This window comes from Dermacentor andersoni, chromosome 4 (assembly GCF_023375885.2).
Source record: "Dermacentor andersoni chromosome 4, qqDerAnde1_hic_scaffold, whole genome shotgun sequence".
Lineage (NCBI taxonomy): Eukaryota > Metazoa > Arthropoda > Arachnida > Ixodida > Ixodidae > Dermacentor > Dermacentor andersoni.
The window spans coordinates 36168737-36307325 of record NC_092817.1 but is presented as its reverse complement, the minus strand read 5'-3'; the positions used below and the strand labels follow the sequence as shown (position 1 = coordinate 36307325).

Here is a 138589-nt window from a genome sequence, read left to right as displayed (position 1 = left end):
GAATAAATAAATTGAATAATGAAACGATAAATTAATGGAAATTAAAGTGGATGAAAAAACAACTTGCCGCAGGTGGGAACCGAACCCACAACCTTCGCATTTCGCGTGGGTTCGGTTCCCACCTGCGGCAAGTTGTTTTTTCATCCACTTTAATTTCCTTTAATTTATCGTTTCATTATTCAATTTATTTATTCAGCACAAGTAATTTCCCCTATGTTGTCCTTGGTGTCAGTGTTTGTTGGCTTCTTATGATATGACTATTAAAAATCGGGCCCCTCGGTTAACCCCCTTTCTTCTCGTTTATATATATATATATATATATATATATATATATATATATATATGTGTGTGTGTGTGTGTGTGTGTGTGTGTGTGTGTGTGTGTGTGTGTGTGTGTGTGTGTGTGTGTGTGTGTGTGTGTGTGTGTGTGTGTGTGTGTGTGTGTGTGTGTGTGTGTTAACGGCTTCCGGGCAAAAGCAATGCATGCCGCCCTTGCAGTACTGTCAGTGAGAGACGGATGTGGCTGCTTCAGCAATGTTAGCACAATGTAGACTTACTGATACCGAGCGCGCCTCGTCCGCCATGTATACCTTTCTGCTCCAACTTGCATCTTGCGCGACGTATGACGCGTCCTTTCGTTCCCTTCTCCGATAAATAGCTACTACGAAACACTTGCACGTGACGTCACGGAGGCCATGGATTTAGGAGCCTGTTCACACCTTTTACATAGCTGCTAGAGATATGCTGCGCGTAAGCGTGGAATCGATGAATTCGATGTTTTTCCTGTGCCGCAGTTTCGTATAGCATGTCGTCTGCAACGACGGCACTTCCAGACTTTATACACTGCGACGACAGCTTCAGCATAGTCAAAAATGAGCGTTGGTAAGAAATTGTCCCAAAACGGAAGAGTTGCAGAAGAAGAAAACGACGATCCTAAGCATCGTCATTGCAGTGGACTATCCGGGCGGCGCGGGATATTACTAATGCTGAAGTAACATGGAAGAAGGATCAATATATATTTTTTTAAGTGTTGCTATATGCAAAAAAATTCTGCTTTTATTGCCAATTTCGCTCTTAAACCACAGAAGCATAACACAGCAGTGACTGTTTTGTTAAGATCAAGTACCTCCGAGAATTTTTCAGCATATCTACCCCTCCTGTAAAACCTTTGAGGCATTGGGAAAGAAAGGGAGCAGAAAAGCATAATTACGCTCCATCTGCCCTGGCACCTGATGCGACTCCAGGCCGTGCCACATCAGTACAACGTGTGGGCGTACGTGGAACGCGTTATTTCTTATTAAGAGAGAGAGAGAGAGAGAGATTAGTGTACTTATTGCGAAACGGCCCCCTGCTTAACCCGCGTTCCCCAACTCGCACCGCGTAACAAACTCACGCGAGACAGTTGACATCGCTGCGCAACGAAAGGCAATCAGCAGCGGACACGTGACCTCTTTCTTCTTCGGCGTCATGTATGATTGGCGTCCCGAGTCGCCACCGCTGCCGTTGCTCGGCCACGCGCGCGCCACGCCTGACGTCAGCTGCGGCGCGCATAAAATATGGCCACCAGGGGGGCGGGGCTCGCACGCAGCCGCGCGGCCCCCTAATCGGGCCGCTCGTAAATCCTCGCGCTCCGCAAACACCTACCCCCCCCCCACCCCCTTTGCGCTGCCCCCCCCCCCCCCACCGTTCTCTTTCAGCGCGCGCTCTCGTTCTTTTGACGGAGCCGCGTCCCTTTGACTCGCTGCTGCGCCGCGCTGGTCGCGGCCGTCCAAATAGGCGGCAATGTAAACGGAAGCAAAACGTCGTCCGAGTGCGGCGACAAAATGCGCCGCCTTGTCGCGCGAAAGTTGCCCCCTATCGGCTTGTTCGGGTCAACGTTCCTGTGGCTTCAACCCGCCGTTTTCGGCCACCTTGTCGTCTCTGTCGCCCTGTAAACTCCTCTCTTGCGTCCGCGTTCTTCGCGACGAACCCGAAAGAACACTACGCAACGGTTTACTTACCTTCATTAGGTCCTGTCTTATATGCCGGTGCGACACGTGCACTTCGAAGGCCCTCGAACCAGTGATACTGCATTTTTTTTTTTTTTTTCTTGAGTGATGGAGCCTTTGCCGATAGTCGTTCGACCCAATGGCGAACTAGGTGCTGCTACGCGGGTAAATTCCGCGGCCATCGAGTGAGAAGTCAATCGAGTTGACAGAGTTTCGTGGAACTCCCTCGAAATCTCGACGCACCTTCTCGTAGTTTTCGAGCCAACACGAAAAAGAAATGTCTTCCACCAAAACATCCTCTATTACATATCAGCACCTACAGTTAAAGATAATGTATGTATGCGCCGATAATGTAACGAATTATCAATTCGGTTCTTTTTTTTTTTTTCGTCCTTTTCTCCCGTTTCTTCGTATAGCTTTGGTATAATGGCGACTATCGCGCGACTCGTTCGTAGTCTGAAATAAGTGAAACTCACAACGGGCGTTCTCTTCACGTTGTTTTCCCTGCAGTTCTCTCCTGAAAGCAAATTTCTTCGCACGGACGAGTTCAAAAGAAGTTGTTCGTCACGTGGCAGGCCTCGCTCGCCATATGCATGCTATAGCTGTATAGCTCTCGCTTTCGACCGCGCGCTCAGTGCATATACTTCCGGTGCCCGGAAACCGCGCGTTAGACCCGAGTCGGGCGAACGGGTTGGCCCGCTGTTTGCGCGCCGCCGCCGCGGCGGCGACGGCCCTCTTCCGGCCGATAGCGTTGCGCCCGCTTATCGGGCCACCCTCGCCTCTTCCTCCTCCTGCTGCGCCGTGGGCTAATCCGCGGGATCATCCCCTTTGCCGCCGCAACGACCGCGCCCACGCGTATGCGGCCGCACGGGCCGCGCGTATACCGGTCGGTCCAGGCGTCCTCTTCGAGCGCGCAGCTGCCGACCGGCCGAAGCCTGTTGAAACAAGACAACGTATAACAGGAGATGAAATGGCGGCGGTCGTCTGTTTAACCGAACGTGTTATGCGGGAATACGCAAGGTGGAGAAAGGCGCAAATGGTATTCATTCGTCCAAGAATAAATAAAGGAGGAAACAGTAACAGCGATGACGAGGCAAGCAAGGTTTAGTGTCGCGCTTGAACACCTCGAACCGTGGTCGAACTGTTCGCGGGTGCAACATCTTGGCGCCATGTATAGCGGGAAAGGCAACTACTGCTGCGCCGAAGGAACAGTGCCCAGGAAAACAGTGCCCAGGAAAATGCCAGGAAACACACGAGGCTGGGCGTGATGAGAAGCGCGGCCAGTGGCGTTGCAGGCGTCGCATTTCGATGGTGCACGAGATGAGACGGATCGGGAAACTGCCGACCAATCATACTCCATCTCGCATGTGACTTGCAGCACTGCCGAAGGTGCGGAGGTGTACACGGGCAATGTCCTTGCGCAGTGGAATAAAGTTCCGGTCGTAACTGTGTGATTAGGTGAGAATAGACAGGCTTATTTTTTCTTGTTATCGCCGCTGCAACGTGACATACGTTACAGCGATACGTGACGCGTCAGGCCCTTTGCGCATGCACGTCGAATACCACGAATTGCTGTGGCGGTTCACCGGTAACCGTAACAGCAGCCTTAACCATGATTACATACATAGCAGCATGGCAGCGCCGAGACTCCCTGCTTCGATCCGAATTCGCGCTTGTTGCTCTTCACCCTCAGCAAAAAAGAATGACAAAATCCGTCATCGTTTAGTTAAATCTGGCGATGGACGAAGCGTCAGGTATGCTTCGCAGTTATTTTTTAGAAAAGCAGTATGTTTTAGCGCTGCTAAGTATACGGACTCGGCGCCGAGCCGTAAAGTTGGTTTGATTTCTACTTAGCAAATGGCGCAACAACATTGGTACTGGTGATGCGTTGGCGATATGCGGAACATTGTAAAGGCCTTATTGTTCATTGCATCATTAATTTACTACTTCGCTCTAGTATGGTACGTAATGACAGTGGCGAGTAAACAATAAGCCGCCGCGCAAGCATCGCGGCTTGGTCGAACATATAAAGGGGGCATTCGCCTTTACTGCTGGCTAAAGGCGACTGCGAGGAACTGCTGCGAAAGTGTACATATAAAACGGAGCCTCGCTTTCCCGTGAGAGCAGCTTATGGTTGAAACGCCAAACATTTGTTGCATCAGTGCACAACACACTCTACTGATATATATATATATATATATATATATATATATATATATATATATATATATATACACACACACATATATACGAGAAGAAAGGGGGTTAACCGAGGGGCGCGATGTTTATTAGTCATATCATAAGAAGCCAACAAACACTGACACCAAGGACAACATAGGGGAAATTACTTGTGCTTAATAAATGAAATGAAGAAAGGATAAATTAATGGAAATTAAAGTGGATGAAAAAACAACTTGCCGCAGGTGGGAACCGAACCCACATCAAATCCCTTTCATCCACTTTAATTTCCATTAATTAATCGTTTCTTCATTTCATTTATTAAGCACAAGTAATTTCCCCTATGTTGTCCTTGGTGTCAGTGTTTGTTGGCTTCTTATGATATGACTATATAAATATATATATATATATATATTGCTGATGATATTGCCTTGCTTAGTAACTCAGGGGACCAACTGCAATGCATGCTCACTGACCTGGCGAGGCAGAGCAGAAGGGTAGGACTAAAAATTAATCTGCAGAAAACTAAAGTAACGTTCAACAGTCTCGGAAGGGAACAGCAGTTTATGATAGGTAGCGAGACACTGGAAGTGGTAAGGGAATAACTGCAGATCCGGATCATGAGAGTGAAATAATCAGAAGAATAAGAATGGGCTGGGGTGCGTTTGGCAGGCATTCGCAGATCATGAACAGCAGGTTGCCATTATCCCTCAAGAGAAAAGTGTATAACAGCTGTGTCTTACCAGTACTCACGTACGGGGCAGAAACCTGAAGGCTTACGAAAAGGGTTCTACTTAAATTGAGGACGACGCAACGAGCTATGGAAAGAAGAATGATAGGTGTAACGTTAAGGGATAAGAAAGGAGCAGATTGGGTGAGGAAACAAACGCGCGTTAATGACATCTTAGTTGAAATCAAGAAAAAGAAATGGGCATGGGCAGGACACGTAATGAGGAGGGAAGATAACCGATGGTCATTAAGGGTTACGGACTGGATTCCGAGGGAAGGGAAGCGTAGCAGGGGGCGACAGAAAGTTAGGTGAAGAGATGAGATTAGGAAGTTTGGAGGGTCAACATGGCCACTATTAGTACATGACCGGGGCAGTTGGAGAAGTATGGGAGAGGCCTTTGCCCTGCAGTGGGCGTAACCAGGCTGCTGATGATATATATATATATATATATATATATAAGTTTAATATGCGTTTCTCGATTTGAATAGTCCAGCTGCAGGGCTAGCATTATCCTATCTGCTAGAGGCCATTTCTAAAAAAATTCTGTAAAAGTTAAACCTGATTACCAGTTATAAAATGAGGTGTGCACCAATAGGCTATACTTAACGGTCTTCTAGCTGTCTTTACGGACTTTTACGTTGCAAAGCTGTACTTTGGCTTTCGCAAACGCTTTAGAGGAAGCCCTCAAGTAATTTGATCACCTGAAGTGCTTCGATCACTTACACAGTTCATCTTTAAGCAGCTTGTAGAAATGAATACAGACATCTTATCGTGATTTTTATAAATTGTCTTACATATTTCAGAGACTTCAATTTATTTCTCTACTAGAATCACTTTTTCCCCTCTGATAGCCTCTCTTCAAGAACCCGCACGAGAGTCTATATTGACCGCAATAGACCAAAGGAAATAGTCAAAGGAAACTTGCTTTTATATATACTGAAACGCACAGGTATATAAGGCGAAGTGGTCTGCAGTGAGTTTAGAGAACATCTGTTGATTGTACAAATTAGCTTCATAAGGGAAGTTTCTCTAAACGTTATATGTAAACGAGTGATTCTGCATTCCAACCCTCCAGAACGTCATCGGGGATCGGACTCGCGACCTAGTTTTTGAAAGTATACGTGACTTCCGACTCAGTAGAAAAGGGAGCGGCCTAGCCGCCATTTATCTTTGACAGTACGCAAGATATCAACACCGGTATAACGGCTAGCAGAAATAAACACCGAACGTTAGAGTAAAGCGCTCTCTTACTTGAAAGGATAAATAAATAAAGGAAGAAACGTACAAGCTGTGTTTCCAGAAAACACAGACGGCTGGCGCCGAGAAATCCTCGTCCCTTGGCAAATCGATGAGTTTGTGCGCAGTCCGCTCGCAATCTACCCACCCTATCTCCCCATCGCGTCTCCTTAATTAGCTGGAAACACGGATGATAAAACAGAAGAGGCGCCACGGATGCCTATCTGCAGACACGGGCCCAGCATGTCCAGCTGAGCCAGAGCCGATAAGAAGCGCGGCATCTCTGCAAAAATAAGGCTATGTCATTTCCTCTTTTCAACAAACAGCAAATAAGAAAGAAAGAAAGAAAGAAAGAAAGAAAGAAAGAGAAAAAGAAAGCCGCGACGTAGCGCAGAGTCGTTTAGACAGCACTTGGGTTTCAGCACATGTTGTATATATATATATATATATATATATATATATATATATATATATATATATATATATATATATATATATATATATATATATATATGCCATCTCTGGCAATGGAGATTTCCAATGACATCATCAGCCCGACGAAGGCTTTGATGGTGTGACCTGCTTCCATTATGTATACACACCTCATTAATTTCTCACAGACACATTATTCAATCCTCTATATGTATCTGTTAAATTGAATCACAAAATCCGACTTTCCCAACGCCGTCTGTGTCGTCGACACAATCAACATGGCCGATCGGGATCGCGTTTCAACGCGTGAATTCACTGAGCGCAAGTCGTGCTCACTGGGACCACTTCTTGTTCTTTTGACCAGATGGCTTTGGCGTTCAGCTGTTGAGCACGGGGTCAAGGGTTCGATTTATTCTGATTCGGGAGAAATAAAAAAAAAACAAAGAAGAACGCTCGTGTACTGAACTTTGGGTGCGCGCTAAAGAACCTCGTGGGTGGTTAAAATTAATCCGCTCCATGGCACTCCTCGGAGTCAATTGAGCAGCTGCAGGGCGTTAAACCTCACAACTTAAAATTATTAATGGCTTTGGGCTTGCATAAGCACATAGAAGCCGATTCGCGTGCATGTGCATTGAGCAGTCAAGTCCATTCCATTTTTTGTCTTCAGCCTGCTCGGCGCTGACAGTTTTTAGCGTATATTTTCTGCTATTTTTCTCCAACAATTTCGTATTGGGTTTGCCGGGCAGTGCGGGTTCGTATCCCTGCTGCTCTTCGCTTAGCTTCACGCAGCAGCTCGCAGGCGAGCAGCCATGCATGTAGTATACCGCTTTCTGCCGCGAGCCGCCCCTCTGCATGTGCGGTGTCACGTGACGCTTACGTGGCGTCACCTTTTCTCCTTCCATATGCGCTGTGCCACGGCCGCTGAATCCACGGAAATGACCGAGCGGATGCAGCCGCCCGATGTGCCCTCAACGGCGTCTGTGTTGCCATCCCGTTTTCGGGAGTGGACGAAGCGGGTAAGCTTCGCGCGCTTTGGCGCGAACCTGAAGTTTCTGGCATTCGGCTGATTGCACAAACTTGCGTCTTCATCTCTTGCCATATACTTATCTACAGCTGCGCTTTCTCACTGACCTATAGCATGCGGGGTGAACTAAACTGCTCCGCGTCGTCTTTATAGCTTGTTGGGGTCACATCTGAGGACGCATTACACTTCTTTCTTGTCGGAATTGCCGATCGTCTCTTGTGTGCCGTTTGCTGTTTAAGCGAAATGGCCACGCAGCTGTTGTGGGAGCTCTGTAGTCCTGGTGCATGTCAAGTACGCTGCTCTCCGCAACACTATGTGATGCAGGCTGGCTGGACAACTGTCCGTTCTGAGAAGAGAACGACGACACTGATCTCGAACAGTGTATGTACGATCTCGACCGAGTGTAAAGGCTTGCTCGAATGAATGTGACCGTCTTCGTGACCTCTACCATGTATATACACTTGGACAAAGCTTGAGGCTGGTTTTGATACGTCCGTCTACCCGTCCATTCCGTTACGCCGTCTTCGCACGTAAGGTCGCCTCCTGGTCTTCGGGTTCATCGTCGTCATACTGCGTAAAAGGAACAAGCCTTGTCTACCAGCGCCGCTGGGGAGCGAACTCAGTCCCCTCCGGCAATGAGTATATTGGGCCGGTCGCGCTATAGTAACTGCGTTATCGCACAGTTTCGGCGCTGGACGATTTGAGCGAGGTTTCGTGTTCCATGTAGACTCTGAGACTGGCGGCGTCCATGCGTGTGCTTCGATTGCCGAAGCCGCAGGTAATATACTGGTAGAGGGCAAAGACGTTGTGCGCATTGCAAAGAAGTTGTTCTTGAGAAGGTGGCGGTTGTTCTCTGTGTACGCGTGTATTTCACTCAGTGGACATGGTTTGCTACGCATCTGCGCAGTAGCCGCTAAGTGTAGGTGAAAAATAAAATGCATATGACCCGACGGCGTGAACTATCAGTATACGCACTGGACAACCCTTCTAGTCCCACGAGAGTATCTGTAGCTGCTGCGCTTCAGTGTTCCGTGCTGCACGGTATACAGTCTTCACGAGCTCTCTATTATGAAGCACTGATGGGAAACGAAATCATAGGAAGAATGATACATAGCGCTCCGTCTCCTACATCCATTCGCTATATATGTCTGTCCGTTGTATAACGTTCAGATACGCCTGCGCGCTGTCTTTATTATATACTTTGTTTAGTGTGAACAACAGTTATGAGGAATAAGATGAACGCGTCTGTTTGCTGGCAAGAATTGCTTATGTGGTTCTCACACCACTTAAAATAAAATTATTGCGCTGCAGTATTGGACACTGAACCGGGGCCCACGAGTCTTCAATCCGAGTGCCCTAACAACTACTCCACGTTTTCCTTCTGCTGCGAAAAACCGTTGTAGACGAAGAAAAGGGTTGAGCCTGTCCCCAAGGTCGATTGAAATAGGTCGCGAAACTTCGGGCGAAAAGCGGTTCAGTACAGATTATCACCGACATCAGCATGGGGGGTTATGGGAGCCGCGATTGAAGCGCGACTATGTTTGGAGGGAACAAACATTGGGAAAGAAAAACGCGTTTTTTAATTCAAGCGAGACACAGTTAGATTCATTCAACGAAAATAAAATTTCTACTCAATTTTATATATTCGTGAAGAGTTAAGAAAATACAAGTTTATTTAATTTTATTATTATTAATAAATGCATTTCTTTTCAGCGCCCATCGCTACAAGGGGCGTTGACGCCACTATCACTCGCAATGCAATGCACGTCTTGAAATGGGGAGAAAGGCGCACTCGTAAAGTTCACCTGTTGAAATACGCCCCCCTCACAGTTTGTGCTTTCTTGCGTGTCGAAGTTTGTCTGAATTTGGTGACGCGGGTAGCTTCATCGCTTCTTAATCTGTTCAGTCAAAAGTAGTGAGTTACGACCGCCAGATAATTGTGTAGTTGTTATCGCGCGACTGCGCTGGCCGACGGGCTTGGCATCCTACAATAGGATCAGCACTCTACACCTAAAGCTTTCGTCGGCCTCCAAAGAAAGTATGTTCTGGGCAGGGATGCGTTTTCGACAACCGTACGGCTGGCCTTTTCCTGCATTGCTTTCCACGCTGAAAGCTCGAGACGCCAATCAAGTCGAATGGTGGGACATTTGAATATATAGCTCCAAAGGCAGGACAACAAAACAAATTTCGCGCCTTCGAAAACAACATGACGTCACTTCTGCTTTTAACGGATATGGCGTCACATTATTTTTTTTTCCGCCGGAAGTGTTCCCACCACATACAGATGGCGCTAAGCCCCATGAACCGCCGATGGACCGCCATGTTTTGAACGTATGGGCTCCTATGGAAGCTTCGCTACCATGGTATAATTACCTTGCTGTCCCTCTCCGGCCGAGCAGGTTCCCCGGGCTGCGCAGAACAATGCGCAGTGAGAAGAAAATGGCTTTGTCACAACGAGTATGAGGTCAAAGCTGAGTATTACAAGAAGTTTCGCGTCGACTGTCGCTATCGGTCCAGCATTGCCGTTATAGGAAAAAAATACAAAGAAAGAAAGAAAAAAGACGCTGGCTATTGAGGATGTGGAGCTGAATCCGGGGCATTTGCATCGGCTTACCGAGGCCGGAAAGGCTCAAGCTGGAAAAGCAGCAACCCGTGAGCGGATGCGTGCTCTTCGAAAACGACAGACAGAAGACGGTGTGGTAGATGGAAAGAAAGAAGAAAGAAACAGAGAAGAAATAAAGAGATAAAGAAAGAAATAACTAAGTGAACTGGAGAAGAATAAGAGCCGCGAGGAAACGCATCCTCGGTTCTTTAACGTCCTTTCTCCTCTTTTTCTTTTTCTTCTTTTTAATTTTTGTGTACAGCTTACCATAATAAAACATTCGCAGGCATAACGTGAGTCGACTGCCACAAGACAGTGGCACTTGGAGATCGCTGAGATATCTTCGTCCTTCAGTAGACATAACAATCGATTATTATTATTATTATTATTTGATTATTATTTTTATTATTGCTTGGCTTTGAGATATTGTACTCGCTCGAACAACCAATGACGGGCAGCGCTATTTTTTTTTTTTTACAAGCTTCTTCCACACTGTAAATACAGCCTTTAAGCAATGTCGTCATCGAAAGAAAGACAGACTAGGATGAGGCACTGTCTTTGTGTGTCCACCCACGTCGCGTAGGGGCTGTTATATTTCTCCATTGTCAGACCAACTAGCCCAAAAGTATGTTCTCGTGAACTCCTTTAATACCCCTGTCACACGGGCACCCGCGAACTCCGTTGAGCATGAAACTCCCTAACGGAGATTGACGGCAATGGAGTTGCGGCTGTGCTACACGGCACAGTGCGAGCTTTCGACGGGCGCCGCACGGGGTACAAACGGCGCTGCTGCGCTTACTTCCGCGTGCAACTGTTCACATATACGGTCGTCGTTAAAGTAATCTATGTGCATTTTTTTAACACAGTATGTAATGCTATAAAATCACAGCGAGAAACTTTGCGGTACGTTACCGCAAGACTTTTGTTTTCCAAGCATAGCGAAGTTGCAAGCGATGCTGGCCACACTGCGCTCTTGCTTTCGTGCGTGGGCAGAACGGGTCACGTTGTTGGGCCGGTGCGCTTCGAGTTGTGATTCCGCTGTGTAATCGCGCGTGTCTGTGTGTTCGCGGTGCGCCGGGATCGCTCGTGGTGCGTGTCATCCGGAGAATTTTACCCGTACGGCTTGAACGATACATGCGGCTCCCGTGCATATAAAAACAAACAAAATGGCAGAACGACGTTTCCCGATGCAGCGTGGCGAAGTATTGGTGTAGAGAGTACAGGTGCTGATGCCCTTAAAAACAAATTAAAACTTCCATTATGTGGCATATACCCCGAGGCAAAAAAAAGATAATAATGCTAAAATTTGTAAACGAACCAGTTACGACGATTTTACTAGCGTGGTTTTTTGCAGAACTGTAGCTACCTGGGAACGTGAGTACTCCATCCAACCGTAATGGTCATTGCCGGACTCCCTTCGCCAAAAATCTCCATTTAACTTCCTTGGCGCAAGGGAGACCGTGTGACACGGAGCGCAACTCCATTGGCGTAAAGACGAAGGAGTTAAAGGGAGTTCGCGGGTGCCCGTGTGACAGGGGTATAACACTGCCCTCCCTCACCCATCGCTCACTCTTGTGGTACTGAGCAGCTTCAGTATTGTGTTGCCACCCTTCCTTGGACCGACCAACCTCGTTTCCTCTTGTCACCAGGGTCACCAACCGTTGTTGCCCATCTTGCCGTTATGTACATCTACCTCGTCCCTCATCCACGCCCACAAACCATATAAGCCTTCCAGTCTCAGCCTTTACCCAGCTTTTGTTGCTTTTGTCGTCCTTATAGGATGCTGCAACGGCGGCGTCGGGTACAAAGTTCGATTCCCACTGTGTCCGCTCGGTGATTAGGATTGGTGCTCGACTGGACAGTTCCAGCGCAAGGTGTTTTCATGCAGCTTCACAGCCAGTAAACCTACACGCCGCGCTTCTCTCTCGTATTTGCGCTCAGCCACCTAAACAACTAGCTTTTCTTTAGCATCTGATATCCGAACCTGCGCGCCTTTTTCTCAACCGTTTCTCAAAAAACTGTTGACCGAAAGGTGTCTTCTCCACAATAAAAACCTTTGTGTGGAGAAGCCTACTTTCACGCCACTCTCTCCGTCTTTATTCACACTCGGGGTATATACATGCGTATACACTTTAGGACATGGAGGGGCAATGTATGAAATAAATCTCACGAACAAAACACGTGCACACACACACGCTCAGCCAAACAAAATACTTGATTTCTTAATTAATCTTGAGAAGGCACTTGAATGAGCAAAATCTTAAAGACAGCGCGATATGAACATAAAACACCATACAAGTGGTACTTATGCAAAACATTACTGCAATATAAGTTATTACGTGTTTGAAAAAAGGCAGAGTCTGCAATACCGGTACGTGAAAATGCAGGTAGTTTGGTCATTGTTGATTTTATGAAAAATGAATCCACATGGGTTTTTGTGTTTCTATGTGAAATGTTGACCTCATAAGGTGGTGATATATACAAGACGTATATATGGCGCTAGTCGAATAAAGAGGGACGAGACAGAACTATTATAAAATATTTTATTACAGAAGCAAAAACAACAAATTTTTATGTGTGCTGTTATGAATATGATATTTAGAGCCGCTTTCGTTTATCTAATGGTGGCCGTTCTTTAGTACTTAACAAAACAGAATCACACATGACACTTCTGCGCAGTCTCAAATTTATTCACTACGGCAGTCTAATGTAAGTACGACACCGATGATTTGTATTCTAATTGCGAAACTTTTTAAGTGACATGAAGCCGGCGAACTTAGTGACGGCAATGAAACTTTTTAATTTAATCGAATATATCTCGAGTTACTGTTCGCTTTGGACTGTGTGAAGTGAGGGGAAGAAATGGAGTTGTGCAGGCTATGTGATGCGTATACGGCAGATAAGCGGTGGTCTGTTGGAGAGTACAGCAGGATAGGTTTAAGAAAAGCGTAATACAGTCGAGGGCGATAGAGGGCTAGATGAAGTGATGATATTAGGAAATTTGCTGGCGTAGTTGGGTCAGGGATAACTGTAGGTTGCCTGGGAGAAGTCCTTCGAGCCCTGCAGCAAACTTTCTGATGAGGACAATAATGATGAATTGGTGATAGCACATCGACGTTCAATTTCTTCAGCAATAATGGTTGTATAGCATCGTGCTTTCTCTCTTTCCTCTACCCAGGCAAAACCCGGACCAAGGACAAGTACCGCGTCGTGTACAGCGACCACCAGCGGCTGGAGCTGGAGAAGGAGTTCCACTACAGTCGGTACATCACCATTCGGCGCAAGGCGGAGCTAGCGGCAATGCTGGGCCTAAGCGAGCGGCAGGTCAAGATCTGGTTCCAGAACCGGCGCGCCAAGGATCGCAAGCAGGCCAAGAAACAGGAGGAGATGCTGCACCGAGAGCTGGTCAAGGCAGAGCCCGTTCCTACCGCCACGTTGCCGCCTTTCTCGGCGGCGGCGGCGCCCACCGACGGCTACTCATAGTACATGCACGCCGTGGACACACCCTCCCTCTCTGCCGCGGGCGGCCCTTGCCAACGTATAGTTTCGTACGAAGACCGCTAGGAGAGAAATCTGGCGCTGGTGTACGTGCGGGGCACCGACGTTACAATGAACTATTCTAGTTCAGTGTACCGACGTCGCGTTTCAAATCCGCCTGCAAGGGGTTTAAAGGTGGGAATAAGCAGACGGTACGTGGATTTTCCTCGTCATTCACCATAGGGCGCGGAAAAGGAGTTGCTGAGGGAAGATAACGATCTCGAAATAAGAATGAGCACAGACTCGGCGTAGTCGAAAGCAAATTTTCCGCTATGCAGACGACAAGAGCCCGTGTATCGGCTGGTGAGTTCATTACGGCTTTTCGCTCTAGATGGGAAGTTCAACTCGGTAGGATGAAGAGTCAAAATTAGCAGGTGTGTTGTTTCATTATGCATGCAAGCATTCCGAGGCTGATTTAGCGTGCACTCTCGGTGAAGCCAAGCCGAAAGAAAGAAAATTGTTGCGCCTGCCTACGGTTACCGTAACGAGTGAACGACTGCACGGCCAGGCTGTTTTCAAGTAATCTTTGTACGAAACTATAAGTTTCTCCACGGACGCGCAGGCCAACGGGGCTCATCGTGCAATGGACAATGTGCGCACCTTTCGAGATGGCGCCGTGGTGGAGAACAGGACTCTTATTCTGTGCACGGACACGTGGTGCCACGGACTACAAATTACGGCGTGTTTATACGGACCACTTTATGGGCACGCGATGACTTGTGTGGCGACCTCTGAGCACTGTTCTTTGCATGTGGCAGCGGACAACCGACAGTGCGCGAACGTGCGCCTCACCACGAGGCAGTGCTGTGCGCAGTTCCATCGGGTAATAACGTTTTTGTTTTCAGTGTTTGTGAAACTAAATGCAGTTTGCGCTCATTACTTGTTTCTCTGTGTTTGATGAAAAAAAAAAAAGAGGAGGAATGCTCTGACTCGCTGCGCACAGAGCACGCCAGACCTCAACCAAGGCTCGCGTTGAGTGAAGGTAAGCAAAAACGGCACCGAGGAAAGTGACGGAACATGGAAACTAGCTGGATGGGCTGTAGCTAAGATGGTATGTTATCGTGCATGTGCTGGCGTCTGTGACTTTGAAAGCCAGCTGCTATACACTGTGCGGCTCGTGCAGTCAGAGAATAATACGCACAGAGCCCACGGTCCAACATTTCCCGCTGCTTCGAAGATATCCGGGAACAGCGGATGGAAGCGACTCGGCATGCACAAGTAGTATCAGCAACAATGCACATGCGTCTAATGCAGGAAATTTACGCGGATTCTTTTGCATGCAGGGCCGATTGCGCGTAGCCGAACTTTGTTTCGCTACTTGATAATCCTCACAATAACTATATCGCACACAACATGCGATCCGTTAACTGACACCTGCAGGAATCCACACATCGTGCCGCGAATGGATTGTGTCTAACCCTCGCAGACAAACAGCTGCACCGCCGGAAGGGTCCTTCCGCGAAACCCCTTACCCAAAGTCTGTATAAAATGAGACCACACGGGCTCGATACGACCACGCGCGGCTTACTTAATTCCCGACCGCTGTCGGTGTGCGCTCGGTTGGAAGGGGAAAAAATGTGGGGAGGACCAGATTTTACGACTGTTTGCCGGCAAGCAGGGTCGCGCCACTCGCGAGCCCGCTGTTTGCTCCTGCTGGCTGGCGCGGTCGGTCGGTCGGTCGGTCGGTGCAGCTAGCAACCGTAGCGGACCGGGGTGGGGGTTGCGGGGGGGGTATGAAAAGTGGCTAAAGTGTGCACGCCGCCACCGCCGCCAGTATTGCGCGTCGCCGCAACGGCGTTGGCGCTGGCGTTGGCGGCCGGCAAACTTTCCCCAATCTGCTCGGTCGTAAACGGGAGCGCGTGGCGCCAAAACGCGCTTTTTCATTAGCCGCCTCGACGTATAGAGAGATGATCCGGCGTGGGGATGTGGAGGAGAAGCCGCGCCGCGGAGCCATCGCAATTGATGCTTCCACCATGATGCCGCACGTATGCGCGCTACTCCGCCGCCGCGCCGTTTCCCCCCTGTTCTCCTCGCAGGGAGGACGGGGGAGGCGGAGGAGCGATCGTGCGCGCAGAAGGACCGATGGCTCCCGCGAGCCCCGTCCGTCACGGCCGCCAAACGACGGCGGCGCCGGCCCATTGTGCTGCGCCGCCGCAAATCACGCCCCCCTCCCCGGGGGCCGATCGCGGCAGCGCGCGCGGGACGTCCCAGTCTTCACCTGGCCCGACGCGCCTGATGCGCTTCACTGCAGGGCTGCGGAAGATGGCGTGGAAGACACACCGTCGTCGTTCGCCTGTCTATCCGACTCGCGGTTATCGCGAGGGAGCCCCGCAGTCGTTGTTTGAAAGCGAAGCTTTCTAGGTAAATTCTCCAGGACCTCTCTGATCGTGGCTGTTGCTTCTGCTGCTGTCTTGCACGGTGGCTAACACACAGGACGTCACTCATAAAATAAATAGGCTTGCGCTGTATGTAGCCCCCGTCTGTACCACCTCAACACACGTACAGGACATCATTCACAAAACAAATAGGCTTACATCGTATGTAGCTCCGTCTGTACAACCGCCACAGATGTGACCATTGCCTGCTCTGTTATCTACGCAACTCCGCGGGGAAACAACAAACGGTAACCTAAATATCTTGATTGCAACAAATACCGAGTGTTTTATTTTAATCTTAACAGATGACTTTTTTTAATCGCCTGCAATATTTAGCATGAATATACTCCCTAAGTTGGAATACTCGAGGAGGTACACGTTATACTTACACTGAAAATCAATATACTATAGGCATAATTGAATTACTTATAAAATCTCACTAATTAACTTTTAACTAATTACTTTAGCGCGCACATATTGAAGTACACGAATTCAAGCAAGTCATTTCACAAGGCACGTCCACGTGGAACAAATTTTGAACCTCGCACCAGTTTTGAGATGAGCGCAGTGAAACATGCCGTAAAAATGCACTGTTGTTCCACTTGATTTTTTAACAAACTTCCTTTTATGCGTTGAACCTCAAAAGTTACGAGAACACCACTGAATTTCGTGGCAGAGTTTGGGAACGCCTAGCTCGAAATTAATTAAAATTAAATTATGGGGTTTTACGTGCCAAAACCATTTTCTGATTATGAGGCACGCCGTAGTGGAGGACTCCGGAAATTTCGATCACCTCGTGTTCTTTAACGTGCACCTAAATCTGAGTACACGGGTGTTTTCCCATTTCGGTTCCATCGAAGTGCGGCCGCCGTGGCCAGGATTCGATCCCGCGACCTCGTGCTCAGCAGCCCAACACCATATGTCGAAATTGTTGTCATCCTCAGAATTCGTTCGGAGTGGATATGACTAGCTCAAGAAGTATAAGTGCGCTACCTGTCACGAATAATTTTAAAATATATGCTTTCAATAAAATAAAGCGTCCCGCATACGCCGTTAATCGCACACTTCCTTTATTAAGAGGAGCTTTTTGTGTTTTCTTTCACGGGGTCTAGCTCATCTGCTCAGTCGACTTATTGCCGAGTGAACTGGACCGGTCCTGGAGATAGCGGAACAGTGAACAAGGCTTATCGCGGAGATGGTGTAATAAAAAAGAAAAGAAAAACCTACCTCCATTCCACCCTGTGAAAGCGGAGGTACAACAAATGTGGTGCGCACGTTAAGACAAGTACCACCAAAACAACTGACGTCATAGTCGACGCTACGTGAACAACCACCACCACAAGCGACGTATACGTCACACACGCACGCACGTGTGCGGAAGTGCAGCATGCATGCTCATTCTTCTAGGCGGTCCGCCAAGCTCAGCTGCCTTATTGAACTAAATTAATGTTTAAATGCAAATTAAGTCAGAAAATGCGCAAAGTACGACTAACACACAACCTACACAGACGTGATAGCATCTGAGTGTAATTCTAATATACGAGAAAACACAGTTCTGTTACGCTGAAACTCAAGCACTTTTTCCAGACGCCGGTTTTTTTTTTTTTTTTTTTTTTTTTAGTGAGCACGCCACGAAAAATCCCGATCAACAAGAGGGTAGCAGCACGGCCGCTCGATGAAAACGCATTCATCGAGCGGCCGTGGTAGCAGCTTCGCTGTATAACTGCGCCGATCCCAGAGGCAATTCAGTCCGCAGTCACGTGGCTCGCGGGGCGAGTGTCTCCGCGCTTTGTCGTCTTGCCGGGCAGGTACGGATAATCTCTGTATGCTGCATGCATGCAAAACGCGTTGCAGAAGATAAATAGTTTCATCACTTTTAAAAATGGTTTAAGGCGCAAAAAAAAAAAATACGACACGGACAACAGAATAAAAGACACGGAGAGGCGCACACTCGCAACTGATCTTTATTATTCCCTATGCTTCACTTATATACCCTCAGGCATGCGAACAGGAGCATACGCAGGTGAGGTCACATGAGATAGATGGAGATATAAGTGAAGCATCGGGAAAAATAAAAAATCAGTTGCGAGTGTGAGCCTGTCCGTGTCTTTTATTCTGTTGTCCGTGTCCTATATTTTGAGCCTTAAACGATTTCTAAAAGCCATGTACCAGAAGATGACCTACACAGTCGGGTGGTTACGAGGTTAGAATAAGGATCAAAATGAATTGAACAAAAACCACAGTCAGCCCTTTCCTCCCCACTGCACTATACTGATTAAGACATAAATATAATCGCATTTGGGGGGGGGGGGGATGAAGGGCGCATTAGTGGAATACTGCCTCAAATGTCTGTTAGTATACACGACACGGCCCTGTTGATGCTACGCCCCCATATTACACATGTGAATGCCGGGATGTTGTGGCTTTGAATCGGCATCGTTCTCGGGAAGTCAGGATACCTTGAAGGCGCGCTAGCGCTGTTCCGTCTGTTACAATGGTTCATCAAAACAGCACGTAAATTGGAGTTTTTTTTTTCTCATATAACATGAAACACCTTTTTATTCAATCACGAAGGCTAGTACTGGGATGTACAATGATATATTAAACGTAAGAAGTACCAGCGGGCCGCTAAAGTTGAAAGACAGACGACAAGGTACGCGATCACTATAAGACAGTTTCATCGTCTGTTTTTTGTTTTTATTTTCTTCTTCCACGGCTGCTTATGCACTATATATGTAACTTACTTTATTCAAGGATGTAGTATGGGTGAGTCAAAAGTTGTTATCCCAAGCGACCATGTTTTTAGGCCAAGCCACGTTTGAGGCAAACTCTTGCACGCCCATATTTCCCGGCATTCCCATGGCTGGCTGCAGCAACGTTCTGAGACAAATGTTTAGGAATTCTGGGTTACAGTTCACTGTAACCATGGAGGCTTGGCGAACGTTCAGCAACTCGCATAGACGGTGGCGCCCCATTTCCCCCTTGGTAATACTGAAAAAAAAAAAACTGTATGTGCGCAGCTATCGGAGTCGCCAACCATCTGAGGCAGCTAAGCGGCATCTCTCAGACCTCATATCCCATGCGTTCCTCGTATTATTCCCGCGTATAATATGCCTAGGCATACTACTCGTAACATGTCCGTGCCTCCGTGTTGCGACTGATGATGGTGAGGAGACGGGGTAACAAGGGAGAGCGGGGATCGCAGCCAATCCACAAGATTTCTGCCTCTTTTCCTGCAAGAACTAAGCATTAAAAGAATAGAAAAAAAGAAAAGAAAAACAAAACATATTGCATTCTTCCCCGCAATCGTGGTCATCCCGTGCTCATATCCACCGTTCTTCAGAAAGAAAGAGAGAAATACAGAAAGGAAGAAAGGAACCATAAGAATCACATTGGTTCGATGCTTTGGTAATCGCAACTTATCTGTAAGTTTCAACGACAGATGTGAGCACAATTTTGCGGTCTACTCGCCCAAATATGGCAGTGATACGCAACACCTTGCAGGCTTCCGCGCTAGCCGCAACTTAAATGCGAGAGCAGACGACAAGGGAACATGTAGGTGTAGTCCTATAGGTATATAATCAACGGAAGTCAGGTGTCAATTACGTCAATTAGAGGTTGAATCGCTTTCCAACTCCTTATTATTACAATTAACAAAAGTTCGATCGTCTCGACTACCGCCCAATTTCTCTCACTAGCATTCGTTGTAAAGTACTCGACCATATCTTGTTTTCACATTTAGTAAAGGATTTAGACGATAATTTATTCGCACGAGCACAGCACGGTTTCCGGGCAGCTTTGTCCTGTGAAACCCAACCCCTTTCTTTCACCCACGGCCTTCATCTATATATGCTTGACAAAGGGTCCTGCGCTGGCTGTGTGCTCTTCGACTTTTCCAAAGCATTCGATAAAATCTGTCATAAATTGCTTCATTTTAAGCTTAGTACGCTGAATCTGGACCCTAATCTGTCTGCATGGCTTGAGCATTTTCCTCTTAATCGGTCGCAGTTCGTTGCGTCAAATAACCACTTCTCTTTATTTAGCCCTGTTGAATCTGGTGTTTCACAATTGCACCCATTTTAGAGGCCCTCTGCTTCTTTTTTTTATTTTCATTAATGGTTTACCTAGCGGAATTAGTTCGAACATTTACCTTTTCCTTCGCAAAAATTTCTGACAGTGCTGATACTAACATCCTGCAAGGTCATGTTAACGCTATCTCTAACTGGTGTGACATATGGTTATTGCAACTTAATCCATCTACGTGCGAATGTATATGCGTGTAACTTACAGTGCACTTCCTCATCCGACCTATTGCCTAAAAGATACTACCTTGGAAGCCATAACCTATTTACAGATACTTAGGCGTTCATAGAACCTCGACACTTTCCTGGTCATTACGCATCGGTAACGCATTCAACGATGCTAACCGCATGCCTAATTATATTCTCCGAAACTTCTCTTCTTCTCAGTGCTTCATCATTAAACATAATTTTATAAAAGACCTTCATTATGTGTAAAATGGGATACGCTTCATCCATCTGGGATCCGCATTCTGAAACCCTGATTCAATCAGTTGAACGAGTTCGAAATATTGTCGCGCGTTTTATTTTTAGCAATTATAGTTGTACAGAGAGAGAAGTGGTTCTAGTGGGGACGGAGAAAAGGCTAGCACTATTTTCTGCAACCCATGCGAGAGCACGGCTCAGCGCCAGCAGGGTGGAGGAGATGGGGTTAAAAGAGAGAGAGGGTAGGAGGGAGAAAGGTAGAGGGTCGTAGAGATGGAAGCGAAGTAGTGGCGGATCAGGAAGCCCGAGGGGGTTGGATGGCCTTTAGGCCATCCGTCTTTGTAGAAATGTCCTATAGTCTCGCCGAGAGCCCCGACGAGTCGAGGTACTCGACGACACTTAGGAAGGCTGGTAGCTGATTACGACAGGGGAAGAGGATATCTTCCTGTCGTGAACATGGGAGCCCCAGGCGGTGGAACTCTTGCAGAAGTCGGCCGCGGTGCTGCAGGTGAGCAGGGCAGGCCAGCAGGAGGTGCTCCAGAGTCTCTGGTTCACCACAGGAGCCACAGGCTGGCGAGGTGGCTTTCCCAAGGCGGTGCCGGCGGGCTGCCGTCCAGTAGCAGCCAACTCGCAGTCGGAGCAGCAACGAGGCATCCCTTCGTAGGAGGCCGTGCTGTGGAAGAGGCCGTGGAGGCCGGCCCAGGGATACCCGTTTGTCCGGGTGGCAGGCGATGATGTGCCGGCGCAGCCTGTGTCTCGAGCACGCGTAACTTCCATGAAAAACTCCTTGCAACTTTCTCCGAGTTCGAGTACTTTCGCCTTGATATGTTTCACAAGTTACACTTCCAGAATTACTATTTGCGCTTAAACCTTATTTCACCTCCGACATACGCTTTATCTCGCTTTGATCATCGCCATAAGGTTGGAATTTCGCAGTGCCTCATGAGTATTATTCCCAGGACTTCTCAAGAATGGAACAATCTTCCCTGCGCGGTCATTGCGATTGAAGAGAATGCAAAATTTCATATGGCCATAGCCGACATCACCGCTTCAGGTTTCACTTGATCTTAATCAGTATCTCTTCAGAAGAGTACGCGTTTGGGCGTTTGCGATTGAAGAGAATGCAAAATTTAGCATGGCCATAGCCGACATCACCGCTTCAGGTTTCACTTGATCTTAATCAGTATCTCTTCAGAAGAGTACGCATTTGCTGCCTGCTCAGTATCTCTTGCTGCCTTATTTTGTTTCTGTGCGTGCGTGCGCGTGTGTGTTTACCCATTCCCCCCTGTAACACTTTGGTCTTGAAGGCCCAATAAAATAAATAATATTATTATCATAATCACTCTCACCACCATAATCATCATCATCATCGTTGTTGTTTATTAAAATTGTTTTTACTGAATTTTTTTTTTTTACTTATATTCTCCTGCAACTTTTTTTTTTGAAGTGTTTGTGCTTGTCAGTACTCAAACCTTGTGGCTGATCCTGGGCACGGTTAATAAATGGTTGATTGATTAATCTATACATATTATCCGAGGGGTTGTCTCTAATCGTTACTTCGGCCTACTGCCCTGCCTTGTGCAACAGGCAGTGAAGAGGTTCTACACTGAATCTGCCGGGCACGGTAGATTCGGTGTAGCACTTCTTTCCTCCATCCCTTCCCGAAATGTTTTTCGGGAAGGGATGGGAAGGGAAGGGAAGAGAAGAGAAATGGGAAGGGAAGAGAAATTTCTGGGGCGGGGTCACGGTGCGTAATGCGCCATCACCTGGCTGCACCCCTGCACACTACCTTTTTTCAGTTTCCGAGGATCGACTAGAAGTCCAGGTGAAAACGAAGCGACCTGAAAGAACCGAAAAGAGCGCTAGCCGGGAACACCTACGATGAATATGTTTAAATTTAGCGGAAAATAGTTAACGCTTGACATGTGCTGCCACCCTGTGTATTATATGTACACCTCTTGTCACGAATCATGCGCCATCTATCGTTTACGAGTTCACTAAAAAGCACTAAAGACCAAAGCAAGAGAGGTACTACTAGACTACTTCAACAGCATCCTCGATTCGGGCCAAATTCCACCAGCTTGGAAAGAGGCAAAAGTGATCCTCATACACAAGGGCAAAGGAAAACCAATTGAACAACTAAATTCATATCGCCCGATATCTATACTGAGCAACGTACAAAAGCTGTTCAGCGCAATCCTCAACAGAAGACTACAAAAGTTCTGTGAATCAAATAGCATATTCACAGAGTCTCAAAACGGCTTCAGACTAAACCGCAGGACAAGTGACCATATATTCACTCTCACCCAGGCTATGGAGATGAAACATAAGGAAAAATCAACGCTTTATCTGGCTTTCCTTGATATGGAAAGAGCTTATGACGGTGTGCCCCACTCGAGGCTTTGGCAAAAACTACTGAGCAATGGAATAGATTGTAAAAGCATCGACCTGCTCAAGAACCTATACACGGATTGCACAGCAGTGTACACACTACATGAACTAAGGTCGAAGAAAATCGAGCAAAAGATAGGACTAAAACAAGGATGCCCGTTGTCCCCAACATTATTCAACATATACATCACACAACTACTCCAAACATTAGACAATGAAGGACCAGGCCTCCGCCTATCCACGATAACAACTGACAAACAAGAAGAATACACCAAAATTTCATGTCTGGCATTCGCGGACGATATTGTGCTGCTAGCAGAATCAGCAGCTGACCTCCAACACCAGCTCGACATCTGCTCCCAAGTCACAGGAACCGACCAGCTAAGGTTTAACACTGAGAAAACACAGTGGATGGGGATAAATACAAGCAACACTAACAATGAATTCACCCTCCAAGGAAACCTCGTCAAAAAAACATCGGAATACAAATACCTCGGCATAACTCTCAGTGACCAGCCAAACTTTCTGGATCCGCATCAAAAAGCACTAGTAAATAAATCTAATCGCCTCAAAGGCCGCATCTGGCACTTGGCCAGACATTCATATAACCCATACACTGTCGGACGCACACTGTGGAAGGGAGTAGCAGTACCAGCGACAACATACGCAGACGATGTGCTGGCCCACTCCAGTGAAACCATAAAATGCCTGGATCGTCACCAAACAGAACTAGGCCGTTGGCTGCTAGGGGGCAGCATAGCCACTGCAAATGCAGCAGTAAGCGGTGAAATGAGCTGGTCCTCGTACGAGGCAAGGGAGGCGCGGTCCAAATTACAATATGCCGGCAGACTCAAATTTATGGCAAACACAAATTACAGTCGCAGAATGTACCTACACCTAAGATACAAAAACATCAAGACGGCTTGGATTCGGAAATACACATCCCTAGACACGAAATACAGCGAAAACTCAAAACAACACGACACTAAGACGGAGGCAGATTGGCGCAAGGCAGTCATCAAGGAAATCAATGAGGCTGAAAAAACGATCTGGCGCACGACAGTGGCAAAAAAGCAAAGCCTGGCACTATATTACCACCACAAGCCGGAACCGTGCCCATCACCAGACTACCGAGGAGATAGAGGCAGCGCCCTGCTGTTTCAAGCCCGCACTGGCGCTCTCCTCACCAACCAACGCCGCCACGAACTATTCGGCGTGGATCCGACGTGCCGCTTGTGCGGTGCACCAAAAGAAACCCTTCTCCACGTGCTACAACAGTGTCCGAGACTTCCCGCAGTTTCCCGATCGTGCCCCCTGGCTGAGAGCCTGGCGCTGACTGGTCTCACCGAGGAGGACCGAACAGCACGCGCCGAGACTACGAAGATCCGGCTAGAACAGTGGGAACGGCTGAGCAGGCGAGCCGAATAGGTGAAGGAAACCCGCACACAGATATCGCCCGGCTAGAGCCGCCCAGTCACAGCGAGTGACCGCTGAAGCCGACCTCCTCAGCTACACGAACTCCTAAAATAAAGACGGCCGACCAAGCAGCGACGCAAATGGGACGCCATAGGACGCGCTGACTTGAACCGGCAGCGCTGGCGGATTGGATTGTCGTGGCTTTAGTGAAATCCGAGGCGACTGGAGCCTAGAATACAACAAACCGGACCAACCAGACGGACTCGTAGACTGTGACAAAACTGTGTTTTAAGTTCTTTTAAGTTCTTTTATGTGTTTTCTCTCCTTACTTTCTTTCCTTCTTGTACTCTGAACATCTCCTGTGGCGTTGACAAACGCCTGCCCTGAGTCAAAAGGGATCAGGACCACTTACTTACTTACTTACTTCCCGCCACGCGCATGTGGTCCGTCCGCTTCGCTCGCTGCCGCCGGTCTCATGCGGTCAGCAGTGTGGAAGCCGTGTCAATGCGAAGGTCTTTGCGTAATGCGGCAAACACGTTTCCGTGACTAGCATAGTTATTAAAGCAGGCACAGAGAGCGCTGCCTTCTACATCGGCTAGACAAAACGTAAGTGCTTGACTCGTTGCTTCTCTACAGACGGGCTGCACGTCCTTCTGGGCGTGCGGACAACCCGTACGGATCGCCGCCACCCGACACTGCTCATCTTCGGTTTCATTTCAGCGGGCAGCATGTCTAACCCGCTTCCGACCGAGCTGCATGGCCTCCAGGAGCTTCGCGATCACCCGGAGATAGGAGGAACGGTGTACAAGCATTACTTAGCAGCAGCAGTCGACTTGGTCGCTGGAACCGCCGGTAAGCGCCGAGGTTGTGCAATCCTACCGACGTATAAAGTTGTACTGCAGGGCATGATTGCCGCTCCTATTTAGTTTATCTGCCACTCCCATCATTCTGTTGTCATGTGCAGCAGTGTGTCGAAGCCAGGGAACCACACGATGATGTTAATTGAGCGCAAATAGCCCGATTTGCATACTGAAAGTCGGCGCTTCGCGGAATGTATTCGTTCTATACTTTATACTTTAAATATAAGAACTGAAAAAAAAACAATGAGCCAAGCTGCAGATGCCGAATTACGTGGCCTGAAGTGTCTTGTCAACTGCATGCGTAGTCGCTGATTGTTTCATATTACTTTGGCGGGAATGTGCTTGCGTAAGATATGGTGTCACTTCCCCAACAACCAACACCGAAGTTGATGTTTTTCTATATCTTTTTTTTTTTTCAAGATGTCACGAGAAAATTAGCCATTCCCGGTTGCCGGCCGGCGTCCAATGAACGATCCCCAGCTAGCAAACTTTCGTGCAGTTTTGCTTTCGCATACAGAACGGTTTAGAGTACGGTTGCCCATACGTGCTGACCTGCCCAATTTAGACGTGCATGTGCTTATCTCATGCTCGTGTCTTTTTCACCTGACAGGTGGCGCTGCCACCGTGGCAGTCGGTCAACCGCTTGACACAGTCAAAGTGAAGATGCAGACCTTCCCTGAGTTGTACCCCAGCAGCGTGAAGTGCTTCCAGAAGACTCTTTCTCAGGACGGTGTGCGGGGCTTGTATGCTGGAACCGTACCCGCCCTAGTGGCCAATGTAGCAGAGAATTCGGTTCTCTTCTGTGCATACGGAGTGTGCCAAAGGGTTGTGCAGAAATTGGTTCGGAAGCCCACCGTGCAGGAACTGAGCCCCCTGGACAACGCCTCGGCAGGTTTCCTTGCCGCTTTCTTTTCCTCGCTTACCCTCTGCCCCACAGAGCTAGTCAAGTGCAAGTTGCAGTCGATGCGAGAAAGTGCTCAAGTGAAAGGGGCCACCAATCAGGCTGGCATGTGAGTTGCGCCTGCATTACTTTCATATTTTGTTTGGTTGGTTGGGTCGTCTTTTTTAACACCATCATATTCAATCCAGGCATCCTTTCAACTCTTAAATGGACGAGCCTGGATCGTCTGTTCTCAGCTGTCCTCTAAACTGTTTGACGAGCCTGGCACAGCTTAATTTGTTCCGTGAAGCAAGTGCATCCTGTGTCGCAGAACAAAACTGTAAAGTAAGTTTAGGTAGGGCATTTATCAGAAGTACAAAATGCATGAAACACATGAAATGTTCAAAAATTGCCACAGACCTTACTTAAGGCTTTATACTTAAAATGACATGTTGTGGTTGTTACATGATTGCAGAAGATGTCCTTATTCTGTGACACAGGATGCACCCATTTCATGCAACAGAATAAAATATTTAAGCTGTGCTGGGAATGTTGAAAACAGTTTAGAGGACAGCTTGGTACAGCTGTCTGTCCTGACTGACTGACCTTTTTATATAAAGTCAACATATTTTAACATCACTGATTAACCCATTCCGTGTCATTCTATAATTCCTAATTCTGACCAAAATCAGCCAAATAATTTTAATGACCCTAGTTGCTAATACGTTTTACCTCCTCGGAAAGGATAAATTTGCTCCTTTGTGCGATATCCCTAATGGTTGTGTGCTGCCATCTACCAAAAGCACTACCTTAGAAATGAGACAAAACTAAGGTTGTCCATGGCATTACTGTAAAATGCAAAGTACCACTGAAGCTGTGCTCGTTGTTGTACCAGAAATGTGTGGATGAACCCAGATGGTCCAAGGCACGGAAGGGGTTATCTCTTGTTACTGAAGATTAATCATTTGGAGATGCAGTGAACTAGAAATGCAAGACAAAATTGTGGTTTAAGAAATATAGTGGCATGTTTGCAGAGCAGTCTTAATGTTTAAAGAAAAAGAAATATTGCGATCTGTATACACATACCATGTCAATGAAGACCTTGTATGAGATGCTTATCAAACCAGTACTGTACGACCATACACCACACATTTTGTACAAACAATTTTCAGTGAGTTTGGTGCTTTATACAACTACCAGCTTGTTGAGCTAAAATATATTTTCACCCATTTTAGTGGCTCAGTGGCTATCAAGAGGATGACTGTTGTTCTACATGTTCGTGAATTAGTTTATAATACGAATACATTTAAATGTTATGTATTCCTGGTGGTTTTTTTAACATTAACAGAATTTTTTTTAAATCACCTGTGGCATATGTAGCACAAATCTACCCATTAAGCTGGATTACTTGAAGAGACAGACAGACAGACGGGCGGACGGACGGACAGACAGAGAGAGAGATAGAGGGAAAGGTTCACAAAGGCCGATAGATCGCAATAAGCGCAGTAGCGCTTGCACGGCCTTCTTCTGTAACATTAGGTTCTCAAGAAATCAAAAATTCATCATTGACTAATTAACAAAATTTTACTTGTCCTTTTTTTAACTAGTTACTTTAGTGCGCACATTGCAATTTATGAATTGAAGGCAGTAATTTCACACGAAACATTCACTTGGAACAAATTTTATAACTAGCACCAGTTTTGAGAGAACTAATTTCTGTCAAACTTGTGACAAAAACACTGTTGGACCATTTTCCCTTTCTAACAAAACTTCTTTTTTGCATTGTAGCTCAAAAATGACAAGCCCCAATGCATTTCATCACACACTTTTGGAAGACGTGTCTTAAAGGTGATGTCATCCTCAGAATTTGTTCCATGTAAATATGAATTTAAGCTCACTGGCTACAATTAATAAATTGCAATATGTATGTTAAAGCACATAGCATAAAACTTAATTAGTGAGATAGTAGTAATCAGTTGACTATGCGTTTTGATTTCTTGTGCAAACAATGTTCAACGTCTTGAGTAATCCAGCTCAAGAAGCAGAATTGTGCTACATGCCACGGGCGATTGTTAAGCATTTTGTTTAAAGTAAAAAAAGAAACCTATATAGTGCAGATGGCATTTGTGAAAAATGTATCTAGAGCTCCCAATACATTAACAAGACTTTGTGGAGAGAAAAGAATTGTTAGGAAATGCTGTGATGAGATGCACACCTGTCCGCATATGTAGCATGCAGCAAGGAAGGTTCTCAAGGTTCTTTTGTCTCGTGGCTGCTGCTACTTGGGTCAGACAGGCTGTTTGGTATGTTTCGCTTATGATGAATATAGTACCCTTTGATGCAATCTAACACTGAAGGGCTTCATTGAATTCTTCTTAGTAAGCTTGCCATACTTTATTGTCATTCTTTCATGTTAACTGAAAATGCTGAGCAGTATTTGTTTCACCATCCATTTGTTGAAGTCACTGTGGTTTTTTTGTAACTATTTGTTAGTTGTACTCATGCGAACTGAAAGCTCTATGGTACTTCGGCATATGTAATCATTTTGGTTTTCTTGATCCCATATTTGACACAAGAGTGGTTGTTACATTGCTTTGCAGTGGAACGTGGCAGCTTACCAGGCAAATCTATAGACAAGATGGCTTCTTCGGATTTTTCAAAGGTTTTTCAGCTACACTTGTCAGGGAGATGCCTGGATATTTCTGCTTCTTTGGAGGCTATGAGGGAGCTCGTTACTTACTCACACCACCAGGAAAGACGAAAGATGAAATAGGTGAGCCTGGTTCGCAGTCACAAGCTCTGAACTTGCACTGTCTTGTGGCATACTCATGAAAAGCCAACAGTAATTGGCTCTGTTCTTTTGCAATGTGTGTGTGAATTTGTGCAATGTTTCTTCTTGCTTTGGGCTCCTGTCCCATGGGACCTTTCGAGCATTCTTCAGTCAATGCAAATTGAATACAGTGCTGATGAAGGATTGCTACATGGTCATTTTCAAGCACACTTGGCTTCAGTCTCATTGTACACAAACAATTCATGCTTTGATTGCAATCAAGTCACCCTCAAGTCACCAGTGAGGGTCGAAACTCTCCACGATGTAGCATTACTAGTTTAGCTATGGTTCCTATGTTGATTTAGCTTTACCTTTAGTCCAGCATATCTTGTAAGTAGCAGTCTAACTTTGCCTCTGTTCTTTCTTTTTTTTTTATCAACAGGTGTTGCCAGAACTATCATTAGTGGTGGTATAGGTGGCACGTGCCTTTGGCTCTCTATCTTCCCTGCTGATGTTATCAAATCTCGCATTCAGATCTCTGGATCCAATGAGCCGGCTCTGTCTGTAGCGAGATCTATATTACGTACTGAAGGTGAGTTAACAGTCCACCAAAGCTGCTTTAGAGGCTATAGTTGGTATGTAACAATGGCAGATATCAGCACTGCAGGCATTGTTAAAACCTAAAGACGAGATTATATTGAAGACAATGTATGTGCAAAAAGCACTCATTTTATTTTTCTCATTTGTCTCGTCTGTGTGTTTTAGTAATGTCTGCAGCTTAAAAATGACTAGTTGTAAATCTGTCAGCATTTTATAATCTGTCTAAGTTTTAGCTTACAAAAATTATCCAAAACCTGAAAAAACATGGCAGTGCAGCAGTGAGTGTGGATGACCACTCCAAGCCATATAAAAATGGCTCCAAAGCCGTGCACCCTGGTATTTAAAAACACGCTGTTTGTGTTTTCATGTTGTATTAGTTGTTTCAATCTGTATATTTCCAGGTTTTATTGAATAATGTGACTTCATATGCAAAATGCATTTATACAGTTGTACAGTTTATCATTACCAAATATTATCATTACATTTATCAAATACATTTATACAGTTTATCACATGTTTGTTAGCTGTCTCTGCAAATTTTGATAGTGAGTGGCTTCTGTAATGTATTGTGTCCATGTGACTGGATTGTTGATGTTTGCCAAATTTTACCTGTGCTTTCTCGCCAGATTACAGTCAAACTTTTACAGCTTCCAGGGAATTGTATTGTCTACAATTTTAACCTAAAATATTAAAGCATTCTTAATGTCATACTGGCAAAAAAAATTAATCTCAATGTTCTTAACTTTTAAGTAATGGTAAGTGTGAAGAATATTTTTTTTCTCAAATAGTGCCTGTACAAACCAAAATTTGTTATGTTCAGTTTGAAAACAATAATACGTGCAATTTACCTGCCAACTTAAATTGTCACCCTGTCCATAGTTTCTAAGAAAAGGTACGTTGAAATCTTAAACTCCATCTGGAGTGTTGACAGGTTATGCCTCCACTCAGCATGCAAAATTTCAGATTATCATATGCAGCAGTTTTTACAAGACAATGCCAGAAACAGTGTGACCCATTTATCCTACCATCCCCCCCTTAATGGATGGCCAATAGTGAGTGGTGGCATGGACATATGGGGCATGATTTTGTAAGGCTGGTCACTGTTCTGAATCGTGAGCAGCTGTGTTTTTCTCACTGCCACTTCCGACACTACTGCATTGCTAGCAAGAGTAAGTTAATAGGCATAGCTATGACCAACAGAGTAGCATTTTAAAAAAAAGGTAATTAATATGGGTGGTCTTGCGTGGCAAAATTGCTATATGATTATGAGGCTCTAAATTAATTTCGACCACCTGAGGTTCTTTAACCTGTTCATGACGCTCGGTCATGGGCATTTTTGTATTTCGCCCCCATCGAAATGCAGCCGCCATGGTCGGGATTTGATCCCACACCTTCGGGCTTAGCAGCGCAATACCTAAGCCACTAATGTTACTACATACCTCGGGTACATAGTAGCATTTTAATACTGTATGTGCTCGCCTAATGAACATACTCACATAATAATTGCACCCCCAACTTTGGTCCTGTACAGTTCCACGATCGAACGGCCATGTTGTAGTCTTTCTGGGAGACTGGAACCTTTTACTCTCATACACGTGCTTAATGCAAGCGCACTTAATCTAGGTGCCCATCGCTGTGTTGGAAATAATAATGCCACGCGAGAATAGCTGAAATCCCATAAACGAAATTCTACAGCTAACACATGTAGGCTGCATATCCACATATGGGGTGGCACACCGTCAGGGGCGGTAGGTTTGATGACGGAGAAGCTGACGGCAAAGCTGCCATTACGTGAAAACACTTGCGACAAGCAAGCAGAAGCGGAAAGAGCGAGCACGATGACTCTCAGCCCAACTCTGCCTGTTCTTACCGCCAGTGCTTTGCTCAAGAGCACCTCGCAGACTTAAGAGCAAAAACTTGCAACTACTCTCTGCAACGTACAGCAACTTTACCACTTCGAAATAGGAAAGAGCGCGATGCAATGTGCGCGGTCTACAGAATTTGCGAGTCTGTTGCTCGCTCGGGCTGAAGTTCAGTAAAAACGCAGTTGCAGTTTGCAAATGGTGTGCATGTATTTTTCACTGCAAAGGTGCATTTTTCAAATCATTACAGTCATAGTTTTAAAATTTTGCTGTTTTGAAAAAGTTCCCATAAAGTTTACCCTGCATAATAAACTAACCCCAAACCTTTGCGTCAGTTTTCCTTTGAAAAAGGTATGTTCATTATGCGAGTCTTTACGGTATTATTGTAGTGAAAACAGAAGCGCATTTAGTTTTTGTCTAGTTGCACGTGGTGTAACGATTACAAGACATGAATGCACACAAGCGTATAAGCTGTGCCTCTTGATTCCACTCGGCAAGCCAGAACAGGAAATTAGTATTTTTTACAACACCTATATCTGTTAAGTTTTGTTCCTGTCTGTACTTGAATTGCTAGCAGCTGTGCATGAAGGTGCTGAGGTCTTTCTTGGTAAAACTAATTTAATGCTATATAGTTACAAGAAAAGAATGAAAAAAAAGAGGGCACTGCTTCTTGTTGCCTCGTGACACAGTTCTTTCTTAATTTCAGGTGTTCTAGCCCTTTACAATGGATTGGGACCAACATTGTTGAGAACATTTCCAGCAACTGGAGCCCTTTTTCTTGCATATGAGTACACCAGGAAAACACTAAACTCTGCTTTCGGCATTGAATAAGAGATTGTTCTGTTGTTATCGTTGTGTATGTGAATGGCACAAATATAAAGACATGTGTACTATCGTTGATGTTGCAGCTAGTTGTGTTTGTACTTCTTTGGCCTCAGGGTGATGCCTGTGCTCTTCTGCATAGGCTGTGGCATTTACAATGCATGCAACCTGCCACAGTGTATGCAAAGCATTTCACATTCAAGCTGGCCATAGCCGACTTGTTCACTGTGATGTGATCATCACTATGGGACAGGGACACTGTACGAAAGAGACACAACATGGCATTGAACCAACTGAACCTGTCCTGTCCTGTCTGTACCTGTCTAAACTGTACTCTGAGTTGCTGGGGGGCCAAGTAAAATGCACTGTGGGAGTAAGTAAATGTGTCTATTTCGTATTGCGAAAGTGCGTCATTGCAAAAAGTTGGCGCAGAAAAAAAAAAAAAAAAAAGCTTGCTAAACCTAGTTACCTATGAGCATGAAGAACGCCCAATGTCTGAAGTGCTGCGTCCCAGTGGTAAAGCTGTGGTGGATCACAGCTCACCTGAAACATACGACGTGTAGCCCACTGGTGAATCGTGTCACGTAAGATCTGGACTTCATGGTAGTAGACATGTTAATTGGACAGTGGATTCCATGAAAGGAGCTAACAGAGGGACAGCTAATTAGCTCAGTTTGGTGGGCACAGACCAGTGCGAATTATGACCTTTTGTATGCGACTGAGAGCCTGAGCCTACATGTGGACAAAGCATATCTTGCAGTCACATTTGTAAACAACATAATGTGTTCCGCACTTCACATGTGCGCTAAAGCAATTGAGTGCTAAAAGGTAAGGTTACCAAGGGCTTTCAGCTCTATTACTGCAGCAAGCAAATGTGTGTATTGTGCATCATGACATTGATGGAGGCTGTAGTTCGAACATGGCACCTTGTAAATCAACTGATAGCCAATGCTTCATGAGGTGACATGGAGAAAGCTTTTTGTAGTTCACTTCTACCGAAACATACATGAATGAAAAAATAACTGCCCAGAAACTGTTCACTCGATGCAGATTGCATTTTGACCTAGAGACTGGTAGAAAATGGAGTTTGCATTTAGAGACCTAATTTCTTGCATATGAGAACCGGGAAAAACCTCACTTTCAATGCTTTGATGGAAAATTATTGTGTTGGTTGCATCAATTTTGCATAGGTACTATTTAGTATAGAGTTTCGTGCAGAAAATGAGAGAGAGAGAGAGAGAGAAACGGGGTGGGAAAGGCAGGGAGGTTAACCGGAGAAGATTCTGGTTTGCTACCCTGCACTGAAGGAAGGGTAAGGGGAAATGAAAGACTGAAAGAATAGCAGAGAAAAAGTAAAGGTATGAAAAATAAATAGAGAAGGTTAGGGAGGTCCTTGAGAACTAGTCTCTCTAATAGGCCACTTGAATGCAACATACAAAAAGTAATGACCTTTGTGCTATTTAGGAACCAACGTCATGCAGAATAATTGTCTTCCTGATGCGGATGATTAATTTTGCTATTTCTGGTAATTGTAGAAAACTGGGCCTAAAATACAAACTCTGCTTTCCTCATTCACTAGACTTTAAATGTGCTGAAAAACCCTATTGGATTTGGCCCTGTGCTTGTCACGTTGTGAGTATTTTTGTGTTTCACATGTATTCAAAATAAAAATATTTGAGTTATGAATGATCTACAACTTCCTTTAAAGTGCAGCTCTAATCATATGTTATGTCGTACTGCAGACACTGCAGTGCAATAGTTTTGAGGAGTAAGTACTGCTGCTGTGTGTTGGCAACAGGAAATTGTACAGTGATTGGCAGTCAGCTTCTAGAACCTGCGCAAGGATATGTATTATCTCGGACAATTACTTATTGGGGATCCTGATCATGAGAAGATAATTGACAGAAAAATAAAAATGGGTTCGAGCGCATACGGCAAGCATTACCAGGTCATGACAGGTACTGTATGACAGCTTACTGCTATTCTTGAAAAGAAAAGTATACGATCACTGCATTCTACCAGTGCTAACATACGAGGCAGAAACTTGGAAGTTAACAAAGAAGCTTTAAAAGTGAAGGACCGCAAAACGAGCAATGGAAGCAGTTTTGATTCAAAAGCATACAGGGGTAGCCAATACTGTAGTTGACAATAGGACAAAGAAGTTGATTCGGGCTAGCCATGTCCTAATGCATAGGGAAGAAAATGAGTGGTCTATGAAAGATAAACAAAATATGGGTACCAAGATAAGTGAAGGGCAGTTGAGGACGGCAGAGAATTAGGTGGTCTGATAAAATTAGGAAATTTTCAGGCATAAGATGGAGTCAGCTGGTGCAAGGCCTTTGTCATAGAACAGGTAATAAAGTGGTCTATCTTTAGTACACTCCATCTATAACTGCTATAACCAACTTAAATGAGCTGGTGATGATGATGATCTTACATATTCTTGCTTGCTTTAGCGCAACTCAGTTCGAGTGTGAAGGAAAAGGACAGGTGACAGGATGAGTGCTATCATGTCAGCTGTCCTCTTCCTTCATACTCAAACTGGGAGCCCCTTGTAGAGTGATTTTAGATTGTTAGCATAGAGTTTCTGTAATTCTTAGCTCGTTGAGGAACTAATGTCACTTAAAGGTTTGTTGCTGCAAAGCCAGCTTTAGGCTTGCCAGAAACAGATATTTGCCTGTGTCCCTCATTTGCACGTTCCCTTTAATAGCTAGACTGCACTGTACATGTACATCTCTGGGAAATTTGTCGGATGTCTGTCGCATGAATGTGACAGGGTGTTGAAGCATGCATGCTAAACGTGCATGCAGGCTTTGCCTGTCTGCAAGAACGTTTAAGCGCCTGCCCTACCCATCCGTTTGTTGTGTGTTGGTTCCATGTCCTTGCTGCAACAACCCAGGTTTGTCAGCTCGGTGTGAAAGCACAACACAATCACTCAGAGGATAAATAGCTGGATCCTGAATGAATAGACATGCAGGGCATCTGCTAACTCCACTCAGTTACCAAAAAGCCTAACCATAGTAGGCGATCTAATGCATTAATGATTATCTACTCATTCTAATCTGCATGCAGTAAAGCTAACCAAAAAAGTCACTGTCAATTACAATACTTTAATGCAAAATTTGACTGCAGCTATATATGTGTTTTCATTCTGCTATATAATGAGGCAAAGAACTTGAAAGACACATGTATGTATGTACAGTTAGAGATCAATATTTCTTTTGCACACATACGTGCTGCACCAATGCCTGGTTCTCAAAGATGAGGTCTATGCAAGTGCTTTGCGAGATCGTCACAGCAGTGGGAGGAGTTACAATGGAGAAGAACAGGGTGTTCACACGAATAAGTGGTAGGAAGTTCTCGTTTGCTTTTATCTACAATTAAGGTCTTCCACTACTAGCATCGGTGTGAATCGATGTGCGATTAATGCAAGGCACACGAAGTACATGTTTGGTGAGTGCAATAGGCAAAAAGTAGAGAGCCACTACCAACTAGCCGTTGTCCAACTCTGCGGCATACAGTTCACCAACTTCATCAGACATACCGAAGTATTTGATGGGCATTTCAGATAGACCCGTGCACAAATAGATAGCCACTCCTGCCGCTCAGTTGTGGTCTCTGCGAGCGCCACAGCAGTATTCATAATCCATGATTTCGAGCAGCTGTTTGGGATCCATGCATGTTTCCGCAAGGCAAACGACAGAGGCATGCCGTAGAATGTGATATGTACATCCTTGGCACGTGCCACAAGGGTGCGAACGTTAAGTGTGGAGATCAGCAAGTAGTGCAGCTGCTCAATCATGGTGTAGCGCCTGATGGTGATGGTTTCGAGTTTGTGGGACTGCAACCAACGAAATTCATTGGCTAGCATTCTGTCTGGATTGGGTTTCCCATGGTAGAATGTGAACGCCCACGCGACAACCACGCGCTATCTGGCTATCGCGATATCCACTGCCACGTGAGTAGCGCCCAAGGAGGTTTTTTATTTTTTTATTTTTTAAGTTGCTTAAACCTTCTTGGGCGCTACTCACGCGGCAATTGAGGCAGCGCGTGGTTGTCGCGTGGGCGTGGGTTCTTTTGAGAGAGGTCGCCACTTGTACGAGACATCATATTTATGGCCAATGCCTTTTTTATGGCATCAAGCAATATATCAAGTAGACAACTGGTGCAAATTGTGATGCAAGTTAACCCCTCTCGAAGAGAAAGGTTCTGGGGCAAGCTAAGACGTGGAACTCCAGCAGATGTTATTTTGCTGTACACGGTAACATTTTCGCTTATTTAGTCGTGTCTAACGGACGGACACTTTTTTTTTCAGCTAGCATCGGTGCCAGCTGAGGATGAAGATGACTACGAACGCGCGAGCAGTGGCACGAACGCGTTCGCGCGCTTTCGCTTAGGGCAACGCCTAGGGGCGCCAATCATACGCCAATGCTCAGCGGGGCTTTAAGAAAGGGCGCCATCCACATTGATCCACATCGTCCATAGAGTTTCATACAAGAATTATCTGTAGGAAACTCTATGACATCGTCCACATAACATGATGATGATGATGATGCTGCAATGGGTGGACTATTTGCACGTCTTTTATCCAGCGCCATACCGTCTAAATAGTTGCCGACTGCTCAGGCGCCTTTCGCGCGCATTTTTCGTTTCCTGCGTAGAACTTTACCGAACAGACGCTTGAACTGTAACGAAAATGAGCTTGTGGGTGGATAAACATCGACCTTCCAACCTTTCGAAACTCGACTACCACCAGGAACAGGCGGCCTACTTGAAGAAACTGGTAAATGCGTGCGACGGTGTGCGTCGCTGTTTTCCATGTTCAAAATCGAAGTGCGGGATACATGGTGTGATTATTTTCTTCATTGCTTCCGATCACATTGAATAGCGGGAACAGATTGCATAAAATGTTTAGCACCTCAAATCGCGTTAATAGTAACGCAGACGCAGCGCGGACAGGCACGACCTTGACTGCAAAGTGGTGTCTGAAAAGAGAAACTCGGGTTTGGACTGTGTGCTCGCGTTGTTGCTACATCTCTGGGAGCTGTCATTTGATTAAGGTTGCGATCACTTTTGCCATGGACAGTTTAGCCAGTAAGCAGCGCAACAGGAGCTTACAGAACGCTTGCTACTCATCACGCAAAGCGCGAGAGTCCGTATGCGATCATTTCAATAAAAACCAACCTTAGCACCGCGATGGTTAAACGAATAAACTTCCCGGATTGCGAAACAGCGTTTTCAAGCCATTGAAATGCAGTGCTTAGTTTGAGAGACCGCTGGCAATTTATTGCTTGAATTAGTGCAGCGTCTAGTAGCAGACTTACCTGTATGACAGTTTTACTTCTGTTCGTCGAGTCCACGACGGTGACTTTCTTGACTTGCTCTTGTATGGCGCTCTCTCTCGTTATGACTACTTTCATCAGTCATTATTACTACGTTCACCTGTCATTATATATGACTATTTGCTTTCACTTGTCAGGTCCACGGTGGCGACTTTCCCCACCTGCTTGTATATGGACCGTCCGGAGCCGGAAAGAAGACACGAATTATGTGTGTCCTGCGAGAGCTGTATGGTGCTGGAGTGGAGAGGCTGAGGATAGAACATCAGAACTTTGTTACGCCATCCAAGAAAAAGATAGAGATTGTCACTGTTGCAAGCAACTACCACATTGAGGTGAATCCGAGGTGAGTACCACTGGCTACAGCTTTGGCACTATTTTAGGTGATGGCAACCACACGAAGCAAAAGGCAGTATTTGACTTGGCGCCTATTATGAAAGCTCAGGTCAAATACTTGACGCACGTGCAAATGTAAATATTTTGTGCCTTATTCCCGAGCACAATTACTCAATTACTTCTTACAATTCAAAACAGCTGATTTCATGCAGTGCATACATGAGAGGAAAAAAAAAAACAACGAATGTTTGTCTTTGTTTCTTTCTGTACCTGTTTGTTGTCTGTACTGTCGAAATCATTTGTGAGTTAGTGGAAAGCCCATTCCTATATCTAAAGAAAATGGCTTGCGATCTACTTGAAGTAATAAGAGCTTGGCTTGGAAGCTGTGACTGCTTTGAACTCTTGTGAATACAATTTCTTTTTCGTGGTCTTTGCTTTTTCATTCTGTGTGACAGCTTTATTGGGTGCACTGTGATTGAAATTACTTGTCATTAATGAACTACATTTCCACTACCACAAGTCTTCCATCATGTACATTGCTGAGACGCACTCTACTGTTGACGAGAAGCATCAGAATGCCTTTGTTAAGACAAGGAAATTAGGCCCTTCTCTGCTTCTCAAGGGTATAACTGCATAGCGTTGTAAAGCTGCCATGCATGCCATCTGTCAACATTATGTTTAATTTCATTCACAGACAGTATTTAAGTGCCAGGCCAAAACATCTTACATTCGAACATCAAGTTGGCAGCACGAGCAGCACTTGTACATAAACATCTTGTGGATTAGCACCTTGACCTATATCTCAGGTTATATGGTAGGTAACAGTGCACTATTAAAAGAAAATTAGGGCACGTGACACCTCTTACCTTCTGCCTTAGTTCATACTAAGAGTATAAAATAATGGAAAAAAAAGGAGCATAGTGGTGCCGTTGTGCTCCTTTTCCTCCTCGTTCAACTGGGCAGCTCTAAACATGAACTTGTGAATTATGTGATCATTCAGCGCAATTGATGGCTTTCATGATGCTAATTAGCAAATACGCACCATTCAACAGTATTTAACAACTTTCACAGCTGCATTTCTGGTGTGTGCCTGTTTTTCAAGCTTCTTTATGGATGATACTTTTTAGCGAGGCTGGTATCCACGACAGAGTTGTGGTTCAAGAGTTGTTGAAGACAGTTGCCCAGACCCAGCAACTTGAGAGCAGTGCCCAGAGGGATTTTAAAGGCATGTATACGCAGCTCAGCTCCACATGCTTGATCCTTTAGTCTGTGCTGTTCTCATGTTCTCTCTTTTGTTCAGTGGTGATACTAACAGAAGTCGACAAGCTGACTAAGGATGCCCAGCATGCCCTTAGACGCACCATGGAGAAGTACATGGCAACGTGCCGGCTGATCCTGTGTTGCAACTCGTGTAGCAAAGTGATTCCTGCTATAAGAAGCAGGTGCCTGGCGATCAGGGTGGCCGCACCATCTGTTGACGAGGTAACTGGCTCTGCTGCAACTTACTAAGGTTTACTTTGACCATTTGTCTTTACTTTCAGTGTTGTAAGCAAATCATTGCCATAAAACTGTTGCAGGTAACATGTCACCATACTTGGCTGTACCAGCAAAGTACAGAGCACACTATAAAACTCCCTGCACGACTGGCTCTGTCACAACTGGAAGGCTAGCTTTTGCTCTTGACTTACTAGTCTCTTTATTATGTTTATTTCTAATCTTTTAACTTTACAAAAGAAAAGCAGGCATTTGTTGACCAGGTGGGCATACTAAGTATGCTCAATTACTCTCAATATACGTGCCTTGAAACATGAGAACTAAATCATCCTTTGATATTGTGACATGCATACAACAGGTGAACACACTGGAGCCATTTAAACATGAAAACCTGTTCATTGGTGTCCAGCAGTTTTAAACATTGAGCTGCTGCATTGGCTGTGCAATTCAAGTATTGCATGCCTTTAGTAGCATATGTTTCAGTAGTGCTTGTGGAAGCAGTTGACATTGCCAGGTTTGAAATTTGCACATCAAATCTACAAGTACAGTGGAACATGCAGCTCTTAGAAAATTACAAAGATTTAAAAGAAGGCGAAATGGACAGAAAGAAAATGGACATGTACACACTGCTATCGGAATAAATTCAAATGTGAACGATTCCAAGACTACTCCAATACCACATTCCACTTCCAGGTTCGCATGCATTTGCAACAGCGAGTTAAATCAGACTAGTACACTTGGGACTACTCCATGCTTGGAAACTGGCTACAGAGCGATTACATGCTATTTCCTGTTTGTGTTTCAATTTATGCTAATAGTACACGAGAATAGCAACAGAACTATTTGTGGTACATATCTCTGAAAGCAGCTGCATTTTGCTTCTTTAGGTCATTACAGTGCTGAATCTTGTTGCACGAAGAGAAGGCATCACACTTCCAGACACCCTTGCTCAAGCTATAGCAGCACAGAGTCATCGTAACCTGAGGCGGGCAGTGCTAATGCTTGAAGCGTGCCGAGCTCAGCAGTAAGCATCCCCAAGTTTCCTTCCGAGCCACTAATTACAGTTTCATTTACTTTTCTGCTGTCAACTCCTTGTTTATGGTTAGCAAAAGCTAAACACAAACCTCTCAGTGCTTATGTTTATGTCCATTCTAGATGGAAATTTTTTCTGTGTCGAGTTCACGACAAGGGCAGCCTCAATAATTTTTATGTTTCTGTGAAGCAACAGTGCTTTTTGATGAGGAATTATCGACATTCTCAAAATGTTTGGTTGATTACAATTTATGGCTGAATTCCCTAACATGTCATGCCCATGAGTAGAATTCACTCCTCTTTTTAGTCTTGAAGATTTTGCGCAAACTGCTACAGTGGTTTTTAAGTGAGTGAATCTGAAATTATCATATAAATTTTCTTTAATGCTCTTTGGAATCAGCAAATTACATAACCAAGAAATGTATTCAAAACAATATTTTTGACTACAGAACAAAAAAGAAATAAATTATGCAATTATAGGAGAAAGTTGGTTTCTTTGCACGATGAGGACGCCATTTTCCTTGTCGGTGATTTATAAAAAAAGTTTCAGCCAAGTTCTTAATGGTATTGTAGCGCCAACTGTGCATAAAAGAGAACGATGCATGGACTTGCTCAAATCGTCTTTTGTAGGAGAAACGGGAAGTAAAGGGTTAAGCATTGGCAGACAATTAGGGGTTTCATTAAAGGGAACTCCTTGAAGCTGCCTTTGTGAATGCAAAATTAATGCCACATGCATGCACTTCTTCTACAGATACCCATTCTCAGATAACCAAAAAGTGCGCCAGCCCGACTGGGAGCTGTATCTTGAAGAAACCGCAAAGATGATTGTTCAAGAACAAAGTGTCAGGAGGTGAGCCAAATGTTGCTTGCGGTCTGTAGCAAATGGGCATTGGCATAATTAGCTGCACCCTACTTGTGTACTGGCACTTCCACTTCCTTTGCTACACAGACAACTGGAGCTAAAGAGAGAGAAACCTTTAAGGCACAAAGCCTTGCCAGTGCCTAGTCATAGTTACTGCCAGTAATTTTGACTGCTACCAAGCCATCTGCAAGCACACTGGGTGCACAAAAGTGTGTGTGCTGCTAACTGGTGTTCACACTGACACTGCAAATTGTGCTCATGCAGTTTGAGCATATGTGTGTGTGCGTGATCGAAGATTCTATACTTAAAGGGACACTAAAGAGAAATACGAAATTATTTTAGGCTGACAGCATATTCTTTAAAAATCCTATTTTCGTTAGTTTTGTGTTAAAATGTTGGTTATTAGTACAGAAAATGAAAGTCACAGTTTCATATTTTGAATTTTGCTCTAAATCTTGGCATTGGTATGTCAGTGTGACATCACAGATTTCAAATGCACAAGGCCAAATCAGTCTTCGCCCCTACTTCTTTTTTAGCCAAATTATGGCTGTAAATGCGAAGTCGACATATCCATTCCCAGCGGTGGACCTTTCTTGGACTTGCCTGGCCTTATCTGCCGGTAGCTCCGCGACATGGTGCTGCTGTCAGTTATTGAAGATGGCAGTTGTGCTGCACATGTCCACGGCGTATGAGCAACGAAGTCTGATTCGTTTTCTATGGAGCATGGGACGAATGACCATCACAATCCACAGGGAAGTGCAGCCCACATACGGGGAAAGGTGTCTTGCTTTGAGAAGTGCGAGGTGGTGGTATTGCGACTTCGCAAAAGGCCGTGAAGACTTGCATGACAATGAGCGTTCGGGGAGGCCACGTGCGTCGCTGCTACCACAGGGGAATCTCAAATTTAGCGCTGTGGTGGGACCGGTGATGGAATGGTGTAAGGTATGTAGAATAGTAACTATATTTGTAATTACCTGTATGTACCTTAGTGTGTCGAATAAAAAATGGGGGCGAAGGCTTCCTGATTCGCTCTCATATTTTTTCCTATTTGGGCTGTTGCAGCTGAGTAAATGTTCTTGAAACTTGCCAACTTCAATTTTTTGGCCCTCTAGAAAACAACGCAGTAAATCTTTACTGGTGAAAAATTAACTAGGCCAGAGTTGACACCATCATAATCCACGATGTCACAGTGAGCGAGTGTGGGAACTTCAATGTGGCATCGCCAGTAGCCTTTCGCTTTTGCGTCTTTTCTGGCTTACAAAACCTCTGCTCACCGTAAGAGTGGCTTCTTTGTTATTGTATAAGGGCAAGTTATAATACAGCTGCGACAGCCTTTTTCTTTAGTGTCTCATAAACAACAAAATTTATCCTCGCCTCTTGCTGTGGAAAATCTAAGCTATGCATAATTAAGCTTGGGGTTTTATGAGTGGTATCAATGACAGGACACACATAGTGAGTGTTTGCAGCCCTGCGGTCCTCCTTATGTTTGACATATGACTGCCTGCTTCTCATGTACACGGCTAATAATAATAAAAAAAAAAACATTAAAAAAAGGAAGATGCGAACCACAGCAATTGTCCCTTCACCCATCTCACTGGCAGCCCTTAGCGAGCATATTGAAAAGATCTACGAGGTGCGTCTGCATTTGCAGATTCACACGCATTTGTGACATTGGTGCGATTCAGGCTCTGTAACTTAGCTTTTGGACTGCATCATGCTTACAAAGTGGCCATGCAGCGTTTGCACATAATATGCATCCCTTTTTTCTGTGCATCACATTTATACCAGTGGCACATAGCATCTCCAAGTTAGTCTACTGAGTTATAAACGAGAATACCTAATTTATATAAATGCATTTTAGAATGTACACTGCTTTTGGATTTAACATTTTGTTTGTGTAGGCTGTGAGCCTGTGACTGTAAGGTGAATTATGGTATGTATACAAGTATATAGTGGAACTGTCCCATACTTCTATTTGCACACAGTTGCATTTGCATCTACAGCCACATAACATACACTATCGTATGATCCTAGTGCAGTCAAGAGAATTCCCAATCTACTGAGGCAGCATGTGGTAATCCATAAATTTTTAATTTCAGGTTGTCCGAAGTAAGAGCTCGCCTTTATGAGCTTTTGACCCATCTCATCCCACCAGATGTCATCTTAAAGGTTTGTTTTTAAAAAATATTTTTTTTTTTTTGCTACACATCTGGGATATCAGAGCCATGAATGTGGGACAGGATCAGTGGGACCAAACCACGGTGCATACCTTTCAACACGCACTGTAAGCTTGATTTGACTGCTCACATTGACTCATATTACAGAAGGGGTAATCACAACAATAGTTGTGGATGGTTGTATGATCTATTAACAAATTTTATCGCAGGATGATGATACAATTTTACAGGATGCAATTATACTGCTATATACAATTGGCGTGACCATTGGGGTATGAAATTAAATGTACAGAAAACTGTGCTTATGCACGTAACAAGACATTTCCCAGCATGTTCTCATATTCGCTTGGCAACAATACAGTGCAGGTGGTGGATGAATCTTGGCATTATTATCTCCAGTAAATTAAATTGGTCAAAACATATCACTGCAATTTGCAGGTCAGCATTGCGCAAACTGGGATTTCCTAAAAGAAAGCTAAAAAACACCTCGGTTCATGCTGAATTGCTTGCTTATAGCACTTTTGAGCGAAATTTAAATATTCTGCAATTGTCTGGGATCCTTATAAGAAGGAGATTAAACAGCTGGAGCATATTAACTGTAAGGCAGCTAGATTGATATTTGGCAAGTGTGAAAGACATGATTCACCTTCCCTTATGACAGCTGACCACATACCGGAATTAGAAACTCAAAGAAAAATTAATTGACATTTCTTCATAAATGCTTGACAGTAAAACTGAATCACAATCTACCAAGTTGTGTTTGTCGCCGCAGCACTCGAAAAATGCGTCACAGCTGGAAATGAAGACAAACATTTGCGAAGACAAACAGGTTTAAGTTTAGTTTTTTTCCCCGAGAACTATTGAGGACAGGAATCTGCTTCTCACACCTACTGTTGTATCAAGTGGTTTTGTTTCTGCTGTATTGCTGTATACTTATTTTATCACTTGTCTGGTATCTTCATTTTGTAGTCCCTTGCTTGAGCCAGATTGGTGGCTTGCAGTATTTTGAAATAAATATTCTAGAATGTTCCTCTGCTCAGCGCCGCCTCTTGACAGAAGTGGTCACTGCGCTTAAATGACAATCCGAGGCAATTCTTGAGAAGCACAGCGTCATCTTCAGTTGAGGGTAGTTTGAGAATACAAACTCGGTGTACTCCCACCAACCATATTTATCAATTTTGCTCTGTGCTGGGAAGCCAGGAAGTTTCAAGCGCGTGCCATGTGCATTAATGCTTTATGGATGGTAGAAAAGTTTGAGAAACTTGCCAAAACTATTTGTATGATCGTATATAAAGCAAGCCCATTGGACAAATTTTTTTGAAAGGTGAATTTTCCTGGAAAAAAAGTTTTTTTTTCTACATTGGGACAAAGGTGAGCTCCACTGCATACAAGTGAGACTATGGTCCCAACTTGACATGCAAACAATTCTGATCATTATGTGTAACAACACCATGTGAGAAGTTTACTAGGAAAAAAAGGCAAGAACAGAAGCTGATGCAATGTTTTGTGTCTGTTTGTACATGAGCCATGCCCAGTGGCATTTCCATCAGCATGAAAAGCTACTGTAAAGCAATCCAACCATCACAAGCACTACACCTTGTAAAACAAAAAAAAATCATTTATATTTTCGCTCACCGTTAAAATTTCAACACCTGAAGATAGACCTAACAACATACACATAATGAGTTCTAAATACTGATGGCACTCAAACAGGTAGGACAGTCAAACCTGCACATTTCTACAACAAAATGGATGCACATGCTGAACTTTAACTATGGTATTTACAAGACATTTACACTAAGTAGCAGCAAAGCTATGTTTGGGCTACATGTAAACAAGCACTTCTAAAGCAGTAACATAAGAGATCACAGAAGGACACGATTAGTAAATGTGTGCCACATTGAATTGTCTTATGGATTTATAGTACTGACTTAATCTTTGAAGTCCTTTTATGTCGCAAACAAGTGTTTAAAACATTCAGTATACTCTCTATAGACATGACACAGAAGCCCCCTCTTTGGAGGACAGGACGAATGAAGGCATTTGCTGTGAGAGATATTAATAAAATATGCTGATGAGTGAGAAAGAAAAATTACCAAATTTGAATTTCTGGTTCATTTTGCTGTCATCTAAGTATAATAGACACAGTCATCACTGGTAAAGCGAAAACAAACCTCTGAAACCAGTTGGCCTCTCCTAATTTCTCGGATGTGTGCTTGTTTTGTTTGCATTATGTGCGACCTGACACTGGGGAGCAGTTTTGCTTGCACTTCATAGGTCGAATAGGTCGTTAAGGTCTGTTTCAGCAGTACCTTTACCATGGAGACCCTGCAGTTCCCAGTAGCCTCACGCTACTTGGGGCCTTGCAAACCTTGCTGTTCATGATCATGGCGTGGAGTACACAGCCTACTAAACATTGTTTGTCATGCAGGGCCTGCTGAAGCAGGTGGTGGCCAACTGTGATGGGCAGCTGAAGGGCGAGGTCACTGCCCTAGCAGCGCAGTATGAACACAGGTTGCAGCTAGGAAGCAAGGCCATCTACCACCTGGAGGCGTTTGTGGCCAAAGTCATGGCCATCTACAAGAACTTCCTTGATGAGAGCATCTCGGGATTCTTCTAGCCTGTGGCTGTATGGACTGAAATGCAGCTCTGGAAAAAAATAAATGTAAATGTTTCCTTTGTATATATGGCAGTATTGTATTGGCTTATACAAAACGACAGCACCCGCATGCCTCTTAAGGTGGACCACAAACCACAATGTTTGGCAAGACCATTTATAAAGCTCTTTAAGTGATTTTAATACACAGATGCAGAGCTGAAGGTGGGCAGTACTGACACAACATCCATTGAGCAGAAACTAGCACCACTATCAAGATATCTGATTCTCAACGCCACAGAGCTCATTAACTATGAGTAAATTATGAAAGCTACAACTGGAAATGCAATGTTAGCACTTAAAAATCGAAGCATTTTGTTTCAATACTACAGTAGACTTCCGTTAATTCGACACCAGCCGAAGGTACTGGCTGGTGCCCATGCATTTTAATGGGCCCAAACTTTCATTATTTAGATCCTTAAATTGGCCTTCATCAAATAATTTCAAGTTGACCAGTTGGCATGCAGGCACTTGACCCCAATAACGACCCCTTGAGAGGCAGCGTCTGTCTCGGCAAAGCTTAGTGGACAGTGAATAAATTGAACACATCATCTCCTGTCAAAAACGCCTATTTTTGGCCTCCTTTAGGAAGATTTTCAAGCAATAACCACAGCTCACTACGTTTGATTATGGTATTTACCTTAACATGCCCTTAAAATAGGCTATTTCAGAAATACTTGGTCGCAAAAAGTACCTTCAGCAGAAGCACAGTTATTGGCAATCAAACACGGCCTTAACGGTGCGTCCACTCCTTCAATTCCTTGCACTACGAAGGCTACGGCGGAGCAGGTGTGCCCACAATGTTCCAACTTCTAAATGTCACCGTGGTGTGCAGTCCAAATTTAATTTTGGATGTTAAACACCACTACAGAGAACTGTTGTTAAGAGGAACTCGGTTAAACTGAATTCTTGCATACAACCAAGAATATGAGAATGTTTGTTCGATTTTCAATAGACTCGATGCAAAAAAAAAAATACACTTAAGATGAAATGCCTCAGGCATGCTCTTCGGTCAAGATGAACATTCGGAATGACTGCCACCACTACTGATCCCTGAGGCTAGGGTGCCTCGATGCGCTGGGCCCGGGGGTGCATGCATCAAGGCACCCTACTGGAGGCCTGGCGTGCACATCGCCCGTAGACAGAGTGGAAAACAAGATGAGACAGTAACATTTCACTTCTTGAATGCGGGTGATGTGCAAGCGTATAGGTGCTATAGCGCATGCGAAGCTATCGGCCCTCGGCGCGCCTAGACTGTCCGCGTTGCAAAGCGTATTCAAGACTGCTCGCGCGGCCGCACCATATACCGCAGCCGCCGGAGTAGAACGCCCCCTTGTAAATATTTGTAACTAAATTAACAAGCATAGAGTAAGCGCACACCGGCAAATATGAATACATTATACCCGAAGGCTGTCGACGCTCGCTGTCAAAACGCTGGCGTGAGGAATCGCGACAATAGCGAACAAAGTGACCTTCGTGCTGTCTATCGCTTCAACGCTAAGCGGCACGAACACAGCGCATGAAAAGCTACGAGTCATCGGCCTCCTAGACTGTGCCCCCAAAGCAGATCCCATTCAAGATAAAGCCCGCGTGACCGTACGCAACCTAAGTACAACACTCCCCTCCCGGTGCCATGAATGTCCCTGAAGGGACCCTTAAGGGAATAGTAAATGATGATGATGAGTGCGAGAGAAGACGGCGTGCCTCCCTCCTCCTTTGTGCACGCTAGATTGGGCTGGCATTGTCTGCTCACCGTTGCACACTTTCACTCACAACATACACCGCATACGGTGTTACGACTTGTTACGATTTTTACTTCCTCTAAATGATCAAGTTGGGTCATCTTTCCAACAGACCGGCGCAACCGAAAGGCCGTGCCGGACATCGGTCCGAAGACCTCACTAAATCATCCAATCGGCAGTAGCGACGGGCGGTGCGTACAAAGGGCAGGGACGTAATCAACGCGAGCTTATGACTCGCGCTTACTGGGAATTCCTCGTTCAAGGGCAACAATTGCAAGCCCCTATCCCAATCACGAAAGAAGTTCAACGGGTTACCCAGTCTTTTCAGACAGGGATAAAGGCACGCTGCTTCCTTCACTGTAGCGCGCGTGTGGCCCCGGACATGCAAGGGCATCACAGACCTGTTATTGCTATGTTTCATGCGGCTAGGAGCCGCTTGTCCCTCTTAGAAGGTTGTAAGGTGCTGGGAACCCCGCACGTATTTAATAGGCTAGAGTCTCATTCGTTATCGGAATTAACCAGACAAATCGCTCCACCAACTAAGAACGGCCATGCACCACCATCCACAGCATTCACAGCATACAGTGTGCGAGGATGATGTTGTCACGAGACGAATCCAGTATGTCCGTATGGCAAACGAAACCTGTAGCAACTGCAAGAGGAGGTCAACCCAGCATGCCTCTGCTTTACCTTCCTCCTCCGCAACACTTCGCCTCATTTCTCCTTCCCCACTTTGCTCAACGTCACCTACACTCATCGAGGTTGCATTGTTTTGCTGCGCGCTCCTTCATACTTTCGCTAGCTTGGAGCCTGCACTGATGACCTGATAGACGGCAGATGCCTGCTTTACTCCCTAGTGAACATTTCCCAGCAGCACGAAGGCACAGAAAGATTTTTAAGGTCGTTAGGTGAGATGACATCGTTTGTGGCTGCTTGCTAATTTGCACGGAAATGCCAAATTTTCATCACGGACTGGATGAAACCAGGCAAGAGTACCACTTGAAAACAGTTTTCTATTAAGTTCAGCTAAATAAATACTTTGAATGCCATTTTCCCCCATTTTAAGTTTACTTCATTTACCACATTGAATTAAGTATTTTGGATGCACCTGGTCACGTTGCCAATTATTCTTCTGATAAGACAAACTTCTGATATGATCAGCAAATTGTCATGGTCCCTTCGAGTTTGTCTTAATGGGAGTCTATTGTACTTCCGATTTGATGCCTACGATGCGCTAAATTTAAGCCAAATACGGTAGTACTCGGTGAGCCGCAGTGCGCTTAGCCAGTAGACTCGTGGCGGCTGCGGTATCTACGCTATGTAGCTGACTGCAGCTACCAATATTAGCTACGCATGGGAATCCACTTTATTATGGAATAAAGCATCCGGAAGAGAGCAAGGAGGCAGGCTTCTGTTGAAAAGAGAGTTTAAGAGAAAGGTGACATTGAGCTCTGCTTGCAAGCTAAATACACTCTGTATGACAGCAAAACTTAGCTGACAGGTTCACAGCAGCGTATGCTACCTGTGGACTATGTTATTTCTCCAAGTCAGAGGGGCAGTTCAGGGCCCCTTTAAGAATGTTTAATAAGTTATGAAAGTTGATTATTAATGTGCTCGGGGTGAACAGGGGAAATAATGAAGAGAAAAAGAAATAAACCAGTTTCAACTGGTATGCTACTCTTGCAAAACATTTTCAGTTCTTTGAAGGAAAAACATTGGTGTCAATGAGTATATCTGAGGCCAAATTTACCATTTGCAATCTGCACCAAGGATGGTGCAAGTCAATGATTCCTTAGTGTTTTCCACAGGAGGCACAACTTGTTCAGTGAACATAAGGCAATGTAAGCTGTATGTTCACCGAATGTAGGGGAGTCGGCCTCTGTTTGCAAGATGTGAGACTGGGCAATGAGGAAGCCAAGATTTCAGACACACCAAAACTGTGCGCATGCTTCACTGATGGTGGGTCTTCGGGTGGCTCTCTGGTGCAAACAGGCTCCACTGGCACTCCTAAAGGGATATAACAGCATTTTCTTAGCATTTACAAAACGAGACTAAGGTGACTTGAGCCCGATTGGCTACACTGAACTGATGGAAGGACAAAGTGAAGAAAAAAAAAAATCAATGAATAATTGGATTTTAACGTGCAAAAGCAACAAGGCAACAAGAATGGTAAGATGGCGTCCACAGGTCAAGAAATGCGATATATGGTTCTAAATATTGCATATTATATTTTAGCATATATATAACGTAGCCAGGGCTGTAAAGGAGCATACCATGTGAGAAACAGCACACTTAAGAGACACACTATGCATGATGACCTTGATAAGGGTTGATGTTCGGTATTGTTGGTGTAGCATAGTAACAGATACAAAGAATTTGAAAAGATGATGATGAAGGAGAGGACACAATATAATGGAGCTGATATAACAATGAGAGTAAACCATTAGTTAATGTATACCATTATATGCTGAATGCACATTCCACAATGAGGCCATAGAATTATCGAGACCACAAAGTACTGAAAATCAAAGCTTAGGAAATCAACATTACAAAAGAAAAACCCTTAACAAGTAACTAGATGGCTCATAGGTTAAGAATCAACAATGAAGACCCTGACCACTACTTTTTGCCTCTTCCATGCTGACACCTTAAAACCACTGTCACCGATTGGCTTTACTGATTATTTAATCAGGTGTGAAGAGAGGGTTTGGGACAGCAAGTACCTACACCTTGCGATGGAATAAAAAGTGGGCAACATGACGGCTAATTCGAATTTTTGCATAGACAAAGCTGCAGAGAATTCTAGGTGCACTGTGATTTTAAGTACTATCACACAGTCTCATGCAAGTGCGGTGGCACTGTCAAGTGGGCAATCAGAATTAAAAGGAACGATTTGCAAGTGTGTGGTGAATTACAGTGTGTACAATGCTCCTAGTGATGAATTCTGCATAGGAAGTGTGGCACATAATATTTAAGTAACTTGCTGTGGTGTGTTTGTTGCTGAAAAGACTGCTGGGTGCTAAGCCATCAGCTTAACTGAACTGATACTTGCACTTCCCCTCACTATTGGGCTAGGCGAAGTGCCCCACAGACAGACACTAGCACCCCCTATTTTTTTCTAGTGTAAGTTTTAAGAACTCGTGCTAATCTCCAATGTTTCTGCTTTACTTTCAGGTAGTATTTCTTTCACTTGAAAGACAGCAACTGCTCATTTGGAATGATAACAGTGTTGTGTGCTTTCAAAAACACGTACTTGGTTCTGCCTTCCTCTGAATGGCGGCTAAGGCATCCAAAGCACCGGCATGATTTTGTCTAGCCGCTCGTGAATAGTGTTTTATGGCTGCTGTATGGTCCTTTGGAACAGCAAGGCCTCTCTCACAGCACACGCCCAAGTAGAACAGCGCATCTGGATCCTGAGGCAATAAAACACCATTCAGTATTGCTTTCCAAATTTCTTTGTAAAGTGCAAAAGGTACCTTGGCAGCTGCAGCTTCCTTCAGCAATGGCACGGCTTCATCAAAGTTTCCCTCTTCAAGGTATTTATGTGCAACAAATGTCTTTGCCTGCAAGTGAAACCCACCATTTGCAATACAGCAAGCATTTGCATAGCACCCATACATTTTTGCTGACTACAGCTTTGATTACAGTACATTTTTCATGTGCATGGAAACAATTTACTCTGCCAGGCAGTGCAAAAACACAATGGTATATAAAGAAGCACATTACTGTAAGATCTAGGTAAAAGCATGCTGGTTTAATTGGTCTATATGGAGGTCTGTATGGGAAGCACTGTAGTGCAACACCCTCTGCCCACTGCTGAACTTGAGAAATCTCTGCTGTGAACCCTGTATAATGCCGTTTGCTTTGAGATAGCATACTTAAATATTAAGGCAACTCAAGGAGTGAAATATTCCAAGCAAATCTAATAACAATACAGTTAAATCTCGATTTAATGAAATCAGACATATCTGAAAATTTTTTAGTTAAAAACACCCATAAAATGTAATCTTTGCCTGCATGGGCTTTGTTACACTAGCACTGGGAAGGCAACACATGCTTCAACTCAGCTGCTACAATGTTGTACCATCTGGTAGCGCTGACACTGAGTTAGCAAAGCTGGGACACAACGGGCAGTTTGGTAAAAAGAAAACAGCCAGCCTCAAATGGGCATGGTAATCTACTTACTGCAGCAACACATCAGTAAATTTAGAGGCACTTTCAACACAACAGGCTTCCTGTCATTTGCTTCTTCATAATTCCTCCAGAACATTGTTCAATTGGACAAGATGTTGAGCTTATTGCTCCGAGCTTTTGAATGCATCATGCTATGTGTTGCTACGTGCATTGGGAAATCGAAAACACTTCATTAAGTTGAGGTTTGACTGCATTGGAGAGAAAATGAGAAGAAAACAAGAGTACCTGGAATACCTAGATATCATGACGACTCCAAATCACAAGTTTAAGTTTAAATGTGGACAGTTTACGTACAAGCTAGAAGGTTGTTCTTTATGTGAACATGCAACTTGGCAATGACTAAGAGGAGGCATGAAAGACTGGCAACTAGTAAATGAGCACCTTTTTTTTTTTTTCCTTTCTTCTTTGCAACGTGCTTCCCTACAATAATTACACTAGAGTTTCCATTGCACCTTTATTTACCAATTAGCAGTTTGCTATGCATTCTCTTTCCAGTTATTGCCATTCAAATGTCTGCTAAACTTCTTACACAAAAAATCCAAGGACACCTAAACATTCCTTTTAACTTGTGAACGTGAAAGCATTAATTAAATGTAGCTGAGTGGTCCTCTGACTTATGAACTTTGCACGGACAAGAAACGCGAAGATAACAAAGGCTTCCAAGTGTGAGGGTGATTTGGCGTTGAGGCGATGCCCTCTCCCCTCACACAACGCCTGGCATGCTACTGTGGCAGCCGGTGTGCCCTTTTGCCTGCTCTGCTCCTTTGAGAAGCACTCATGACGTGGAGCTGCAGCCAATGGGAATTCAGCCGCTGTTTCGCTGCTACAAATGCCGGACACCGGCTTTTTTGCTCAGTGAGCCATTCGACACTTTTGCATTAATGAACGCTTACGTTTGTGTAAGCACTTGCTACACAGTTCCTTGAAAATGCTTTGTTTACTCAAGCCAGCCTCTTTTCTTTTTATGCACTTAGGCTTGCTCTGCCTCAATAATATTGCACATATTTCTGTACACAGTTTCTTGCGAATTTTCTATAGTTACTTTTCTTTTTATTTTGTGTTCACTTAAGAGTCTACACTGTTTACTATAATAGAAACGGTTGTCTAACTAGGAAAATTACACTTTCTAAATTTATTGTTGCATAATTTGTGCTTTTATTGTTTGTTTACTTGCTGTTTTCACTTGTATTTACTGATGGCCAAGATAAAGCTGTTTAACAATATGCATTTTTCTACTACAGTACAACCACTCACTTCTTTGATGTCTCTGACCCTGAGTCTAGTGAGTCGTTAGGGTAGGTGCTTCTGATCATTATGTGACACATTTAGGCGCTCTGTGCAATGCGTATAATTTATTATAAGATTTTAAAAATGCTAATCACTACGATCGCAGTGGTGCCACTCCCCTGAGTTTTCAGCCACCCCAGCTGAGCTATCCGTTGCATCATGGGGTATGCTTGAAACATGCCGCTGCATTAAGATTGCTTTTAACAGCATACGTATGCATAATAATTTGTGTACTTTTAAACAGAAGTACCCGAATGTAATAAATCTAGAGGTTTCTTCAAATCGATGGCCCACTCGTGCCTGAGAATGCTAATAGCGTGCTACAGCTTTTGCAATGGGGCATGGAGGGGGTGATCACACGAAAATAGGAGCAGCAATGTCTTCTTCGGTGGCAGGAACATGAAAGGTACCAGCATTTTATTACACTTGTTCTGCACTGCAGCGCAGCAGAAAACACGAGCGTTGCATGTCCATGTCAACACCAGCCTCCTTGGTCAACAAAGCAGTCACCCTCAGTTTTGAAAAGAAAGGGACTTTGCGGTAACCACAGGTTCCACATTTGTCAGAGAGCCAAGCTTTGTATACAATTTGCCTAAATAGCCAAAAAATATCCTAACAAGCCGAGATCTTGAGAAAAAGCGTTGCAAAAGAAATTAAATGTGCTTTACAATGTGTGATAACGTCCGACAGAAAGCCCCCATCTTGAATTATACTGATGTAGTGGTACAGCCTCCGCATCTCACGCAGAAAGTTTGGGTGCGATTCCCAACGGATGTGCTTTTTTCTTTGTCTTCCTCTGTAATTTCATTTTTTTCTCTAAAGTATTAGTAGCAAAAATGTTATAATTAGCCCATTTCACCACATTTGCAAAGTTAGAAGTAGCACTTTCTTTTTCAGCTGACGGCTACAAAGAAATCTTACGAGTGCAATATAGAGATAATCATAAACGTACATAAATATTTTCATGTTATCGGACAATTAATAAAAGGAAAATTAGGCATCCACCCATTCATAGCAATTGCTACAATTATCAAACTGAAATAATATTAGAAACAGCCACTTCATAGTTTGTACATTGCATATACAGTTGCAGCAATGCGATAAATGCCCACGGCGGCATCAGTCTTTTGCATCATCACCATCACCAGCCTATTTTTTTATGTCCACTGCAGGATGAACGTCTCTCCCAGTGATCTCCAATTATCCGTCTTGTACTGATTCCAACTTCCACCTGCAAATTTCATTTCATCACCCCACCTACTTTCCTGCCGTCCTCGAATGCGCTTCCCTTCCCTTGGCACCCATTCTGTAAATCTAATGGTCTACCAGATATCTGCCCCATGCATCACATGGCCTGCCCAGCCCCACTGTTTCTACTCTTAATGTCAATTAGAATATCGGCTGTCGCTGTTTGCTCTCTGTCTGTACCTCTCTCTTTCTGTCTCTTAACATTACGCCTAACATATTTTGTTCCATCACTCTTTGCACGGTCCTTAACTTGTTCTCGAGCTTCTTTGTTAACCTCAAAGTTTCTGCCCCATATGTTAGCACCAGTAGAATGCAATGATCGTACTTTTTTTTTTTTCAACAAAAGTGGTAAGCTTCCAGTTAGGATTTGCTCATGCCTGCCATATGCACTCCGACCCATCTTTATTCTATTGTAAATTTCCTTCTCAAGATCAGGGTACCCTGCGAGTAATTGACCTAGATAAACATACTCCTGCATGGACTCTGGAGGCTGACTGGCAATAATCAATTTTTCTTTTCTTGCCAGGCCACTGAACATGATCTTTCTCTTCTGTATACAGTCAATGCCTGATTTTTCAGACCCCCTAGAGGCAGCGAAAACATTAAAAAAAAAGGACAATGCAAATGTCGAGGGGAAACACTGCAGCTTGAGGGAAGGATAACGTTTGACCACTAGCACCTGTGTTATTATAGCGGGTTGACACGAAATTCTTGTGAGAAAGCATTCCTTGAGAAATACCTTCCGTGTCTAGGGGTACGACAAAAACCGTTCAAGGGACCCTTTAAGTGACCGCCATACACAGTTGTGCACTCAGTTAGTACCTGAGGGACTCCCAGGTTGGAGGCCTTCTCAAGCAATGACTGGCCAGTGTTAGAGTTTCCATGGCCTTTCAGATACAATACACCCAGGTTGTATGTTGCCAGTGGGTGGCCGCCAAGGACAGCTGCTTTGTAGTGCATCACTGCCTGCAGGCAAGCAAAACACCGATTTAGACAGTAGTGCCAAGCATCAGGCCGGGCTTGTAAAAACACAGCTGGCAGACAACCTAAAAACGCATTCAAGGTTAGATGAAGCTAGAAGGGGAACGTTATCCCTGCACAGATTCTGTTCAATGGACACAGATGATTTGCTAGCAGAAACAACTGCAAGGCCAATCTTTCCTTCCATTCTTCTTACACTCAAACTGCAACACGAGTGATGCTGTTGAATGATGTCGCAGAATTTGACGCCATTCCATAAAAATATCCCACAGTTATCAACAATTGGTTTTTCCATTTGTGTTTGCAAAGTAATTAAAATAAAAACAACAATAAACTAAAAAAATAAGACATAAAAACGTAGCATAAAAATAAATAAAACTCAATCCAGTTTGAATAGTAAGGAGTAGTGTTTCTTTTATTTAAAATTGAAAACTGAAGGTAGGAGATAGTAAAATGCACAGCAAACAAAGTATCTCCAAAAAAAGAAAAAATGATAGAGCCCATTGTAAATTGAGTTGAACATTTTTAAATATCAATAAAAAGATGCATACAGAAGCAAATATTTTTGAAAATGAGCAATTTTTATCAAGTGATAGCAAGATCATTGGTATTAGGCCCGAACTTTGTCCCAAGTCAGATTTTCTCAGCAGTTCGAAAGTCAACCTCAACTGTCCTCACGCACTCTTAGCCCATGCACAATGCCTCTGTTTTGTGTTTCACTGCTTTCAAGAGTTTATTTTTGTTTGGGTGAAGGTCACCTGCATCTTTGTGTCAGCTGCCACTTTGTATTTTTTAACTCAACCTCCTTTAAAGAAGAGGCAGCACAGTTCCTTTCCCGATCATTCCTCAATGCGACAGTCATTTCTGTTCTTGTCCTTGTTCTGCCGCATGTTCGCCCCACGGACCATTTGAAGCATCCTCTTGCTCAGTTGTACAGTCAACGTACGATTTTTCGTACTTTCTAGGGGCCACGAAAACGTCAGAAAAATCAAATCGGGCAGTCCAAAAAAATGAATGCATGTCTTTTACTGCCCATAAGGGCTCTAATCCTCCCAGGCACGTCCGAAAAAGCCGTGAAGGCCTGCCAGTACACTTATTAGGCATATCGGCGCTCGTACTGTGACAGGAGAAGGCAGGCGCACGCGTGTATAATTATGGAATGCGTACTGTGTCCCGCGACAATTGCCCCTTCCCACACTTGTTATGCTTCACCGCGTAACATCGCTGTGCTGAGGCGAAGCTGCCTTTAGAAAACCGGCATTATGCAACGCACCATGTTTTCCAAGCTTCGAAGCCAATCGCGAGGATTACAGAGGCAGTGTCGGTGCCATTACTGACAGCGGCGAATTCTTTCAATCAAAAACACGGCACCGTACGGCAAGAAGATTTATAGCGAACGTCGAAGCAGCTAAACCTAGCGTTGCTGCGGTGGTGGCTACAGCTGCCAGCGGATCCACGTGCGAGAGCGCTGGTTTGAGGCGGCGAGATAAAACGGCGGTGTTGGCTTCGATTAATGCCGTTCTGGACCTGCGGTCATGGCAAACAGTACAGAAAATCGGACAGCAAAGAGTTCTTGCGTCTGAAATTACAGACGTTCTTATACATTGACTCTATAGGGTAGGTGGTGGTGCCGCGAAATCGCCCGCATTATCGGGTATTTCACAAAAATCGGGTGTCTGGAAAATCGGTCGTTGGCTGTACAGTGGCAACTCCTCCAGCCAACGACACAGCGTCAAGGACAATTTGTTACGATTCCTCTCTTTTACTCGAGCCAGCGGTAGGGCGACTTTCGTTCCCTTTCAATAAAAAGACAGCAATCTATCCCTGATCGAAGCACAAATTCCCTGAGTCTTCCCTGAGTTTTTGCAGAATATTCAATATCCTTGAGAATTCCCAGTTTGTAGACGCCCTGAATCCATAACCTGGGGTTGAGCAACAGGATGCTGTAGCCTCTGGGACACCACAGCAGGCTCAGAGAATCGCTTGTTCTAACGAAAAGTGATCAATTCGTGATCTAAGGAATAATTTATGAATATGCCTGACATTTTTCAGGACTTTCTTGTTAAAGCATCTTGACTCATTCTTTAACAACTTTTTGAATACATAAAATCATCATGGAAGAAGAGGACTAGTGGTACACCAGCATTTCACGTGTAGTGATACTTTGAGCCAAGCCACACAGGCTTACACTACCTTGTCCAAGTCCTTGTTGACACTCCTGCCAGTTTCATAACAGACTCCCAGGTTGTAGTGCGCTCTGGCAGAACCCAGTGCTTGTGCTTTCTCAAAGCTCATTAGGGCTTCAGCCTCATTGGTCAGCAGTAATTTGGCACCATTGAGGTCTTCAAGACAGGCAAAATATTCTTTCATCACACTGGCAAGCTGCTCACTTGCTTCAGCAGACTGCAAAGAAAAAAATATATATCATAAAAAAGCCCTTAATGAAAGAGATGTGTAAAACAGTGAAGACAAAGCAGATGCAACACCACTTACTGACAGTGGTGGCTCAGAACTTCCTTCTGCAAGAGCACGGTCACCATTTGACGACAGATCCACGACATCCACAGAGGACTGATGTTCTCGAGGTAGAATTGAGCTCGATGAGACAGGATGTGGAGAGGCAATGACAAGGCGAAAAATGAAGTTGCGTAAAAGGTGGCACACACGGAAACAAGGTTGCGCAGTGCTGTCTGGGTTTCCATTATCACAGGCGATGGGATGGCCAGCTTGATTGTTGCCCCACAGGCACCGCCGACTTTGTAGCTGCAGGTTGAGACCCACTGCAAGCAGCGTCCCCTATGGTGCATAAAAGGTTTCCAAAGAAAGAGGTCAAGAAATTTTACACTGTCCTTTCAGCATATTGTTTCAGAGAACACTTTGGCAATTGACATACTGCACTATCTCAATACAGCCAGTCATCCATCCTAGAACACAGTTTGTCCATTTCATCTCCCTTCTGCACTTCATAGCTGAAAAGAAATTTGTAGCACATGCAGAGCACACACAACAGTCTATCTTTACCATAAGGAGAACTGCATGTAGTAAATACTTTAAAACAATATATGAAGGTTTAATAACATACTATGCAAGTAAACATGCTAAATTTAGTAATGAAACATTTCCTCTAACCACTTCACTGAGGTGCATGACCAAAGCCTTAAGTTTCTGGTCAAATATGTTTTGACACGAATAGGGGGCTGGGTCGCGGCACTATGCCAATAAAAGAGGAAGCATGTGTAGTTCTTCTCAAGACACTGCTGAGTTCACTTTCACAAAGATGACATTGCACTGCTATCTCAACACTGGCAAAAGAGAGTGTTTAAGGATTTGACACAGCGCTATTTAAACGTACCAAATCGAAATGGTGAAGAGGAGAAGCCTTGCGGAGGAGTAAAACATGGGTGCTGAATTTTTATTTTCAAGAAAATGTGAGGTAGAGAAATAAAACAAGAACATAAAGAAAGAAGGAAATGATGTAAAGTTACTGCAGTCAATGATGCAAGACCTGCACCTATTTTTTTCTGAATCTTGCCAGGGCATGGCTCTCACACGAGTTGAGCATATGACTGGCTGTTAAATTGTGGATGACGTCGCAAATTATGTAAAAAATAATGCAAATACTACCTATCCATTGCGCGCGCACACACACACACACACACACACGCACACACACGCACACACACACACACACACCTATTTAAGATTCAGCACCACTGATCAAGTCCTGCTTCATTTTTAAGCACTCCTGCTTGTGATGTCACTCCCATTGTCACGGGGGCTTACCACCTCATGATCACACATACAAAGATGGTCGCTGTGAGGGTGCATGCATTGTGGCAGGTAACTTGGGTGAATTCCTGTTTTCTTTTCACATCTTTTTAGGGGTATGCGCATAGTGATTGTTGAGACAGAATCAAACAGTACCGGAAGCAAATCGAATACTATTTGAATAGTATTTGTATAATTACAAGCCATTATCACAATTAATATTAGACCTAACTGTCCTTAAATGGGAGTGGCCTGCGGTGTGGCCCTAAGGGACGGCGCCTCTTAGGATCCTTTTAATAAAGTTCTTCATATCCGTATAGCAATTCATATAAAATGATGTTCCATCCCAGTATTCTTAAAGTTAGCAAGTTTCTGCACATACATATAGTACATAGTACGTTATGAAGCATTGCTTAATAAAATCACAAATGGAGCATTAAGGCCAAACAACTAGATTCTTTGCTTGTGCAGGTCTTTTCAAAAAGCACGAATGATCTCTGTATAGCCTGTAAAGTATGACTACCTTAGTGATGCAGCCTGCTCTGCTACGCAAGTTCTCATGTTTTATGTCTATACTATGCTCGTGGAGGTGAAAGCTTACCATACAGATTCTCCAATTTTATGTTTGCTCCGGCACAGTTGACATCTTGAAATATTCGAAAGATATTAAAAAAACACTTAAATTAACAAATAGTGGCTATTCAATACAAAGACCAAATCAAATAAGACACTATTCCATATGTTATTCACAAGTTTAGAATATTCACACATCCCTATTTTTCTTCATCTTGAAAGTAGCGGGTGTGGATCTTACATGAGCAAATATAGTATCCGTGTATTTGTAAGGTACCATTTCCAGAAAATACTCTGGTGCACCACTGTTCCTTTGGCAATCCAATTTCACAGCAAACTTACATATACATATATATTTTGTGCATGCACCTGGCTATGGGCAAAAGTAAATTGAGTTATAATAATATTATGGGTTCCACACAGGGCAAAGTTCTGACTGGTGTTACAGAAGTCGCAGGGCGCGGTAGTGCTGAACTTCGCGTCACAAGTTGGCGGCTGGACGATGCTTCGGCCTCTGCGGCCCCAACCCACAGGCAGCTCTGCTTCCAGCTTTGATCCCCCTACTACCCCTTTGGTGCCCTGGAGATCCTGCGCTGTCTTCTTTATTATAATCTCAGGTGCTCTCCCGAGGCCTACGTTTGCTGGTTACATGTGCCCTCCTGGAGCAGTACTTGTAAAAAATCCAATCTATCGTCCTGACGAAAAAAGCGGCCCGTGACTTATGCAACACCAGTCAGAACCTTGCCTTCACACAGTGCATCTTCAATTGCAATCAAGCCCAATAAGGATCTGCTTGAGCCAATCTAGCCTGTAGTATTGTGAAATAAATAAACATATTTCTCAATTGCAATTGCCTTAATTACGCAAGCTGCGGAAGGGAGCCAATCTCGGTCAAGGAATTCAACTTGAATCGGGCTCAATCGTGATCGACCATGTGCAGTGCAACACCTGCATTAGGCAAGAGTTAAAGTCGTCTGCTGCTGGGCAATGAAAACAAGTAATATGGAAAGCTGCAGAGCATGCCTCTTTTAGCAGGTGGCAACACCAGTTTGCTTGACTGGTGGAGCTCACAGGTGCAGAGGTAACGGTGGTCTTGCCTTTTTGCTCAAATAACAGGGCAAACTGACACGAAATGTTTGATTTTAATGCACAGGTTATTACACAATACACTACTGGCCCAAAATATGAGAAGCCACAAAAGCTGTGCCAAGCAGAAAATACAATTTATTTTTCGTATGTTAAGTTCGGCAAGGTGAGAAAGGCACACAGTTTTTTCTAAGAATAAGAAACAGTACTAATTTAACAGAATTCGCTATCGAATTTGACACCTTGTCATGAAGTGACATCGTGGCTTAACTGAAGAACAGAATATATATTCAAGCTCAAATTTCAATGCAACTTTTCGTTTCGGGCTAGTTCTTGTAACCTGGCCCTCCGCATATGTAATACTCGACTGTTCTCCTTTCCTCTGAAATCAGACGAGTGCATTACGACAAATATTAAATTGTGCTGCCTAGCTTCCAATATTCTTACATACACAAACGCAGGCTTCTGCATGAAAATCTTGTTCGAGTGACGTGTTTCCGGGATAGGCAATAATGCTAGCACGTAAGGGGCAGGTGTACGGAAGCGATAACTACACTCCATCAGCGAGCGCCTTAGAAAAGTGGTTCAATGCACAACCACGACGCAGAGGGTATACTCACCACCCAACCGACAGTTTCCACAAAGCTGCATGCTGGTCTGTTCGTAAAAAAGCGGCCGTCCTCGTGGCAAGTTTCTCTTTTACGTCGATCGTGCTCGTTCTGTCTGTTGGCGCCGAAATTCGTAGCCGGGACAACGAATCTATCGGAAAAGTGCAACACAGCATGTCACGACCGGGCTCGCAGCGTGAGCGTGAAAAACTGAACACGGGTCGCACCTGTGAGTGTCTTGCTTGTCAGGAGAGTCTTCCGACTTGGGTTTGCGTTGCTTTCGCAGTCCCCACCGCACAAAACCTAAAAAAAAGGATACGATGTTGAGCAAGCGCTTCCCCACCGGTGCTAACTCGATATGCGCCATGAGCGACACGGGAACTTACCTCTAAAGCCTGACCGCCACATTCGATACGATGAAGCAAACGCTTGACAAACTAATAAACTTGTATGCTGTCTTCCATTCACTACTTTACAACCAAAATTACAGGTGCTACTGATAACAATAGCAACATCACACCATCACTATCACACACGGGATACTGCACGGCATATGCAGCGCAGCGCGCGATGCTTAGCGCATGTCGTATCACCTAAAGCACCAAAATCTACTGTTGTTGGCTGGAAGACACGCGACTCACAACAACTTGACGACTTGACCTTCAGAGACAAGTATCATCATCATCGTGCTTAAATTGGAGTTTACTCAACCAGAGAAGGCTCACCGCCTCACTGGGCTTCGTCCTTGACCATCACCGCTTGACGATAAAAGTGATGTAAATTCATTAACACGTTATGCCACGTTACTTTCACCATATACGTGGTGCGTATAGTTGTAGTGTTTGTAGCCGTTTCATTGGTGCAACAAAAGAGTCGATCTCATCTGAAACGTCGTTTGTAGAATTGGACACAAAGGGCGCTGTGGGCGGAACCGCGAGATACTTCTTTTGCTCGCAGTAAGAAGACATAAAAAAAGAAGAAAGAAAAAGAGGTCTTGACAATTTTGATTGCAAAATCAATTTGATTTGAAGGGAGAAAAGATGAGAATGCGGTCAATAATGTTAAAATGATTAGAGCAGCCTACTCAGTTGGCTGTTTTTGTGCTGCGGAGCTGCAGATGAAAATTTTCAATTTTGAGACCATATACAGGAAAACGACAGCCAGACTCGGCAAAAGTATGAAAAAGCAAATAAAATTCACCGTTAAACAGCTACTAGAAGGCTCATGTTAGACCGAAACGTTAGTGCAGGCAGAGGTGCAGGTCTATGGTGCAGGCGATAGCGCAAGTCTACAGATGACTGCAGCCACGTCTCACAAAGAACCCTTCTGCCCTCTTGCGTTTGCAAACGTTGCCAAGCCGGAGAATTTGCTAGTGTTGTTACTGAGGTACTGCGTTTGGACGGTCTTGCCTGTACTTGCCGCGAAAGTTTCAATTTGCATTTGCCTCGCGTCTTTTTCTCTTTATTCTATGGTAGCGTTGACAACGTCACACTGTAAACCTAGGTGATATGATTAAAAAAGGAAAATCATGAACTTCACGGGTAAAGTTATTCCATGGTTGTCTATATATTTGGTCTTTATTGTTAAGAGAACTGTCTTGTAACTTGTGCTTTGTTGACATTTCAGAGTTCGACTCGAAACAACGACTTGGTGTATTAGGCCGACTAAATCAGTAGTGAAGAAATTCATAAACAAAAGAACATGAGCTTTACAGGTGAGGTTGTGCCAGCAATACTGACACGTTGCTGCAACTCATGTCTTTGTTGACATTGCAGAGTGTGACTCGGAGCAGCACCTTGTGAGCACGTCCTTTCTCAGCGGGTTAAGTCCACTCAACCAGACTGGATCGATTTCCCTCATCGAGAGAGTGAAAGAAAAGCTTCGGGAAAACACGCGGAAGTTGCTGTGCCTCCCTCTCACGCCGCACCAAACGCTGCCAGAGTCCCTGTGTGAAGATACATTTTTCGGTTTGCCAGTTATTGTGCGCAGCTTGATCGAGTTGCACCATGGCATCACACAGCTGTACGGTAAGCCACTGGCTCAGCTCCTTTCCTTCATTCGGAATACGTTCATGTTGTAATCGAAAAATCAACAACAAAAGGAAATGCTACATTATTGACGATCATGCCGTTGCCAGTGAAGTGTACCCTTAGAGGCAAAAATCTAAAGCAGAGTTCCTCGAATATTTAGCCTTACAATTATCAGAAAGGCGACCATCACGACTGCAGGAGTCCAAACGCATACACAAAGACACTGTGTTTCAATATCTATACTTACCAAATTAACAATATTTCATTTATCAACTATTTAACTCATTACACTCTGTGGCACATGTTCCAATTCAAAAATTGTAACCAGTGAGTTTGCAGGGTACATCCACTCGGGATGAATTCTGAGGATGATAACAATTTTGAGAAATGCGTTCCCAAAGTGTATGAAAAAATGTATAGGTGTTGCAGCTATTTTTGTCGTGTAATACATAAGAAGATGTCTTGTCTAAAAAAAAAAAAAAATTTGCGGAACAGTGCATTTCACCACAAGTTGGACGGTGCCTATCCGAAAACCTGTGCAAGCTTAAAAATTAATTCCACGCAGATGTGCCTCGAGAAGTCACTGCAGCTTCAATTCAGAATTTGCAACATGCATTATGGTTTCTTGTTTGAGTAGTGCTAGCCTCATTAAACACATACTTCAGCATATGTACTTCAAGCCCGGCTAGCCACTATTCTGGAGCTCTTTAATATGTTCAGCCCAAGGTTTAAAGATATGCGCTCTGCCACACTGCAGACAATTTTTAAAAACTCAGTATAACTCATTTTGAAAGACAATATTTAAAAGTTATGGTTAAAGAAGGCACTCTTCTTTTAAAATTTATTTTATCTATTATTTTTTCTTTAGTCTTTCTATATTAGTGCAACAGTAGTGACACTAGTAATAATAATATATGGTTGTATAAATAATGATGTATTAATACATGCAATTACTATATCAATATATCAATAACTAAGAAGAACACTGCATGTTCAAAGGCAAAATGTCAACAGAAAAGTTTGGTCTGGTTTTCCTCTACCGTATTTGAATGTGCATGTTGCCTCTTTTTTGACCAATCTACTGAGTGAACGTCAGTTGTCTGGAATATTCGGCTTTGGTTCTTGCTGTGTTGTTTTTACAGATTGGCAGAGGGAATGCTTGAGCCTTCCTGCTCTCAGTCAGAGGAAGAACCTCATCTACTCGCTTCCCACAAGTGGAGGCAAGACTCTGGTCGCAGAAATCTTGGCCTTTAAGGAGATACTGTGCTGTCGCAAAAATGTGCTCTTCATTCTACCGTATGTGTCCATTGTTCAGGAGAAGGTGTGTACGTTAATTGTTCTCCTTTGCATCTCTGTCATTCTTGTCCGATCACACTTTACCTGTGAAAGAATACAGAAGCATCAACCTCTTTTTGTGGTCGAGTTGGTTCGTGTTCAAACTTTCAACTAAAGTCAGTGGGAAAAATTGCCGGAAAAAAAGAGAGAAGCAAACAGACAGAGTGCTATCTGCTCTCTCCTTCTTCTTCAGTGAATTTTTTGCTCTGCTTCAGTTCTAATCACTCAACCGACCTTTGAGGGCTCATGCTCTTCACGTCATGTCACGCCACGCACACAGTTAAGCAGTCAATGAGTTGATAAGGATGATAAGGAGTGATGAGGGGTTATATATGACCCACCATCGTTGATAATGGTTTGATATGGATGGATAAGGTGCTAAAGAGTGATAAGGGCCTATAATGGTTGGAGCAATTCTGATAAGGTTAATAAGCACTAATAAGGGTTCATAAAGGTCGGATCAAGTCTGATAAGGTTGCTAAGGTCTGATAAGAGTTAATAAGGGTTTAATCATGTGCCATAAGGTTTTTAAGGACAGATAAGGGTTGATGAGGATCGATTTCGATGAGGTTGATACCGACTGATAAGGCTTGGATTGAGTCCGACAGGGTTGATAACCGATAAGGGTTTATACTGGTCAGACCAAGTGTCGTATAGTTAATTATGACACCGGGCTGCGTGGAGATGAGCAAGTGGCAAAATGCTTACACATGTTTAGACAACTTCTAGAGGAGTTTCTGTGTGAATTTTTCATTCTTCAAACAATTATTGTTGGTTGTGGAAGCATTAATGTGCAGCATATCACTGTTGTAAAGTGGCTGAAGTGTAGTCAAGTCTTAAAAGATGTAACTTTTTTTTCCACCTGCCTATTTTTGTGCTACACTGTATTTCTCTTATGAAGACAAGGTGTAAATGTTTTATTTATTTATTTATTTATTTAATGATTTATTTATCAATAAGTTCAATGGTTAATCCTTGCTAGCTCAAGCTGTCAACTGCAATTTTCATTATTGCCTTTGCAGACGTGCTTTTATAGTCCTGCAGCAGCTGCAGTTGCAGTGTTGTGCTTTTTGCATAGCTTTGCCATAAACAGCAGTCTTGGCCAGTCTTGCGTTATCTGTGCAAGTGGAGTGTTTATAACTCTGTCTGGGACAGGTGCGGTCCATGTCGAGCTTTGGAGTAGACCTCAACTTTCTCGTGGAAGAGTATGCAGGCAGTAGGGGTGCCCTGCCACCTCCGAAAAGAAGGCAGCGTTGTGCTGTCTACTTTGCCACCATTGAGAAGGCACACTTTCTGGTGGACTCGCTGATTGAACAGAACAGACTGAGCGAGCTGGGCCTGGTTGTGGTTGATGAAGTGAGTCATTTTTGCAGTTGCATGTTGCATACCTAAGCCAAGGTCAACACACGAGTGCCTGTTTACAGTGACCTTACTGAACATACTCAGTGTTAAAGAATCAACATGTTGCGTAATCAAACAATATGTAGTATATTTAATCAAACTCTAGTATTTTTCGGCTTCGACCGTAGTGTTCTTAAATTATAAGGTTGGCAAATCTGGTGCTGTTACAGTGCAGCATCTTGCATAGGTTTACAAAGCATGCCACAGTATACTAAGCATCTTTCTCCTTTGGCTGTGCAGCTGCATATGCTGGGTGCTGGGAGCAGCAGGGGAGCCATACTTGAAAGCACGCTTGTGAAAGTCAAGCACATCTCCCGTGAGTGCTGTTTATGTCTGAATCACGTGTTGACACTTGATGCCATAAGTGTGCTGGCGGCTGTAACGTTTGTGGTCTGTTAAGAAAGGTTAAAGGGGTCCTGAAGCACCCCTCGGGTTTGGTGAAAAAACATAGTCCGCGGATAGCTTATGCTGCTGTGAACATCTCGGCCAAGTTTTGCTGTTGTATGCGTCACGTGGAGCTCACAAGCAGAGCACGAAGTCACCTTTCTCTCAAATACTCTTTTCAACAGAAACCTTGCTTCTCATTCTATTCTGGATGCTTTATTTCACAATAAAGCGCATTTCCACATAGCTAACATCAACCTAAAAGGGCATTTGAATCAGTGCACTTCTTCCTACTGTTACTGTGTATATTTATTGAAGAAGTTCAGTAAACAGGCTGAAGTAAGTGAGAATGTGCTTTCAAATTTTGACAATAATTACATACTCCTGGAAGAAACCGACTATTGTCTGCTCATGCTCGGCTGCAGCTGCCCGCGTTGGAATAAAACTTTGGCCACCCTGCTTATCGGTGTCATAGCCGGTGAGTCTTGCTAATTTTGGCTAGTTTTGAACGCTCAACTATCCTTGAACCATGTGAAACTTAAGGCCAGACTACACTCATGCTTGCCAGCGCGCGCTCACTCTTGGCCGCTCCTAGTACCACGCCTTCAGACTAATTGATAGCGTTTCAAAAAATGCGCAAGTTGGATGTGGCTACTATTTGTTGGTCAAGTTGGTGAAGGACAAAGCCGGTCCGCACCATGTAGCAAGGTCAGACTGTAGCATATGAGCGCGAGCACGCACTCAAGCCCTGTCATGCACAAAGCAAATGATGCGCATATGCACTACAGTTGCACGCAGCTGCGGTCTGCGACGTAGTGTAGATACCGCAGCCGCTGTGGGGTGCCGTAACGAGTTCACTGGCTAAGCACACTGTGGGTTGCTAAGGGCAACCGAATTTGGCTTACGTTTGGTGCGTTGTGGGTGCCAAAATCTGAAGTAGTGGCGTCTACGCTAACATGTAAAATCGAATTTTAACTGTGCGCCACAGTGACATTTAGAAGGCGGAGCGTTGTGTCTTCGCCTTCAATGCCTTTGCAGTGCAGGACATTGAAGAAGGAGTGGAAGCACAGCAAAGGCCCTGTTACTTTTTGGCAAAGGTACTTTTTGTGGCAAAGTATTTCTGAAATAGCCTATTTTAACTTCAAATGCATTTATGCTCTTCAATAAAAAGTGTTTCAGGGCCCCTTTAAAGGCAGCATTGGCCATTGACGTCAAACAAAGCTATCAAAAACAAGCTGACAGTATCAGTGCTGGTTTTACTCTCAGTGTACCTGTTCGTATACCTGTTCTTGTTAGATAGCTACTCGAAGGCAACCGTGTGAGTAGTATATAGCAAGAAACATATGCTATGCTATGACACTGCATCTGATACACTGTGTGACACATCTGAAAGATCTGTGCTGCAGCTTTTGGAATTTGTTGTAATCTCTTGGAACCTATTGAAATTTGTTGGATGCAGTTTTCAGTTTGGCAGGCTATATGTGGGATCATGCGCACAATTGTGCTATGCAGGCAGTAAGCTATAGTTCGTTTTTGGTCCATAGTTTATTCAATTTCATATAATTCAGGCTTGTGAAAAATTAAACAAAGAGCCTGTGTGCCTATAGTGTGGATTAACATGAGTGGACTATATTTGTTTTATGTGTTGCCATGTAATGTAAGGGGGAATCCAGGTCTTCTTTTTTTTTTTTTTTCAGCACTCACTCATATTGTGGGCATGAGTGCTACTATTGGAAATATGGATGACCTTGCTTCCTTTCTTGGTGCTGAAGTTTTCGTTGGATCCTTTCGCCCGGTATGTCCTGCTCATCATTGCATTCCAAGCCAGACAATTTACATCATTGAAGTCCAGTTGCATAAAGTGCTGTCACCCATAGCTTACTACATGATGCATGGTCTCACATTGCTGTCTTGAAATTGTTTCTTGCAAGTGAAAATGTCATCCAGTTCACAGTAAGTTATTTTTTGTGCATTATTTAGTGAGACTTCTTCACCTTGTGGTTAAACGTTTTCAGTGTGAGATGTCAGTGCGTACAAATTGTAAGAATTGTCAGTCCAATTTGAACATCATTCTACAGTAAATCATATATAACTTTAATATTTGAATCGAATTCCATATGAATGTTTTGCATGCTTTTAATAATTTATATGAGTGAGCTCCCTTCAGAAATAGTAACCTTGTCCCAAAGGATATAGTATCTGGAAGATTGTTTACATTTACTGCTGCATTATGTGGCTCCAGTGTCTGACAAAGTTGTTTTCTATTTCTTTCTTTGGATTAAATTGGCAATATTTATTGTGTTTCTTAAGTTAAAAAGTTTTAAAAGTTGTTTCAGGGACCCTTGAAGCTTGTGGTACTGCTTGTGGCAGCGTGACATTTCTGTCAGTAGTGCAACTTAAATAAAGGCTTAAATGTTGTTGGTATGACACGCTTCTCAAACAGGTTGAGTTGAGGGAGTACATCAAAGTGGAAGACTACATCTTTGAACAGCAGGGAAAATATGAAGAGGAACCCTTTCGGGTTGTCCGCAAGCTTCCTAAGGTAGTTTCTCTAATTCTGTTTCTTGTGTATTTCAAGCTCAGATTTCTCGGGACTTTCACCCCTGGCATGCCTGAAGTGTCATGTACACCCCTTGCATGAAGTATGCAGGCTGCTAACTGTGCAGTCGAAACTGACTGCAGGCCTGTGTAGTGGCAGTCCTGTTGTACGTGTGGCATGCAAAGCTTTCTAGGGTGAGGGATACTGCTCACCTTTCTGAGCTTTGGAGCTCTGCATAGTCAGTAATAACTCCATTACACAGCTTGAAGGGACACTAAAGGAAACTATTAAGCCAAGTTAGTTCCATAGATTATTGCTGCACGTTTGCTGCACCTGCTCCTGAAACATTTTTTGCTCGTGGATGTTGGTTACTATGTTCTCAGCACAGCTAATCAACCCTCTGCTGTCACTACCCTTGTATACACTAGCAAGGCCAGATGCAGGACCCCGAGCAGCTGTCTCTTCTGGTTGCAGAGACAGTGCCACAGCACTCGTGTCTCGTCTTCTGCCCAACGAAGCAGAACTGTGAGAGTGTGGCGCTGCTTCTGGCTCGTTTCCTGCCTCAGTGAGTGTTTGTCATCATCTGTGTTTGGCTTTCAGGCATGGCATTACAGAAGCAGATTCTTGTTGGCCTCTCCAGGCTATAATTTGAAGAGCTTTATTTGCATGACCACTAGTGGCTTACACGCTTGTGGGACTTGAAAATGGGTTGGGCATTTTCCTAAATGTGAAATGTGCTTAGTCAATATTCTCACTGTTCTTTTTTTCTGACTCTTGTTGATGATAAACCATCAGGAACTGTAGAACTGTGTCAAGCCAAGCTAGTCGGTACTACAACGTGCGATCATGTGTTCATACCGTAGACAGCAGCAAGGTCAGCAGTGAGTTACGTCAATACTTGACAAATGTAGCCCAGCATACTTTCCACTGTGGCATCGCCGGGTGTTCTGCGATGGGCCATTGCTGATGTCGGCATGTTTCTAGTAATTTTATGTAAACTGTTTCTTCACACGGACAACTGCACGATCGTGGATTACTTGTGAATTCACATGGTGGTAATGAATGTGGTGTGGATATATTGAAATTTTGTTCATCTTGAAACTTGGGTTATTTAAGAAAAGCTTCAGAACAATAGGCTAGTGGGAACAGAAATGCACAATATCACCTTTCCCATGTTCATCTCTCTGTGTTCTTTGCGTGCTCATTTATTATTCCTAATTCAAAAATATTCTTTAGTTTTACAATGTAAAGCTAATGGATGTTTACTATACTGTTCAGGATGCAAGTGTTCAAATAAGCGTTCAATGAAAAAGTGGCTTAAGTAATGGCATGGATAGAATTGGATAATACAAAAATAAATGTGGTTGTTAGTGCATGAGCTGTGTTCTTGAGATAAGACAACTCATTCAAATTTAATCAGCATATCTAGTAATTGTAGTATGTAGTAACTTAATCTTGGTGGCTAGATAGGTCATCATTTTTTTCTGTTACAAGACTTGTGTGCAATGTTTTGTGCTTCGGGAAAAGTTATCTGCTCTGTGGCTGCACCTGCAGTTAAAGCAGAGCGCATGTTGTTGCAATGCAGTCTTGTGGGCCCAGCCAGTTCATCCTTGATCTTTATTATGAGCTTGATGAATTCGACAAAGCTGAGAGGACAGTGCAGTTTTATTGGTGATGTTTCAGGTCATTACTGGACCATAGGCGTGAGCAGAAGGAAGCTTTGCTACAGACACTGCGAGCAGAAGTAGGCCAGGTTTGTCGGGTCCTGCGGCAGACGTTGCCCATGGGTGTGGCTTACCATCATAGCGGGCTGACGGTGGAGGAGCGCCGCATTGTGGAGGATGCATACACTTCTGGTGTGCTCTGCTGTCTCACGTGCACCTCAACTCTGGCAGCTGGTGTCAACCTACCAGCCAAGAGGTGCTGTCTCTTGTATTTTTACTTGAGCTCAGTTAAAGTTTACCTGTAAAATAGCACCTGCAAAGAGGCAGCTGCGAAAAAGTGGCTGTTAAACAGGGCTGCATTCATACCACTCATAGGGTGCCTTCAGTTCACATTTTACTCTTGCATGTGCTAATGGCAAATGGTGTCCTTCTAGCACGTGATATGAAGTGTGCACACTTTTGGCGCAGCACCTTATTGTTAACGTATGATGTTTTTGAACGTCATTTGCCATTGTCTGCTCTGATTTTATATCTTATTATTGTACAATGGAAACTGACCATTGCAGCGTTTAACACCAGAACCTTCTCGAGTGAAGCTAGCCTAGCAGGACTCTTTGAGGAACTATCAGGCATTGTTTGAGATATCATTGGCCTTAGTGAGGTTAGAAGAACTGGTGAGGCTTATACAGTGCGGACAAATGGCCACGTCCTCTGCTATAAAAGACAACCAGATAAGAAGCAGTACGGTGTAGGATTCTTAATCCATAAGGACACAGCGGGCAATATTGACGATTCTACAGCATTATTGAAAGGGTAACAGTAGTCATAATAGAGCTGAATAGGAGGTATAGAATAAAGGTAGTACAAACCTACGCTCCAACCTCCAGCCACGATGGGGAAGAAATAGAACAGTTTTATGAAGATGTTGACATAGCGATGCGAAAAGTGCAACCTCAGTATACTGTAGTCATGGGTGACTTCAGTGCAAAAGTGGTGAAAAAAGAGGCTGGTGAACAAGTGATTGGCAACTAGGGCGTGGATTCTAGAAACACTTGAGGAGAGATGTTGGTAGAATTCGCAGAAAGGAATAACCTGCGAATAATGAACACTTACTTCAGAAAGCGTTGGAATAAAAAGTGGACCTGCAAAAGCCCTAATGGTGAAACAAGAAATTAAATTGATTTCATACTTTCTGCCGATCCCAGCATAGTGCAGGATGTGGAAGTTTTAGGTAGGGTAAAGTGCAGTGATCATAGGTTAGTGAGGGCAAGGATTCACCTCAATTTGAACAGAGAAAGACTAAAATTGGTCAAGAAGAAACAGGCCAACCAAGATGCAGCAAGGGTAAAAGCAGACCAATTCAGGTTGGCTCTTGCAAACAAATATGCAGCCTTAGAACAGAGAGATGAAGATGACATAGAGGCAATGATTGAAACCGTAATTAGGCTGTCTTTAGAAGCAGCAATTGAGGTGGGAGGTAAGGCACCAAGGCAACCAGTCGGTAAGCTCTCCCAAGTAACAAAGGACCTAATAAATAAACGACAAAGAATGGAAGTATCAACTCAAGAGATCAGATAGAATTCGCGGAACTGTCGAAACTAATCAACAAGGAGAAAATAAGGGATATTCGAAATTATAATGCGAGAAAGACTGAGGAAGCACTAAAATATGGACGCATCCTGAAAACAGTGAGAAGGAAACTAGGCATCGGACAAACCAAGATGCATGCACTAAAAGATAAGCAGGGTAACAGCATAAGCAATGTTGAAGATATAGTAAAAGCAGCGAAAGAATTATATACTGACCTGTACAGTACCCAAAGCAGCCACGATACTTCCATTAAAAGTAGCAATGAAAAGGTTACAGAGGCTCCTTCTATAACTACCGGCAAAGTTAGAAGCGCCTTGCAAGACATGAAATGTGGGAAAGGGGGCAGGAGAAGATGGACTACCAGTCGATTTAATCAAAGATGGCGGAGACATAATGCTTAAAAAACTAGCAGCCCTTTATACGAACTGCCTATCGACTTCAAGGTTCCTAGAGAACTTGAAGAATGCCAACATTATACTAATCCACAAAAAGGGAGATGTTAAAGAATTGACAAATTATAGGCCCATTAGCTTACTCCCAGTCTTATACAAAATATTCACCAAGATAACTTCCAATAGAATAAGGGCAACACTGGACTTTAGTCCACCAAGGGAACAGGCAGGTTTCAGGAAGGGATACTCTACAATGGATTACATCCATGTCATCAATCAGGTAATCGAGAAATACACAGAGTCTCGGCCTCTCTGTATGGCTTTCATAGATTATGAAAAGGCATTTAATTCAGTAGAGATACTAGCAGTCGTAGAGGCATTACGTAATCAAGGAGTACAGGCCACTTACATAAATATCTTGGAAAGTATCTACAGAGATTCCACAGCTACCTTAATTCTCCACAAGAAAAGTAGGAAGATATCTATAAAGAAAGGGGTCAGACAAGGAGACAAAATTTCTACAATGCTATTCACTGTGTGCTGGGAAGAAGTATTCAATCTATTAAACTGGGAAGGCTTGGGAGTAAGGATCAACGACGAATATCTCAGCAACCTTCGATTTGCAGATAACATTGTCCTGTTCAGCAACCCTGGGGACGAGTTACTATAAATGATTGACAGGGTGTCTACCAACCGGGAAAACTGGGAATTATCAGGTATTTTGAGTAGTCTGGAAAAAGTCGGGGAAAACTCAGGGAATTGGTGCCTCTATCAGGGAAAATTAGCTGTGATTTTATTGAAAGGGTCGCAAGTCGCGGTAATGCTAGCTCAAGTAACAGACAGGAATTGTAATGAATCGTCTTTGACAGCCTGTTGTCTTCTGGAGGAATTGCCAGTGTACAGTCGACGACCGACTTTCCGGTTTCCCGATAATTTGGAGGGCTTCGCGGCACCGCCACGTACCCCGTAGAGTCAATGTATCAGAAAGTCTGAAATTTCGGACGCAAGAACTCTTCGCCCTCCCATTTTACGGACGTTTTGCCGTGACCGCAGGTCCGAAACGGCATTAATCAAAGCCACCACCGCTACCATTTCGATTACCTCGCTGCCTCGAACCGGCACTCTCGCACGCAGATCCGCTGGCAGCCATAGCCACCACTGCGGCAACGCTAGGCCTAGCTGCTTTGATGTTTGCTATGAAGCTTCCTGGGTGTCGTGTTTTTAATTGAAAGAATTTGTTGCTGTCAGCAATGGCACGGACTCCGCCTTTTTGGTCATCACGATTGGCTTAGAAGCTTGGAAAGCATGGTGCGTTGCATAATGCCGGTTTCCGAAAGTCAGCTTCGCCTCTGTACAGAAATGTTACTTGGTGAAGCATTTGCACGAGTATTGCAGTGAAGCATAACAAGCGTGGGGAGGGGCTATGGAATTAAGAATGTTGTGTCAAGAGACAGAAAGAGCGGTTTGGATCAGAGAGCAAACAGGAATAGCTGGTATTTTAATTCACATTAAGAGAAAGAAATGGAGTTGGGCAGGCCATGTAATGTGTAGGTTAGATAATTGGTGGACCATTAGGGTTACAGAATGGGTGCCAAGAGAAGGGAAGCACAGTCGAGGACGGCAGAAGACTACCAAAGTGGGGTGATGAAATTAAGAAAGACGAAGGCGCAAGCTTAAATCAGTTGGCACAGGACAGGGTTAATTGGAGATCGCAGGGACAGGCCTTCATCCTGCAGTGGACATAAAGTAGGCTTATGATGATGATGATGATGATTGTACAAGTGGAGGATAGTCATGCATTGATCCTTGTAACTCGAAGTGGAAATGCTCTAAAGGCTGTAGCCCACAATCATACAACAAAGGTTATGTTATGGCTCACAGCTACTCTCCTTTGCTAACTAGCTTAAGTAATGTTTGGTACGTGCGTGCCTACTAATGCAACTACTGCAGTGATGTTTCGTTAGCACTAAGTCATGTCTACACATTGACGGTTTGTTGCAGGGTGATCCTCAAGTCGCCCTACACTGGCACTGAGTTTCTTACTCGAAGTGTCTATCAGCAAATGGCTGGACGTGCTGGGCGGGCAGGCATTGACTCATCTGGAGAGAGCATCCTCATCGTACCCAATAAAGATAAAGAAAAGGTCTCGTCTTGCTTTCCAGTGATGTGTGGGTAGTGTTCTATAATTGGCCAGACTTCTCACCATGATTTGTCGGGCCTGTTCCTCTAGGTGCGGAGGCTTCTGGAGGCTCCTATTGACAGCTGCTATTCCAATCTTCTTCAAGATGAACAGAAGGTCTTGAAAATGTTGCTACTCAGTTTGATAGGACTGCAAGTAAGTTGAGAAGAATGTCAATACATGTTCCGGAGACTCATAAGCACAGGCAATCAACATGATGTTGGTTTCATCACTCCGCGTAGTGGTGCTGGAAGTAAATTCAGTAAGTGATGCTGAACAGTTCATCGAACCCTTGTTGGGTGCTGCACCTCGAAGCTATCTGAAAGATTGAATTTGAGTTCATTTGCAACAATGTTGTGGGAGACCCAGGAGTAAAAGCTGTTTATACAGCTTGAGAGGACCTGGCCACCCTACACACACGTTGGCATAATGGTAGTTGCAACAGAAGACAAGCAGATTCCGATGTGTTATATCAAGCCGAACTATTATATGTCTACGAGAAATGATAAGGATAACATATAGATAGATAAAGAAGGCGGTTTTATTTAAGAGTCAATTTCGAGCTGAGTTGGCAGTAAAAGGAAGGAGTGGTATTTAGCAGGCCATTTAATTTTACGATACAGATGATAAGTTTATTTGCTACAGACTTACTTTTACAGATTTATTTACTATAGAAGATGTAGGTTACTGTGGATCATTTCTCTGATATTGTACCGTGAAAAAGCAATTGTGTTGTGAGGGGAAGTGGCATTTAGCACTCGTGTTGCCAAACAGGCAGTTTTATAGCTCTATGTAGCTGTAAATGCAAATGTGCAGTTCCCCAACGAAGGATTCCTTAAATCATCTACTAGTGAAAATTTGTTTGAGAAACCTCATTCTGCAACAGCAATACAGTATGGTAAACAAGTTGTGTATGTTGAGCCTCGCAGCTCAATAAAGAGGTAATGCATCACTGAGAAAAGAAAAATTGAGGAGCTGATTAGTCTCAGGATAAAATGTTTTTGAGCACTAATGAGGATATAGTAGCCAATAGCTGGTTTCTTAGGAGGCAGTATGAATTTGTTCCTTTCAATGGTGACCTTTTGTCTCGTCTTACACCGATTAAAATCAATAAATATTTGGTCTCTCTATAGGTTGCCAAGTCCGAAGACTCTCTTGCCGAAGTGATGGATGCAACACTACTTGCCCTACAGCAACGAAAAGAGGGAAAGGACCCATCGCAAACTCTGCACCAAGTTCTTGACGACCTGATTACAGCTGACCTTATCTTGAAACACAGTTCTACTGGAGAGCTACGTGCTACCCCACTTGGATGCGCTGCTTTCAAAGGTAAGCTCGCGCCTTGTACTTCATTTAAGCTACGCATAGAGTGTAGGCATGATGGCCAACTTACTGCTGCTTGCTTCAGAGATGCTCGCTCTGTGCTTCAGAAGTGTAGCTTTTTTGCTTGATTTTGGCATTAAAAGGAGAGTCCTCCGGTGCTTTTGGACGCATTGATGACTCTGCCTCGCTGCTTCTCATATTGCATGAATACAGATTCAAAACAAATAGTGCATGACAGAGATCGGCTCATGTGATTAGTAGTTATTCAGCTGAGGAATTCCTAGAACAAAAAGTACTTATGTTGCTCCACTTTCTGCTTTCCACCCTAATTTCGAAGCCTGCGCATCTGCTTTTTGACTCTCGCAGTAAGATGAGCTCTAGCATCCATTACTAAATACTCGGGGCATATGGAATTTTGCACCTCACATTGAGCGTGTTGTTATTTTTACCTGCGAGTGCAGATGGTGCCATTACCAGAGCTACAATTTTGCAGTAGTACTCGCAACTTGAATTAACGTAGACTAAACTCTGATGGATGTAGAGGGAGCCAGCATCTTTGTTCAGAGATAAACTCCAATAAAACTGCGACTTGGGCAAATTGATAAATCATCATTTCAATATATAGCAGCGCACAAAAACCAGAGCTGATAGGTAGAATGGCACACTCCACTAGCGCTGAGGAACTAATATGAACTAGTCAGTGCTGGTGGTGTGTCGATCTTCCTATCTATTCTGGTTTTTGTTCACTGTTACTATTTATTGAATATTTGTTCAGGGGTTCATGCCATGACATGGATGCTGAAGAAAACACTGGTCCATGCCAGTACATGCTTGTCATTTGTGGTAGTATTTGATTTGATGAAAACCATTGTTATAATAAACACAGCAGGAATTTGTGGATCTGTCATTTCGCATCTCCTGAAGATGCAAAAGCACAGTTTTTTTTCATAAGACTAGGAGACATATAAGGACCGGAGTACTAGAAGGACCCACAAAAATTGTGTGTACTACAGAAGCTGAAATCAAATGCCACATCATGCGATTCTGTTAGCCTCGGTATACCAACCTCCTCTAATGACGCCCGTCCCGCTCTCCAGGGCCATGTGCGCTGTGCCCCTTAGGTAGGATTTCGCCCACATAGTTGCCACCTCATTTGAGATAGTTTGGTATGTGGTAACCTTAGTGGACCCTGCCATCACAGGCATGGAGGCACGTAGGAAGTAACGGGTGGTTTTGTGCTACTGCAGGTGTTGTTCTTCTCTTCAAAATGCGTTGCCTTGAAACGTGGAGAAAGGCTGGGGCCCACGAATACAGAATTTTCATAGTGTCACTTGCGCTTACCACCGCAGTTAGGGGAGTTGCCAGTGCTCTCGCCTCGAAGATCGTCCAGAACGCCCGAGCATGGTCTATTTTCCCACGCACTTCTTAATTTTTCTTCAAATCAGCTGTTGTGCACCTTAAACTGCGGTGTGTATTTTCTTACTAATTTTTGTCCTGCTGTCTTGCACCTAGGAATAGATCAGATGTTTTGAGGAACACACTTTTGTCGCATTTTTGCTTAGCGAAAACGTCTGGTGTGCGTCTTTCATTTTGAGAGAAATAAATAGCATTAGTCTGCACTCTAAATGCTAAAGTTGTTGCCTTTTTTCATATTTACGCTCACTATCTTGTAAAATTGTGTGGTGCAACATTGTTATGCTGTTGTATCTGCGCGCCCTGGATGCTGACTTAATCGCCTGAAAGTGTTTGTGGGTGCAAAAGGCATCATTGTTGCTTGGCCGACATCCCCAAACGCAGCAATTTGCATCGGAGGGACGGCTTGGTTGCCTGCACACATTTGCCAGGCAAAAGGTTTCCTCATTTCCCTGAAACTGCCCCGAAATGCCACCGGTCGTTCTTGGGGTAATCCTTGGGTTATTAGGCATAATGTTGGCTACCTGATGCCTGTGTTCGCTACATCCTTAGCGCCTTTCTGCTGCTTAAGCGGTGAGCCACATCTGCGTAACGTGTGGTGGTTAGGTGTGTCACCTGGCTGACAACACACACTCGACTGGTTCGCATGCTTAAACCTTCACTAATCTCAGCATATGTTTGTCACACCTTCCGTGTGCGCTTGTTTCAAATCCCTCCGCAGCAGACACAACCAAAGTGAGCCGACTGTAATGTACCGCTTGCCTATCACATGACTAGGACCTACTTCTCCCCTACATTTTTTATGACTAGGCTTCAATATTGTCATGTGTCATTTCCTCGTAGTGTATCCCTTCCTTCATGTGCCAGAAAAGCTTTTTTAATACATAGCAGAGTAAAATTTTATTCAGTTTAACTCTTCAATTGGGAAATTAATTTTTCACTGACAGCTGTGCCTCGGAAACTTTTTGGATATGTGTTGGGGGAAAACTTATTTCAATGCTAATTTTCTTTCTTTTTGCTACATAGTGCATACAGCATAATAGAGAATAATGTGGTTACCCTTCATTACAGGTGGCATCACTCACTGTATTACTCAGCTCATGATCACTGTCTCATAAGATGTACAGATTTAGAAGGGCACACCTCGCAGTATACCACTGTGTTGCGGAGCCTGAGTAGATACACTTTCTTTCTATCTTGGGGCTGTGACAGACACGTCTGACACACTCCTGTATTGAGCGCTCAAACACCCTTCTAGCAATGCTTGCAGTGACACTGTTGTTGAAATGCATGTCTACATTGTGACACAGGCTTTATAGACCCATCCATCGCGAGCACTCTGCGTCAAGAGCTCTGGGCAGCACTGTCCTCCCTGTCCCTGCGATGCCCCCTGCACCTGCTGTACTTGGTCACACCAAGGCAGCTGCCCACTGGCAGGCTTGATCCCCCAGCCTACTACCGCTTGGTGAGTCTGGATGAACAGTGGCATCTCTGCATGCTGGACATGGCAGCAGACTAATTAAATATGTTACCTGTACTGATTTATTTATCCATGTTAGCACAACATTCTTTACTTGGCATCTGTTGACTGTAGCTTGTAGTAGTGGGGAGAGAGAGAGAGCTCTTTAATTAAATGCAGACTTCCGCTGGCATGTGTACGGTCGCCTACATGCGGGAGGGGATGAGGGATTGAAAGACTGTGTGGAGAGAGAGGGCAGAAAAAGTGATAATGGTGTGAAAAAGGTAGACTTAGTGTTTAGGTGTAAAATGAAGGCAATGTGAAAATGAATTTTGATCAGTTAAACCTCGATATAAACAAGTCGATAAAATCAGCAGTTTGCTTCATTCTATTAATGCGATAGCAATAAGGAGCACGTGTCGCAGAAAATCCGGTGTCAGCATCGGACGTCGTTTTGGCAAATAGATTTTCGAACCACCCATACCCAGGCCCTCCATGTGGCGCAATGAACTTACTGAACTAATTGTATTTCTCAAGCTAAAATACCTAGAAAAATCTTAAAATACGACTTACACTAACCTACAGACGTGATAGCTCTCGGATTGTAATTTGAACATACTGTAAAACCTCGTTAAACTGTACAGTATGTTTTTTAATACATAGCAGAGTAAAATTTTATTCAGTTTAACTCTTCAACTGGGAAATTAATTTTTCACTGACAGCTGTGAAACAAACTACTGTATTAAACAGTAGTTTGTTTTAAAAGTAGTAAAGTCAAATCCCTGGCTCAGCGGCCATTGCACATATAATGTGTTTGGTATCTGCATAAACTGTACCAGCTTATTGCATACATATCGGTTAACTGCAGTGCTTCCACTTTTCGTCGCGCAAACACGATGATGCGTCGTCTCCATTGGGTGGCCGGGCAGAACAACGAGCCTCAGAGCTCAGAACAACGAGCCTCAGAGATCAGAACAACGGCTCTCCAAGCGTCCTGTGCATTTGCGCATGAAGCCACATCAACATCATTTCGGTGCCATGCCAGAGAGCGCTGTGGCGTCGTGCAAGCGGGGACTGACGTCATGCCGAAGCTCGGATAAAAAAGATGCAGGGTGATCAGCATAGAAGAAAAACTGCACATGGTTCGTGGTATCGAATGCAACACGAAGAAGTCGGCGCTGGCACGCGACATGGATCTACTGTTGGCTACGGTGTGTGGCATTTGGAATGCAAAGAAGTTGCTCGGCAGCGCTGCTGTGACCGCGAAGAGGTGTCGGTTATGAGGTTCGAATTTTCGCCATCGTTGCGTCTGTTGTTGCCGAAATGTCGCCTAGCGACAGTGATAAGAATGACACGGAAAGCGACAGCATGGGCGATTCAGGCCCGACAGTGGCAGAAGCTGCGTGTTACATCAACTTCATGAATGCAATCATGGTGACGAGAACAGCACCCCGAAATGAAAAGCTGCCCCGCGACTTCTGCAACACTACCGCGTCTGTGCACGGAGAATATGCAACGTGGACAAGGAATCTGCCATGTGATTGTTTGCCGAGAAGAAGGGGCTGTCTGAAAAGCTGGCTCGCAGCTTCAGTAAGTTTGAGGTCGCTGCTAGGCCGCGGCGGCATCAAACGAAAATAACACTTTTGTCATGCAAAGTGAATAAATACTGCATGTCTTTCCCCTTTCATCGCATTCTCTCTGAGTTCCGTTTTTGACAGGTAAGTGGGCGATCTCATGCTATTTCGGTTAAACAGTACTACCGTTTAGTACATACTTTTTCCAAGCTCCGGCCAACTACGGTTTAATGAGGTTTCACTGTATGAAAAAACATAATTCTGTTACGAGAAAACTCAAACAAACCCCTTTTCCAGCGCTTCTACAATTCATAGACCGCTGACGGCGTCTGCCATTTGCGCATGCCAGCGCTTGAATATTTTGGAGTCCACGTAGCGGCACACCCGTTTCCGTGAAACACTTCCAAATGGTACTCACCTCTGCTGCATTGTGGCCCACTCAAGAGGCCGCGTTTCGAAAGAAATGCATAGCATTTGCTGCGAGCACTTTCCGGTAAACATTACGGTTACATATGCTGGAGTTGCTAAGAAGCGTGAGAAGCAGTCAGGGATCTTTTAGTGCTGTTACGTTCCACTGTTAAAGGCGAAGCTTAAGCGTCTTCCAAATCTTTGGAAATTCTATCTTCTATGCCAATATGTAGAGTCGCCGATGGATTTTTCTTACATGGCAGGGGCCGCAATGTTTTTCAGAATTATAAGGCACTCGAGAACAGCAAATATGGATGTGAAAGAAATTATTTTGTTGATGGCAACACATTGGCAGTACAAAGCCAAGCCAGCCACGCTTTCTCGTTCACTCCGCTCTCGAGGCTGATAGTGTTGCTGGCAGTGGGATGACGCTGTCACTAAAAGCGCTGTCAGCAGAGAGTGAATGCATCATCTGCCTCTCACTTCAACACGTCTCAGAAACTCGAAATTACGCAACTTCCAGCACTAAATGCCACACCATCTCAGCTCACCCACTCTTTGCACGTGTGGCAGATTACCTCTCAAACAGCATGCGGGCTGCGTATGCACTCAACCATGGTGATCACCACGTACAGCCATGGCCGCGCTAAAAAAAGGAGATGCCTGACAATCTGCCTCCACCTTCCCCCAACCCTCACGCACTTGATCGTGTTATCGTGAGCTCGCTCCCCTCCCCTCTATCCCCTTGCTTGCATGGGAAGACTGCACTCATCAAGCAACCATCCTCATTTCACCCTTGCACGCTTTCACCCGCACCTAAAGCATACAGAGCACAGGGCGCGATAAGATATTATTGCACTTAGAGTTTACATGGAACATGATGTTGATCTGCTTCCGGTCACGTGATGCGCGATTTGAGAGGTGCGGGGCAAGCACCTTTCAGATATTCCTTCACGGTGGCAGTAAAAGTTCTTTATACTGAAATCATGTGTAAAGACACTTTGTTAAATATAAGTTCAATATATATGGTATTCTATAGACAAGGAGCCGTAAAAAGTTATTTGGAGAATTTCGTTATATTTAAGCTCCTTATATTTAAGCTCCTTATATCAAGGTTTACTTGTATACAGTAGATCTTCATTAATTCGACTCCAGTCAATTTAATTTTTGGTTAATTTGATCCTGATTATAGGTCCCAGCTGGCGCCCATACTTTTCTATGGCAGCAACCTTTAGTTATTTCGATCCTAAATTAGCCTTTGCCAGATAATTCAAACTTGGCTTGTCCTCACGCACGCACCCAAACCCTAATGATGACCGCTGCGGGAATTTCAATAGTGGCAGAGTCAGTGTCGGCGGCGCTCCTATTGAAAATGCTTGTTTTTTTCATGCCCCAGAAAGATTTTAAAGCGACAAGGGTAGCTTACAATGAATTATTACAGTGTTTACACGATTCTACCACACGCTTGTTTTACAGAAAAAATTAGAAAATTGCTTGGGTTGTGCCAGCTCCATATGAAACCAAAAACACATTCGCAAAACCCATTGCCTACTTCACAAGATGGCATTCCTGGATGGCGACAAAACAATTTTTTGTTTTTGCATAGCATGAAGACGACACGCCACTTTCAGTCTGATTACAAAAGCACATTTAGGTTATTTTGCAACAAGCCGCATCACGTTCCTTGCGTTCCACAGATCGCATGTGTGTCAGAACGAATTAGCAAAGTGGTTAGTGCAGGTGTGGATCATCAGCCTGCTTGCTATTATAGCGGAGTTGTTTGCTAAATGCAGAATATAAAACACACTATGGACCGTATTAAAAATGACATGTTGTGGTTCTTTATCGATCGCGATAAAGTACTGTCTGAGTAATGATGATGGACATTAAGTAAATTAAATTATGCGAAATTCCCTAGTTTTGCATTTCTCTTTTTGCCAGAATTGGAGTCATGCTATGTTTTTCTTGCTAGAAAAGTGAGTGTGAATTCGATTTGTACTTCGTTAGGAGCTCTTATGTAATTTTCAGTTTACCCATAACCCATAAAAAGTGGGTGCACTTTCAATTCGAGGACGTGTTCGAATTGGGGCAAATACTGGTAAATCAATCAGCGCTGTGTTTTGGTGTTTTTTCTTCCTCTTGTTTAACTTGACCTGCTGGATAGTTTGACCAATTTCATCAGTTTTATCTGGGTCAAATTAATGGAAGGCAACTGTGTATGGAATTTCCTAAAGCTTGTTAAGCAAGCCAATATCACGAAGGTAAGCGGACAACAAGCTTAAAGCCTGCTGTTGCCTAGAAGGACACAGCATAGGAACTAATGTGTTTCTCAGTGTCAGTGGTTCCTGACTAATATTACAGTGAAACCTCCTTAAACCGTAGTTGGCGGGAGCACGCAAAAGGTACGTGCTAAACGGTAGTATTGTTTAACCGAAATAGCATGAGAACGAACACTTACCTGTCAGAAACGGAACTCAGAGAGGGTGCGATGAAAGGGAAAAAAGACATGCAGTATTTGTTCACTTCACACGACAAGTGTTATTTTCGTTTGACGCTGCCGCGGCCTAGCAGCGACAGTGGCCTCAAACTTAGTGAAGCTGCGAGGCAGCTTTTCAGCCAGCCCCCTCTTCTCGGCAAATACTCGCATGGCAGATTCCTTGTTGGCATTACTGTGCACGCGCGCGGTAGTGCTGCAGAAGTCGCTGGGCACCTTTTTCATTGCGGCGTGCCATTCTCGTCATGACGATTGCATTCATGAGGCTGACGTAACGCGCAGCTTCTGCCACTGTTGGGCCTGAATCGACCGTGCTGTCGCTTTCCGTGTCGTCCTCATCACTGTTGCTAGCTGACACTTCGGCAACAACATAGGCAACGATGGCGAAAAGTCGAACCTCGCGGCCGACATCCATTCGCGGTCACAGCAGCGCTGCCACGCAACTTCTTCGCATTCCAAATGCCACACACCGTAGTCAACAGCAGATGCCTGTCGCGTGCCAGTGGCGACTTCTTCGTGTCACATTCGATAGCACAAACGATGTCTAATTTTTGTTCTATGCTGAGCATCCGGCATCTTTTTTTTATCCGAGCTTCGGCATGACGCGAGTCCTCGCTTGCACAACCCCACAATGCTCTCTGGCTCGGTGCCAAAATAATGTTGATGTTCATGTGGCTTCACGTGCAAAGGCGCAGGACGCTTGGAGGCTGTTGTTCCGACCTCCGAGGCTCGTTGTTCAGCTGGGCCGCCCGATCGAGACGACGCACCTCCGTGTCTGCGCGACGAAAAGTGTAAACACTTCGTGTTAACCGATACGTACGCAATAAGCTGGTACGGTTTATGCGGATACAAAACACATTATGTTCAGTGGCCGCTGAGTCGGGGATTTGATTTTACTACTTTTAAAGTGAAACTACTGTTTAAGTGGGTATGATTTGACGAGGTTTTACTGTATCCATATTGCTTTCATAAAAGGTTCCCTAATTACTATAGGTTGGGAATTCTAACAGGATGTGCTTTACTGTTTTAGTAAAATCATTTACCAATATGCTGAGATACATTATATTCTCTCGTAAAGGCCACATGATATGTGTGATCTATACATCAATAAAAAGTAAACAGTTTACTTTTAAAAACAAGTGAATATGTGGCCCTACGTGACACACTTCCATTATAGCTCCAGTTGCATGTTTGTTTGTTATTGGAACCACACTTTTCAACGCTGAGATGATCCTCAGAGGCAAGCTCTCAATTCATTTGCTGTGTTTGAAGGGTGGGCCTTTGCTAACGAGAGAAAGAAGACAAATAGCCTGCTCAAAAATATGGACGTCATGCCACAACATAACTGTTGGCATCGTATGTGAACTAAATGTTGCAGGCAATCAGATTCACGTAGCTGAGATGTGCAAACAGCAAACTGCAGAGATACATGCACGAAGTGTAAGAAGTCAATGAAGTTAGTGATAATTTTAAATGCAACTTGACCATAGTGAGTGCAGCTAAGAGATCTCTCATATCTGGTCATTTCTACAAATGTTGCAAAAGTAGGCTGCCTCAGAATTACTGCGTAAATTTAGCATGTTTTTCAACAACAATCTCTCTTGCATTACAGTACGAAGATCTGAAAGAAAATGAGCTTCAGGTGGCTGAACTCATAGGGATTACAGAAGCCCTCATCACCAGACTGGCCAGCGGTGGCTCACTCAAGGTTTGAAATTAAAGCATGTGTAATTGTGCATGTGACACCCGGAATTTCAGTGCCTTGTCTCTCTACAATAATAGCAACACATAGGCCCATTGCAGTGTAAATGTGCACCCAGTAGACTAATTTTATGTGAGGGGTTGGGCAGTTGGTCCTGAAGCTTTTTTCATTTCTTTGTTCTTTGGCAAATTTTATCAAAATTATCGAAATGCTCAGTTCAGCTTTTTCTGCCGATTTCAAATAAGTGATCGTATCTATAGGCGGAAAGTTTTCATTTATCTGGGGCCTTTGCAACCCCCCCCCCCCCCCCATATATATATATATATATATATATATATATATATTTCTCGCACTTCAAGAAACTTCATGTGACCGTGAAGAATCTTTCACTGAAGTGACGGCCTTATGAGGAAGCTTTAGCTCGGGTGCTCCTATCTAAATACATGTAAAAGGGGAATTCGTTTTTCTCGGCAACCACTGCACCAAATTTGACGAGGTTTGTTGCATTTAAAAGACAAACTTAAAATCTAGTGACTGTTGGTTTCGAATTTTTGAGTTAGGTCGTGAATTTTTTACTAAAAATTGCCAAAAATCGAAAATTTTCAAAAAACGAAACTATCAAGTTTACAACTCTGTAACTCAACCACTAAACATGATAATACAATTCTGTGAATTGCATCTAATAGCACATCTAAAGCGGACAAAATTGATGTGTTACGCATGAATATAAAAAATACTTAATCATAGGGAAATACAACTTTTGCAAAACCGTTGTAAGCGACGTAACAAATTCACGTAGGATGTAAAATGACATATTGAATTTGTCCGCTTTGAATGATCTAATGGATGCCGTTTACAGAACCGCGATATCAATTCTTGATGCAGAGCTATGAATTTGTAAACTTCGTGCTTCCATTTTTTTCAAACGGTCAAATATTTGAAAATCGATTTAAGAAAATTCAAGCCCTAAATCGAAATTCCGCTTCCAACAGTCACTAGAATTTGACTTTCTCTTTCAAATGCAACAAATTTCATCAAAATCGGTCCAGGGGTTATCTCATAAAAACGTTTTTGCGTTTTACATGCATTTGAATAGGCCGCGTCGGAGTTGGGCCCGAGCTAAAGCTTCCTCTTATGTGAGAATTTACAAGACCTCATAGTAGATGACAGTTCAATTTCACAGCCTGAGTCCTCTTGCACCACCAAGAATCTAGTGGTGCAAATCAGTGGTGTAATCTTACTTCGCGTAATTGTCGTATACTTAGCTATCACTAATACTGCTTCGCCTTTACGGTGAAACTGTAGCCTCTGCATCTCGCTTTACTTTCTTTCTTCTTTTTTTGCTGTGAGTCCAAGTATAAGCACTGCTGCGCATGACTGCTGTTGATTGTGATTTCGAGTGTATCCGGCTTGGCCTCATTTCTGTTACTGAGTGAATTATATAGTGTGCCCCAACTATTGTGCACCAAGACTTTAAAAAATAGCAGTTACGTTATTCAAAGCAAACCTACAGCATATTGTTCCTAGTACAATGGAGCAGCCGCCAGTAATTCTTTCGTTAGTGAGATTTAATGAGGTAATTGCAATTAATTGTCTAACTCGAGAAGTGCTGTCCTAATTATCAATGCCAATGAGGCATTTGTAGGCACCCACAAATGACATTTAAATGGGGTGTTTTCAGCAACGTAATAATTGCATACAGTTTTTTCTGAGTGTTAAAGAAACCTCACGAAATATGATGAATGCCACATGACTGCGCTACATCCCTCACCATAAAGCAGCGCCCTCAAATAAGCTCACTGAAAGCAACTGCATTGTCTGTGGCGAACCCGACGGGACAGCGCATTGCTTTGCTAATGGTACGGAAGGAGCACCAACAGCAGATTTCGTAGCTTCGCAGCTATTCCTTCTTCTCATTTCTATGTCACACTTATTATATGTCTTGTTATTATTATAAGCCTCTAGATGGCGCGCCCGAAGTGCCGCTCTGATCATGCATGAAACGCGAAAAGCAATAGAATAGGCATAGAGTGTTTCAAAATCTCGGCTCTGCTCACACCGCATCGAAAGAGTGCGTGTGCAGCTATATTTTGTGCCAGAAACTTGCTTCGAAGCAAAGCCAAATTAAAGTGATGGTTTTATTTTTTATGAGAGTGTGTACGTGCTGCAAGAACAGGTTCGTGGCAAAAAATGAAAGCAAAATAGACCGGGAGGTGACCCACGTGTAGAGAAAAAGCAAAACGGATGCTTTCAAGAAAGTAAATATGCCACTTCTAAACGAGCCGAATTGGCATTCGGGGTGCCTGCAAAAAATAAAAGAAGAAAACATCAGATTTCAGTGTGCTCTTATCTATGAAGTCGTAAGCGCCATTGAACACCAGCGGCTGCCTAGAGGATATGTTCGAATAGCTCTCCTTCTGAAGCTACGCAGTACTAAGCCTGCTTTATTATATCTTCAGTGGCTTTCTTGATGACCGATGCTGGAATTCTAGTGCAGACATTTATTGTCCTTGCCTTGAGCTAATCTGACATCCGTTTCGATCATCTAAGCACTATCTTTCATATAAACCCAAAGAAAGAAATCGAGTGGAGAGTGGTCAGGTGACCTAGCCAGCCAATTTGTAGGACCATGCCTTCCGATCTATTGTGCATGAAAAGTCGCATCCAGCAACTTTCGTATTCGGCTGCTGCTGTGTGCTGGTGCTCCATCTTGCTGATGCCACAGAAGTGGAAGACGTGACAATAGGACTTTGTTTAGAAACTCACCCACCACTCCTTCAGGGATTTCGTGTACGTAACGCTGTCCAGTCAGTGTGTGTGATCGAAGTATATGGGACCGATTACTGCACCGGAGTAAATTCCAAACCACACACTGAACCACCACTGGTACTGGTGCCGAGTGCGCTTTACCCAATGCGTATTGGAGTCACTCCAATAGTGTACATTATGCAAATTTACTTGGCCGTTTCTTCAAAAATTGGCTTCATCTGTGCACATGATGTTCCTCAAAAAGTCCGACGACTCATCGGCTTTTGTGAGGACCCGATTCGAGAAATCAAGAACATTCTGCAGGTCCCTACCTTCCAGGCATTGGTGCAGGTTAAGCTGGTACGGGTGAAAGGCCGAGTGGTTTAGAATCCTTCAAACTGATGACTTGGAAAGACTCGGAAATTGATAGCTGGGCGGCCACGTCGCACACACTAGCATGAGGGTTTGAGGCCATAAATGCTAGAACATCTGTGCGTAGGCTAGGACTCGAAGATGGAGTCCTCCGCCGCTGTTACTGGAAGCTGCCGGTTTGTCTCAGGTTTTCATCATTTCGGATGGTAGTCAATGCATTTGGTCTACCGCCACACTTCCATGACTCATATATATATTTACGGCCTTCCTCTTGTTGCCATTTGCAGCTCGTAAGGCAAGGATCAGGTTTTCAATCCTTTTGCTCATTAGAGAACGACATGGCGACTGGGATGAAACAAAACGCACCTTTAAACATTTGCACTGACGTCAGTTCACTTTTGTGATGATAGGTTTTGTGGCAAAAAATTTAAAGAAAGACATTCGTGCACTTTATCTATGCTAAGACAATAGCTATCACAGCTTGTTTCCATCTAACACCAAACGCGATGGGTTACTTCAGTCGAGGTGCGGCAGATAAGGCATTAGCTTGATCACTGTTTTTCTTTGTTTCCTTTATTTTGTTTAGGCAAACTTAGGGGGAGCCTGTTCGAGGGCGCTGCTTTATGATGCAGGTGGGAGCGCAGTCACATGGTATTCTCCATATTTTGCGGGGTTTATTTATCAGTCGGAAAAATTTAGTATGCAATTAGTACGTTGCTGAAAATACCGCAGTTAGATGTTTCCTTGCTGTGCTTAGAAATGCCTCATTGACAATTTGATAATTAGGATAGAGCATCTCGAGTTAGATAATGAATTACAATTACCTAATTAAATCTCAGTAACGAAAAAGTTGCTGGCAGCTACTCCGCTGTACTGGAAACAATATGCACTAGGTTTTGTTCGAGTAATGCATTTGCTGTTTTCTTTTTAATCTTGGTGCTTGATAGTTAATTGGGACACCCTGTATATTTATGACTTCTGCATGCAAGTGACGATGTTTCCATCCCTAATAAATGTTGTCAATTATTAGAAATTTTTGTTTCATGAGTTGTTAGCATTGCTTACTGGAAAGAGACACACATCATTCACGTGCATTTCATACACCGTTAATAAAAGACTGTGCTGAAGGGGTCACTGAAGTCTACAGGTCTTTTTTTCAGGCTCAGAAAAGCCCGCAACGCAGTTAGAAGTGAGGGGAACATACAGCAACATATTCGTTCTCTAGGTATATACGTTTAGAAATAATTGTTAATTGGCTACCTCCTTCTCTTTAAAAAATGTAATAAACTTCGTCCTGTGTATATATTTAAACATAATGTGTATGTGTATGATGTTTACAGTGTAAATTTAGCCACAATAAAATTCTAAGTGAAAAGGTCGAGGCAAGCCAAAAGAAATTTCAAATGATGCGGGTTGCAAAACTCTGGTATTCACACTTTAGGGGGGCGGGAGGTGGGGGCGGTAGACTTCGGCATCGCCGGGCATCGCCCCCTCCGGAGCCGGGAGCTGAGCCCCCTCCGGACTTTTCTGGAGGGGGCTCGGTTTCCGGAGCCGCCCCGTAGTCGCCACCTGTGATCGTATCTCTCCTGCAGGCATGTGCACACACGCACTAAAAAAAAAAAGAAAGTTATGAATGAAGCAGCGCAGCTTCATTAAAATTGGTTTGTGTAGGTTCCTTAGGCACTCAGGGTAATTATAAGTAATATCCATATTCAACTTTGTGTACACAGTTGTGTGCATGTACATTCTAGAAACACATTACAGTGGATTCAAAACTAGGTATTTTTGTTGAATTCACCCATATCTCGTGCTTCTGCACTGGCAATCTGCATGCACGTTAGCAGCGCCATCTGAGTAAAGAAGCAATAATTATGCACCGAAACGAAACAGCTAGGTCATGTCTGTAGCGGCATCAGCTGGTTAGTGCAAATAAGTTTTTTTGCTGAATTTTCAAATGCCCTGCGAGTCTTCAGACGGTACATATAACTGACAACAGAGTATATAGCTTTGCTATTAAGAGTACTCTGGCAGCTGTAGAATAAGTACAGGTTCACAAGTGTGTACAAAACGTGAAAACGGATGTGAAGTGGCCCCTCACCAATTTTCGTGAAAGAATGGCCCATGTGTGTTGCTTCACCTTCTCTCTTTTTTTTTTCCTCCGGATATCTTGTGTGTACCCTGTGTAATCTTATAGAGGAAAAGGTCTGACGATGTGACGGCACATTCAGCGGACAAGACATTATTTAAGGAAATTGCTTCTGGCAACACATCAGATTTTGGTGAAAGCGACGAAGATGAGGTTGGCTTGAAAAAACTTGATTGCGCAGTGCGCTCATTGCTGGATTCCGACTATCAGAGTTCTTTGAGGTGCACATGGCTATATACGACACGACAACGACCGATTTTGCGGACATCCTATTTTTCGGGCATTCCCGATAATTTGGACGTCTTCGCGGCACCGCCACGAACCCAATAGAGTCTATGTATAAGGACGTCTGAAATTTCAGATGCAAAAACCCACCGCCGTCCATTTGCCTGGACTTTTTGCCATGACTGTAGGTTCGAAATGGCGTTATTGAAGCCACCATCGCTGCCATTTTTATTATCTCGCTGCTTCGAACAAGTGGTCTCGCATGCAGATCTGCTAACAGACGTAGCTACCACTGTGGCAACGCTAGGCCTACCTGCTTCAACGTTCGCTACCAAGCTTTTTGCAGTTTGGTGCCGCATTTTTTATTGAAGGACTTCGCCGCTGTCAGCAGCAGCGCTGACTTCGCCTTTGTGATCCTCACCAATGGCTTCGAAGCTCGGAAAGCACGACGCGTTGCATAATACCAGTTCCTGAAAGTCAGCTTCGCATCCATACAGCAGTGTTACATGGTGAAACATACGCGAAGTAATGCGGTGAAGCATACGAAGAGTGGCAAGGGACAAGTGTTATGGGCACGGTATGCATTCCTTAATTATACACGTGTGCACCCGCTGTCTCCTGTCATAGTACGAGCACCGATATGCCTAATACATGTACTGGCACGCCTTCAGAGCCGTTTTGGACAGGTCTGTGGTAATTTTAGCCCTTGGGGGCAGTAAAAGGCATGCATTATTTTTTTCAGACTGCCTGGTTTTTCGGACGTTGACTGTACTACTGCTACAAATGTGCTTGTTAATGAGTCTGTTCTCTAGAGAATTATGCAATAAAACAGCAAACGCCACCCAAGTATCCTCACTGCAACGAATTTATGCCGTCAAGCGCAACATTCCTTTAATAAGGTGAATAGCTTTCTCGAAGCATTAGATAACGATCTGGACCCTGTTAACCCTAGAAATAATAATGGCAAATGTCATAGCCTCCTAAATATTTTACTGTAATATTACTTGTTCCTACAAACCTGTTTCACTTCTCTTCACCGAGGTGGTGTATGTGTCATGACGTCCCGATACATTGGCTCTCTCCATTCCTGTGACTGCTGCAGCTGCTATACACAAGTGTAGCTAGGAGAAATGCATGCAATGTACCCTCGTTTATTATTGTATGAGTAACATCATCATACCTAACCTTGTCACTGCACAGCGTCAGCAAATTTTGCTATGTGTCATGACGTCGCGATAATGTCAATGATGCCAAGCCCATAATTTCAAGACCAACTATAATGCAAAATTAAATTTCTTACTTTTTTACCCTTCGTGCTTGCTAAGGGTCATGCTTCTATGTGCCAAAAGTGTGTGGTAGAGATTCTACAACCTTAAAATTATGTGTCACTACTTCTTTAAAGAACCCCAGATGGTTGAAATTAATCGGATTTCCCCTCACTACAGTGTTTTTCATTGCTTGTGCATTGCTTTGGTACGTTAAACCCTATAATTTATTTGACTTTTCAATTTAAGTCAAGCAGAATTGCTTTCTGCACCATAAACAGAGTTAATCACTGCCATCATACTCCCCTTGTGATGCAGACTGGTGAGCAGCTGCTGCTGCAGAGCTTCTACAAGACCATGCAATTGAACGACCTGTGGAACCAGAAGAGCATCTGGGAGGTCGCTGCCAAGTACAAGGAACACAGGGGCCAGGTGCAGACGCTGCTGGCATCTGCTTCCACTTTTGCTTCAGCACTGACCCACTTCTGCAAGGTGAGCAACCAGCCTAAAAGCATTAGTGGTGCCTGCCTGTTGCGACCACTGCCAAAGAGTAGTCTGGGCTCTACTCAAGCATACCATTTTTAAGCTGCAACTGTGAAATTCTGAGTGCTTGTCTCTTATGGCCAGGCTTTGTGGCCACAAAGGCCAGCAGGCAGAACAACAATATACACATGTTGTCCAAAGCAATATTTGTTGCAAACCAGTGGTATCGCTGTATGCAGAATGATAAGGGCTAATAATAGTGTCCTGAAATGATTGCTTGGTTCATACTGCAATCAAAGGCAGGTAGGAATAACAAAGGTGAGCACAGAAGTTTGAAGCATTCTCTATTAAAATCCATGGCTACTGCTTCATTAAGCAATTGCTAGATCTAATTATCGTAAAATGAAAGAGAAAAAATGCATCCCTAGAAGTCTCCTCATGCATTATAGTTGTCCAGATGCCGTACTGGTTGCAACATGGAGCTGGCTCCATTTGTGTAGGACACCCTATTACTCTTTAGTCATGGTGAAATTTAGTTAAGACCGCTGGCATAATGACCCACTGAAAACTGTGCAGAAAGTCCCGGCACACATATATGGATCTATAGATGCATTAATGCACAAAGCTATGTTCTTTGTTTCGATTCTGCCTACTTTCAACACGACAGTCGAGCCTGCTTATAATGAACCTGAGCGTTACGCAGTGTCTGTTTGTTATACCCTGAAGTTCATAATAAGTGGACAACAGCTCCAAAAACAAAAAAAAAGAGGGTGGCTAATCAAAACAAAATTTATTTCTTTGCAAAGAAGTTTGTGATGCTCATCTGTTTCTGCAGTGAAGATCTGATGAGAGCGGTCTCCAGTTTATTTAAAGCAGAAGTGTGCTCTTCGTCGAGGCCCTCAGCGTAGACAAGTTGCCTGAGGCTTTCTATGTAGCCCGTTGCTACAGGCACACCTATGGGTGCTGGCTCCGAAGTTTCGTCATCCGATTCCCCTTCGTCGCTCTCCACCTGCACTTCGCAAGTGACGCCCTCATCCGTGCACGGTTCCGCAATATCAGCCTGTTCATCAGCAGAAATAAAGTCATCCCAACCAGTGTCGTAGCCCTCCATGTCGGAGTCGACGATGCACTGCCACAAATCGCCGCTGGATCGAACATCTTTGGAAGCATCAGGCTCGACATCAGGCACTACATCAATGAAGCTGGCTTTGCGGAAACAGCTCTGCATGCAAGCGGCCGTCACCTCCGCCCAGGCTGCTTTCACCATCTCAACGGCTGAATACAGGGAAACTCGAAGCGGCAAGTTGGCGGCCGGGCGGTCAACAGCGATAAGCAAATGCTCTACAATGTGGTACCTGCACGATGCCTTAAATGCGCATATTATGCTCAAATCAAGCGGCTGCACTTTCGAAGTGGTATTGGGTGACAGGAAAAGTAGAGTAACTGTTGTCAGAGAAATTTGCACGTTGTGTGCTGCACAGTTGTTGAGCACGAGCAGCACGCGCCTTCCTTGCCTCTGTATGTCGCGGTCAAACTCGCCTAGCCACTCTGCGAATAAATTGCGCGTCATCTACGCCTTAGTATTGTGCCTGTAGTGCACAGGTACACAGCTCCGAAAGCAACGCAACTTCTTTGATTTTCCAATTATAAAGGGCACGCGCTGGTCACACCGAAGTGCTGTAATGTGCACTTTACTGTGCTTGCCGCCAGCAGATGAGTCGCCTTTCATGCCAGGTGTCTTGTCCGGCAGCATCTGATAAAATAATGCAGGTTCGTATGTGTTATACCTGTCCTGCTCCATGTAGCTTGCAGTAATGGCTTGATTTCTTACAAGCCAAGTGGCAATGTCTTGGTCACTTATCAAAGCTGCCTCGCTCACAATCGATTTAAAAACAGGCCTATGCCACACTTTGAATCAATGTAGCCAGCCATTGCCTGGGCAGAAGTGGGGAAAATCTAGCAGCAATGCAAAGTTTTTGGCTTTGCCCAGCATCACTGGTCCAGTTATTGGAATGTTGTGGCCCTGTGCATCGGCGAACCACTTAAAAGTAGCGCGTCCTCTACGTCCGCATAGGTTGCCTTCCGCAGGTGCTTTGTGTTTGTCGAGTCGGCGGCAGAGGTGGCAATCTTTTCCTTATTCTTTAAAATCGTTGAGATGGTTGATTTAGACACATTGTATTTCTTCACCAACTTGCAGTTTTTAGCACCTTGAGACACTTACTTCAAGATTGCTTGCTTCATTGCCATGTTCAGCGCTTTTAATTTTGTGACAGCTGCAGGCACGGCATTCCCGTCTGCCATCCTGAATTACAGCTAGGTCCCGACTAGAATGAAGCGCGGAAGCATGGAGACTAGTGTGGAGAGGCCTGCTTCGTGGTAACTGCCAGAAAACAAAACTTCTGAACTTCAGCCAGCGCTGTAGTGCATGCGCCGACACAGTGAGGGAGTTGCAACAAAGAGTGAGGAGAGGGGAGCGGAGTTGCGAGGATGGGCAGGATGGCGATCTTGGAAGCCACACGCCGATACTGGTGGGCAGCGTGTGACAGTGGGAAGAGGGGCACGAAACGGATAGTTCGCCTCCGAGGAGGCTTGGGAAAACAGACCGTGCACACAAAAGAGTCAGAGATCATAGTCATCGCAGTGGCGTGTTTACACTGTTCGTTCGTTGTAACCGATCAGCAGGGCTCAGAGACCTTCGTTATACATGCGGTTTTATGCCAATGAAATAATGTATATTTTGACGGTTGCACGGCTGTCTTTCGTTTTAAGCGAAAGTTTGTAAGTGAGGCAGTTATATGTGGGCTTGACTGTATGTGGGTTTGGGCATAGAATGATAATGGATCCATGACAATTCGATAACCACAAAAACGTGTTGATTCTTGCAACGACGTGGTACCACTTCACATCACTTGCAGGTGCTATTGTTTCCAACTCCTGCATACTGCTAAGCTAGGTGCAAGGACGTGGCAGGAGGCGCACCAGGTTGATCCCCCTCCTGTCACTCACCATTTTTCAGAATATGATTAACCCTTTGTACATAGGCTAGTGTTCCTTTCCCATGAAGTGCACAAACCGGAGCAACTTGTGCCTTTTCCATTATGGTGAACAGAACAGTACCAATCACAGTGGGGCCAAAAAGCTTGTGGTAAGCATCATGGTTAGCTCGGAGTCATGTGACTGTATGCTTTGAGCTCAGCATACACGCATCATTAATGAAAACTGTTTCCAGGTCTCGACACTGTTGAGAGTAGTCATGACTATGCCACATCTCTGTAGACATGAAACCCGACTTAACACACTTCATCAAAAAAAAAAAAAAAACAATGATGAAACTCTAAGCATCTAGAACAACATGAACTTCTGTGCTACTTTCGTATTCTTAAAATGTACAGTAGAACTTCATTGATAAGATTTCGTCTTGTACAATCTTTTGGCACCAACGTTCGCTATCGAGAACACAAAAAATGACTTAATACAGTTACGCTTCCATTTTAGCGTTTAATACGTTCCCGGAAAACGCAATCTTTCAGTACCAACATTGATAACTCACCCAACTACGATCGTATGATGCGTTTTCCCCACCACTACATCCCATGTGAACAAGAAAAGGTGCAAGAAATGCACAATCAAGAGCAGTAGGTGCCCGCCACAGCAGTTTCCCCACAGTACTCGCCATTATGTGAAAATACCAGCACGCACTGTTTCTTCTTCCGGTACCAGATCTTGCAGCTTCATTCACAGCTATAGCTGCCGACCCTATTGTGATAAGCATCTTGACCTATTGTACATACATAAACTATGGCACTATGCCACAGTGCGTGTGGCATAGTGCTATTGGAAGTGTACTGGGGCGAGATCGCGCACGCATCTCACTCTTCAAATGTTCATTTGCGCTCTCATGATTCAAGGGTGCCATGCTTTTATCAGAGGTTGTCAGCGCAGTGAGGCAGGAGCGCCATTTGAACATCGCCTACTCAGTGACGTAGAAGGCAAAGTGAATGTTCAGAAAGCGAGATGCTTGTATGGTCTCAAACAAGTGGCACTCAAAGTTCAACGATAGCAGCAAGCACAGTCGGCGATCGCCAAAATCTGATCAGCGGGTCAAGCGCGTCGGCTTTTATACATGACTCATCGAAGGTTCGAACTTAATCGATGTTGCTCGCATGCCTTACAGAAAGTACTACACAATTCGCGTCACACATACAACAGACAACGGATAGAACTGTCGATAACATTTGAGAAATTTCTTATACACACAGGCACATCCTGCACCGAGCGATAACATTAGCTGGTGGAAAGTGGTCACCGGAGGAAGATAAAGAAGCATGCGTGTCAATATGTGGCTGATTCCCTACTTCTCCTGCTCCTGTATGGCATGTGTACCAACAAAATATGTGCTTCTGCTTTCCATGTCATGGTCTACAATTCAGGTGGTTGCATATTGTGCAGCTAATGATTTGATTGGAGTGCATATGGAGCTGTGATTCAGTGTGGTGGGTGCATTTGTTCTCCATTGGTGTAAGATGCCACTCATCAGAAAATTTAATATGCTGAAAAAATTTCTTCAAGCAAACAGCAGACAGCCACTGTCAAGCGTGAGTATAAAGCCAAGATGTTTTCTAATGAATGTCAGTTGACATGTAATGCCACCACCACAGCAAGGACCTAGCTTGCTGTGCCATCACAAAACATGGTTGATGTGCCAATTGTAATGTGCATGCCTAGATGAGCCGCACACTGCCGTTGAGGTGAATGTCTTTACGAAGTAAACACGACATGCGCATGAAGTATTTTTAATTTTTAAAGCACTTTGCCTAAACCCCTTGTTTGGCATGGCTGCTGCTGCTGCTGGGTCATTCAGTCAGTATCTCAGCAGATATACTTGTGATATATATATAAATATATATAATCATGGCAATATAAAGTCAACAAACAATGAAGTCAAAGAAGGCATTAGGTAAGTTAGGTGGGATTGAAAATGAATATAATAAAGGAATGGGAAAGGAAAGTAGATGAAAAGGTAACTTGCTGCAGGCTGGAGCCGAACCCAACGGCGACGGCTATCAAACCGTGTTGGGTAATTATGTTCACTAGGTAAAGCCCTGGTAGTGTTAACCACCACCACTCACTATGTATACCTGTGTGTATATATATATATATATATATATATATACTATGCTCACACATGCGTGTATGTCTGTGTGTGTCTGTATGTATGAAGGTTATATTAGCCCTGCAACCTGATCGACAAAGTAGTGCCACTGAGTGCACCTCCGTGTTGTGTAATATAAATATCCCTATATAAAACCTGTAGACATAATGTTGACTTGTAGGTATGTTTAAAGTACACAGACCGTGGAATAGTACATTGTATTTAAACAGCTTTTGATTTATATAATTTTATTTGATTTAGCGAGTGGGTATGTACCACTGTGACACAAGAGGTGTGGAATCCCTAAATGTAATTATAAGCATCTTACCTCTCTGTGCGTACACTTGTCACCACCATTATTCCCTTGACAAGAATCACCTTTGTCCTCCCAACATTGCTGCGTACACATCTCGCATTATGCATCTACCTGATTTGATGTTTGAATTTCGCATTAACTTGTGAATGGTGTGGTGCATAAATTTAAACATTGCATGAGATTTTAATTGCGACCTTTATGGTGCATTGAACATTTCACAGGCTGGAAGTAAACACAAATGTCAGCATTGTCATTAATTGTACAGGTTTTAAGATACACCACTTGACTAGAACCTCACTTCACATAAATTTCAGTGGGTGCATTGGATCACCACAACCTTTTTTTTTTCCTCCATAGGAGCTGCCTGAGCTTTGGGCTTACAGGTTACTGCTGCCAGAGTTCACAGAGCACCTATCAAACTGCGTCACCATGGAACTCATCCCTTTGATGGAGCTACCAAGCGTCAGGAAGGTGGGTTCCTTGAAAGCAAGTAGAGATGGCATAAAGTAAAGCCACTTGCTCTGCTCAAATGTACACAGATATGTCCACTGTAAGAAGGAACACGCGAATACGTGCCATTTACTGGCCATTGACACCTAGCAGACTATAATTTGGACTATAATTTGCTTTCTTCAAGAAGCCCCTGGATATAAAGTCAAACCTTGCAATATTGAATATAGATTTAATGAAGTAAATCTCAAATTTTCTTGACAATATCAGCATGCAATGAATATATACCTAATTTACACAATTGTAAGTCAACTCGAATGTAACTCGACCCCCCCATATCGCGTGACAGGAAAAAAAAAAGAAAAGAAAAGACCATACCCGAGGGTGCATTCGATAACAAAAATTTATTAGTAGCTGATATGGTCACTGAACTACTCGTATTCACTAGTGCTGCCATCGTCATCCCTGCTATGGTCCCACAGCGCATGGTCGTCCAGCAAAATTCCACATTTGGCAAACGACCGCACCACTACATCTTGTGAAACAGCAGCCCACACCGAATGCACCCAACCACAAGCAGCCGTCAGGGAGGCTGTTTTGACAGGTCCGGTTGGCGTAAGTTCGCGGTCTTCTGCCGCCAGCCACTCGATTGTTGTACTCATGGCGGAGCAGGTCCTTAAAAGGTGAAGATCCGGGCTTGTTTGATGACCATGTCGCACTTCACTGGCAGGGACCAATCACGCATTTCAGTGACGTATGCCGCAAGCTTGGCCTACAGCTCCGGAAAGGGTCCAGACTTCGGCACATGCGAAATTCCCCACTTGCCGTCACAAGTGAAAATTTCGCTTCGCTGCAGTCGCCACTCTCGCACCACCCGTTCAGAAACATCGAACTTGCGGCCTGCTGCTCAGTGATCTGTTTCTTCAGCGTAAATTATGGCAGCCCTCTTAAACGCTGCTGTGAACAAGTGTCGAATGATTAGTGGGCCTGGAGCACTCATGATGACTGAAGAAGCATGGAAGTAGCACATAGCCCCCAGTCAAGTCGAATGCGTCAAACCAATGCCTTTGGTCAAACTATAGAGAAAAACCCGTGAGCGGTGTCTGCTCTTCCATGAAGCACCGATACATTCCCCGCAAGTGTTGCCGTTCTGAGGGTGCCACCGTGAATGGAACAGCGGCGCTTCCATCAACTATCGACACCCCCCCCCATGAGTGTTGTGTGCACTGTAAAACTCTCAACAATGTTGAAAAACCCTTCCAAAAAGTGAACAAACATGCGGGATAGCGAAAATCTACGGGTAGGACCATAGAGCAAGCATAAAATTGCAATTACGTTGTAGCTCCCGTTGGTCTCACTTTTTTTGGTGGTGCCATGTTTTGATTTCGATTGTAAGTTGACCTCCTCACTTCAGATTTTGAAATTTTAAAAAGTGGGCCGACTTACAAAATCGTGTAAATACGGTAACTAATATTGGTTATGACGCAGGTACTATTGTCTTTCGAGGTTCATTGGTGTAAGAGAAAGCTATATAGCAAGCTGCAGTCTATACAGTCGAGTCCCGGCAAAACGAAGTCCACTTCAATGAAATTTTCGCTGCTCCGAAGATTTTTAATTCCCCGTCAATGTCCCACGAGACGTAACGCATTGAAATTCCCTCCAAAACAAACTACTTCATGGACACATTTTCACTTCAACAAAGTTTTTATGGAGCAGACATGAGCAAAATTATTTAAACTGTAGCTCATCGAAACCCCTAAAACTGTTGTTTCATGCTTTGGCAAACCATCGACCTTGATAGCGTAAGAAAAAAACGCACAAACTGGAGCTGCACGGGCCATGACGCAACGTAAGCAAAACAGGAAGCGACCATGCTGCATTGGTGATGGCAATGAAACGTGCTCTTATGGAGGAGCATAGGAGCTCTGAGGAAACTATTTGGGTCATATTGGTTAGTAAAATGGTGCGCATACAGATAACATACATGCAATAATGTTATTTTTGTAGTACGTATTTCTAATTATTCATTTTCTAAAATGTTTCGTGAAAATAGCTCTGGTGTACAACATCAATTACTATATGAAGTACGGTTGCAAGGTCAAATCCCGGTAGTGTGCGACGAAGCGTTTGGGCGACGCACAATTGTCTCTCAGAGCTGTTGAATTGTCAACTGAAAAGAAATGCAAGTTTTTGTTGCTAGAAGAAAAGGCTCGAGTTATGGCCCAGGCTGACCTGGAAAGAAAATATCGGTCACCGCTGAAGAATTTGGAATTCCGGCGAGCTCTCTTTCGACAATATTGAAGAGCAAGGATGCTACAGCCAAAGCGCTAGCTTCAGGGACATCAGCGAAGCACAAGAAAGTGACTCAGCTGGTGCAGAAGGCCTTGGACAAGGCAGTTTACACCTGGTCTGTTGAGATGCGGGCCAAGAAAATCATCCTTAGCGGTGTTATTGTGCGGCAAAAGGCGCTGGATTATGCCTGCATGTTAGGAATATATGACTTTAAGGCAAGCGTAGGTTGGCTGAACCGATTCAAGTCATGCCACAGCATCATCGGCAAAATTTTGTGCGGTGAAGCCACTTCGGTGGATAGTGGCAGCGCCACTGTGCGGATGTAGGCCAGCCTTGCAGGCATCCCGAAAGACTATGCTCCATCAGATATTTATAATGCCCAGAGACCGGGCTCTTCTACAAAAGGCTGCCCACCAGGACACTGGATTTTAAGGGGCTGCGCTGCCACGGCGGCAAGCACAGTAAGAAGAGAATAACCGTGCTTCTGTACGCTGATATGGATGGTTTTGACAAGTGGCCACTTTTGGTCCTCGGAAAAAGTGGCAAACCAAGCTGCTTCTAATGAAATCTGAGTCTTCCCATGAAGTACGTAGCTAACACTCGTGCTTGGATGACCTGGGCTATTTTCGGAGAGTGGGTCGAAGCCTTCGACCCACTCTTCAAAAGCCAGAAGGTTTGTCTACTTTTAGACAATTGTTCCGCCCACATCATAGAGGAGGCTGAGCTGGAAAACGTTCAGTTAAAGTTTTTCCCTCCGAACTGCACCTCTATCATTCAACCCCTCAACCAAGGGGGTCATCCAGAGTGTCAAGCGGGCCTACTATGAGTGCCTTATTCAAAGGCTGCTTCTGAACGTGCAGTTGGGCCGCGAAACAAAAGTGGACCTCTTTATGGCGCTCCAAATGATTGCCGCTTCGTGGTGCGCAAGAAGAAGCGGCATAATCTGCAACTGCTTCCGTCATGCTTGGTTCAATGCACAGGCTGCCGAGACTTCGACTCTGAGAACTAAGGTAGCAATGGGGACGGGTCGCCGTCTGATGAAGTCGCAGCCACATGGGCAGTCCTGCTGGAAGATGGAGATGTGCCCGCCCAACAAGTACATCCAAGCTGACTCGTGTGTGATGGTGCGCAAAGAATTGGCAGACCAAGAAATCCTTAAGAGCACCCGGGAAGACTGTGTTTCATCGGACAAAGATGAAGCAGCCATGCAACGTAAGTCCGGACCACCGACTACATCGTGTCATGGACGCATTCGATGCAATCAGGCGTTGCATGGTGTCCCAGGATGACGACGAGGCAATGGCTCTGCTGGTGGCATGCGAGAGTTGCGTTGTGCCATCGCTTGGCAAGAAGCGCAAACAAGCTAAGCTGTCCGATTTTTTGAATTAAAGCTTGCTTTTTGTGCCAGCGAGTCACGTGTGCCCTTTGTATTTGATTATATTACGACAATGAATTTTCGTGACAATGACATTTCTTGCGTGCCTCGTCAATTTTGTTGTAGCGGGATTCAACTGTAACCAGGTGGAGGATTCTCAGCTCATAATAACAATTTTGTTATGCTCTCTCGACGTCAGCTTTCGAGGCAGTCCTGCAGGTTGTTCCAGTGGTGTTCTTCAGGAATCATTTAAAAGAATGAAATAGTGCACATGGAGAAACTATGATTACAGTGAAACTTCGTTGATTGTTCTCGCTATGCATGTTTTCTCAGCACCAACGTTCGCAATTGAGGACACGAAAAATGACCCAATAGAGTTGTGCGCATTTTTTACTGGTACATACAATCCCTAAAATACGTTTTTTTTTTTGACAGCCGAATCGACAATACGTTGCCAAACTGCCATTGTGTGATACAGATGCAGCCTTTAGAGCATATGTAAGCAAGAAAATGTGGGAGTAGCACGTGATCGAAAACAGTATATAGCTGCCCGCCACAGCAGCTTCACCACAATACTCACCCGCCTGTCTCACATCGGCGGGCACTCAGTTTCTCATTTCGGTAGCAGCAAATCTTTTCTGGGGTCGTCGCACACTGCATTCACAGCTGTCACAGCCAATCCTATTGCAATAAGCATCTTCGCCTATCTGTTTCACAGCGTGTGGTACCATCGGTAGCGTAGCGCACGCTTTTTACCCTTTGAGGGTCAATGACATAAGTATACGGTGCCGTGAACAAGTCCAAAAATGGTCGATGCCGTATATTTACGGCGCCATCTGTACATTTAAAGAGCGCGCCAATTTCCTAAGTTTTTCTTTTCTGTCATGTGCTGCCACTATGTGGGAATGCAGGGAATTTTTTTCACACGCCTCCCTCTCTTTGTTTTCGTTGCATGGTTTGTTTTAGGGCTAGTTTGCTCCCGTGCGTCTATGTACAACTGCTCGAGCATTAGCGCGCAGGCGGGCGGGCGGTGGTTTAGTTTTTGTTCCGCAGGCGATTTCGGCTTCTTGCGCTTGCAAAACTGATGGCTATCTCGTTACTAATTGCTCAAAGGGCGACCGTTTGTTCCTCGCTCGTTTAGTGCTCAGGGGTGCGCATAGGAAGGAGGCTGCCGTGCATGCGTTTCTGTTGCTTTTTTTTTTTTTTGACACTCGAGAAAACTAATTGCTTCTGGTTGGCGATAAGATGAAGGTTAGTGGAAGTTTGTCACACGTTTTGCTTTTTTGAAGGCACACAACCACACAGTTTTCTTGAGTGTGCACACCTACACAGTTTGATTACGCTATGGATGTACATACTGTTAGTGTAAGAGCAGGAACATTTGAGTCTTGCGAAATATTCTCGTGTGCGCATTTTCAAAGCCTTGAACTATGTGTATAACAATGTATCAAATTTTTAATTCTTACAAGTTTATTTCCTTTTTTTATTGTTCTTATTCGTGAATGAAGAGTACAAATAATCCAACGCAAAATATTTTTTTCTCACTTTACGGTCACCCTAGAAAAATTAAGGTAAATTTTTTTCGAAATAAGTCCCTAAGAATGATTGGAATCTGCAATAAAAAAATCGACCCTGGGCGGTCGCATATGGCAAAAAAAATGACCCTCAAAGGTTAAAGGTGATAACCAAAATGCACCGCAGTTCCTTGCGATCATATACGTTTTCCAGCCATTAAATCTTATCTGAACGAAAAAAGGCGTGAGGCTCGGGTAATTGAGATTGGTATATAGCAGCCTACCTCACATGAAAAAAAATGGCGCGCACAGTTTCTTATTCCAGTGCCAGGAAATCTCCAGCCAGGTCATCGCATCCCGCATTCACAGCTATCGCCACCAAACCTATTGCGATAAGCATCTTCACCTATCTGTTTTACAGCGCACAGTGCCATTTGTAGCATTCTGCATGCTACAAATGGACAATAGTCCAAAAGCGCCACCATTCCCTGCTGCATGTGGCTCGATGTGGGCATCACATTTCGTTTTGGCGGCATCTGGTGCCGCCCGCCAGCTTGATTTCGCTTCGACTTCCTGTTGCCCTCTACACCACGCATTAGGAAAACAACTAAACGCGTCTCGGGCCACTGAAGCACCACCAGCTCAATGCGCGTCGGAGCCTTCTGCCGCAACAATCCGCGCACCGCTTTGCATTACGTAGATGTCAAGAATAGTTGAGCCTGTCAAATTTTTTTTAGCTACTTCGGATCGTACGTTTTCCCGGTTTGCACATATTTTCTCATGGATTTTTCCACAACGTATAAACGAGGTTCTACTGTATATGCACGTTGAAATCCCAAGCCCAACGAGTCTGAACAGCTCGAATGTTGCAGAAAATCTATGCTCTCCTCCTTTTAGGGCCGTGCCAGGCAGCTTCACAAGGCAGGGTTTCGTTCTATAATGGATGTAGCCTGTGCCGATCCGAAGGAGCTGGCCGAGAAAGTGGGCCCTATTTCACGTAGGCAAGCCCGTCAGATTGTCGATGCAGCCAAGGTACGTAAAATGCACTTTGTCAAACGAGTTCTGTTTTGTGGTGACTTAACACACTTTACACAGAAGCATCAAGTGAGAAAAGATGAGCCTCATTGCAAGAATATTAGCTTTGAGGACAGAGTGTTTGGTACCATGCTGAAGCCATTTGCAGCTACAGAAGACACCATAAATTGTATTTCAAGGGTTCATATGGCACTACAGTAGCCGACCGATAAATCGGACACCGATAATCGTCACATGCCGGCACCACCAATCCTGCACCGCCAATGACCCCATAGACTTAAAGGGCCCCTGAAACGGTTCGGACAAATTTTGTAGACGCGTAGGGTACAGCTTAAGTAGGACATTCGCACCACAATTTAAGTGAAGCATTACGTATTAATGGAGCTACAAGCGATTAGATGTTACCCTCCTCCCTAGCCATGCTTTTCCTCCTCAACTCGTTCGCCGAGCGAGCGGGACTAAGCTCCGCCTTCACTGGTTCGGCGTCACGATGCGACGTCACATCGTCCACTTCCGATTGTTTTGGAGCCCGCCCCCGCCCGCGTGAGACCTCTCCGCTAGCCGCTTGGCCGTCGACCCCAAGCGGAGCTATCGAAGCAGCGTGCGTTGCGAGCAATCTGTCGTAGCGCCGAACGTGTCTGGTATTCCGGTAACCACAGGCAAGCTGATCATTTCGGCAAATGACTGGAGGCATAAACTCAAGCTGATGAAGGAACTTTAGCGTAGACGTACGTGAGCGGCCTGAACGGTCCAGACACTTGTTGGCGCAGCGCTTAACCAGCCAAACAAAGCGCTAATATTGCTCTAACCAAGTGTAAAACATTTTAAACATTTATAAAAACAACGTGTTGATGATTACACTCCTGCGAAAAATACACACCAGCAGCAAAGAAGAATACACTTCGTTGCTGCTACTGTGTATGGTTGAGCTCTGTGCCACCAGGTGGCTGCACCGTGCAGACCATTCACATTTGCCCTTCTGCTCATCTCATGGCTCATCCCGTTACGGCACAGTCAAGCGGCCAGACCCTGTCCCCTTGCGCTTGCGTTTGCCCTAATACCGGACTCGCGAAACGTTATTGCGTTAGTAATCGGATAGCAGCAGTCCGATGGGCAGCAGCCAGTTCGCTCGTACGCTGCCTTGCAGAGGGACACGATGTCACAGCTTGACATATTGCCAGTCGCTACTTTTGCAGTCCACAAGGCAACAAAATCGAATCATAGTGCCCGCGAAAAGACAGACCGACTCTGACCGCGGAGCTCTCGTCAAAATGGGGTACGTTGTATACAAGCAGACGACCATTGCTGTTTGCCGGAAGTGCTTGTGTGTACTGAAGAATTGTTCTTGTGCATTCTCTTTATGTTACTTTCTTTTTATAAAAACAAATTAACTAACATTCCAATTATTACGAAGATCATTTGTTTACTATAAAGTTGGAAAAATTATCGATCACGCGCCCTGATCAGCCAATCTGATAGCTCGCCCCACTGACGTCATATGGGTAGGGGCGGCTTAAAATTCCACCGAGCAGTGCGCTGCGATCGGCAGCGATGTGCATTTTTAAAACCTTATAATAAATTACACGCTTTACGCGGAGCACTTAGATGTGTCAATTAATGATCAGAAGGACCTACTCTAACGACTCAGTACGTTTGTAGAAAATCGTCAAAAGCGTTTCAGGGTCCCTTTAATGTGCAAAGACGACTGATATTTCAGACAACCACCAGCTCTACATTTGATTATCCGGACTACCTTCGTGGCTGTAGTGTACGCCAACTCTGCCGCCATTATCTCCTATGCCAAGCTCGACGAGACATGATGTATGGCTTCAGAGATTACACGCTAGACGGTAATCTCTGAGGCCTTGTCTTGGTTGCCGCTCTACGCCTTTGAGATTTAACTGCAACTGTCGATCTTGGAGGCTTTGCCTGAATTGTGAGGTCGCATAAACATTGTGATCATCACATCCTCTTCCGGCATCCCTGCGCATGGCCGCTATCACCATTCTGTTCATTGAGTTTGGCTTGCGGACAGCGTTCTGCCATGCTGTGCTTGTTTATTTAGTTTACATTCCAGACAGCACTCTGCCGGCTCTGAGAAGCCTTTCTCGTGAAAATATAGATAGGCTGTGTCAAGTGGCACCAACGGTGCCCTTGCAGTCCAAATGAGCCCGACTCCGCAACTGAAGAGGCTGAACTGCCGCCCACCACAGCGAGCTCAAATGCAGACATCATTGATGACCTGCTAGGTTACGGTGTGCTGATTCCTGCTCCCATTAGATTTGAAGACTTAGCAGACGTCGACAGCATGGTTTCGTCGTGTGCCGAACTGAATGATGAAATAATTGAGCAAGCTCTCCCACTGTCAAACAGTGACTCTGACTTGGGTGATAAAGTGCCATGTGCTCCAGAGCCTTCCACATGCAGATCTGACTCGAGCCTTTGGAGTCCTTGCATCAGCGTGCAGCAAAACTCAAAACTGGCAGAAATAAGCCTGTTTCACATGCAAGCGAAAATGCTCATGCATCCTGCCGCTGCGCCGCAGAAATCTGTTTCGAGCGGCGGCGGCGGCGGCGGCACTAGCGGTGGGAGCGGCAAGGTTCGGGCAAGTTGGAATTTCGTCGCAACGGCAGAGCGGCAGCACCGCTTCCGAACGGCCCGTCTCGACACGTGACCAGTGGAGGACTAGTGCGGGAAAGCCTGCGCATAGGAGGATGTTTATTTACTTGCTACACGTGGTACGGGCAACATGCCAAGAGAGCCTTTCAACGAATTGATAATTGCTAAGTGCAGGATATGTATTTATAAAATAAAGATTTGAGCGGCAGGGACAAAGCCATGCTTATATTGGTAGTCGCAAACTACCGAAACTGGCTGAAAGTCCCGTCTTTTTTGCCAGCAACAGTGATATTCGCAGTGGCGTAAAATGCGCGGCGGCAGTGCATGTGAAACGAAACCTCGCGAAAAGCTTCGCAGCGCCGCGCCGCTGTTCACTCCATTCGCTCAATCGCTTGCATGTGAAACAGGCTATAAGGTGGACTTGGTTGAACGCAAGTGGAAGCGCGCGCAGCAATGCATCGACCACTTGTTTCGTGCACAGGAGCCTTAAAACATAAATAAAGTGATCTTTTCTGGATACATTCGTTTTTTCGGACATTCAATAGTTTGGACTTATTTATGTTCCCCGTGGAGTCCGAATTATCGGTTGTCGACTGTACCATAGACACACATTATTTGGTGTAATAAATTTTTACCTTGGATACCACACTTTTCAAGGTGGATTAATAACTCAGCATGTGGCTTGGCTTATAGGTGAATGCTAGCAAGAACTAAAATTTGAAAGCTGGTATTGACCTTTTCGTGGAGCAGTTTGCTCCGGAGGAATGAGACGGCGCTTTCAGCAGCATGCTGCACAATACAAAGCCATTACAACTTCTGCCCTGCATCTGGGTACTCAGCTGTTAGAAAAACAACTGGGTGTTCGCCAATGCACTGTGCCCCATTCATGCTGTAAAATGTGGAGCGGTAGAGGGAAGACGTGTGCTGCAGTTTGCTGCAAACATAGTGACTGGCATATTAAGAAATGAAATTAATCTGTATGATCAAGTTCACAAACCGCTGCTACATAAGGTCTGCCTGTGTTGCCGGCCCTTCACAATGAACAGCTTTCTTCAGGGATTAAAAATTTACTCATCCACCAGCGTTGTATCACTAACCTCCAAAGAAATTGATTTCAAACCCGGAATGTTGGCAAGGGTGAGTACAGCTCGTTACAGAAATGACAAGTAGAGCTGCTTCCTGGCATAGCAAGTTTCTCACACCTTATGTACCCCAACTCGTAAGCTAACTTATCAAGAATAAATGAATGGATGCGCACTTTAATCAATGTGCCGAACCATGTGACGGCGACTACACAGACGGCATACAAATGTTTAAAGCTGAATGTTTTGCAACAGACCACAGGGCCAGTGACAAGCGATAATAGATCTTTGCTACGAGCTCTTACAAAGTACAGAACACCTATATTCCAAAGTCTTTTGCGCAGCAAAAGAAACCGCAAGATAGTAATCGCACCGAGGAACTTTACTGAATCATAAGCATAAGCCGCTGCTTCAAAGTGTTTGAAAACAAAGGATGAAGAGCAAAACACACAGATTCCGATTTACAAGCAGAATGTTTCGACAGCTTGGAATGCATTACTAGGGCCGCTTTCAGTACAAGCATTGTACAGTCAAACCTCGATATATCGAACACGGATATATCGAATTATTGCGTATATCGAACAATTTCTATATCACATGGAAAATCGCATGCATTTTTAATTCTTTATTTCGAACGGGGCCGGATGTAAAATGGATATATCGAACTCCGCCGCCCCAGACCAAGTGTGCTCTGTTGACAGGAGGTGAGCTTTCCCGCAACACTCTCGAAGATAGCGGCGGCGCGATCGGCGTACCAGACTGCTGCGTACGACAGCTGCCCACATCGGTTGTGCCGAGGGCGCCATTTGAACGTAGCGGCGTACACACGCGGCGGCTTGGAGCCAGCACGGCTGCCTCGATCACGCGCGCACCTATGCGCGCACGGCGGGGCAAGCCGCCTCGATCACGCGCGCACGGCGAGGCTTGCCCCCGCCGTGCGCGCGTGATTGAGGCGGCCGGGGAGCCAGTTGGAGTGCTTTGTCGGTGCTGAGCCACACATCATGTGCATTGCGGACTTTGTTGGCGGTGACGACAGCACCGGAACAGTGGCAGAGTTAACAGACGTGGATATCGCGGCAGAAGTGACTGCTGAGCGGCCAAACGAAGACGCTGCCGAGGCTGATCCAGCAAGCGCTGATGTTGCCCCGCTCCCGACTGCAACTGAGGCTGTAGCTGCTTTGGCCGTTGTACGCCGCTACTGCGGCGCAATAGAAGGCACTGGACTGTCCCTTGTGGACCGTTTGGACTATGTTGAGGACGCCGTGGTCAAGCACGCGGTTGCCAATATGAAGCAGGCTACGCTACTTCAGTACTTTCAGCGAACAAAATAAATACTTTGTTTGAAGCTTCATGTGAGTATCTGTTGCGCCACGATTGGTTCATTGATTGATTTGCGCTAGTTTTCGACGCATTTTCTACGTGATTTTATATATCGAATTCCGGCTATATCGAACTATTTTGCGATCACCGCGCTGTTCGATATATCGAGGTTCGACTGTATATGCTTCTTGAGCTGTTTGGATAAGGCATAACGAGCTCAGAAAGCCGTTGCCAAAGCTTTGAGTCATTCATCCAGTCACCATCCACAATATTTGCCGAGGCGCACCGGGGAGTCGCGCACATCAATTGTTAACATGGAGGTGCCCGTGGGATTGCTGTGAAATAGGTCTGTAGGAACTAGTCTGTTCAAAGAATGAAAAAGTGTCATGGCTTTGAGGACCATGTGCACTCTAGAGTGTATGTACACAAGTTAGACATAGGAAATGAAGGTACACCATGCTTACTAGCTAAGCAAGCATCTGCAACAATGATCAGCTAGTAAACCTTGCTTTGTTAGAAGTGTACTTCCAACAAAGCAAGTCTTCAGTTTGGCAATGGCCAAGTGGCTGCAAGCTCTTGTTTCAAATATGGCCACTGCAGTTTGTGATAGCTACCACACCAGCAGTTTATATAGCGTACTGTGCTCATTTTGTTTCTTGCTGTAAATAAATTACTGGTGCAGCTGCTGCTATTGAAGAAGGCAGAGGATCTCCAGGAGCAAGCTGAACAAGTTCTTCAAGGAATGGTGTGATGAAACAAAAAAAGTGGGTACAACTAAAGCAACCTTTATTGAACAGTAATAAGTATAATAATAACTTAAGTTTTCAAGAAGCACACAAACACACACACATTCACTCCAGTTTCAGCTGTCATGCACACACACTGGTGATGCCACTACTTTTGCAGGCACCCCTTGCAGAGAAATGCAGTCCAGTCAGCTGCTACCAAGCCTTTTGCCGCTGGGCAGGGTACAAAAAGAAGTCTCTTCACATGACACATCACTCCTTTCGGGGCCTCCGCCGTCGTGGCGACCGCTTTGAGTCTCCAGCTCCGTCCTCGCCATCCTGAAAAGGGGGGTGACACCATCTTTTTCAGGCTTTTGTCTATGTGTGCACTGAATAATGCACAGTGCTTGGTTACTTGCCACCAAAAGAAAAGGTGCAAGAGAGTAAGGACACTAATGTTACGGTACAGACATCCACACATTCTTAAGCAGCACCCTGCGAAGCATGCTCAATGCCATTTATGTTTACTACTCAGTTTTAAAAGCAATGCTTGTAAGAAGCGGTAACCAAATAATATATTCATATCACTGCCGTGCTGCATTCAAGTGTGGATATCTGTAAAAGTTAGTATCCACATGCAAGTGTCGTGTGCAAGTTTCCATTACAAGACAATTGTGCTACAGAAATCACAAGTATACATGTAATGGTAACGGTTGGGATTGTGAACAAAGTGAAGGCTGAAATGTAACTAAGAGCAGCTCACTAGTCAGTCAACTTGCACCAATTGCTGATACGTGAAAGTACATATTTTCAGAAAGCAGCTGGCCACTAGTATTTATTTACAAGTACTCATAGCAACAGCAGTGCCTTGCTTTGGAAGTTGTTAGTTATCAATAGATTGATAACTGCTTTAATTATCCTACAAGCAACACACATGTACGTATAAGGCGAGGCACATAACTGTCTTTGTTACTGTGCCAGAAATATAGTCTATGTTGTCTGTTATTTATTTGGCTGTTACATGGTGTGACAAGAAACTATTGTACTTTGGTTGATAATGTCCAAAATAAAGTTACTGCAAGCAGTCTTCCTGTCCCCCAGCAGTATTCAGTGCTGTTCATGTCATTCAGAACTAAAGGCAGTGATGATTGGGTGTCACAAAAAGCACTTGAGACTATTCGGAAAGCTATCATTAATGTTGGTATTGTTTTTGCATTTGCAAAATAACATCTTAAAAGGCATTTCTATAAATTCCTTAGACACTACACCATTGCACAGCTGTGCAATTTCACTGTAGTACACACAGACAGTTCCTTTTTTTGAAACAAATGCAGTTTGAACAATAAGTTAAACCTCGGTACAACGAATTTCAGCATGATGAAATTCTTATAATGAAGTAACTTGTACATAGAACGGCATGCATTTGAGCTTAAAACGAAATTTCACTTCTGCCATGAAGGAATACAGACAAAGATGGTCAAATGATTGAATTACACTTGGCTGCCCTACCAAGAGAGACCCCCCAAGCAGAGCAGCATCATGTTCTGTATATGGTCCAAGTGTGATAGGATCCTATCCCGCCCGACACGCTGTATACTTTAGGTGCGAGTGAAAGCGTGTGAGGGTGAGCCAAGAAGGATAGTGGCTTGATGAGCATCATCTTCCTGTACAGGAAAGGGGTAAGGGAGGAAGTTCGCAGCAACATGATCAATCTCTCGTGAGGGGGGTATGTTGCTGGCGCGTCTCCTTTTCTACTGTAGCCATCTGCCGACTAGAGATGGCGTAGCATCATGTGCCGTCTCCCTGTGCATTTCTTTGCTGGAAGTTGCGTAATCTCGAGTTTTGGAGACTCGAAGCAAGAGGCTGACAGAAACATGCCTACTGCCAACACTCTTGTTATAGTGTTGTCCCACTACAGACACTATACAGCCGTGGGTGCGGAAAGGACGTTAAAGCGTGGCTTTGCTTTGTACATTTGATGTAGACATGTTAAGGCTTGAAATCGTATCTTTTGTTGCCGGCTCTTTCCAAGAGTGGTTTAATGGTACATGCTACTCACTTTTTAACAAATTTAGCCAATGTAACATTTTGTTGCAGTTGGTCAATGATGCTGACACTTAACACCAAAGCACCAAACTTGGCACATTGCCTTTTTTTGCTGTTTCTCATACCTACACAGGGTGTCCTCACCTTGTATAGAACCAAGAAATCACAAATTATTCTTATTAAAAAAAAATATTTGCTGATACTCTTAGTAGTCTAAGTCAGAAACCAGCTACCTAGCAGTTCAATTTCAATTGGTAATCACAACGTATATCGTGCACTCTATTTTATAGCCCAAGCTTGTATGCAACGGAGTGGTCTAAACATAATGTAACACCTCAATATGTGTGGAAACAAGCATCATGCGCAACACGCACCGCTCCGTCTCCTTCCTCGTTGCTGCTGGCAGTGGTCTCCTTGTCGCCAGACGCTGCATCTGGGCTGTCGGCACTCTTGGCCGCAGCAGGCTCCTCTTCCTCATCTTCTTCCTCTTCCTCGATAGGCGCAGTCACCGGTTCCTCTTCAGCTGCAGCTGGTTCGGCACTTTCCTCGGCCACAGGGGCATCGTCACTCTTCTTGTGCTGAGCAGCAGCCGCTGCCACTTTCTTGTCCTGTGATCGGCACGCCACAACACAGCAATAGAAAACGAGTTGTTGGGCAAGTCTGTGCCTGCTTAGCGACATAATGTAGCACGAGGGCAGAACCAAAAAGAATCGCAGTATCTGTGACTGTGTGCATATGTGTCTTTCTTTGTGGTTGTGCCCTTGCGCTACATTAAGTCATCAAACACACCACAGCACACATTTTGCACTGTCCTAAGCCATCACAATGATGGAAATCTCACACTAATATATATATAATATATATAGTCCTTTTTTCTTGAAATGGGTCAATTCCACCTAAATAAAATTTGAGAGAAACAAAAAAATTGTCATCAGGGCAATTATAGGATATGTTTTACATGTCAGCTAGACCAACTTTACTGCAACAAGTAATGAAAAATTATGCTGCACATTTTACTCATTAGGATGTATTTGATGCTGTTCTGGTCAGAAAATGTTGAAAAGAACTTTCAGAACAGTCTGATCTTATTTTAGTACAAAAGCTATTACAACATTAGCAAGTAGGGGCAGGGCTATGCTTCATGAACACTGGGAATATATGGACAGAGAAAATCTGCTTGTCAAGAAAGCATAGGGAGCGTCATGTGTAATGTCTGCTCATTTGAGCAGCGTTGAAGGCTGTAACAAAATTGGGAGCACAACTTGCAAAGAGGCTGCCATAGTGCCTCGATCACATTGTGCGGTAAGCGCTCTCCTATAGGGCGAGTGGATTAGACTCACTTTGATCGGTAGACCAGCAGGATCGGGCACATTTTTTATCAAAAATACGATCTCTTCACATCGTTCGTTTGCCTTAGTTGTCCCCATTTGATACTTTTTCTAGAGGAAAGTTGCCTAGTTTTTCTTGTCATTACAGCTCTATATCACATAGTTTTGGTTTGTGGGTTTGGCTCATTTAAAGAAAAAGCTCCTCGTATGTAATGTAACTGGCTCTGTTAAGACTCTGTAAAGGTGGACAGTCTGAGGGCCTCTGTCCCTTATAAATTCAGTTAACTATATTGCTAAGACAAATCCACACTGGAGTAAAAACACACCACGCCGGCAACGGTAAAATGTTGCTATGGCAGTGCAGCTACATGGACTAGCCGTGTGCTGCCGCCACGGCAGTCATGCGACAGCGCGATAATGTCTCCTTCTCTCTTTTTCTGTGTGTGTGTAGGTGTGGGATGTCGCGCACTTCGTACTTCGTCTGCAGACAGCTCGGCACTTTTTTTACGTTCTTAACGCAAGTAATACTTGGTAATGACGTCTTTGCCACTAAGAGCACAATCATGCTGGTCATGCTGCATTCAAAAGACAAGGAGAAAGAGGTACTGGGTGTGGCCTCCATGTCATTGTATTTAGGGTCCATCATGTCATACAGAATCGATCTTGGAGCACTATCTCCAAAAACCTTTCTATGGAGACATCTCAGTTTGACTCACCACTGTAAAATCAATCACAAACCAAGCCAACAAAACAGGTGTGAGTGCGAATGAGAGTTGACATAAGTAGACACGAGTGCAAAAACTGGGGTCCGGCTTACACCAGATGCAAATTTGAATTGATTGGTCATGTGGGTCTGCACAGACGTCACTGCTCTGCTTGGTCTCCGTCCGTGGCATGCGGTAAGGGGCAAAAAATCTGTCCAGGACTAATTTCCAAATTAAATTCTGGGGTTTTATGTGCCAAAACCATGATTAGATTATGACACGCTATAGTGGGGGACCCTGGATTAATTTTGACCACCAGGGTATCTTAATGTTCCCCTAATGCACGGGACAAAGGCATTTTTTGCATTTCGCCCGTCAGGACTAATATCTCCCGCTGCAGCTTTAGCGATGCACAGCAGGCATTTTTCCTCTACTGTGGCGAGGACTTTCGGATAAACTTCTGGTAAGACATTCTCATAAAGAGCCCAAGCAATTATCCATTATCCAAGCGATCAATATAGTTTTTTTTAGGCAACAAATAGCAGCAGTAAGTTCGTAAAAGGTGTAAATTATAGCCAAGTTTGCTAACGTTCCCTTACAACTTCAAACATCAACAGCTACAAGGTACTACCATAAAGAATAGCCTTTCTTTTGCATGTAAATTTGTAGGCCTGTTCCAATTGCTCGTCCTTACGACTGCTGGTAACAAGTAACCGAAATGTTTACATCACACAGTGTAAGATGTACCTCATTACATCCACATGCATGCCAAGCTGAAAATTAGCAAAACAGAAAGCAACTATCATTAGACTCGAATGCTCTAGCGTTAGACAGATGAGACGTCAGCGGGAAACTATAATGCAGAGCACATCTTGTAAGTAATGACCTAAGGTTCAACTGCTACGTATTCGGTTGCCTAAGATAGCATGAGCCTTGAACTAAGCGTATGTGCCAAAATAACACAAAGTAGCAAATGTGGAAACAAAATGCACTAAAACTTTGTTGATACATTTCCGTTATTTTTTCACTCTTTTGCTCTGAAACTTTGGTCCCATTTAGTTTTGATAGGGTCATGTGTTTGCCTGCACAGTGCGAATGCCTGCATTACACTGACGGCATGAAAACGACACTGAAAATCAGATGTTTTGAATAGCTTGTTTCAATAGTTTCAATTTAGTGGGTTTTCAGTAGTCTTGTTTACTTGCTATTCAATTTCGAATAGAAATTGATGTGACGGTCAACTTTTTTTGCCTCTCCTTTAGTGCTGCTGCAACCATTACCGCATGTTTCCACAAATCATGCGTTCTGTGGTCCCCTAAGAAATATAACAGGGTTCTTCTGTATAATGCATTCTAGTTAGCTCTAGCTTTTTCTTATCTCCTTAGTCCATGATAGTGCCTGCAGTATAAAGCGTTCTTTTATGGTTTGCAACCTACATACTTGCACATGCCAAAGCCACAAGCTCACCTGTGAGCTGGAACAGCAGAAGGTGATGATCAGAACTAAGGGCAGTCCCAGAACTATCACGTAGACAGCCCAGAGCCATGGGTACTTGTTGGTGTACTTGATGAGGCGCATGAACATGCCATCCTATACAAGAATCAAAGCAGCAAGAGCTCTAAGCACAAGGCGCGCCTCTACAGCAAAGCAAGTATGATATTGTCCTATCTTTTTCTAAGCACCACTTGTATCAACATTTTCCATGGCAGCTTCCAACACGAAATGCTAACATACAGCAACCTTCATTTTATAGACTTTGTGCTTACCACTTTGTTATCACTCTGATTTCAAAATGGAATAGCATTTCTTGGTCTGCATCATTCTATAAAGCACTTAGGATCATTGCTTGCCCGATTCATCAAGATAAAATAAAGAATGCCAGTAATAAACAAAAAGGAACGGCCGCATACCTCGCCATCAGAGAAACAATCTGCCATTGTTTCACCATCTGTTGGCAACTAAAACACTGTACAAACAAGCCAAGCACCAATGTTGTGTGCGTTATTGAACAATGCAAACCAAATAATTCCATCTTTTAACAAAACTTGAGTGAAAACAAAGCAGGAAAACAGTCTTTTTGTTGTTTGAATAAAAATGTAGGTTAATGTATGTATAACTACTCATGATCTTAGTGCTGAAAGCATTCTACAAGCACTATCTTGAATTGGCTTGATGCCGTGTGTGCAAGGTAAATGCTGATGTGCAAGGACATACACACGATAAGAATAAATAAAAGCAGTGCAAACAAGACAGAAAGAGACATGACAGAGGCAGTGACACGGAGCCTGCATTCATGTCCCCACACCAGTCTTCGGTGCTGCTTTGACATTGCATTACTGCGCCAACTTGTACAGCTTGCAGCTCTTGTTGAACATCTAAAAATGCAGTGCACAAGAGCCAGCCGCCTCTGCATTGCGTAACACATATGCAACCAGCCAGACAGGCTACCTCTTGCACCATGCCCCAGATGTAGTACAAGTAAAGTCCCACGGGCAGGCCAATGTAGGTCAGGTACAAGCACCAGCCAAGGCGCTGGTACTTGCGGTCACGCCTCCTGGTCGGCTGTAAAGAGCACACTCATCCACACACCACAAACTGAAGATGCTGATCAATAAGCCGATTAGCCCCTGAAGCAAATACCACATTTGCAAGGACAATGTAAGTGATCCATCTTAAACAGCACTACATTCGACAGGAGCAAGGAAAAAAACAAGACATGAGCTGTCCTGTGTTTGCCTTGTCCTGTCACGGTGTCTACCAAGTTGACATTTCCAAATTCCCTGAGTACTCTTGCAATATTGCCTGAGTGACGCAGAACTTTGTTTTATATCAAGATTGGTTGACACCATGTCAACTGATGCTGTCACTTTCTAGTAAGCATGTGAAAAAATTAAAAACAGATATTTAATCCAGTTTGAATAGTAGGGAGTAGTGTTTATTTTATTCAAAAAGAGAACAGAAGGGAGGGGTTAGTAAAGTGCACAGCGAATAAAGTGTCTTCGAAAAAAAATGGTAAAACCCATTGCAAATAGAGTCAAACGTTCTCAAATACGAATAAAAAGGAGATGCATACAGAAGCAAATATTTTTGAATATGACTTATTTCTATCAACTGATAGCAAGCTCATTGGTATTAGGCCTGAACTTTGTCACAAGTAAGAATCTCTCAGCAGCTAGATAGTCAACTTCAACTGTCCTGACATACTGTCAGCCTGTGCAAAACGCCTCAGTGTTGCATTTCACTGCTTTAAAGATTATTTTGGTTTGGAAGAGGGACACCTGCATTTCGGCATCAGCCAACACTTTTTTGAGCTCAACCTCCTTCAAAGCGGTGGCGGCGACACGCTTCCTTTCCCATTCATTCCTCAATGCGCAAGTCCTTTCTGTTATGTTCCTTGCACCGCGTGTTCGCCCCACGGACCATTTGAAGCATCCTCTTGGTCAGTTGTATCGCCAACGTCCGACTTTTCAGACTCCCTAGGGGTCGCGAAAACGTCCGAAAAATTGGCCAGTTGGAAAAAATGAGTGCAATGTCTTTTACTGTCCTTACAGGCTCAAATCACCACAGGCATATCCGAAATAGCTCTGAAAGCCTGCTGGTACACTTGTATATAATTAAGGAATATATACAGAGTCCCGTGGCAATTGCCCCTTCCCACGCTAGTTATGCTTCACCGCGTAACGTTTCTGTACTGAGGCGAACCTGACTTTCAACTGGCATTATGCAACACGCCGTGCTTTCCAAGCTTCGAAGCCATTCGCGAGGACCACAAAGGTGGAGCCGGTGCCACTGCTGACAGCGGTGAATTCTTTCACTGAAAAACACGACACAGAACAGCAAGAAGCTTAAAAGCGAACATCGAAGCAGCTAGGCCTAGTGTTGCCGCAGTTACAGTCAACTCCGCAGTGGTGGCTACAGCTGCCAGCAGATCTGCATGCGGGCGCCGACTCGAGGCGGCGAGATAATCAAAACGGCGGCGATGGAGGCTTTGATTAATGCTGTTTCGGATCTGCGTTCATGGCAAAAAGTCTGGAAAATCGGATGGCGTCTGTCTTGCATCCGAAATTCCAGACGTTCTTATACATTGACTCTATGGGGTACGTGGTGATGCCGCGAAGACGTCTGAATTACCGGGCGTCCGGAAAGTCGGTCGTTGACTGCGCACTGGCAACTCTTTCTGCGGACACGGCATCAGAGACGATTCGTTATGATTCCTCCCTGTTACACGAGCCTGCACTATCGCAACTTACGTTCCCTGAGCATTTCCTGGCTATTCAGAATCCCTGAGAATTCCAGGTTTTCCCGGTTGGTAGACACCCTGCCTTTCGAAAATAGTGCTATTGAACATGGATTGTCACCAACTTGCCGAATTTGCAGTCCTACTAAATGTGAGTGATGACTCGTTCCAAAAATACTTTAAAGCGAGCCACAGCCATGGAATTAGGTCACTGAATTATTTATTTAATCTAAAAGCTAAATTACAATTTAAACAACATGGAAAGCTTTCAGGTGGACAAATATAGTCTACAAGAAACAAGCCATCTATAATTTTATCTGTTTAGTAAAATAAATTACAGAAGTGCCAAACTAATCAAAGCAACCGAAACAGTACTGTAGATCAATCTGGTTAGTCCCATTAACTCAATATCCCATGATGTCTACCCTACAAGCAGATACCCTGCATAACAGGACGTACCGTATCGCGATCCCCAGCTTCCTTCTTCAGGAGCCAAGTGTCAGCAGCCCACTGGTCGGCCACCACAGTGTCATCTGTGATGATAATGTTGTCGAAGAGGATTCCATCGGACATAGACCAAAGCTCGAAGCCTACAGCTGCCTGGAAGGAAAGATATTCGGTGCAATAAGCGCCACAGAAATGAATTAATTTCAAACTTTTGACCATACTCTATCAATGTACTTTTGATTCAAGCCTAGTTTGCCAGGTAACTATTTCTGTCTGTTTTATTGCTATGTGCTGAAGTGTAGCTTTTTTTTTTTTTCCTGGCCAACAGGATGAAACCAAGATGACAACAGAGAGTTTTAGATTAGGGGTACGCAAGCGTTTGGGGCACCCTGGCACTTGGGGCCATGTGTGTGCAGTACCGTTCTGTTCACAAACTGTTCACATAAAACTCTGTATTGAGGGTGTTAGCCCACCCAGACAGTCGCATGTGCAACATAGCAACAGAGATGCGAGCGTGCTGCCGAAGCCAAACATTCCGGAAACACTCAAGCAATGCAGTGGCGAAGGAGAAAAATGGGTACAATTAAAGATAGGCACTGCATTTTCATTAAAATAATGAAAATAAAAATAATAAGTCATTTTCCCCTCTCATTTGTGCTGAGTGATCACAGGTAAAATATGAAGCAGCAGCATGATTAAGGCACTGACGAAGGTCCAAAGTGTTAGGAAATCTGGATCCTAATTAGGAAAAAAATTGAATTGTGGGGTTTAACATTTTCAAGCTGTATAGTGGGCATGAGGTCGGGGGCCCCAAATTAATTTTGACCACTTGGAGTTGTGCACCCAGAGCCCATTACATAAGCGTTTCTTGCAGTTCGCCTTCATCATAATATGGTTGCTGGGATTAGAAATCGAACCCACAACCCCACACTCAGCAGAAGAATTTCATTGCCATCGATCTAGCACCACTAATTTGCCCCCCAATGTACATTGTACAGTGTTAATTGCATGAACAATTTATGGGTCTGCCATTTCCATAACTCTTGCACTCCATCAAAGATGAACTCACAATAGCTGTCATCCGGAAAGGGTTCTGGTCCTCAAAGAAGTTGGGGTTGGGGATCTTGCGTGGTTTCCACTTTCCCTTGTAGTTAGGGTTGTCAATAAGCGGAGCCCTCCACTTGCCCTTGTAGCGCGGGTTGCTAATCATAGGTGGCTTCCACTCTCCGCAACCGACAGCTTCGCACTTGGGATTGTTGACCAGTGGTGGCTCCCAGTCACCGTCCATGTCGTCATCCCAGTCCTAAGTGAGAAAAAGAGGCACCGCAGGGTGAGCACTACTGCACCTACAGGCAAGAAACAAAAAGGAGTCCTTTGTGCACACACTTGCATTTAATTGCCAGGTTATGCTGTAAGCGAATATGAAGTACAGCCAAAGTGACAGATAAGTGCTCTGATATGTTCGAAGTGTCACTTTTACAAAGAACAGAGCAGCTCCCAGGTAGTAGTAGTATGTCTAGTTCATAATTAGTACATAAAATGCAGTCATGGTTCCCATATCAAAATTAAGAAAATTTTGTCAAGTTCTAGCAAAGAGCTGATCGAGGTAATTTCTTAGTGCTGCTCCACCAGTGCTGTTTGGAACGCTCTCACTGTTGAGGCCTCGGACTAAAGATGCACAGCAGTATCTTGTAGAATATGACCTCCAACAATGCTGGTTTAGCTATGCAAGAGCCATTCATTGTATGCAATTTCATTGCAGCTTTTTCATTCAAAATGCCTACTCTCTCTGGCTAAATTACTTCATACACCCTGGAATAAAACTAAGATTATGAGGCTTCTGGAAGGGTAATCTAATAATCTAGGTTGAATCAATGTTTGCCTTTAGTATTCCCTTAACCCTTTAAGATGCTTCTGTGGACAACTGCGTGCATTGTGTATTTCAAAATTTTTATATCGATAAGCCCTCCTCTAAGAGTGGTGTCCAGCTCATTCGTCAATCTTTTGTGACATGTATGGGTTTCAGCATTTTTTCATCATTTGAAAGCAAATAACAGTGCAAACAAGGCATGACAGCTCGCTGAATAGCCGAAATCATAGAGAGTCGTTTACACAAGTTTTCCGGATGACTATGCCACAATGAAGTTTTTTTCTAAACGTAGCTTTCTTTGCCTACTATCCTGGGTACTGCGTCCTTTGGTGCTGTCTCAGTGATGAAACTGGTTTATCCCTTCAGGTGCCAATTAATAATACTGTCTGTTGACAATTGAGTTCTGACAGATTTATTGCTTCGTCATTATCAGTAAACACGGGCAGCAACAGAACAGGTTAGAAATCATGAATTTTCTCTAAGCTTTGTCGCATCTGCACATATAGACTTGACACCTAGACTCCCAAAAATAGTTGAGATGCAGAGACAATGACTATTTCACATGCAATTTTGCTTGCCAAACTGTGAGCCATAACAGTAAATTCACAAGTGGAAATTGCTGCATCAAAAACAACAAAAGCAGATAGCCAACTACATGTTGACGTACTGTTGTTGAAGAAAACATGCCACATGTCACAGAACCAGAATAGAATAAATTCTGTACATATAACGTCGGCTCATAAGAATCTTCAAGCACAATGGCTTCTTTGATTTTCTATAGGTGGCTACGCCATATTTAGCCAGCTTGTTACGAGCCCATTCTTGGCCAATCCTCCAGAATGGGTACCTGCCACTATTACACAAGGGGTCTCGAATCCTTGAATCTATTATCATGTGCGTCATACTTCTCTGCACGTGCGCCTATCATCACCATTCTTCCTTCGATAATCGTCACACGTCACCTTGGCCATAGCGACGTCGATGTGCCGACAATATTGTGTGCATTGCATTAAGTTGCATAGCATTCAATGAACCGCTTCACTAATGCTTCACTTCACATAGATGCCAACATGCACATTGGATCTGCATGTCCTGTTTTCCCTGGCTACTTTAACAAGTGCAACAAAAATAAAGGACTGCAGCAGCACTCTTGGTCTCCCAAAGTAAACTTGCAGCCACTGTGATGCTATGTATGCAAAAATGCTTAAGGGTCTCAGCAATACAAACAAACAACTGTGATGCATAGATCATGTGGTGACGATTGTGGCAGCAAAATGTTACACCATTACAGGGTGCAACAACAGCTGAAAATCCAATGAAAGCCTGGTGCCTTATTCTTAAATCAGCTTTTCTTTTTGCCAGCACAGAAAATATCACTAGACCTAAGAAGTTTAAAATTTGAACCCAATGAATTCTAAAATTTGGTTAAATAATAAAAACTGTTTACATATTTAGGATTATGACTTTTTTAATGTCTGCTGGCCTTGTTTTGGAGGGACATTGTAAACGCACTCTGGTCTAAGTTTCAGATAAAGTCATCTGTGCCAGTGGCAGAGGTTTATGGTGCCACAAGGATTCAGATTCATGAAGTTCTTTCATGAAATATCCCTGTAACGGCATCCGAAATTTTACGCTATATGTTTATAGAGAGGGTGGCAATGCTACAGGTAGGTCTAAATAATCAAGGGGGTTCAAAAATCAGGGAGCGAACTCAGTCAGGATCTGCATTCGTGTCGTTTTGACATTAGCTTTGCCGATATTTGAATGCAAATAAAAAAATAATCAGAACTGTTAATATTGTGAAAATCGTAAACAAGCCACACAGAAAGTGGGAATTTTAAGACAAAGTTTTAAAAGCAAAAAAAAAAAAAATCAGTTGCGCATGACGGCAAAAAAAAAAAAAAAAAAATCGCCACACAAACATCACGTGGGCCCTTGGATCTTATGTTAGAGAAGGCAAGGGAGGAATATCATTTGTGTGCACTGGGCTCTCCCAGTGCCCACTTTGTCTTAAAACTTGTCTTAAAACTGTCTTAAAGGGACCCTGAAACGATTTTGACGATTTTCTACAAACGTACCGAGTCAGAGTAGGTCCTTCTGATCATTAATTGACATATCTAAGTGCTCCGCGTAAAGCGTGTAATTTATTATAAGGCTTTAAAAATGCACATCGTTGCCGATCGCAGCACACTGCTCGGTGGAATTTTAAGCCGCCCCTACCCATATGACCGAAATCACCCATATTGACGTCAGTGGGGCGAGCTATCCGATTGGCTAACCAGGGCGCGTGATCGATAAATTTTCCAACTTTATGGTAAACAAATGATGTTCGTAATAGTTGGAATGTTAGTTAATTTGTTTTTATAACAAGAAAGTAACATAAAGAGAATGCACAAGAACAATTTTTCAGTACACTTGAGCACTTCTGGCACACAGCAAGTTAGTCTGCTTGTGCTACAACGTGCTCCGTCTTTGACGAGACCTCCGCCGTCAGTGTCTGTTTGTGTTTTCGAGAGCGCTATGATTCGACTTTGTTGCGTTGTGGATTGCAAACGTAGTGACTGGCAATATGTCAAGCTGCGACATCGTGTCCCTCTGCAAGCCAGTAGGCGAGCGGACTGGCTGCAGCGCATCGTACTGCCGCTATCCGATCGGCGCCAGGATTTGTGCGATTGCGGCCGTCACTTTACACCGGAAGATTACTAACGCAATAGCGTTTCGAGAGTCCGGTATTAGGGTCAACGCAAGTGCAAGGGGACAGCGCCTGGCCGTGTCCCCTTGCGTGTGGTTTCAGGGGATGAACAGCAGAAGCGCAAATGTGAATGGTCTGCACGGTGCAGCCACCTGGTGGCATAGAGCTCAACCACACACAGTAGCAGTAACAAAATGTAATCTTGGCTGCTGGTGTAAATTTTTCACAGGAGTGTAATCGTTAACACGTTGTTTTTGTAAATGTTTAAAATGTTTTACACTTGGTTAGAGCAATATTAGCTCTTTCTTTGGCTGGTTAAGCTCTGCGCCAGCGGGTGGCTGGACCGTGGAGACCGATCAGGCAGCTCACGTACGTCTACGCTAAAGTTCCTTTATCAACTTGAGTTTATGCCTCTATCGTTCCGTCAAAATATTCAGGTAGTGTGTGATTACCGGAATACCAGACACGTTCGGTGCTACGACAGAATGCTCGCAACGCACGCTGCTTCGAAAGCTTTCGCTTGGGGTCGACGGCCGAACGGCTAGCGGAGAGGTTTCTTGCGGGCGTGGGCGGGCTCCAAAACAACCGGAAATGGGCGATGTGACGTCGCATCGTGACGCAGGACCAGTGAAGGCAGAGCTTAGCCCCAATCGCTCGGCAAACGAGTTGAGGAGGAAAAGCATGGCTAGGGAGGAGGGTAACTTGTAATCGCTTGTAGCTCCATTAATACGTAACGCTTCACTTAAATTGTGGTGCGAATGTTCTACTTAACTGTACCCTACGCGTCTACAAAATTTGTCCGAACCGTTTCAGGGGCCCTTTAAAATTCCTGATGAGACAGAGTTTCCAACTGCGGTGAAAGTGCAAATTACCCCCTTGCACCATCACCTCACGTTACAATTACCTTTATGTCTACTATTACTAAAGCCTTAAAAAAATATTGTGGTAGAATGCTTCCTTAATGGGGCTTTACAACTTCCAATTTATAACAAGAGAGAAAAGCAGGGAGGTTAACCTGAAGTAGTTCTGGTTGACTACCTTGCATGGAGGGAAGGTGTTATAATGAGTAAGAGAGAGCAGCAGAAGAGAAGTAAACCGCACACACAAGCCAGCTGCAGTAATGGTAGCAGGCAACATTCTTCAAGTACTACAGTGCAGACATAGAGCACTGTGCACAATTTTAATGGTGCCTGGTGAGGGGCCCTTTAAAAGCTGTCTCAATGCATCTATGGGTGTCTCACCTTGGGCCGTTCAGCTGTTGCATCCGGCACCAGCTTGGGTTCATCATCCAGCCAGCCAACAGGCTTCTTGGCGTCTGGGTCAGGAATTTCCCGAGGTGCATCCTCATCCCAGTCATCAGGCTTGACTGCGTTTGGGTCGGGCACCTTCTCACGCTCATCCCAGTCTTCTGGTCGTTTGTCGTTTGGGTCTTCCACTTCCTTGGGAGGGTTCACAGGTGGCTCAAAGTCTTCCAGGAGGCTTCCCTTGACTTCGCTTCGCTGGTCCACAAGAATCTCAAACCGGTTGTCAGGTGACAGCACTGCGAACACCACAGCCAACATCTTTTTTTTTTTCCGGTACAGAAATGCCACAACAGCCTATTTACCACTGCTTGAAGCACATTTGAATGCTTGAAGACACTGTGGAAAGAGTTAGCTCCTGAAAAACCTAACCACACTAACAGTGCCTGTAACTTTGGTTCACTGCCTATGCCAGGGATTTTAGCCATTATTGTAGAACATGCAAGATAGCTTTAAAAGGTGTGCACAAATGTAAAAAAAATTTCTCACATGAATGGTTTGCTATTTGATTTGCATTTGATTAGAGAATTCACTATTTGAAATTGCTGAATATTTGTTACATTCAAATATGTAAGAGACAATACTTATTGGAGACTCAAAGGAGTGAGAACGATGCAAGTGAGGGCAGTTCTGAAAAACCAGGCCTCGGGGAATTTGCGGTCGCTGCACACGGGCATGAGTTCTTGAGTGAACTCCTCAGGCAGATAAGTTCTGCTCAATAACTTTCAGTCATATGCGAATATGTTGCCTCACTTTAGGAAAAGCAATTCATTATTTGGTCATTCTTACAATGTTTCTGTACATTTAAAACAATGTGCGACGGAGTAGTATCGCACTTCTATCCTTGGAAAGTTCAAGTAGTGAAATTTGAAAATTTCACTACTTGAACAACCCTATTATTTAAGAGGTCCTCATTAAGCATTAAAAAAAGACCAAAGCCACATTCTGTTTGACAGGTTGAACACAACATACAGCCTGAACGGCAGTTTTTATTGCGTTCTACTGTTTAGACTACCAAGCACATAGCCAAATAAAATTCAGTCACCTGCAATATGTCCCTTTGTTTTAAGAGCACGAACTACATTCTCAATGAAATGCTAAAGCAGAGCAAAGTTTCCACTAATCCAATTAACGATGGGTACGTCCATCACTAACCATAGTATGTGGGCCTATTTTATGAACCTCCTCCAGCATATGATGTAGACAAGAGCGACCCCGTTATCGTCATATACAGCCTGTTATCATTATATATGGCACCATAAGTTGATTGCACTGTGTTGCCCTTCAGATATGCTCAGGAAGGCCTAATATTGAGACACACTTTCCAGATCCTTCTGCAGAAAGGATAGTGAATGGAAAACTTCTCTTTAGCGAACGTCTATGACATCAATGTTATAAACAGACCAGACCACCCCACATCAACACAAAAATGGTCTGCATGTACTTAACTGAAGTAGCTGCTTAGTTTTCTCTGTTTAACATTGCATATACTCTCAATTGCCTCAAAGGAATCTTGGGGAGCTAAAATTCATGTCACTAGTACGAATGCATTAGCACTGTTATGAAAAAATTAGAAAAGGTTAGACAAAAACAGAATAGCAAGAGCAAAAAACTATGATGCAGGAGAATTTTAATATACTTGATTACTGATTTGTTGCGTGATGCATTCTGGGCCATGCTTTAACTTTTGTTCAGTTTTCATTTGTTCAAAACAGTGTACCGGGTGCAAGATAAGTACTGCTGCACTTGCCTAATGTGAACAGGTGGGGCTTCTTGTCCTTGAAGATTTCGTCAAACTTTGACACGCTCTTGGACTTCTTCCAATGCTTCTCTTCGTAGCTGCCGTTCCGGGGGTTGCGATGGCGGAAGATAAAATGCAGCTGCAGATGGACGCAAGCACAGATTAGTGGTTGAAAAGAAGGGCTAAATAGCTGAGAAAGTATACTGCAAAACCCAACATTTCTGCTACACAAATATCTCAGAAAAATTACAGGTTGAATTATCACAGCTAACAAACTTTACCGTTATTCTGGCATGTCTTGCAAGATTCAGCTGATCTGTCCTTGATTTCTACAAGACTCGAGAAGTGCTAGTCTCATGTAACATAGCCACTGCAGTAACATGCTCACTGAATTGTGGTGCACAGTTTCTTATAAAAGCCAACTATTTTCCATTAGAGATTCAAAATTATGTTTTCCATTAGCTTACGAAATAACGAAGTCAGCAGTAATGTAATTGTAGCATTCAAAATTTCAATGCTGTCCTTAATTTCTTTATGTTCTATAGTAACTGAAAAATCTGCAAAAACTAAGGGCAATGAAAGTGAAGGGTTTTACATACTGTGCAGTAAGTTTAAGTCCCAACATAGAGTTGGTCATCATTGGTATGACTTGCATTTTTGGATGCATTGTTATCTAGCTTTATGACTCTGAGGAACTGTGCAAGTACATTTACCTGATGGTCAGAACCGCACTTGTCTGGTCCAAACATGATAGTGTATGGGGACTTGTCATTGAACTGCTTCAGGTCCTTGTTCTCGTCCAGGTCAGAAAGGAGTTTCAAATAGGCTCCACCACAATCCTGCCCTTCCTGGAACTGCACTTCATACCTGGAGTGCAATGTCAAGTGAATAAGCACTGGGTGTAGTAATGCAATGCCATATACAGCATCATTTTCGTACATTTTGAACGGCCAGAAAATTTTTTTTAGGAAATATTTAAAAAAAATTGGAAATAAATGGTTTCACACAGTCCACTAAAAATATTTGTAGCAGGGCAATTCTCCATGCTTACAGGTAAAGAATAGGAAAAGGCCGTCAATATATATTTTATTTGCTTGACTAGAAAGGCCAATTAAGCACGTCTGCTGCAGTCAGCGCGACATTGAAACTAATTTTCCACAAATACAGTGCAACTGTTTCAAAACACATGCAAACAAGCAAAACGCTAAAAACTATGCACAGATCAACTGCACTGTTTCTTTGACCTTTTGGTCTTCTTTCTGCACAAAATTTTGTAAACTTGAAGTTCTTACTTTTCGGGGCTGGAAATTTTGGCCACTACTTCAGGTGTGCAAGAAAAAAAAACATAAGAAAACATTTTCTTTTTCAACGTTTCTTCTTTTTTCTCAACGTTTCTTTCAGTAAGTTCTTTTTTCTCGACCATTCGCATCTAACCTGAACCCCGTATAGTCAACTATATCAATTGTATAGGGTATCAGACTTCTACCAAAAGTTTACCAAGCATAGCATTCACCAAACAGATGCTACCTGTCATGTAACTACATAAAACTGCATATGTTAAAAGTGAGAGCAAACCCAGATTCAGTAATGGCTACACTCACTGAAGGACGAAGGGCTTGTGGTCAAAGGCAAATGGCTTGCTCAACTTTGCAGCAATGGCATGGTGATGTGCTTTGGACTGTAAAAGAACATCAGAACTTTATCTCCATGAACCAAAACAACTCACTGATCTAATTCTGTCATTTAGTGAGACAACACAGGCCAAACTACAGTGCCTACCTTGAGAACAAGGCCCAAGTCTCCTCTCAGGTGGCTTTTGGAAGATGCTTCCACTTCCCATTTACCTGAAAATATTACAAGTTGCTTCAGGTTACTAAGGATTCTCACTAAATTCATGGAGAAGTCACCTTTATGTCACCCAAATTGCTAATAACTTTTTTTTCCTCCTGACAGAAAGAAGATCTGCGTTCTGAAAAATAACTTTCCAAGTCCTTTTTAGACCTCCATCTCTCAAGCTATTAATATAAATTTGACACCCGCCAAACATTCAGCACTTTCAGCATTTATATCAATAAAATTGCATCTTTTTTGTGTTACATAGTGGTTCAAATTTACTGAAAGGAATGTTGTACACTGTGGATAACAAAAACGTCCTCATGAGGTCCCCTCAGTCCCTACACAATTTTTTTCATATGTGTATCACGCAATAACAGCTAGACAGAATTATGTGCAACCTTGCCAAATGTAATGGCTTTTTTTCATCTCAATATGTACAGCCAGATGCAGACTGAACATAAACTCGAGAGGCCAAAACACGGTGAGAGATGGCCAAGGCAAGACAGCCTGTCCATTGCTTCCCGTTTTCCACTCCTGCCCTGTCAAGACTGTACAAGACATACAGCAACAATTTAATGACCTGCAATCACACAGTTATGGCTTTGTGTCACGAACTACAAGTTTGCTTGAAATAGATAAATAAGACAGAAAACATGGCAAAGTTCAAACTAATCCTGCGTACACTAGACATCTGCTAGAAGCAAGTAAACTCGTACAGCAAAAGCTGCAGCAGGTGGGTCTTATCAGACTTGAAAAAGCAAAATTTCCACGCACCATCATATTTAGCTACACTTTCTTCTGCTCCATCCTTTTTCGCTTCAGAAACCACCCACCTGGAATACAGGTTCAAAAACAGAAAAGGACCAGCATTAATATGGTACTATGGCGGCACAGTTACGCAGAATAAGTGGGCAACATGCAATGTCTGTACGAAACAACAAAATCACCTAATGTGCGTTATGGCACCATGGTTAGGAACAGCTAAACATCATAGGCACATGACCATGGGTCATATCAATGAAGTTGTGCATTTGCTTCATTGACAAGCCTCCCAACTACACTCGCAATGACGAGATGACTTGCATATACATGACGTCTATATAATTTAATGAATGTAATTTAATGAATCTTTATTAAATTACGGTACTTGTCTGGCTTCAAATTCTCAGTACCTCGCGGCCCGCTGCAACTGGTTTGCAGTATTGTGCTAGTCATTCAAAGTTGAAGAGGGTCGATTGCAATAGCTGAACTAATGAACACTGGGGGAAACGTACCAGTGCAACATGTTATTTGCGGTACCTACCACAGTACCTCATAGAAGTACCATGGCACTCATGAGAAGGCGCAGCGAGGCGAGCAGCAAACGTACTACACAGTACTGAAGCCAAAAAAAAGGTTCGCTCACCGTTCCTTGAATGCGTCGATATCATCGAAATGTTCTGCAATGTGAGCAAATCCTACAGGTTTTGGAATGTTATAAACGATGGCTTGAGATGGCTCGGTCTTTGGTGCAGGCTAAAGAGGAAAAAGAGCGTCGACGAACATGATTTATTTCCATCCGCCCGCGCTAACAAGATTAGGCGCCTGCCACAAATAAGAGAAAGGGAGAAGCAAACAAAATAAAAACCGTTGTCTACCTTTTTCTCCTCTGGGACGCCAAGCGATCCCGGCAGGGCAAGGATGACCAAGAGTGCGCAGCCTAAATACATCACCTGCAAAATCGAAGCAACGAAAGTTAAACAAAACTACTAACAAGTAAACTTTTTTGTTTAAGTGATTGGTTACAACAGACGTATTACAACTCATGCTTTAAAAAAGAAGCAATGGATGTACGGATGGATAGCAGAGTCGCAAAGGCATCCGAAAGACGAAGTTCCAGCGTGGTACCGGTTAATTAGAGCCACTTACGAGCAATCGATTACACCGGAAAACGGGTTATACAGTAATCGCAGTAAATTGACGCGACGCTCGCCGATGGCTGTAGGGCGCGGACAGAGCGCCGTTGCGAGGGCTGGTCGTCGACCGCGTCCAGCGAAGGCGTTCTGTGTGGCTGGCTTACCTGACGCTCGCGCGAACACCTCATCCCAGTGGCAGGTAAATGCATCTCAATCTCTCATCGCCGGCTCGACCACGCCGATTCCAGAGTATTCGCTGTTTCGTGGAGGGATCCTATTGGGCGCTGGGTGAATACGAAACGGCGACGGTTATTAGTTGTAGGATCATACGCCAAATTTACGCTATGCACTGACGCAAGGGGCAGTGCAGTCAACAGCGTGGTAAACATTTGGTTTCGTTTACGCAACGCACACGGACTGTGATTTTGCCGGAGGCACGATAGTGGTAGAAGAGTCTGTTGCTGAGGCTGTTGGTACATACTTTTGGAAACGATGGAACCCAGCCTTTAAGACGAAAACACTAGGAGAGAAGTAGACAGACACGTGTGTCTGTCTGCTTCTCTCCTGGGGTTTAAAAGCTGGGTTCCATCGTTTCTAAAACGATAGTCGTATTGCAAATTACACAAAATCTTTCTGGGTTTCAAAAATTATTAGTTCCTTAAGTGCGTAATATGTGTAATAACTTGCACGCGAACGTTTTTTGTAAAGCAAGCTTTCGTTTCGTTTTCTTCGAGCTGGTAAAAGTTTGCTTCAAGATCATAAACCAACTAACTCGCACCAGAGTGCTGCTAAACCTTTATTTATTAAGGCGCAACAGGAAGGCGTCTACAAACTCGCGTGAAAGCAAGCAGGCAAACGGCTCGTCAAAAATAAGGACGAAGCTAATTTTTCTGCCATTTGCTCTTATAAGCCCTCACGATTCAGATTTCGTAGGCTTCAATGCCGTTCATTTAAACTATTTTGAGCGTTAAAGAGGTCCTGAAACGATCCAGACGATTTTGTACAAACTCACTGAGTCTTTAGGGTACGTCTTTCTAATCTTTAAGTGACACAGAACCGCTCCGCATACCTCATGTAATTTATAATAATGTTTAAAGATGTACATCGCTGCCGATCGCAGCGGCGCTGCTCCCATGATTTTTCAGCAGCCCCGTCAATATACGTGTAACGTCAATTGACGTATCTACGTCAATCTACGTACGCATAGTTAGCGCAAATGACGTCAGTTGTGCAGGCTATTCGATTGGATGCTCACGTTTCGTCATTGATTTTTCCGCTCATGTTGTCATGGGATTGATCCCCTCCCCCACGCACACGCACAAAACGTCTTCTCCGTCGCGCCAAGAACGAATAGCCTGCGTCAGCTCGCGTTAGGTTGTGGATTAACTGACTGTATATGTGCTTTTTGGAGGAAAATAGAGAGTATTGCTAGCCGCACTGGCGATGGATGACACCCGTACATTACCCAGAAATGGGAGGGTTCAATGTGATGAGGGAACAGAATTCGATAAAGAGCAGATGTGGGGAGCAAAAAAAAGTACACAGGGCCTAGGTATTTACAATAATTGCAGTGTTTACTATTGTGAACATTATGGCAATTAACTCAGGCATTTTACCTCCCATGTAGGGGCCAGTAAAACTTTATAGTAATATTCCAAAAACTTTCGTGGGCCTTAGCTTCGCTCACGGCCGATGACAAGGCATTTTCGAAGTGAACACTAAAGTTCATCCGCGTCGCTGCTCCCGTATGCCTATGACAGGCTCATATTGACTACGGGATCGTAGAAAAAAAAAATTTATTGAAAGTAAAATAGACAAGCGTACAAAAAAGCTGTCTGAAGCCAAAAACCGCACATTTTTGTTTGTTTAAAGAATGATGCCTTTATTGTTCTCTGGAGAACGACCAGCCCTCGCTTTGTGCGTCTCACCATGCAGTTAATTGCGCGAGCAAAATTCACCACTGATGAGGATTCTCAGTGGATAAGAGATGCGCCGCCTGACCTTGCTGCTTGCAGAATTTCGTGCTGCTTGCAAGCATACTTGAAGTGTGGACAAAGAGACAACGATCATCATCACCACCACCATCATCATCATCAGCCTATTTTATGCCCATTGCAGGACGAAGGCCTCGCCCTGCGACCTCTAATTACCCCTGTCCTGCGCCAACCGATCCCAACTAGCGCCCGCGAATTTCCTAATTTCATCGCCCCACCTAGTCTTCTGCCGACCTCGACTGCGCTTCCTTTCTCTTGGTACCCATTCTGTAACCCTAATGGTCCAACGGTTCACCTCTTGTTGCACCTCTTCGTCTTCACAATGATACCGCCTCTCCTCCCCCTCTCCCCTCCACACAAACAGCCTGCAAGTGTCGTCTGCTTGTGTTACAATGTGCTCCTTGTTGACGCGAGCAGTGCGGTCAGTGTTGGCCTCGATGTTTCTTTTCGCGAAGACCATGAATCGCCCTTGTTCAGTTGTGGGCTACAAATCTACCGATTGACGACATGTCAACCTGCACATCCTGTTGCTCTGCAAGGCAACAGGCGAGCGGAGTGGCTGCAGCGCATCGGGCTGTTGGTATTCGATCAGCGCCAGGATCTATGCGTTTGCGGCCGTCACTTCACTACCTTTAGCGTGTGCGGTATTCCGGTAAACGCAGGCGGACTGGGCATTTTGCCGATGTGCGGAATCGCAAGCGTCAGCGGCCTGTGCAGCGTGAGACCACCTAGTGTCGCTGACCTCAACCGGACAAACACGGAGCTAATATAGCAGTGACCAAGTGTATTCTACTTTGCTGCTGGTAAATGTTGGCAGCAGCGTAATCGTGAACACGCTGTCTTCTTAAATGTTTATAATGTTTTACACTTGGTTACAGCAATATTAGCGCAGTGTCTGACTGGTTGCGCTTGACGCCACCGAGTGGCTGCACTGTGCAGGCCGCTCACGTTTGCACCTCGGCACGTCCGTCAAAACGCCCATCTCGCCTGTGTTTATCGGAATACCGGACGCGTTCGGCGCTGCGGCAGAACGCTCTTGCAATGCCGCTTGGATAGCTCTCCCTAGGGATCGACAGCCAGGCGGCTAGCCGAGAGGTTGGAGAGGCTTTGCGCACTGGCTACAATGCACCGCAAGTAGGCGATACGACGTCACATCATGACGGACCAGTGAAGGCTGAGCTTAACCCATGGAGGAAGGAAACTGAGGAGAGGCCCTAACCCCTCCGGAGAAAAGTGTGGAGGAAATGACGTAGTATGTTCTGCTCTTTCTTGCTGTTTTTTTTATTTCTTTGCTGTAGCGGCCACACCTTTCGGGCCACAATGGCGGCTTTGTTATGGTTCTGTGCGCTCACACGTGTTGCTCCGTAGGTTTCGTACCGTGGCAAAGGCGCCGTGCGGGCAGGTTTGCGTTGGTCTCCGTGCTTTGTTGCGCTGCGTTATCTGGACCGTGCACTACCGGATGTTGCTGTGGCCAGGTGGGAGAGGAGGAACTAAAGTTCGTGAAATGAACGCGCATGCAACGCTGTACGCAATGTACCGCGCCACGGCAATGGCTACGGACGAAGGAATGTCCGCGGGAAATTTTGGCCTCTTTCGCGGAATCATGCTAACGTGCTAACGATTGCTTAGTATTGCTGCGGAGCGCGCGGGTCCGAGCAGCACGGTCGTGCGCAGCGCGGCGTGGTTTCGCGAGAAATGTAAACAAGAGAGGAGAGCTGGCCCGATAGGCGGAGCAACGCCATGAGCAACGCCAACTTCCGGCTTCACTTTAGCTTCACAAAGAGTGACGTCAGGGCCTCTCCTTAGTTTCCTTCCTCCGTGGCTTAACCCCAATCGCTCGGAGAACGAGTTGAGGAGAAAGAGCATGGCTAGGGAGGAGGGTAACTTGAAATCGTCCGTAGCTCTCATAATATGAGACGCTCCACTTAAATTGTGGCGCGAATGCTTTACTGAGCTTTAGCCTACGCGCATACGAAATGTGTCGAAACCGTTTCAGGTATACTTCACTAATATGCAGGTCCGTTTAACGCAGATACTGCAACAGTGATTTATAGTATGTGTTGTGCCAGTTTTCGCTGAACCTCTTTGATACCAAACTCGGTCATTGGGTATGTGCCGCTCTTCAATAACCCTCTCGACAACTTGGGTCGTTGAGTATGTGCCACTGGGCGTGCGGCAAGCGAGGGAACCATTCTCAGCGTTCGCAGCCGCCGGCGCGCCCCGAGCGGGCTTCTCGGCAGTGCTACTAGATGGCGCAGCGTGTCCAGAAAGAAGCACGAGAGTGGAGCCCGGCTGCCGCATGACGCGTTTTTTTTTTTTATTGCGATAGCGATTATATGGACACTCCAGGCGAGTTTATGTCGTCGGCGTCGCCGGGAAGTTCCGTATAAAGTCCAAGCGTGATAAAATCGTCGCCGTGCGCCGTATGCTGTATGTGCGAGTGAAAGCGTGCGAGGGTGAGCCGGCGAACGAGGCTCAATCTCGCGTGCGCGGGCGAGGAAGGCGGGGCGGAAGCACGCCCTCTACGACGCTTCGCCGTGCTCCCTCACGGATTGCAGAATCAAGCGTCTTTCCTTTCTTTAGATCACTATCAAGCACGCCCTCTTCTGTCGCGCGCGATGCACGGGAGTGAGGCGAGGGAAGGATGGGCGTTCTTCTCCTGGCGACTGCTGCTTACGGCGCGGTCATGAGGGCGCCGTATCTGGAAAGCGATCTGTGACGTGGCCAAAGTGCGCGTCCGCGCGGACCTCATCTTCAAAGCGATCTGCGATGTTTGCAGAGTGAGCGCAGTGCCGGTAGCTGCGCATGCGCTGCGCATTCGACGTTTCGTTTCTTGGAGCGAGAGATGCACGAAGGTCAATTCGCTCGCTGCTGCTGCCGCGATTCCTCGCTTCAGCATTGTGACAGCGAGTTTCCGCGGTCATCGAGTGAGATTTCTCCACGTTTACCAGTGCGCGCGTGACACCATGCTTGTTAATTTAGTTAGCAAGCGAATGTTTACAAGTTTACAGGGCCGATAAAACTGCTATCATTACTTCGTATAGCTAATTTGCTATCGCAATCGGTGCTTCGCTTTCGGGCGAAACAGCGCTTTTCTGCAATGTTCACGCGCAACGGCGCGCCATGCTTCAAGGAGGCCAAACACAGGCTTCGCGGCGGTGCCGCTATATGACACCGAGTGTTCTCAGGAAAGCACGAAAGAGGAGTCCCACTGCAGTACACGCCTCATACATACAGGGTGGTCATTTTTATGTTTTCCGGAATCACCTGTTGCAGATAACATAATTCTTGTCCTTGAGCTGAATAATCAGAAAGGTGGACATTAGTTGCTTGAGAAATCGAAACACATATTCAACGACTTTCCCAATCCAGTTTACGAATTAATTACTTTACGTCATATATAGCAACTTGCGAATTGTAGCCGGTGAACTTGCAAGGCGTATCCACTTGAAAATAATTTGCAGAATGACACCAGTTTGGAGACATGCACCATCAAACAAGTCGCAAAAATGCATCTTCCACTTTTTTTTAAGCAAAACGGTCTTTCATGCATTGAAACACAAAAGTAACTGGAATGTCCATGTATTTCGCCCTATACTTTGCTTGGGGAAATAATATCTCGAAATTGGTGTCATCCTGGAGATGAACTTCAACTTGAAACATCTTCCAAGCTCACCGGCTACAATTTGTTAATTACGATATGCCCCGTAAAGTAATCAATCAAGGAGCTAATTACTGAAGTTTTGTTAACTAGTTGCATACGTCTTTCGATTTCTGGTGCTATAGTAATGTCCGCCTTTTCGAGTAAACCACCTCAAGGACAAGAATTAGGCTACCTGTAACAGGCGATTTTTAAAAATTCTGGAAACATTAAAAATTATAACCCCGTATAACTAGTTTTGACGGTAGCAAAACGTCGTGTCGCTATATTGATTCAACGCAAACACAGTACCGTTGACAGTCATCGTGAGATGAGTTTTGCCGAATTGAAAAAAAAAATTATGGATTACTACCGAATTGCGGTACGAAGTTTCAATTCCCTGAGAGTGCAACAAATAATTAACTACATCAGGGCCTTACCCAGCAATTATTTTCGCAAAGTGGTGTTGCGTGGGGACAAAGGCGGCCATTTCGAAAGATTTTTATTCGCTTATTTTCGTCTTTGAATTCTGCACGTCGCTGACATATGATAACCTAAGATATGTGTGTATATTGACGTCTACCCATAAGACATTTATAGTATGTGAGTTGTGGTAAGCAGTATGTCGCCGCAGCGATAATTTCGAGGAGTGTTAGGGTCCCCTAACCCCCTCCCTGGTAACGGGCCCGAATTACATCTTCACCTTCAATTACCTTCAATTTGCGACTGGTTCAAAAAGTGCGTTCGGAGCAGCGTGCATGCTTCAGACGCGAAGCAGGAGTTACACCACTGAAACTGAAAGGTGCTATGACATAAACTCTTCATCGTCAGTCGTAGCCACGCACACCTGTGAGCAAAAGTATGCGGACTACAGAGTAGCCGTGTACTTTTGAATTTTGAAATTGGAAACTGAATTTCTTTGTATTAACATGCATAAACTGAATTCAACGAGGGCACTGGAAAATTCGTAATACGAAGTTTGTACAGTCCTCAATTTCAAGGCACAATTAATAGGCAGAGAAGAAAATCAGCTTTAACGTGCATTCTATGATCCATACACTTTTGCTCACTACGCTCTCTTCTTCATCAAACGTTTTCTTTTTCCCGCTGCCATTAGGGCTTTGGCGCTTTTAATTTTACAGTGAACAGCTATATTCGTATACCACTTGGTGTCTGTTTTCGCGGTGTCCTCCTCGTCCTACCTTCTCTCCCTCAGGCCTATTTTCGAAGCGATTACGCGCCAAGTGGCGCTTGGCGGTAGGCGCAGATAGTCGAGATCCGTTTGCTGCGAATGTTCATAAGCGTGAAATAAACGAAAAGAGCTGACGGCATGTATGGAGCCGTTCATCATTCATCCTTGAGCAGCACTGTCTCGCTGTCGTTCTTCAGCAAACCCGCCACGGTGGCTCAGTGGATACGGAGTTCTGTTTCTGAGTACGAGGTCGCGGGTTCAATTACTAGCCACGCGACGGCCCCATTTCAATGGCGGTTATATGAAAAAAAAAAAGAAAGAAACCCGCTCGTGTATACATAGATTCGGGTGCACATTGAAGATGTTCAGGCGGTCAAAGTAAATCCTGAGCTCCCCACTTCGGCGTTTCTCGTAGTCCGCCCGTATGTTGCTTTGGGATGTCGAACCCTGCGAATCAATCGATCGATCTTCCGCAAGGTTGTCACCACAGCGCTGCTCACTGTTTTGGTTGTCGGTCGATGCCCATCGCAGGCGAGATTTCGCCAAATTCTCTGATCGCCAACTTATTCTTGATACGTTGGCGGTAGAGTGGGCGTAAGCTTGCATGTGAGTTGGAGTGGATGTGGGCAGATAAGGTGCGAGAAACTTACTACATATGCCAGGAAGCAGCGCTGTAGATACTCCCATTGTCACTGTGTAACGAGCGGTACTCACTATTGAAGACGTTCCGGGGTTGAAGTCATTGCTTTGGAGGTTAGTGATAAAACGCCGGCGGACGAGTGAACTTCTTTTATTCTCGAGGAAAGACGTTCATCTCGAATGGCCGGCAACACGGGCAGTCTCTGTATGTAGCCTATATGTATGTCTGTGGTGGTAACGCAGATTCATCCCATTCCTTAACATCCCAGTCACTATATTTTTGCAGCCAACTACTACTGCACACGTCTTCCCTCTACCGTTCTACTACATTATACAGCATCAACATAGCACATTGAAGTTAGGGACATCCAGAGTTTCATTTCTGAAAGCTGATCGCACGGTAGCAAGGTAGATGCGGTACTGGTTTCGCA

The 138589-nt window shown here is 44.4% G+C and overlaps 6 protein-coding genes and 1 pseudogene across 10 annotated transcripts in view; 4 read left to right on the top strand and 3 right to left on the bottom strand.

The window, feature by feature from the left end:
* The window catches only part of LOC126536924 (homeobox protein CDX-1-like), a 39723-nt gene extending 25118 nt beyond the window's left edge, over positions 1-14605 (top strand). Inside the window, exons 2-3 of one of the 2 annotated variants that reach the window (XM_050183989.3) lie at positions 7517-7579; positions 13368-14605. In XM_050183989.3, coding sequence (XP_050039946.1) covers positions 7517-7579; positions 13368-13672 — 368 coding nt within the window. In that variant the 3' untranslated portion in view covers positions 13673-14605. The remainder of the gene's footprint in view (positions 1-7516; positions 7580-13367) is intronic. The other variant, XM_050183991.3, reaches the window with a different exon arrangement.
* Positions 14606-24519: 9914 nt separating this feature from the next.
* Positions 24520-32292, top strand: LOC126536919 (mitochondrial ornithine transporter 1). Its single transcript, XM_050183982.3, has 6 exons — positions 24520-25019; positions 25134-25265; positions 25884-26283; positions 28754-28926; positions 29366-29515; positions 32092-32292. The coding sequence occupies exons 2-6, from the start codon at positions 25142-25144 to the stop codon at positions 32214-32216; spliced, it is 972 nt and encodes a 323-aa protein (XP_050039939.1). The 5' UTR covers positions 24520-25019; positions 25134-25141; the 3' UTR covers positions 32217-32292.
* A 3124-nt stretch (positions 32293-35416) lies between these two features.
* Positions 35417-36135, bottom strand: LOC140217224 (uncharacterized; annotated as a pseudogene).
* Positions 36136-36296: 161 nt separating this feature from the next.
* On the top strand, positions 36297-46130 carry RfC38 (replication factor C subunit RfC38). Of its 2 annotated transcripts, none has more exons than XM_055073604.2 (8): positions 36297-36468; positions 37687-37892; positions 39010-39107; positions 39183-39364; positions 40264-40400; positions 41160-41258; positions 43370-43439; positions 45879-46130. In XM_055073604.2, exons 1-8 carry the CDS (start codon positions 36322-36324, stop codon positions 46065-46067), a joined length of 1128 nt encoding a protein of 375 aa, XP_054929579.1. In that variant the 5' UTR covers positions 36297-36321; the 3' UTR covers positions 46068-46130. The 2 variants fall into 2 exon arrangements, with proteins under 2 accessions (XP_054929579.1, XP_054929580.1); XM_055073605.1 differs by lacking the exon at positions 36297-36468 and adding an exon at positions 36769-36990.
* Positions 46007-62185, bottom strand: LOC126536917 (uncharacterized). Its single transcript, XM_050183980.3, has 10 exons — positions 61977-62185; positions 61818-61893; positions 61603-61741; positions 58049-58351; positions 57749-57958; positions 55397-55540; positions 51322-51408; positions 51099-51258; positions 49704-49852; positions 46007-46096 (listed from the first exon to the last, which is right to left on the bottom strand). The coding sequence occupies exons 1-10, from the start codon at positions 61996-61998 to the stop codon at positions 46064-46066; spliced, it is 1323 nt and encodes a 440-aa protein (XP_050039937.1). The 5' UTR covers positions 61999-62185; the 3' UTR covers positions 46007-46063.
* Positions 62186-62370: 185 nt separating this feature from the next.
* mus301 (mutagen-sensitive 301) lies at positions 62371-129561 on the top strand. Of its 2 annotated transcripts, none has more exons than XM_055073603.1 (19): positions 62371-63131; positions 63217-63304; positions 63366-63617; positions 64763-64941; positions 66111-66311; positions 66597-66672; positions 68438-68535; positions 69184-69282; positions 69708-69844; positions 70963-71199; positions 74927-75068; positions 75156-75260; positions 76238-76433; positions 79151-79305; positions 85388-85483; positions 92552-92725; positions 98542-98655; positions 104713-104847; positions 128916-129561. In XM_055073603.1, the coding sequence occupies exons 2-19, from the start codon at positions 63292-63294 to the stop codon at positions 128940-128942; spliced, it is 2436 nt and encodes an 811-aa protein (XP_054929578.1). In that variant the 5' UTR covers positions 62371-63131; positions 63217-63291; the 3' UTR covers positions 128943-129561. The 2 variants fall into 2 exon arrangements, with proteins under 2 accessions (XP_054929578.1, XP_050039629.1); XM_050183672.2 differs by lacking the exon at positions 128916-129561 and adding an exon at positions 110554-110638.
* LOC126536916 (calmegin-like) lies at positions 110641-130978 on the bottom strand. 2 transcript variants are annotated; one of them, XM_050183976.3, is made up of 14 exons: positions 130858-130978; positions 130436-130510; positions 130204-130313; positions 129573-129631; positions 128742-128806; positions 128564-128640; positions 127676-127829; positions 126972-127101; positions 125162-125460; positions 120428-120661; positions 119371-119511; positions 116142-116264; positions 113017-113250; positions 110641-110935 (listed from the first exon to the last, which is right to left on the bottom strand). In XM_050183976.3, exons 1-14 carry the CDS (start codon positions 130900-130902, stop codon positions 110870-110872), a joined length of 1812 nt encoding a protein of 603 aa, XP_050039933.1. In that variant the 5' UTR covers positions 130903-130978; the 3' UTR covers positions 110641-110869. The 2 variants fall into 2 exon arrangements, with proteins under 2 accessions (XP_050039933.1, XP_050039934.1); XM_050183977.3 differs by lacking the exon at positions 130858-130978 and adding an exon at positions 130707-130836.
* Between the last annotated feature and the right edge of the window lie 7611 nt (positions 130979-138589).

Coding starts and splice junctions, on each gene's coding strand:
- LOC126536917 (XM_050183980.3), bottom strand. CDS start 61,998: ATGTGGCGGTCAGGCTTTAGAG. Junction 55,541..57,748: donor TCAACAAGGACTTGGACAAG/GTAGTGTAAGCC, acceptor GCTTGCCTGCAG/GCAGTGATGCACTACAAAGC. Junction 49,853..51,098: donor TCAGAGGAAGGCAGAACCAA/GTACGTGTTTTT, acceptor ATATCCCTTTAG/GAGTGCCAGTGGAGCCTGTT.
- LOC126536916 (XM_050183976.3), bottom strand. CDS start 130,902: ATGCATTTACCTGCCACTGGGATGAGGTGTTCGCGCGAGCGTCAG. Junction 130,511..130,857: donor GGTGTTCGCGCGAGCGTCAG/GTAAGCCAGCCA, acceptor TCGATTTTGCAG/GTGATGTATTTAGGCTGCGC. Junction 125,461..126,971: donor GCCCCACCTGTTCACATTAG/GCAAGTGCAGCA, acceptor TGGTGTTCGCAG/TGCTGTCACCTGACAACCGG.
- LOC126536919 (XM_050183982.3), top strand. CDS start 25,142: ATGTCTAACCCGCTTCCGACCGAGCTGCATGGCCTCCAGGAGCTTCGC. Junction 28,927..29,365: donor AAAGACGAAAGATGAAATAG/GTGAGCCTGGTT, acceptor TTTTATCAACAG/GTGTTGCCAGAACTATCATT. Junction 29,516..32,091: donor ATCTATATTACGTACTGAAG/GTGAGTTAACAG, acceptor TCTTAATTTCAG/GTGTTCTAGCCCTTTACAAT.
- RfC38 (XM_055073604.2), top strand. CDS start 36,322: ATGGCCAATGCCTTTTTTATGGCATCAAGCAATATATCAAGTAGACAA. Junction 36,469..37,686: donor ATGTTATTTTGCTGTACACG/GTAACATTTTCG, acceptor TTCACTTGTCAG/GTCCACGGTGGCGACTTTCC. Junction 40,401..41,159: donor GAAGCGTGCCGAGCTCAGCA/GTAAGCATCCCC, acceptor CTTCTTCTACAG/ATACCCATTCTCAGATAACC.
- mus301 (XM_050183672.2), top strand. Junction 76,434..79,150: donor TGGATGCGCTGCTTTCAAAG/GTAAGCTCGCGC, acceptor ATTGTGACACAG/GCTTTATAGACCCATCCATC. Junction 104,848..110,553: donor AGATTGTCGATGCAGCCAAG/GTACGTAAAATG, acceptor TTACTGGTGCAG/CTGCTGCTATTGAAGAAGGC.